A 144,179-nucleotide genomic window follows, 5' to 3' on the forward strand; every position below is an offset into this window, starting at 1 on the left:
ATAAGTATCAAGGAGGGTTTTTTTGTGTTGGGTAAGATGGGGTGGATGGGTGCTTGGGGTGGTGGAGGGATTGAAAGGGCAAGAGGTGGAGGAAGAGGGTTTGGTAGGTGGGGGAAGGTGGGGTGAGAGTGGATGTAGAGGCTCTTTAAAGTGGGGGTGCGTGAGAGATGAGGAAGAGCCTGGCTGGAGAGACGAGGGAAGTGGAGGAGAGAAAATAGAAGTGGAGAACGGTGAAAGAGGAAGGAGGACAGCGGAGAGAACGAAAAAGAGGTAGGGACGAAAGGGAAAAGAGGGAAGAAGAGGAAGGAGATATATTTTTTATTAACGTCATTAGATATATGGACACGTCTTACCCAGTAATTGAAAACTCACAGCAGGTACATATCTGGATACTGGAGTTTCTTACACGGGATTGAAGTGTTCTCTTACACAGGATTGAAGTGCTTTCTTACATAGGATTGAAGTGTTTTCTTACACAGGATTGAAGTGCTTTCTTACGCAAGACTGAAGTGTTTTCTTACACTGGGTATTATTTTCCAGTAAAACTGAAGGTCTAACGCAATTTTATTCTGGATGCGACCCAGAATAGCAGGTATAATGAGGACATAGGGAAACTTGCTCGTATGTTTCTCCAGTCCACGTATTGAACCTAGGACCTGGCGATTGTGAATTGAATGCACCCGTGGGCTACGCAGCACCCAAGGAAGAGGAAGAGGGAGGGCCAGTGGGGTGAAGGAAGGAATAAGGGAGGGAGAGCCAGCTGGGTGAAGGAGGGGAAGAAGTGGAGCCCAGCTGGGCACAATAGTAAACAAAGGAACCTCAGGTTTACAGCGTCAGGGCTACACTGTATTTTTCATATCATTAAGAGAAGCTTCACATAGTAAACAATAGAGGCTGGAAAGAGAGCTGAAAAGAGGGAGAGAAAGAGTTGTGTGGGGAGGGTAAGCGAGTGACAATGTAAGAGGACAATGTGTGTGTGTGTGTGTGTGTGTGTGAGAGAGAGAGAGAGAGAGAGGGGGGAGAGGCTGGGGAGGGAAGACACCCCTAATACAGGTAGGCTTACAATTCCGCCCTACCTACATGTCCCACTGTCAAAACATAACATCGACCAGCCAGTCTGTCTGACAACAACACATTCTCTCTCTCTCTCTCTCTCTCTCTCTCTCTCTCTCTCTCTCTCTCTCTCTCTCTCTCTCTCTCTCACTCTGACTTTTTGGGTTATCGTAGGTAATCTACACATGCTGCTATGTATGATAATTTATGTAACTGTATTTATGTGTACCAGTACCTGAATAAACTTACATGCTTTACACGTACCGTAATAATCCATGCATAATGCACTGTATGCTAACAACGTGAATGCTATTGTTTAACAGATTATAACAAGCCGGGGGTTGATATGAACCTGTCCCGCATGGGCCAGTAGGCCTGCTGCAGTGTTCCTTCTCTCTTATGTTCTCTTATGTTCTTAACCTCACCACTGCATCTCATTTGGCTTTCCAATGACTTTACCTAGATAATAAAGCAGCCAATAAAAGTACTCTTCGCATTCTTAAATATTAGTATAAATAAAGATTTATACTACTTTTACTGAGAGTAAAAGGTAGATGGGATACAAGGAGAATAGAAGCATCAGGGAAGAGAGAGGTGAAGGTTTATAAACTAAAAGAGGAGGCAGTTAGGGTAAGATATAAACAGCTATTGGAGGATAGATGGGCTAATGAGAGCATAGGCAATGGGGTCGAAGAGGTATGGGGTAGGTTTAAAAATGTAGTGTTAGAGTGTTCAGCAGAAGTTTGTGGTTACAGGAAAGTGGGTGCAGGAGGGAAGAGGAGCGATTGGTGGAATGATGATGTAAAGAGAGTAGTAAGGGAGAAAAAGTTAGCATATGAGAAGTTTTTACAAAGTAGAAGTGATGCAAGGAGGGAAGAGTATATGGAGAAAGAGAGGTTAAGAGAGTGGTGAAGCAATGTAAAAAGAGAGCAAATGAGAGAGTGGGTGAGATGTTATCAACAAATTTTGTTGAAAATAAGAAAAAGTTTTGGAGTGAGATTAACAAGTTAAGAAAGCCTAGAGAACAAATTGATTTATCAGTTAAAAATAGGAGAGGAGAGTTATTAAATGGAGAGTTAGAGGTATTGGGAAGATGGAAGGAATATTTTGAGGAATTGTTAAATGTTGATGAAGATAGGGAAGCTGTGATTTCGTGTATAGGGCAAGGAGGAATAACATCTTGTAGGAGTGAGGAAGAGCCAGTTGTGAGTGTGGGGGAAGTTCGTGAGGCAGTAGGTAAAATGAAAGGGGGTAAGGCAGCCGGGATTGATGGGATAAAGATAGAAATGTTAAAAGCAGGTGGGGTTATAGTTTTGGAGTGGTTGGTGCAATTATTTAATAAATGTATGGAAGAGGGTAAGGTACCTAGGGATTGGCAGAGAGCATGCATAGTTCCTTTGTATAAAGGCAAAGGGGATAAAAGAGAGTGCAAAAATTATAGGGGGATAAGTCTGTTGAGTGTACCTGGTAAAGTGTATGGTAGAGTTATAATTGAAAGAATTAAGAGTAAGACGGAGAATAGGATAGCAGATGAACAAGGAGGCTTTAGGAAAGGTAGGGGGTGTGTGGACCAGGTGTTTACAGTGAAACATATAAGTGAACAGTATTTAGATAAGGCTAAAGAGGTCTTTGTGGCATTTATGGATTTGGAAAAGGCGTATGACAGGGTGGATAGGGGGGCAATGTGGCAGATGTTGCAAGTGTATGGTGTAGGAGGTAGGTTACTGAAAGCAGTGAAGAGTTTTTACGAGGATAGTGAGGCTCAAGTTAGAGTATGTAGGAAAGAGGGAAATTTTTTCCCAGTAAAAGTAGGCCTTAGACAAGGATGTGTGATGTCACCGTGGTTGTTTAATATATTTATAGATGGGGTTGTAAGAGAAGTAAATGCGAGGGTCTTGGCAAGAGGCGTGGAGTTAAAAGATAAAGAATCACACACAAAGTGGGAGTTGTCACAGCTGCTCTTTGCTGATGACACTGTGCTCTTGGGAGATTCTGAAGAGAAGTTGCAGAGATTGGTGGATGAATTTGGTAGGGTGTGCAAAAGAAGAAAATTAAAGGTGAATACAGGAAAGAGTAAGGTTATGAGGATAACAAAAAGATTAGGTGATGAAAGATTGAATATCAGATTGGAGGGAGAGAGTATGGAGGAGGTGAACGTATTCAGATATTTGGGAGTGGACGTGTCAGCGGATGGGTCTATGAAAGATGAGGTGAATCATAGAATTGATGAGGGAAAAAGAGTGAGTGGTGCACTTAGGAGTCTGTGGAGACAAAGAACTTTGTCCTTGGAGGCAAAGAGGGGAATGTATGAGAGTATAGTTTTACCAACGCTCTTATATGGGTGTGAAGCGTGGGTGATGAAGGTTGCAGCGAGGAGAAGGCTGGAGGCAGTGGAGATGTCATGTCTGAGGGCAATGTGTGGTGTGAATATAATGCAGAGAATTCGTAGTTTGGAAGTTAGGAGGAGGTGCGGGATTACCAAAACTGTTGTCCAGAGGGCTGAGGAAGGGTTGTTGAGGTGGTTCGGACATGTAGAGAGAATGGAGCGAAACAGAATGACTTCAAGAGTGTATCAGTCTGTAGTGGAAGGAAGGCGGGGTAGGGGTCGGCCTAGGAAGGGTTGGAGGGAGGGGGTAAAGGAGGTTTTGTGTGCGAGGGGCTTGGACTTCCAGCAGGCATGCGTGAGCGTGTTTGATAGGAGTGAATGGAGACAAATGGTTTTTAATACTTGACGTGCTGTTGGAGTGTGAGCAAAGTAACATTTATGAAGGGATTCAGGGAAACCGGCAGGCCGGACTTGAGTCCTGGAGATGGGAAGTACAGTGCCTGCACTCTGAAGGAGGGGTGTTAATGTTGCAGTTTAAAAACTGTAGTGTAAAGCACCCTTCTGGCAAGACAGTGATGGAGTGAATGATGGTGAAAGTTTTTCTTTTTCGGGCCACCCTGCCTTGGTGGGAATCGGCCGGTGTGATAATAAAATATAAATAAATAAAATTATACTACTATATACATTTCTTTAAAAATATTCTTAGTAATATTTGATTTAATATTACTTAAAGAATTTATGAGGCAGCGGGAAGAGTTCTGTCAGAGGAACTCATCACTTGATGTAAAATGGTTCAATGATCAAGGGATCATTTACTATCAATACTGACACCTGTGTCTCCTGACACAGGTGTTGGTCAGTTGAGGACCCGTCACAGGTTCAGCATCCCCCGATTACCCCAGCTATGTATTACTCCCTCCCCTCCATGTATAAAAAAAAAAGGAGTGTCACTACATGGTAACGTGAAGATACCCTTACGGGTATCCAAAGGGTGATGAAGAAGATTATTCCCCCTTTCTCACCTCAAGTATTGACATGGTATCAGTAACCCAGTGACTAGTTTACCTCACATATGTCAATATATCAAGAACTCAGCGGTTAGTCCTCCCTTTCCCTACGTATGACAAGATGTCAACAGCTCAGCGGTTCCGGGTTGGATCCATGGGTAAATTGCGACGAATAAGCAGGTCTCCTTTACAGTTGTCTTCGTTCACCTCGCAGTAGACAGACATCGTTCACCTCGCAGTAGACAGACATCGTTCACCTCGCAGTAGACAGACATCGTTCACCTCGCAGTAGACAGACATCGTTCACCTAGCAGTAGACATACATCGTTCACCTAGCAGTAGACATACATCGTTCACCTAGCAGTAGACATACATCGTTCACCTAGCAGTAGACATACATCGTTCACCTAGCAGTAGACAGACATCGTTCACCTAGCAGTAGACAGACATCATTCACTTCGCAGTAGACAGACATCATTCACTTCGTAGTAGACAGACATCATTCACTTCGCAGTAGACAGACATCATTCACTTCGTAGTAGACAGACATCATTCACTTCGCAGTAGACAGACATCATTCACTTCGTAGTAGACAGACATCATTCACTTCGCAGTAGACAGACATCATTCACTTCGTAGTAGACAGACATCATTCACTTCGCAGTAGACAGACATCATTCACTTCGTAGTAGACAGACATCATTCACTTCGCAGTAGACAGACATCATTCACTTCGTAGTAGACAGACATCATTCACTTCGCAGTAGACAGACATCATTCACTTCGTAGTAGACAGACATTCACTTCGCAGTAGACGGACATCATTCACTTCGTAGTAGACAGACATCATTCACTTCGCAGTAGACAGACATCATTCACTTCGCAGTAGACAGACATCATTCACTTCGTAGTAGACAGACATCATTCACTTCGCAGTAGACAGACATCATTCACTTCGTAGTAGACAGACATCATTCACTTCGCAGTAGACAGACATTGTTCACTTCGCAGTAGACAGACATCATTCACTTCGTAGTAGACAGACATCATTCACTTCGCAGTAGACAGACATTGTTCACTTCGCAGTAGACAGACATCATTCACTTCGTAGTAGACAGACATCATTCACTTCGCAGTAGACAGACATTGTTCACTTCGCAGTAGACAGACATCATTCACTTCGCAGTAGACAGACATCATTCACTTCGCAGTAGACAGACATTGTTCACTTCGCAGTAGACAGACATCATTCACTTCGCAGTAGACAGACATTGTTCACTTCGCAGTAGACAGACATCATTCACTTCGCAGTAGACAGACATTGTTCACTTCGCAGTAGACAGACATCATTCACTTCGCAGTAGACAGACATTGTTCACTTCGCAGTAGACAGACATCGTTCACTTCGCAGTAGACAGACATCATTCACTTCGCAGTAGACAGACATTGTTCACTTCGCAGTAGACAGACATTGTTCACTTCGCAGTAGACAGACATCATTCACTTCGCAGTAGACAGACATTGTTCACTTCGCAGTAGACAGACATCATTCACTTCGCAGTAGACAGACATTGTTCACTTCGCAGTAGACAGACATCATTCACTTCGTAGTAGACAGACATCATTCACTTCGTAGTAGACAGACAGACATTCACTTCGCAGTAGACAGACATCATTCACTTCGTAGTAGACAGACATCATTCACTTCGCAGTAGACAGACATCATTCACTTCGTAGTAGACAGACATCATTCACTTCGCAGTAGACAGACATCATTCACTTCGTAGTAGACAGACATCATTCACTTCGCAGTAGACAGACATCATTCACTTCGTAGTAGACAGACATCATTCACTTCGCAGTAGACAGACATCATTCACTTCGCAGTAGACAGACATCATTCACTTCGCAGTAGACAGACATCATTCACTTCGCAGTAGACAGACATCATTCACTTCGTAGTAGACAGACATCATTCACTTCGCAGTAGACAGACATCATTCACTTCGTAGTAGACAGACATCATTCACTTCGCAGTAGACAGACATCATTCACTTCGCAGTAGACAGACATCATTCACTTCGCAGTAGACAGACAGACATTCACTTCGCAGTAGACAGACATCATTCACTTCGCAGTAGACAGACATCATTCACTTCGCAGTAGACAGACATCATTCACTTCGTAGTAGACAGACATCATTCACTTCGCAGTAGACAGACATCATTCACTTCGTAGTAGACAGACATCATTCACTTCGTAGTAGACAGACATCATTCACTTCGTAGTAGACAGACATCATTCACTTCGCAGTAGACAGACATCATTCACTTCGCAGTAGACGGATATCTTGGTGCTATTAGAGATAAACCCAAAAACTTCATACACTTGTTCACTTGTGTTTAATAGATTATTCTGTAATATTTTAAGAAATTTAATTTTTCCCACTAAAAAAAATATTTTAGGTAAAAAATATAGTATAAATTTAACGCTTAAATTTATAATGATAATATTTTTATTATTATTATTATTATTATTATTATTATTATTATTATTATTATAGATTTAAATTAAATTTTCAAATTTATTAAAAAAAAAAAGTCATCTATGATACAGTAAAACATAGCATTCATAACACTGAATTTTTATTGACATTTGTTAAAAAAAAGTTATATGTCGATTATCATTTTACTTTTAACAATTATAATAATTTCAGCTTGACTTTTTTGACACTGTCGCTTTTTATCTGTTTTCTGGTGTGCCGAATAACTTTTAAACTGGAAATTTCTATATACCTTGCACAACTTTTATTTTGAATAACAATGTATTTAAAATTCCGCAGCAGCGTAACTCGCCAACATGTCAGATAAATTGAGGTTAACGTTAATTGACACAATGCAGCTCCCACGTCTTTCGACCCACACAAGGATGGGGTCACCTTGTTTTACAGACCAGTGACCCAGATTTTGTCCTAAACGTTGCTTGAAGAGAAGGAAACTTAACTGCATTCACTCGGTATTGACCAGGATAGTGCTATCCACCCCTGTGTTGGCCAGGATAGTGCTATCCATCCCTGTGTTGACCAGGATAGTGCTATCCATCCCTGTGTTGACCAGGATAGTGCTATCCATCCCTGTGTTGACCAGGATAGTGCTGTCCATCCCTGTGTTGACCAGGATAGTGCTATCCATCCCTGTGTTGACAAGGATAGTGCTATCCATCCCTGTGTTGACCAGGATAGTGCTATCCATCCCTGTGTTGACCAGGATAGTGCTATCCATCCCTGTGTTGACCAGGCTAGTGCTATCCACCTCTGTATCGACCAGGCTAGTGCTATCCACCCCTGTGTTGACCAGGATAGTGCTATCCACCCCTGTGTTGACCAGGATAGTGCTATCCACCCCTGTGTTGACCAGGATAGTGCTATCCATCCCTGTGTTGACCAGGATAGTGCTATCCACCCTTGTGTTGACCAGGCTAGTGCTATCCATCCCTGTGTTGACAAGGATAGTGCTATCCATCCCTGTGTTGACAAGGATAGTGCTATCCATCCCTGTGTTGACCAGGCTAGTGCTATCCACCCCTGTGTTGACCAGAACAGTGTTATCCACCCCTGTGTTGACCAGGCTAGTGCTATCTGAAACGTTAAAGAATTCATTAGATATTAAACGCGCGTTATGTAGTAGGAGGGCCAAAGGCCATCCATCGCTGAAGAAAGTTCTTCCTTCAAGACGGGTTCCTTTATGCCAGTGAAGAGCTCTTGATCTATAGCGGTTGATTATTTACTGACAACCAGCACCGATAAGCCAGGAGTTGCTTAATCACTGACACCCTACAATGGTAAGCCAGCGGTTGCTTACTAGCTCAACGGGACATCTGACGAAGTCCTGAGCCAAGAGACGATTCCTTGATTCTTCTTAACACGGAAAACACTCCTTCCCCCTTTCCTATCCCTTGATCTCTGCCCTAGACAAGTCTAAGAATGGTAGAGAAATACTTGGCACGTATCGCCCTTCGCCAAGCTCCAAAAAATGCAGTCAATAATCGAGGTTTGCTCTGCCATCCTTCAGGAAGTAGGAATGTCAAGAGGAGGCTTAAGCACATGACCGGATCACTCTACTGCACTAGTCTGACCATCTTCTGGGAGTCACAACACTCATCAAGAACACACAAAACATTATCCAAAACAAAATTTTTATCTGACCCCCCCCCCCAAACAAAAAGAAAATATTGTCTTACATTCAAGTAACTCTAATATCTTGCCTGAAAACATACATTAAGTCCAATAAATAGTCTCATACTCTTCAGTAACTTCATTACTTACCTCTGACCCTAAAGTAATTTGGTTTCTTTATAAGCAGCTCCAGTGTTTTATTTTTAAGCATTTTTTCTTGCAAGTCTAATCAAATAACTTTACTCCCCAATTGACTTTAATTCACAATTCAATTACAATTTCTTGTCAACAAATGTTATAAGACAGTAACTGATAGCTTTCTGTAGAGATCAACATTGTGTGATCTCTCCCTCGAGTGACTGACCTTGTGTGACGTCTTGCTCGAAACTAACCTTGTGCGACCTGTCCTTCGAGTGACCCCGTGTATCCTCTCGCTCGAGGCTGATCTTGTCCGACTCTCCCGCAAGAAGCAGAGAGAACGTACGTGTACGTTACTCTAGTGTCAATTATTTAGGAGAGAGAGGGAGTGCATCACTTACTTTGTTGGTAGCTTCGAGGACCTGCCTGCTGGTGATGGGATAAAGGCGGCGGCCCCCAGTCATCCACTGCCTTCTGCCTTGCCCGGGCGTGGATGGCCCCTCTAGGAGGGATCCGTGGGGGCCCTCGGGGACCAGTGAGGGTTCTACATCACCTTCTGAGCCACCTGACCAGTGTTCCGGTGCCCAGCTCTCGCCACCTGAGAGGAGGGCAAGTGCAAGTTAAGAGACAGCGGTTAGAGATATAGCGCTGTATGACCCACGTGGGGTTAGCGATTAGTTTTGATTGTGATAATAATAATAATAATAATAATAATAATAATAATAATAATAATAATAACATTAATGGTTAGAGGTGATCACTGTTCAACGGGGTAAAGCTACTCGTAATTACCTATTTGTTGTTACAGGAGCACAGATATTGTTCTATGAAAACTTATACGACCAGCAAAGAGGCGGGGTCAGGAGCTATGAATCGACCCCTGCAACCACATATAGGCGAGTACACACACACAAGATGTTCCAGAGATGGGACACAGAAACAAGGGGTCACAACTGGAAGTTGAAGACTCAGATGAGTCAGATGTTAGGGAGTACTTCTTTAGTCAGAGTTGTCAGGAAGTGGAATAGTCTGGTAAGTGATGTAGTGGAGGCAGGAACCATACATAGCTTTAAGACGAGGTATGATAAAGCTCATGGAGCAGGGAGAGAGAGGACCTAATAGCGACCAGTGAAGTGGCGGAGCCAGGAGCTATGTCTCGACCCCTGCAACCACAAATAGGCGAGTATACAAACACACACACACACACACACACACACACACACACACACACACACACACACACACACACGGATGCTGCCACTCACCTTCACTCCTGATGGCGTTGACTTCGTGTGCGTGGTGTCTTCGGGAGTCGAGGAAGGCTCTGAGGGAGACTCTGCCTCTGCGGTCAGCACCCAGCTCCCGGGCTAGCGTCTCGCCCGACCCCTCCAGACCCAGCATCTCCAGCAGCCCGCACAGGTTGGCGCTCCACACAGGAAATAAAACCCATAAGGACATATTTCCACTCATAGGAGAAGCGCTAAATCCACAGGGAAATCATGCAGCAGCTAGGGAATGGAAGGCAATGAGATTCGATCCATGAAAGGAGAGGGCAGCTTTAATATATGGGATCAAGAGCCCTTCACTAGCATAAAAACATCAAGGTACACATATACGACCATAAATTATGTGAAGAGTGTTATGATGAGAATAACATTATGATACACTGTACCTTGTTTACTGCCACTGCTGATGATGATAATGATACCCCCTGGCACTCACCTGATGCTGATGATAATAATGATATACCTGCAGCTGCTGGTAATGATACATCTGCAGCTGCTGGTAGTGATAATGATACACCTGCAGCTGGTGGTAATGATACACCTGCAGCTAGTGGAATTAATGATAATGATACACCTGCAGCTGCTGGTAATGATACACCTGCAGCTAGTGGAAATAATGATAATGATACACCTGCAGCTGCTGGTAATGATGATACACCTGCAAGTGTTGTTGTTGCTACTACTGTTGTCGTTACCGGTGTTGCATATACAGGAGATACCGCTGTTACTTTGCTGCTGCTGTTGCTACTATTGTGCTACCGTTGCCTCTGCTATTATTGATATTGCTAAACACACACACACACACACACACACACACACACACACACACACACACACACACACACACACACACACACACACACACACACACACACACACAAATAGGTGAGTATACACACGTTCTCCATATGGTGTGTGACCCCGCCCCCTGACCCACCTCTTACACAGGTAATACAGGTACACACACACATGAACGTATACGTGTGTGTGTGTGTGTGTGTGTGTGTGTGTGTGTGTGTGTGTGTGTGTGTGTGTGTGTGTGTGTGTGTGTGTGTGTATGTGTGTGAAAATAGTCATGTGCCTAAGAATCGTTCATGGGTACATTACTTTAAGAAGGCAGTAAGGATTCTTATGTGGTAAGCACCTAAGTACTCGCTGAAATATATTCACGTAGGATTAAGTACTGAAGGCAAGGCATACTTTCTCCAGAGACATAAATCCTTAAGAGACGCGAAGCACAGGTGCCGGACCAGGTCGCGTTACCTCATGCATAAGTCACTCAACTCATCCTAAAGCAGCAGCAACAACAGCAGTAAAAGCAGCACGATCAACAACGAAAACAACAAAACCAGCAATATGAAATGACAAAAACTAAAGCAACAATAAAGACAAAAAAAAAGTATTCGGAAATATTATTTGAGGCCTAGTTTGGGACCGGGCCGAGGAAGCATTAACTTCAGGAAGCATCCTTCAGGTATCCTTTAGGTATCCTTCAGGTATCCTTCAGATATTCTCCAGGTATCCTTCAGATATCCTTCAGGTATCCTTAAGATATTCTTGATATCTTTCAGGTATCCTTCAGATATCCTTCAGGTATCTCGTTATTGTATTCCCCGCACAATGATTTAAATGCATCAACAGCTGCAGAGACAGTATATTTTGCCTTCGTCGTTTCATATATGCAGAATGCATGCACGTTAAGATGTTGGTGTTGTGTCGACTTGGAACATCAGGCAGAAACACTTTGAAAGAGCAGAGACGTTCACCTTAGGAGAGAGGAAAGCACCCTGCATATCTCCCCTCCGTAATTACCTTCGGCACCACCCTCTGAAAACGGAAAGCTATTGTGCCCACCCTCTCAGCTCTCGTTCTACTCTCTCAGTTCTTCCCCGCCCTCTCAGCTCCACCCCTTGCCTTTTCAACTCCAGCTTTACCTTCTCAGCTTCCGCCAAACACACTCAGTTCTCTCAGCCACTACCCGTTCAGCCCCTTCTTACTCCAGATCCTCTCAGCCCTCTCATCCCCCACCCTCTCGACCCCCCACTGTAATACTCTCACGTATTTCAGCTTCTTTCAGGTGCCTGAAGTGGAAAGGAGAGGAGGGAGAGAGGTCTTCATCCCTCCACCACACTCCTTTCATTATTATTCTCATTCTCACTTCTACTCTCGCACTCTCTCCCTCACTCTCACCCTGGCAGTCACTCTCCCTTTTGAGCCCTGTCTCACTCTTGCACTCTGACGGTATTTATAAAGACATACAAAATACCTCTAGCACGGGTGCTCGGTATTCTTTGGAGAAGCTTACATTCAGGTGAAATTCCAAAGGTCTTAAAAGTGCTAACATAGGCCGTCTTCACAAAGGAGGCAACAGAGCTATTAAAACAAAAAGTAAACAGCAGTAACACTAAAATTTCACATTATAAAAATTTACCGATTTAATGGAAAATGACCCCTCAAGGAAGGTTCCTTGATGTTGGTGAGGGGCTCTTGATTTAGGGAATTGGATCTGTGCTCCAGTTCCCCGAATTAAGCCTGAATGCCTTCCACATCCCCCCCCCCCCAGGCGCTGTATAATCTTCCGGGTTTAGCGCTTCCCCCTTGATTATAATAATAATAATAATAATGGAAAATGAGCTATTCAACCCAAGTCAACATGACTTTAGAGATCATACTTGTGACAACTGGTAAATCACTATGATAAAAATCACAGTGGCTTTGTAAGATAATCCAAATAGTGAAAGTATTTAGACGGAATTTTGTCAAGATAGTCGACAGATGTGATCATGTGGCGATACAGTCGACATGTGATCATGTGGTGATACGGTCGACAGATGTGATCATGTGGTGACACAGTCGACAGATGTGATCATGTGGTGATACAGTCGACAGATGTGATCATGTGGTGATACAGTCGACAGATGTGATCATGTGGTGATAAGACCATTAAGATGAGGCCAGTTGGTATAACAGGAACAATAGGAGAATGGGTATTCGAATTTCTGACAAAACATCACACACAGTGTGGAAGCAAGCAAAACAAAGCTCTGTCTCGTCAAAGTGCAACTTCAGTTCTACAAGGTACTGTCTTTGCATCTTCACTGTGGCATCCTTCGTTCACGATACTAAAGTATGAAAGTCTCCTTGACAGAAGACAGAAACATTCCATACGGATATTAGAAAAGTCTTCCGACGGACGAATTTTAATACCATAATGTCAGATGATCTAGTGTTTAAGTACAATAAAGAAACTGCAGCATAGGCCAGGAAAATGATGAAATGTAGTCTGAGGACTTTCAAAACAAGAGACAACGCCAGTGTTTTTTTTTTTTTTTTTTTTTTTAAACACCGAGATATATTCTCACACCTCGAACATCATCCTGTGCTCGCTGCGCCTTTCAAAACTAGATTGCTAACCGAGCTGGAAAATGTACAGAAGTTATTTACTGCCAGCACAGAATCTCTACCACACTTAAACTACTGGGAATGCCTCCAATTTACCGAAGGGAATGATATAAGAGTGTAGAATACACAAAGTGAAAGGCAGGGGCACCCTAGGCATGTCAGAAATATCGGAGCCATGGGAAAAATTGTCCAGAAGCTGGACCAAATCTTCGGCAAGTGCCTGATCAACAACAGCCTGATTGTCAAAGCGGTCAACAGGGTAGCCTGGCCTCAGGCAGGATTACGAGGGTAAAAGACCTAGAAACAACTCGATCTCACTCATTTTCACTGTCCCTTGCAATCATTCTCTTTCGCACTCATTTTTACACTCTTGTGCTCGCGTTCACTAACAAGATCGAAGGCAGTCCCCGTTAAAATCCCTCCTCCTGTCTTTAAACCTATATTGTAATAGACCATCCTGATAGATGGTAATTACCACGTAACAGTAACTCCAGTACTGCTGGAACCAATATTTGAAGCAGTCATTAATAGTGAACCCATAGTTGAGTGTTTGACGATCTTCTCATCGCCATACTGAAGACTCCCAGCTCAAGATGGGCGACTTAATGTATAAAACTCACCCTCAGTGATGGACTATGACAGGGAAACATAACTTGCTTATGTTTGCACCATGTAACCCCTCATGTATAATTGGATAGCCACACACTGCGGGTCTTCCTGCCATGTACCCCTCAAGTGAGGTTCCTTGAAGCTGGTAAGGGGCTCTTGATGTAGGGAATTGGATGTGCTGCAGTTCCCTGAATTATCCATGAATACCTTCCACATCTCCCCCCCCCCTACAGGGGCTGTATAATCCTACGGGTTTAGTACTCACCCTTGATTATAATAATAATTCCTGCCACGTAACTCTCATACAGAATAGAGTGGCAATACTGAGGGTGTTCCCACACTGTAACTCATATAAAGAATAGAGTAGCTGCACAATGCGTGTGTTCCTACACTGTAACTCTTATAAAAACGGTAGCCAAAAGCTACCGAATTTTTTATAAGCTAAAAGATTAAAATAAAACATTCGGGCTCCGGTGAACATAGTCCTGCATGATCCCGCCTCCGCCCGTATCAACGCTCATGGCCCGAGTGTTGATCTCTGTCTCGACTCAAGTCTTCGTGTTGAGAGAAGATATTACTACTTCAATATTCCTTTTGCCGGGATACCACTTTAAATGTCGCCGCGAGTGGCAATGCAGTGCCCCCTCTTCTCCCCTCGTCTTCCTCTTCCTCCTCTCTCTTCACCTTTCTCCTCATCTTTCTACACCTCTTTATTTTTTGTCTCTCCGCACACAGGTATGACAAAGACCAAAAAAACAATAATGAGACCAAGACAGTTCCTCATGTACGTCAACGGCTTGAAGACACGACACACACACTACACAACATGATTTTATTGCGACTGTAATTCGCTTTTAAGAGTTTTATCGAGTCATGACTTTATTCTTAATAGCTAATAAAACTCTAACAGAGGAGAAACGCTGTCCCAATAAAACCTTGTTCAGCAACGTGTCGTTTCGATAATATTGTTGGAAGTGCGTTATGTCAACGACTTGCAAGAGTAGATAAATCCTACTCTTTGCTATTAACAGATGATGTGAAATTAATAAGCAGAGTGAAAGAGAAAGCATACAAGAAGACTTGAACAAGCTACCTAACGGGTCAGAGAAAAAGCTACTAGAATGCTCAGCAAATGCAAAGTTATAAAAAAAAAAGCCATGAAAATCGGAGAAGAGAGAAACCCAGAGTTAGAGGGGGACATGGATTCTCTACACTTGAAACAAGGAGAAGGACCTAGGGGTAAGTAGAGAGCGTCAATGTAAGCTGTCCAAGAATCTTCAACCTTCTACCGGCAGATGTAAGAAACACTGTCAGTATTAAAGTGGAGTTCATCTACAGGAGGTACATGATGAGGCAGACTGTGACAGTTATGTGGACCCGAAGGTTACAGGGAGCAACGGCCTAACTAATTAGGAAAACCTTGCTATAGGCCAGGCAGCGGTACTAAAAAAAAATACTGGAACTGATCACAAGTATGTCTAAACCAGGAGTCCACATCAAATCAGGCATGTAAAGAAACCGAAGAAAATTCAGAAGTGTGCAGCGAAACTCGTCCCGAAGTTGAGAGGAATCTGAAGGGACACGATGACAGCTTATGAATTACTCCAAGATGATTTAATAAAACAGATATTGGAGAACTGCTGAATGGTGGCGATCGAAAATTATCGACACTTTTGAGAGAGCCCAGGATTTACTACAAGCGAAGTCCATGAATAAGGTGAGTGTGTCGAAGCCTTCATCAGCAGACTCTCATAGTGCAATCCATTGTTTCACCACTAGTAGCCTGATGATAATACTAATTTAAACGTTTCCTTGTTATGTATGCATATATGCGTATATATGTGGGCATATATGTATTTTTTGTAAGTATGCATGTGCAGATGCAAACTTATATAAATAATTGTGTGTGTGTGTGTGTGTGTGTGTGTGTGTGTGTGTGTAGCGGCCTTTTTTTTTAAATAGGTTAGGTTTGGTTACAAAAACAATCATTAAAAATAAAAATAGTATTTGTAAATTTACATAGATCTTTAAGAAACCGACTTTGGGCACTCTCTAAGGTAATCAACATAGTAAAATGAAGATAGTTTCTACAGTAACGATTAATGTGGAAAGAGATAGCTCATAGACCCAAATCCTCCTGAACCACCATACAGCAGTGGAAGCGCCCCCTTTTTTCCTCACGTTATCTTATATTTAATTCAGAAAGTCAGCGAGGCAAAAGCCTGTTGTCCAATACACTTCATACAACAGTTTTTAATTCCACATTTGTCAGTTCATTTACCTGGGATCCCAACATAACCAGACACATGAGCCAACTACTCCCGAATTTTCTGGATCGTAGGACGCACCATGGCGTACTGTGCCCGGGCCAGAAGCGCACTTTGGGAGAGTAAATAGGCGATATCCGTTGGTAAATTAGCTTATTTACCAAGGAGCACTGATCCCAGAGGCAGTGACAGGATGAACACACAATTCAGCGACGTCGCTCGCAATCCTTGTTCCACAAGCAGGCTAGTGGTCGAGACTGGAAGCCACTCGACTGGGAAAGTCAGCCTTAGCTACCTCGTGGACGACCTCCGCGAAGTGGTCATAAACCCCTATACGTCAACGAAATGTCCAATAGCACCTGCAATGTGTGCCTGGAGACATGGATCAAGATCTTTTTATGGTGACCGCACCGGGAGAAAAAAAAACAGAAATGTAACTATAGTATGAGACAAAAGAGAGGCTGAAAATAAGGCCAGCAAAACTGAAACAGCACCAAGGCGAGGCACAGAAAATTAGGGAATGTGAAGGGAAAGCTGCGGAACGAGGGGAAAAGGGTGGTAAGGTGCAGGACCAAACTGAGAGGCAGTGCTGGAGTCAGGGACATGACACAGGAGCGAGGAAAGGAGAAGCCAGCAAGACAAGACCTGATTTTTAAATTTGAGGCAGTTGATATGCGAGATAGAAAAAAAAAGTTTTCAGTGAAAGCGAGTAATCACGAAGACTTCTGCTTTGACTGCCTGGATATAAAATTTAATTTGATAGGTTTGGAAAATTTGCTTGAAGCTTACTTTTTTTTCTTTGTTGCAATGAACCTCAGCCTCTCAGTCTGCCATGCCCGTTTGTTTATCCCCGATTTCCATTGATACTGCTAAATATGTTGAGAATGGCTTTGTATTTACTCCATGATCACCTGTGCAATTTTGACATTTAAGAATTCTGTGTCTAGTCTCTTGTATAATGGTCTCGTGAACATTTGCTGTATTTTGTTATATTTGTGCCGATGTGAAAACATATCAAATATTTTACATTTGAGAGAGAGTGAGATTGGTGTATATGTTTCAACTCTGTACAGATCTTTAATACATAGAATATATGGGAGCATATCCATTAAAGTAATCCGATTCACACCTGAATTTTCTGCATGAATATCCCTTTGTATATGTTGTAATGCCTTTTGTAGCTCTGCTTTAACATCATTGTCGGTGAAGTCGTGAATAAGACTCATTATTCCATACATTGGTCTCAGTTGAAGTTCACTGTAACTTACTCTAAGTCCACGGATTTCTGTAATGTTAGCAAGAACTTTGCGATGCATCAACTTTCTTGCGGTCAATAGCAACCAGCACCCTGTGTGCGTTTGGTTTTGAAGATTGAAGATTGAGACACTTATGCAACATATGGGAATCTTTATTCAGGAAACGTTTCGCCACCGTGGCTTCATCAGTCCAATACAAAGTAGAAAGGCGTAATCTTCAACTTGTCGGTTTTTCAAACCATTCATCACGCGTTTGGTTTTATATCATGGACATTATTTCTAAACATCTTTGGAATATTAAGGTGCAAGGACGTTAGGCCTTATGGTTTTCTTGTCATCGTAAAGATATTTATTTCAGAATCCATTTGGAAGGCTTTCGTACAGTCGATGTTGCTGGCGAGTGAAGTGTTCTGAAAGGCCTCCGCATTTTTTTCTTTTTACAAAGGTGTGATTGTGTTGGATTGTGGAGGGATAGGATGTCATTTATTCCAGTGTTTATCAATTGGTCAACCAAAGCTCTAAATTATTGGTTTGTATATGGAAAAACCCCGCTTACAGCTCCGTATTCAAACCAACTTCGTAAACCTTCCATCAACAGTCTCAAATTCGACCTCCCGGTAGTATTTTAGCCATCAAGAAGTTCAGTTTCAATCAGAACAAAGTCTCGTGCACCAGTGTAGTGAAACTGACAGCCACAGGAGGAGTAGTCCAGACACCGAACTCTAGTCCAGTAGGGCACTGTAATTGACAGTCACGGCAGGAGTCCAGACACCGAACTCTGGTCCAGCAGGGCATTGTAATTGACAGTCACAGCAGGAGTTCAGATACCGCACTCTGGTCCAGTATGGCAGTGCAACTAATAGACACAGCAGGAGGAGTCCAGACAATTTTTATTTCACATGTTCCTCCGGAAGCAAACTTGAATGATAGGATAAAATTTCCCTCTATGTAGTCCTAAGGGAACAAATGCTCACCACTACGACCCTCGTGTTATGGCAAGATGATGATGATGATGAGAAGGCCAGAAGAAGGTAAGAGGACGAGATGGAGGAGGAGGATAAGGATAGAGATGATGAGAGGACAAGACGATTGTAAGAGGAAGAGAAGGAGGAGTCTTCCTAGCCCCAGGGTTTCTTGCTACCTTTTGTCTCGGCTATTGCCTTCCTCCTACTGTTCCCCCATTCTTCTGGCACTATCACCCTCCCTCCTTGCCCCCATTCTCTCTCTCTCTCTCTCTCTCTCTCTCTCTCTCTCTCTCTCTCTCTCTCTCTCTCTCTCTCTCTCTCTCTCTCTCTCTCTCTCTCTCTCCCTGATTCTTGTTCTGACGTTGACTCTTTAATATTAATGATCTTACTCATAATTTTCTCTCCTTCATTTTCTTCACTTTTCCTCGAATTTTCATCTCATTCTCCCACTGTTTACCCTAATTTTTTTTGAGCGCAAATTTCTCCTGTTTACCCTAATTTCCTCTTCATTCTAACACCATTTCCACTAATTCTTCCAATATTTCCCCCCCAAAATGTTTCCCCTATTTAGTCCTAGTCTTTCCATATTTCCCTTAATCTTTCCTAATTCCCTTCAGTCTTTCCATATTTCTCCCCGCCACATCTCAAGTCTACCCTAATTTTACTGAAAGTTTTTTTTCCCTATATTCCCTCTGTCATTCTTCCCTTTTTCACCTCAATGTTTCCCCATTTTCCCCCCTCAAACTTTCCCTATGTCTCATCAGTCATACCTGATTTTCCCTATTTTTTTCTCTTCCCCTCCCCCTTCACTGGGTCGTGTTCGTCCTGTCCTCCCGTGCTGGCCCTGGCCTCCCGTGCTGGCCCTGGCCTCCCGTGCTGGCCCTGGCCTCTCATCACAAGTGGAGGAGGCACATAATAGCCCCGCCAAAAGGAAAAGTTTGCAGCCTAAAAGGTGATTAGTGCTGGGGACACGTGGTGGAGAGGGAGAGAGGGAGGAGTGACAGAAGAGAAAAGAGGAAGAATGGTGGAGGGAAGGAGTGGAAAAATGATGGGGTGGAAGGGAGGGTCATTCAGCGTAGGATGACTAAATTAATACATAGCATCAGAAATCTTCCTTATGAAGAAAGATTGAAGACTCTTAAGTTACATTCACTTGTTAGACGAAGAATGAGGGGAGACCTGATCGAAGTGTATAAGTGGAAGATAGGTATTAATAAAGGGGATATTAATAAGGTCTTGAGGATGTCTCTCCAAGAGAGAACCCGCAGTAATGGATTTAAATTAGATAAGTTTAGATTTAGAAAGGACATAGGAAAGTATTGGTTTGGAAATAGGGTAGTTGATGAGTGGAACAGTCTACCTAGTTGGGTTATTGAGGATAGGACTTTGGGTAGTTTCAAATCTAGGTTGGATAAGTACATGAGTGGGAAGGGTTGGATTTGAGTGGGACTTTCACATCAGAGCTTATTTCTTGGGTAGCATTGAAAATTGGGTTGGGTAAATGTTTTGTTAGTGGGATGAATTGTAAAGGACCTGCCTAGTATGGGCCAGCAGGCCTCCTGCAGTGTTCCTCCTTTCTTATGTTCTTATGTTAAAAAAAAAAGTAGACACAAGGTAGACACATGCTTGGGTCTCACCTTGGCTCGTATAAAGACAATGTGGATAAAGACACACACACATGTACACTTCAAGAGTTACTTCTTCAGTACTAATCAGGACTGTAGAAGCCACTGGAGGCGAAACGTTTCCTCAATAAACGTTCTGAACTGTGGATACGTGGCTTTGCTTACCAAGTCTCGGTACCATCACACCTCTGCTCCAGACACATATACCAATAACAACAGTGAAGCAAACCTACTCTCAACTCCCGTAGTCTTTATTCAGTACCGTAGTCATGATTCTTGGTGAATCATAACTTCGCCACTGGTTGGCGAAACGTCTACAAAATATACCTACACATGTTACTAATTCTTCAACTATCTCATATACTACATCGTTTCTTATGAGTATTCCTGGGCCATAAAAAAATTCAACCTGTTGGCCATGGGCCTGAAGTAGGGCCATCCTTGTTTACAACAATGAACCGCTTTTAATTCCACATACTACTGTCGCTTTTGTTGTTATTATATTGTAATAAAGTTGGTAGAATTACCGACAATATGTAAAGTAAAAGGACACAAGTGCAACTAATGTGACATTTATTGTGGCAACGTTTCGCTGTCCAGGAGCTTTATCGAGCCTTGATAAAGCTCCTGGAGAGCGAAACGTTGCCACAATAAATGTCACATTAGTTGCACTTGTGTCCTTTTACTTTACATGTTATTATATTCATGGGTAAGCGCTAAGCCTGTTGGGCTAACACGGCGTCTGGGGAATGAGAGAGAATCTGGTTTGATCTGAGGAAGGGGAGGTAGCTACAATTTCGTATTTCGAACCCTCACTCTTGACGACGCTTCCGGTTGTAGTGAACCATTATCGAGTAGCGATTGAGGACAAACACTTTTACATTTTTTGCATACTCTTTCAAATTCCTCCTATCCCTCCTTACGTTCTTCTCCATTCCTTCATGTCGTTACCTTCTTATGTCTTCACATAATGCTTCAGTCTTTCCTCCAACACTAATATACACTTTTCTATATCCCTCCTTTTCTCCCTTCAACTGTCTCACTCACCCACCTATTGTTTTTCCTCCTTCCTTCCCTCATTTTCCTCCATCTTTCCCCCCTCACACCCTTCATCTCCCTTTAAGGCTGTGAGACCCCAAAAACAATGGTATTTTCATCCTCAACAGCTCCTCTCCTGTGATATTGATTATTGCTTTCCTCTTTGGATAGTCGGGATCTCGGTAGGGGGTCTTGGTAGAGGATCTTACTTGTGGGGTCTTGGCAGTAGATTTTAGTAGGGGTGCCTTGGTAGGGGATCTTGGGGATCTTGGTAAATAAATTTATTCCGGCACAGATACACATAAATAGTTACATAAATTATCATACATAGCATAATTATCATACAAACCTAGGATATACATAAATTATCATACATAGCATAATTATCATACAAACCTAGGATAACAGAAAAAAAAATTCAAAGTGACTTATTTCCACTGGAGTCCTGAAGGTCTTGGTGGGGTCAAGTTGATGCTTTTGGTTTCTGAGAAGCATTCAGTGCCTCTAGTCTGTCATACAGCCTTGGTCTGCGAATTATAAGGGCTCTAATATCTCTCGTTGTCCAGTGCATGTAGGAGTGGTGATGAACACAACTGATCACTGTTTAGTACCACCAGCTCTGGGGTAGATGCCTAATCCGCTGGTCGCTGGAGTTACGTGTGGCCTGGCTAGCAATGCGTACTTTGTCCTAAAGGTCGTAGGTTCGAGAATCCTTTGGTATGAGATAAATGTTTGTAAATATTTCGCTTGTTCTATAAATTATAAACATCTTCCCTCGTAAGCAGAGCCAAAGCACGCAGTACTATATTCAGCCAGACCCCATTTAAGTACAGGCGTCCAGTAAACACTACCTACAGAGAATTTCGGGGGTCAATACCTCCGCGGCCCGGTCCGAGACCAGGCCTCGTAGTGGATCAGGAGCTGATCAATCAGGCTGTTACTGCTGGCCGCACATAAACCGACGTACGAGCCACTGCCCGGCTTGTTAGGTACTGCTACTAGGCGTTCTTTGCCATACCCGAGAACCCCAAGCTTATATTCAATTGTTTCATCTCATCCTCCCGCACATACTGGCCCATGAGAGATTTTAGGATGCTTAACAGTACACGGAACGAGCCTAATAATAACTTATCACCAGCCTGGTGATGAAGGCCAAGTGTCTACTGAGAGAACATACTCATGTGGGGTCTAGCAGAGTTGATGTACCGTAGCAATGCATACTCTGATTCCCTGCTCATGAGGGAAATCAGAGATGCAGGTTCGTATCTTTCCCCGGTCTAAGATAAAATGTTTGTAAATAATTTCGTTCTTTTCGTTGTGAGATTTATGACTTATACTGAAAGAAATTTTATTTATTATTATTATTATTATTATTATTATTATTATTATTATTATAATTATTATTATATTTATGGGAAGCCTGTAAACCTGTAGCATGTAGGGGGCTCATACAAATAAAAATTATTATAAAATAGACTGTGATGCACGCAACTCCTCTGCCTCTCTAGTGGTTGCTGGTGTCCCTCATAAGGTGTGTATGTGTGTGTGTGTGTCCGTCCAGAGAAAAAACTAATACCGAAAAGAATACAACTATTTACCACTACCAGCAGGTATATATTGTAGCGTAGAAAATCTCAGCGTTGAGTATTTTTCTTAATAAAATTGGATACATCGCCAGTGTGCTGCTACCCTATTCCATATGATAATTCCATCACGCAGGACGGGGCTCATATATTATTATTATAATCAAAAAGAAGCGCAAAGCCACAAGGGCTATACAGCGCTGCTGCCAGGGGCTCATACAAGGTGTTGAAATCCGTCAGTCTGAGCTGAGAGACTTCAGTAGGGAAATGAGGATATCGTCAAATATTCCAGAAAGGGTTCAGTGGCTACGGGAGCTTCAAAGTTTTCCTTCCAGCAGAGCTGGAGTTACTATCACTTGGGAACCCGAGGACCTTAATATTAAAGAGGATCCAGTCATTTGTGAAGTGAGTTTCTACATACTGAGGTTTATTATTATTACTCATGGGGAAGAGCTATACTTGTAGTGGTCATACAGAGCCTGAAGAATGGAAGGTAACCAGGTTTCATCCAAGGACGAGGAGGGTACAACGGTGTTTAAATGCACTATAAAACTAAAGTACTATCAGGAGGTTACGCTCCACTACGGAGACTCACCTGGTTATGTAGCCGTCTCCGTCAGTGTCACAGGCGTTGAAGAGAGCCTTCATCTGTTCCATCTCCTCTGACCCGTCAGAGTCTGGGGAAGAGGTGGTCCCTTCCCTGCATGTCTGCTGTTGTTGCTGCTGTTTGTGATCCCAGTAACCTGAGGCGCAGCTCGTCGGCGACAGCGGTTGCTGCTCCCACCAGCACCTTTCTAATGGAGATGGGCACCCTGGATCCTCTGCTTGGGGCATCTTTACTCTCCGAGGGATGGCGGGCGGAATTTGGTTCTTCCGTTTCTCCGGCAGAGGCGGAGGCGGTGGGCTCTGCCAGCCACGCCTGGATACACCGCGAGTCTTGCTGGAGCGGGTGTTGAAAGCTGGCGACACACTCTCGCAGATGGGGTCAGAAGGCTGGAAGTCTGACGACGATGGGCAGCCTGAGGAGGTCTCCGCCCCGCGGAGCGAGGATACAGCAGAGAGCGATCTGTCGCCACAGTCATCATCGCAGGTACAAGCGCACGACCCCTGGCTCTCTCCACTGTCAGAGCCGGACATGATGCCCCTTTCATCTGTCCCACACTGCTGTTCTATGATCTCTACATCATACTGATAGTGAGTAGTAAGAGGTACAACGTTCGGATCACAATCTATGGAACCCAGGTTCTGTTCCTAAGTGGGGCGAGACGTGGAAAACATGTACCTGGATGTTGAGCCGCTGGCGTTGGTCGTACACTTAGGAAGAGGAACGAAGAACTCCGATAGAAATAAACGACACTGCTTGACTTTACTGGGTTATAACGGGTCAATAACCCTCCAAGGATGACAATCCAAAGACTGTTACTCTTCTCTAGCAGTGGTGGATTCGTCTTCTCAGCCCCTGGGAGTTCACACTCAGGTAGACTGCCTCGTTCTGAGGACAGACGCGGCTGATGATGCTTGTGTCAACACTGTTAGCTATAGTGAGACATGACACACACCCATCAGTGCCTCTCTAGCCTTCACTCACATCTACTACACTTACACCATCACCAATTTGATGTACGTGTCACTATTTTTATCTGACACGAGACTGCACAACCATCACATCACACGCACCTCCACTATTCACACCCATCAGCATTTCTGAAAAGAAGAAAAGTCAAAACTAAGTGCAACTATTCCAATTAAAGTTGCATAAATACAATGTTAACTATAAATACGATGGAAACTATAAATTCGATGGAAACTATAAATATGATGGAAAAAATCGTATGATGTATAATGTTTAAAACATACAACAGCTTAATGTATAACAGTGGTGCATCATGTAGATTTATTCTAGAGTGACTTAGTTGATGGAGAATCGATCCTCCAAATACTCTTTGAGCTGACTGACCCACGCGGATTTAGCGCTTCGTATAAATATAATAAATGATAAACATGCAAGTACACCAAATAATGAATGAATCAAAACCAAAACTACAAGCTTTCCACTTCAGGGCTCACAAGTTATTAAAGCTTATTTTTAGGGAGTTAGAGTAATTGAAGGTTCAAATAGGTTTTTTTAATTTAGTAAATTTGGATACATCAGCAGTGTGCTTCTACCCTATTCTATATGATAGTTACACAGTGGAAACAAAAGCTAACTATGTAGGGTAAAGAGAGAAGTAGGAGATTAAAAAAAAAAAAAAACTCACACACACACACAAGAGGGTAGGACGTCAACACAGAGCAGCAGCCCCATGTGTTGTCCTTGAGTACGAGAGCCATACCACAAGCTTGCCCCGGCACACAGGCCCCGGATGTGACGCTCTACACATCACCTCTCGCTCTCTCTAACTTCCTCCACAACAACATCTCTCTCTAACACCACCATACACTACACGCCACGACTTTTAACACTGTCCTACGCCACACCACACACACAAACTGTAGGAGCGTGGACAAAACGTGGGGATCCCACAGAGCGCACCGTATAATACTCAATAACATCAATGTTTCATTTCAGTGCTCTAGTCACATATCCGACTGTATAAGATGCAGTAATATGCTGACTTCGATTTTCAGGATGCAGCCAGAACAGCAGGAAAACCACCAACAGGAGCAACAACAGCAGCAAAAACATCAGCAGGAAATAGCAGCAGCAGCCATAACAGAATAAACACGAGTAGCAGCATTAGTTCCTTGGAACAGCAACACCAGCAGGGAAAGCAGCAGCAGCAAAACAAGTCCTACGAGCAGCAAAATTATATGCAGTAGACGTAATATCAGCTCTAAGGAGCAGCAACAGCAGCAGCAACAGCAGCAGCAGCAGCAGCAGCAGCACCACCACCACCACCACCACCACCACCACCACCACCACCACCACCACCACCACCACCACCACCACCACAAACAAAACCTGCAGCAGTAGTAACACCATTTCATTGAAGCAGTAGCACTAACAAGAGCAGTAATAGCACCGTCAGCAGTAGTAGCAGCAACACCAGCTCCTGAGCACAGCAGCAATACCAGCTCCTGGGAACAGCAGCAACACCAGCTCCTGGGAACAGCAGCAACACCAGCTCCTGGGAACAGCAGCAACACCAGCTCCTGGGAACAGCAGTAACACCAGCTCCTGGGAACAGCAGCAACACCAGCTCCTGGGAACAGCAGCAACACCAGCTCCTGGGAACAGCAGTAACACCAGCTCCTGGGAACAGCAGCAACACCAGCTCCTGGGAACAGCAGTAACACCAGCTCCTGGGAACAGCAGCAACACCAGCTCCTGGGAACAGCAGCAACACCAGCTCTTGGAAACGTCAGCAACACCAGCTCCTGGAAACGTCAGCAACACCAGCTCCTGGGAACAGCAGTAACACCAGCTCCTGGGAACAGCAGCAACACCAGCTCCTGGAAACGTCAGCAACACCAGCTCCTGGGAACAGCAGCAACACCAGCTCCTGGGAACAGCAGCAACACCAGCTCCTGGAAACGTCAGCAACACCAGTTCCTGGGAACAGCAGTAACACCAGCTCCTGGGAACAGCAGCAACACCAGCTCCTGGGAACAGCAGCAACACCAGCTCCTGGGACCAGCAGGAACACCAGCTCCTGGGAACAGCAGCAACACCAGCTCCTGGAAACGTCAGCAACACCAGCGCCTGGGAACAGCAGCAACACCAGCTCCTGGGAACAGCAGCAACACCAGCTCCTGGAAACGTCAGCAACACCAGCTCCTGGAAACGTCAGCAACGCCAGCTCCTGGGAACAGCAGCAACGCCAGCTCCTGGGAACAGCAGCAACGCCAGCTCCTGGGAACAGCAGCAACGCCAGCTCCTGGGAACAGCAGCAACCCCAGGTCCTGGGAACAGCAGCAACGCCAGCTCCTGGGAACAGCAGCAACGCCAGCTCCTGGGAACAGCAGCAACGCCAGCTCCTGGGAACAGCAGCAACGCCAGCTCCTGGGAACAGCAGCAACGCCAGCTCCTGGGAACAGCAGCAACGCCAGCTCCTGGGAACAGCAGAAACGCCAGCTCCTGGTAACGGCAGCAACGCCAGCTCCTGGTAACGGCAGCACCACCAGCTCCTGGTAACAGCAGCAACACCAGCTCCTGGGAACAGCAGCAACGCCAGCTCCTGGAAATAGCAGCAACGCCAACTCAGGGAGCGAGAACAGCAGCAGCAGGCTCCAGGAGGCAGTGTAGGGAGGAGGGCGGCAGAAAGTTCATTTCCCAGGGAGCGCGACAGGTAATCACAGGTAAACAACATTATCACGAGGATATTGGGCAGCTTCACCTCCGTGCCTCCCGGCTCCTATCCCCTCTACCCAACCTCCTTTACCTACCTCAGCCTCCTCATCCCCTCCTCTTCCTCCACGTGCTTCTCCTACTCTTACGCCTTTCTCTGTTAATTTTTGCTCTTTTTACTCTTCTAGCCTACGCGTAGCCAAATCCGTGGATCACTACCCCCGCGGCTCTGTCTGATCAATTAGGCTGTTAGTAACAGCAGCAAGCAAATCAATGCAGGAAGCAAAACCCTGCTGATCAGGAACTAACTTGAGGAACACTCCTTCTTGAAAATAACTCGGGATGGGGGACGCCCTGTTGGTACTTCCCCTTACATATATGAAGGGAAGCGTTGAAAAGTTTTGGCCCTTTTACGCTTACTAAGTTATCTCTTTGTGCTTGTTGCACCCCTGCTCTTTACTAAAGGACACATTGCGTCTGGCAAAGAGGCGGGTGAGGCAAAACAATCAATGTTGAATTCTGAACATGTATCCAACTTGAGTAGGCTGGAGAATGGGCTAGTTCCTGAGGACATTGTTCTGCCTTTTATTATTATCAAGTATTATGTATTATTATTAAATTATAATTATTATTTTAATAAATTCAAGGAAAAGCGCAAAACCCACAGGGGTCGCAGAGCACCATGGAATGGGCGGTAATCTTCATCCCAAGAAATGAAAAGACATCCAGTAATTCCTTAGATCAAAGATCCCCTCACCGGCATCACGGCACCGCCCTTGAAGGGTGCCAGACTCTTGCAAAACTCAACACTCAGCTGCCGAGGACCAGGATCCGGCAGCACTCCTCTCAATCCCGTATATACAGAGACTGCCTCTTGTGGGTGAGGTGACGATCGCGATGCCTAGATTAGGGAACATCCAAGTCATCGGTGTGATGAATGGTTTTGAAAACCGACAAGTTGAAGAACTGAGACACGCAACATATGGGAATTTTTATTGAAGAAACGTTTCGCCACACAGTGGCGTCATCAGTCTTATACAAAGCAGGAAGGTATAAGGAGAGGAGGAGTTTGAGGTATCAGTCCCTCAACCTGGAGTCGATGTGTTCAGTCCTTATACCTTCCTGCTTTGTATAAGACTGATGAAGTCACTGTGTGGCGAAACGTTTCTTCAATAAAGATTCACATATGTTGCATAAGTGTCTCAATTCTTCAAGTCATCGGTGGCCAAACTTGCTCTTTCTGTGTCGCATTGCAGGCGTTGCATCGTGCAATCGCCACAGTGTGTGAAGCTTTATAGTCAGGCTTTTTTCTCTGTGTGAAGCTTAATGAAGTTAGATTTCTCCACGTGGAGCTTTAGAGTCATTTCATTTTTGCGTGGAACTTTATAAAGTCATGTTTCTCTATGTGGGGCTTTATAAAATTATGTTTCAATAAAGGGTTTCAGAAAGTTTGTGGAACTAAATTTATATTGATTTCTCTATATGGAGCTTTACAAAGTAATGTTTCTCCCTGTAGGGAGCTTTATAGTCTTGTTTCTTTGTGGACCTTTATACAGTCATGATTTTCCTGTGTGGTGCCTTATCAAAGAATTGATGAGTTAGGAAGTATTTATACAGCCGTGGGGTGGTTAGGAAGTGGCATGACCTTAACGTAGTAGTAGTAATAGTAGTAGTAGTCGTAGTAGTAATAGTAGTAGTAGTAGTAATAGTAATAGAAAAGGCAGGATCCGTGCATTCTCTTTTAAGAATAGGTAAGAGGCAAGTTAGGAGGGAGTGGCCAGGAGCTGAGACTCAAGCCCTTCAGCTATAATTACGTGAGCACACACACAAACACACCTAGTAGCAACCAGCGAAGTGGGGCCAGGAGCTGTGAATCGACCCCTTCAACCAAATATAGGTAAGTACACACACACACACACACACACACACACACACACACACACACACACACACACACACACACACACACACACACACACACACACACACACACACACACACAATTGAAAAATACAGCTGCCATCAACATATATTCCAAAAGGCATCTCATTTTCCGCCATATTGAACTCAAAAGCCAAACTTAACGGGTTCTTCACAACTTAAATTTTGATCAATGGGAACTCGATTTCACAACCACACTGCATGATTTAAGTAAAAAAAATGCACATGAAAACAATGCTCGTTTTTGTCCTGGTAGAAAAAAAACGCAAGATATTATTATAATAATAATAATAATTATTATTATTATTTCAGCAACAGCCCTCATTTAGGATAGGAGTCTCATAACTTTTGGAAGTAATCACAGTTGTACAGGTAGCAGCAATATAGTAAGTTTAGTAGTGACAAGTAATAGTATAGATGTTGTAGTAGTTGAAGTAGTAGTAGTTGTAGTTGTAGTTGTACAAAATTCACCAATACCTCTCACTTCGTCAAGAAACCCAAATGCATAACTTTTTGGGGGGTCATCCTAGGTAATTTACACGTATGTTACTATGTATGATAACTGCAATCACCTACATCTGCTTGTATAACTACACTAATGTGTGCCTGTACCTAACATGGGTCAGTAGGCCTACTGCTGTGCTCCTCCTTCCTTATGTTCAGATAAACTTATTTGCAACGTTTCGGTCCGTCCTGGACCAGTCCAGACACTGATACACGACGGAGAGAAACGTGATTTGCTCCAGCTACTGTATTGCGACTTTTTTTTTTAATCGTTAGTAGTGCAGAAGATCAGACGAGCACTGCAGGAGACCTACTGGCCTACGATATGCAAGACTTCCACCACCCCCAACTGTCGCAGCTCCTCCTCACCTACCCAAGTTCCGCCCCACCAACCATAGCTCCTCCTCCCTTGCCTAGCCTAGCTCTACCCCACCAACCCTAGCTCCTCCTCATCTAGCCTAGTTCCACCCCACCAACCCTAGCTCCTCCTCACCTAGCCTAGTTCCACCCCACCAACTCTAGCTCCTCCCCACCTAGCCTAATTCTACCCCACCAACCCTAGCTCCTCCCCACCTAGCCTAGTTTCACCCCACCAACCCTAGCTCCTCCCCACCTAGCCTAGTTTCACCCCACCAACCCTAGCTCCTCCCCACCTAGCCGAGTTCAACCCCACCAACCCTAGCTCCTCCCCACCTAGCCTGGTTCCACCCCACCAACCCTAGCTCCTCCCCACCTAGCCTAGTTCCACCCCACCAACCCTAGCCCCTCCCCACCTAGCCTAGTTCCACCCCACCAACCCTAGCCCCTCCCCACCTAGCCTAGTTCTACCCCACCAGCCCTAGCTCCTCCCCACCTAGCCTAGCTCCACCCCACCAACCCTAGCTCCTCCCCACCTAGCCGAGTTCCACCCCACCAACCCTAGCCCCTCCCCACCTAGCCTAGTTCCACCCCACCAACCCTAGCTCCTCCCCACCTAGCCGAGTTCCAACCCACCAACCCTAGCCCCTCCCCACCTAGCCTAGTTCCACCCCACCAACCCTAGCTCCTCGCCACCTAGCCGAGTTCTAACCCACCAACCCTAGCCCCTCCCCACCTGGCCTAATTCCACCCCGCCAACCCTAGCTCCTCCCCACCTAGCCGAGTTCCAACCCACCAACCCTAGCCCCTCCCCACCTAGCCTAGTTCCACCCCACCAACCCTAGCTCCTCCCCACCTAGCCGAGCTCCACCCCACCAACCCTAGCTCCTCCCCACCAACCCTAGCTCCTTCCCACCTAGCCTAGTTCTACACCACCAACCCCACCTCCCCCCACCTAGCCTAGCTCCACCCCACCAACCCTAGTTCCTCCCCACCTAGCCTAGTTCCAACCCACCAACCCTAGCCCCTCCCCATCTAGCCTAGTTCCACCCCACCAACCCTAGCTCCTCCCCACCTAGCCGAGTTCTACCTCACCAACCCTAGCTCCTCCCCACCTAGCCTAGTTCCACCCCACCAACCCTAGCTCCTCCCCACCTAGCCGAGTTCCACCCCACCAACCCTAGCTCCTCCCCAACTAGCAGAGTTCCAACCCACCAACCCTAGCACCTCCCCATCTAGCCTAGTTCCACCCCACCAACCCTAGCTCCTCCCCACCTAGCCTAGTTCCACCCCACCAACCCTAGCTCCTCCCCACCTAGCCGAGTTCCACCCCACAAACCCTAGCTCCTCCCCACCTAGCCTAGTTCCACCCCACCAACCCTAGCTCCTCCCCACCTAGCCTAGTTCCACCCCACCAACCCTAGCTCCTCCCCACCTAGCCTAGTTCCACCCCATCAACCCTAGCTCCTCCCTACCCAGCCTAGTTCCACCCCACCAACCCTAGCTCCTCCCCACCTAGCCTAGTTCCACCCCACCAACCCTAGCTCCTCCCCACCTAGCCTAGTTCCACCCCAGCAACCCTAGCTCCTCCCCACCTAGCCTAGTTCCACCCCACCAACTCACGCTGTGCGATTCTGTTTTCATTTCGTAAATCCTTCTTTTCACCTGGGGATAACGAGCGATTTTTTCACCGCCCTGGTCGCAAAACTTACCAAATTTTTGCTCTCTGGCTTCTAACACTAGGATTGCACACAGCCGAGTGCTTTGTTGCATTCTTTGATTGCTTTTTATGCACTCCGATGATTATACACACAGAGAGGTGTGTGTGTTTCTCAGTGTATATACACCGAGATGTGTGTATCATTGTATTCATACGAAGAGGCTTGTATCTGTGTATATACTCGAAGAGGTTAGTCTCGGTGTAAGTACACAAAAGTGTGTATTTCTCACTGCATATTCACTGAAAGGCTTGTATCTCCCTGTGTATATACACGGAAAGACGTGTCTGTAAATATACATATAAGAAAAGAGCACCGCAATAGGCCTACTGACCCATGCTAGGCAGGTGTGTCTATGTATATATATAACGAATGTGGGGTTTCGTTTTTTTTTATTTTAAGTTTATTTACACCTAGGGGTATCTCGTCGTATATATACCGAGAGGTGTGAATCCCAGTGCATTTATACCGAGAGGTGTTTGTCTTTTTAGTGTATACACACTGCGAGGTGTTTCCCGGTGTATATATGAGGTGTTTCTCACTGTATATATACTTGAGAGGGTGTCTGTATATACAGATTGGTGTGTATATTTCTCAATATACTCCAAAAGGTGTATTTATATATACACTGAGGGGTGTCAGTGTATATAAACTGAGGGGTGTGTCTGTCGGTGTATATACACTAAGGGATGTGTCTGTCGGTGTATGTACGCTGAGGGGTGTATCGGTGTATATACACTGCGGGGTGTCTGTCGGTGTATATACACTAAGGGGTGTGTGTATATACAGAGGAGTGTCTGTCGGTGTAAATATACTAAGGGATGTGTTTGTTGGCGTATATACACTGAGGGGTGTATCTGTCGGTGTATATACACTAAGGGATGTGTCTGCCGGTGTGTATACACCTAGTTTGTATTTGTTTGACTATTCGGATTCTTAACCCGCAGAGTTAGCAACCCAGGAAAACCCAATAAAGTCACTACGTATTATATTTCATAAGAGTCCTTAGAATTAACTTTTTTTCCCCATTTTAAGGATAAAAAAAATCATGACTGGTGTACAGGAGACACGTGGTAGGGCCTTCTGCTCACATCTGAAGAACATGGGTTCAATCCCGGCACCAGCAGAAACTTTGGGCATGTTTCCTCACACCTGTTATCCCTATTTACTTCACAGTAAGTAGGTACCTGGGCGTTAGCCGACTGTTGTGGATCGCATCCTGGGGGAAGATGATCCAAGGATCCCAACGGAAATTAAACCAAACATGGTGACTTTACTGGGTTATCCTGGGTTACCAACCCGGAGGGTTAGTCGACAGGTTTGAAACTCGATAAACTAACCAGTATTGTGCAATTTTAGTCGCGGTGGTGCTGCGAGATACCCAGACTATGTAAAGTAACGCCGGTAACTATGTGAGGGAGGGATATACGAGAGGGAGAAAGTTGGTGGAGACACACACACACACTCTCCACCACACGTCCAACACAACTAACTGATGGTTAGAGTAGCCACTGCCAGGGTACTAACCAGAGATGACACAGACACACTCTCCACCACACTACCAACACCACTGACTGATGCTGCTGCTGCTGCCAGGGTAAACCAGACACGTTAGTCCGACCTCTTGCCTTCAGGTTGCCACGTGAGCTATTTTTTTTTTCCATCCCTCAGCATACCATCTGTGCCAAATTTAGCTGACATCACGGCCAAACCACTGCTTATAACGTGCCTGATTTCGTTATGACTCACCATTACACCTACTGGGTGAGCTATAACAAAATAATATTCTCAGGTTAGCCACAGCCAAGTATTAAGTGTATTAACAGGAGTGTTGCACGCTACAAGGAAAGCAAATATGCTTAAAATATATTGAAAATGCGGATAGTTTCTAAGCAGAGATATATTACTTGTAGTGAATAGTTAGTAGACCAAATTAGGAATGTGATTTGTTAAATAAATAAATAAATAAATAAATAAATAATGGTCCAGGGAGGACCGAAACGTCGTGACTTTTATCCTTCAAGGAACGTAAAACTCGCGTAACTGAATCAGCCTTTTATTAGACGAAGTTTCCCCCTATATAGCCCCTTACTATTATATCGAACAAAAACCCCCGTTTCATCGAAGCGTTTAATCAGTGGCTCGAAAAGGAAGTTATACTGGAAGGTTTTTACATTAATAAGAATTTAAGCTTATGGTTTTTTGTTATGTATCAGATGCAATCGGCAGAAACACGCCCATGGAAATGTTACTCTCTTTTGGGTTATCCTAGGTAATTTAACTATGTATGATTATTGTACTTATGTGTACCTGTACCTAAATAAACTTACTAACACGTGACACGGACGAGTTGCAAGGGGAAGCGCTAAATCCGTAGCGCTCATACAGCGTCCAAGGAATGGCAGGCAGGCAGATTTGATCCAATGAAGAGGTTGGGGGGAGGAGTTAAGTCTAATTCATGGCAACAAGAGCCCTTCGCCAGTATCAAGGCACCTTCCCTCTTACCTTGAAGGGTTTCAGAGGTGTGTGGCTGTGAGAGGGAGGGAACACTGCCTGTGTCAACAAACAATTGGTGGCTTCTTGAAGGACAAGCAGCTCACAGAACCATCAAGATATTTCCCCAGAGACACGCTCCATGAATCAGGAGAACTTCTATTCATGTTTGAGAGAGAGAGAGAGAGAGAGAGAGAGAGAGAGAGAGAGAGAGAGAGAGAGAGAGAGAGAGAGAGAGAGAGAGAGAATTATATATTAACATCTTCATTAAAGATTAAGACTATATTCGGATTATATATCCCGAAAGTCGGTAACCCATGATAACCCAATAAAGTTACTGTAATCAGTGTGGCTTATTTCCTTTATGGTCCTTAGTAGGTCCTCCCCCATCCCCGATGTAACTCATAACAGTCGACTAACTTCTGGGCATGCATTTACCTGCTGGGTAACAGGGACACAAGGTGTCAGAAGTCGTACATACAACACCCGCAACAGGATAAAACTGCCCATCCGGCCCGTCTTGTGTACCTGGAGAGTAATAGGGTTCAACCTCACAACTTGTCGGGAGTGAGCTGAGCGTGATAACCAATGCCCTATTTTGAAATATTAAGGTTCTGATTTGGTGCGAGGTGCTGGTAGTAAGAAGTCTTAGGTGTCCCGTAGCTCAACTGCTAACACATTCAGCTCACACATTGAGATCCGTGGTTCGATCCTCGGTACGGTTGTAAACTTTAGGACGTGTTTCTTTAATAATAATAATGATATCTTTATTTACTACAAGTACATGTACATGGTATACAGTCCTAGCTGACAACAATGACATACTACTATATAGAAAGCCCCTTGTTATGCTCCGCATGTCGGGCAAATTAGGTCAGTGTCCCAGGATGCGACCCACACCAGTCGACTAACACCCAGGTACCCATTTTTACTGACGGGGAACATAGACAACAGGTGGAAAGAAACACACTCAATGTTTCTACTCTGGCTGGGAATCGAACCCAGGCCCTCGCCGTGTGAAGTGAGAGCGTTAGCCACCAGGCCACCAGAGCCCCCAAGAAACTTGCTGTCCTTGTTCACCTAGCAGTAAAATAGGTACCTAGGTGTTAGCTGACTATTGTGGATCGCATCCTGAGTATAAAATTGACCTAATTTGCCCGAAATACTCTGCACAACAAGGGGCTTTATGTATAGCAGTATGTCACTGATGTCAACTAGGCCTGTATACCTTGTACATATACTTGTAGAAATATAGATTATTATTATTATTAGTTGCGGCAAGTGTGGACTCCTGTCTTGTTAGCCATGTGCATTTACACTTGTTATACTGTTACCTGGAGGTTATTCCGGGGATCAACGCCCCCGCGGCCCGGTCCATGACCAGGCCTCCCGATGGATCAGGGCCTGATCAACTAGGCTGTTATTGCTGGCCGCACGCAGTCCAACGTACGAGCCACAGCCCGGCTGATCCGGCACTGACTTTAGGTATCTGTCCAGCTCTCTCTTGAAGGCAGCCAGGGGTTTATTGGCAATTCCCCTAATGCTTGATGGGAGGCTGTTGAACAGTTTTGGGCCCCGGACACTTATGGTGTTTTCCCTTAGTGTACCAATGGCGCCCCTACTTTTTATTGGGGGCATTTTGCATCGCCTGCCCAGTCTTTTACTTTCGTAGGGAGTGATTTCTGTGTGCAGATTTGGGACCATTCCTTCCAAGATTTTCCAAGTGTAGATTATAATATATCTCTCCCTCCTGCGTTCCAACGAGTACAAGTCAAGTGCTTCCAAGCGTTCCCAGTAGTTAAGGTGCTTGACAGAACTTATACGTGCAGTAAAGGATCTCTGTACACTCTCTAGATCTGCGATTTCACCTGCTTTGAATGGAGATGTTAATGTACAGCAGTATTCTAGCCTAGAGAGAACAAGTGATTTGAAAAGGATCATCATGGGCTTGGCATCTCTCGTTTTGAAAGTTCTCATTATCCATCCTATCATTTTCTTTGCACGTGCGATCGTGGCACTGTTGTGATCCTTGAAAGTGAGATCCTCAGACATTACTACTCCCAGGTCCCTTACATTATTTTTCCGCTCTATTGTATGGCCGGAGTCAGTAGTATAATCTGTTCTAGTTATTATCTCCTCCAGTTTTCCATAACGGAGTAGTTGGAATTTGTCCTCATTGAACATCATATTGTTTACCGTTGCCCACTGGAAAACTGTTTATATCTTCTTGGAGGTTAACCGCGTCCTCAGCAGATGACAGCCTCATGCAGATCCTAGTATCATCCGCAAAGGATGATACGGTGCTGTGGTGTATATCTCTGTTTATGTCTGATATGAGGATAAGGAATAAGATGGGGGCGAGTACTGTGCCTTGTGGAACAGAGCTCTTCACTATGGCAGCCTCCGATTTAACTCTGTTGACCACTACTCTTTGTGTTCGATTTGTTAGGAAGTTGAAGATCCATCTCCCCACTTTCCCAGTTATTCCTTTAGCACGTATTTTATGGGCTATTACGCCATGATCGCATTTGTGTGTGTTAGCCCTGGGTATCAGCTGTATGCGTTCCCTAGAGTGTTTCTAGTTCCTGGGTCCCTCCTCCTTATCACCAACAGTTGTCTGGAGCGATGCTCAAGCGACCTCGACTCGAGAGTTTTGCTGCGCTATTTGCATTTGAGCCCTTGTATGGAGTCAGCATCCACTACTTCCTCGCGTAACGTCTACCACACTCGCCCTTCACTCCCTCCCAGTGAAGGTTGGTAGCAACTGCCATTATTTTTAATTTCGCGGTGGGATGCTCGTGGTTCGGTTGATAATGTACTTAGCTCACATACTGAGTGTCCGTGGTTCGATCCCCGGCACGGATGGAAACATTGAGGGATGTTACCTTACACCTGCTGGCCCTATTCACCTAGAAATAAGTAGGTACCTGGGTGTTAGTAGACTATTGTGGGTCGCACCCTGGGAAAATAAGGCAATTCTCGATGTCGCACTTACTAATTAGGTAATCCTGGGTGGCTAACCCTCCGGGCTAAAAATCCTAACAAATAATATCTATCACACTGAAGGTTGGTAGGAAATCTCTTTTGAGAGGTTTCCAACCACCATCCACATTGAAGCTTGGCATCACCCCCACACACTGAAGCTTGGCATCACCCCCCACACACTGAAGCTTGGCATCACCCCAACACACTGAAGCTTGGCATCACCCCAACACACTGAATCATGTCGGAGGATCTCACCTTCAAGGACCATAACATTGTGTCAATCGCATCTGCTAGAAAAATGACAGGATGGATAATGAGAACCTTCAAAACTAGGGAGGTCAAGCCCATGATGACACTCTTCAGGTCACTTGTTCTATCTAGGCTGGAATATTGCTGCACACTGACAGCACCTTTCAAGGCAGGTGAAATTGCCGACCTAGAAAATGTACAGAGAACTTTCACGGCGCGCATAACGGAGATAAAACACCTCAATTACTGGGAGCGCTTGAGGTTCCTAAACCTGTATTCCCTGGAACGCAGGAGGGAGAGATACACGAAAAATCATGGAAAATCCTAGAGGGACTAGTACCGAACTTGCACACGAAAATCACTCACTACGAAAGCAAAAGACTTGGCAGACGATGCACCATCCCCCCAATGAAAAGCAGGGGTGTCACTAGCACGTTAAGAGACCATACAGTAAGTGTCAGGGGCCCGAGACTGTTCAACTGCCTCCCAGCACACATAAGGGGGATTACCAACAGACCCCTGGCAGTCTTCAAGCTGGCACTGGACAAGCACCTAAAGTCAGTTCCTGATCAGCCGGGCTGTGGCTCGTACGTTGGTTTGCGTGCAGCCAGCAGCAACAGCCTGGTTGATCAGGCTCTGATCCACCAGGAGGCCTGGTCACAGACCGGGCCGCGGGGGCGTTGACCCCCGGAACTCTCTCCAGGTAAACTCCAGGTAATTAAAGACACAGCCTCATCAATACGGCCACTTGATACTGGAGTTCCGCAGGGAAGTGTCCTTGGACCCCTGCTCTTCCTCATTTACATCAATGATCTTCCAAACATATCCCAACACCTGAAACCCAATCTCTTTGCTGACGACACGACTTATGTCATCTCCCACCCTAATCTTGCCACCCTCAACACCATTGTTAACGAGGAGCTGTTCAAAATATCGACTTGGATGACAGCCAATAAACTTACACTTAACACTGGCAAAACCTACTATATTATGTTTGGTAGCAGAGCAGGTGTTGCGCAACTTAACATTAAGATCGACAACACTCTAATTGCCAGACATAATGAGGGCAAATTCCTTGGCCTATACCTCGACAACAACCTAAATTTTAGCACCCATATCCAACACATAAAAAAAGTATCCAAAACGGTGGGGATCCTCTCCAAGATACGATACTACGTGCCGCAAACTGCCCTTCTCATACTGTACCATTCACTTATATATCCATACCTCACCTATGCTATCTGTGCTTGGGGTTCAACTGCAGCAACACACCTAAAGCCAATAATAACCCAACAAAAAGCCGCAGTAAGAATAATCACTAAATCCCATCCCTGGCAACACACCCCCCACTCTTCATAGATCTAAACTTACTCCCTGTTCAGAACATCCACACTTACTACTGTGCAATCTATACAGGACCTTAAATTTCAATATTAACCTTGACCTAAAATGCTTTCTTGATAGTTGTGAAAGGATCCACAGGCATAACACCAGACAAACATCTCTATGACATTCCCCGTGTTCGACTAAACCTTTACAAAAATTCAATGTATTTCAAAGGACCTAAAATCTGGAACACCCTACCTGAAAACTCTAGAACTGCAGACACATTCATCACTTTCAAAACTACAGTTAGAAAACATCTTATCTCCCTGATACACCCCGACAACAAACTACATGATAACCGCCTGGTGGCTCACAATTACACTCACTCACCCACTGACTATAAACACAGAAATACTAATCTTAATCTTAAAATAATAAATCCTAACTAGTCATAAGTTTGCCTATGATACTCCAATATAGACACTTTGTATTGTGCCAAAACAAAAGCATTCACATTGCTAAACTCACAAATTATGATGTAGTCACTTAGCCTTAATACCATAATCTGTAAGGATTTAATGTTAAGAATTAATCTAAGTCTGCCTGAAATGCCTAGCCATGCTAGGTGTCCTAGTGGCCCCCTCTGTAATTAGTATTTTATAATATGTAAACCACACAATACCCAAAACCTGTAAACCCCACATTGTAAACCTTATAGAGAATAAACTTGAATACAGCATATGTGCGAGGAAGTGGCTTATATACTGTAGGTAGGAAAGGTGCAGAAGTCGTAGGTGGTGTCACATTTGACGAATGTGGAAGTAGGTCGTGCCCAAGGGTTAGGCTAGTGAAGAATTCCCTGTATTAAGATCCCAAGATGTTGCTGTGCCGGACAGGAATGTAGATGAATGGTTCAGAGAACCGACAAGTTAATAAATTACACACATGTGCAACATTTGGGTATCTTTAGTATATAAGCCACTTCGCACATGTGCTGTATTCTTTTCAAGATTGATGGACTGATCACATCGACTCCAGGCTGAGGTACTGATTACCTCAAACTCGCCCTGTTCTTCACCATTCTTATTTGTATGGACTGATGAAGCCACTGTGTGGCGAAACGTTTCCTCACTAAAGACACCCAAATGTTGCACATGTGTCTAATTTATCAACTTGTCGGTTCTCTGAACCATTCATCTACATAGAAAGAGTGTATTAAGGCTGTAAGCCTTCGTAGCCTTTAGACCCTCGAGTTTCTGGCCTGGTCTACGCCTTGCTAAAAAATTATGTAAAGATATATATGTTTATTTCGATAAAATGATGTTTGTTTTTGATTCGCCGGTACTCTCTCGGCCCGGGACTTTTCCAGATTGTGACCCGGCTTTGGCCTCCTCCCATGGCAGACATAGGTCTTGGGACCTATGTCTGCCATGGTAGGAGGTACAAGTACCTCCTCAGCTTCGGGACCAACTGTCCCCAGACCTAGCCACATTCCCCGCCCTCACGGGGCTCGTACAGAATCAGACACCAACTTTCCCCCTACCTCTATGGGTTCATGAAAGGTAAAAGTGTGCAGAACTGTATTTCCACCTTTCTCGCTGCACACACCTCTACTAGTTTTACCACTTTTCTTGATCTAAAATCTGCATTTGATATTGCGAACAGAACCGTTATACTACATGAACTAGCCAAAATGAATATTGGTGGTAGCTTACTCTGCTGGATAATAGGATACCTGTCAAATAGAGTATCCTCTGTCCTTTACCAAGGCTTCAGAAGTTATTCTAAAGAAATGTCTCTAAGTACACCGCAGGGAGGAGTTCTTAGTCCCATGCTATTTAATATTCTGATTAATGCTCTCCTAAATGCTCTACCTGCCTCACCTAAACATATAGCTATAAGCTATGCTGATGATATCATGATCCATACAACAGGGCATAAGAAGATGAATACCATTCTTAATGAAGTTCAAGCAATTTGTAATCGACTAGGCCTCATAATATCTTCCTCTAAAACAAAGATATTAACAAGCAAACGACATCCCCCACCCATCTATTCGCAGGGTGAAATCATTAGCTACGTTAAAACTTACAGATATCTTGGTGTAGATGTACCCTTCAACAAATCCACTATACCACAACTAAACAAGAAATGCAAAGCTAGGCTAAATGCTCTCAAAGCTGTTGCTGGCTACAACCCCAACTATGGTGCTAATGTGAGAATCGTGAGAATGATGTACATAGCCTATGTTAGGTCCTTAATTTATTATGCTGCTCCCATGTTGACATTAGCTAGAGAAAGCTCTCTCCGACCCTTGGAGTTAATGGAAAATGAAGCTCTCAGGATTATTCTTGGCTGTCCCAAATCTACAAAAGTTCTTAACATGAGGAAGGAGCTTGGTATTTCTAGTATCAGTGATAGGATTATTGAGATTAACACTGTACTCGGTATTAGAATGTTGAGAAACGAACCAGACACTGTCACAATGAATCTTACCAAGTGTCTAGAGGTAAATACACACAGATCTAAATGGATTGTGAAAACGTGCAATTACATCAAGTTTTATAACCTGCATGAACTGTATCACTGTAGGCAACAAGAGCATTTCACCCCTCCGTGGAAGATATGTTCATTTAATATCACATACCTGCAAGTCCCTCCCAAGAAGCTCATTGCTAGTAATCCCTTCCTTAAATCTCTTGTTAGAGCAACTGCTCAAGAAGAAATTTCTCACCTAGCCGGTAGTAATAAGTTATCACAAGTTATATACACTGATGGATCTAAACAGGAGTCTTCTGGCAGGGCTGCATCTGCTCTTGTTGCCACCTCCCTTGTTAAAAACGATAATAAATTTGTTGAGTTAGGCATAAGAATTAACAACTGGGCGTCTACACTGCAAACTGAATTGTTTGCAATCCTAATGGCGCTAAAGCTAACCTATGACACTGAGCTCGAGTCTATCATCATTACTGATTCTATGTCATCATTGAAGGCTCTTGACTCATATAATGACTCCAACAACATGCTCATTGGAGAAGCCAGGTATAGATACTCAAAAATTAGGGACAAAGGAATTAATGTACAATTGTTATGGATCCCATCACACATTGGATTACTCCTTCATGATAAAGTTGATATGTTAGCCAAGAAAAGTACCCAGAAGGAGAATGTAGAATATAACTTTGGTATAACTGTGTCTAGCATTAGGAATAATATTAGGAGAGAAGTAAATAATGAAAATGATTGTTATAGGAATGCAGTTAGAAGCCTGAGTAGATCTATAACCCACTATGATAACATGAACGTAGATAAGTACGTTTATGGAGCAACTTGCAATGTGAACACTGACTGATGTTGTAGTGGCCAGACTTAGGCTTGGTTACAAGTACTTCTGGCAGTTTGGGAGACACACAGATGATGATCAAACTAAATGTAAATTATGTGATGAGGCATATGGTCACTCTCTTGAGCACTATGTGCTTAATTGTCCACTTATTGAGGAATACAGAGGCAGACAGTATAGTAACCCATGTGACATGTCAGGATATCTTATTAATGAAAATAAGATACCAGATATACTAAGCAAATTTCCTAAATTTGCTTGTAACAGATAAGTGAACTATAGATATGTAGATATAAATCCATATGTATTCCTGTTAACCCTTTGGGGCCTAGTCCCTAGGCCTTTTGTGTATCCATATGCTCTCGCGCTACCGTCCACAGGATGGATATGGGGTGCACAATAAACTAGCCACTTCGGTGGCAAAGTCTAAAAAAAAAATCGTAGGGAGAAACTAGGCCTCTGGTCTGCCATCCGCCTTGCCCCAGGGGCACTCATGGGAGGGGCAGTCTTGTGAGCTGCAGGTGGTAGCAAGCTGTGGCTCTGGCTCTGGCACCATCCCCGCCCTAAGATGGCTCGTGGGATTTTCGATAAAATACATTGAGGTTACATTGAATGGTTTTACAATTTGGATGTTTACTGGTTGGTTACAATTATAGAAAAGAGTTTTATTACATACAGTAAAGCCCATTATTGTGCAAAACATTTAGCTTACTTAACTAATTATTTGCATAAATAATTAACTGTTTTACTTGGGGTATAGATTCTTCAGGTTATTATTATTATAATCAAGGGGGAAGGGCTAAACCCGGAGGATTATACAGCGCCTTGGGGGGGGGATGTGGAAGGCATTCAGGCTTAATTCGGGGAACTGGAGCACAGATCCAATTCCCTAAATCAAGAGCCCCTCACCAACATCAAGGAACCTTCCTTGAGGGGATAGATTCTTCAGGTGATCCAAAATAATTCATAAATAACACAAATATTTGACCCGGCGACTCACAAGAATACAAAATCGCCGAAATGAAACGATATCTCGCAATAAATAAATATAGTGAAACACCGAAAAAAGAACACTTCATTACAAATATTTTTAAGACTGAATTAAGATACAAGTGATAGTAATAATACAAGAAAAGAGGGATAATGATGGGGAGTACATGTGTGTGGTGGCGTCGGCTGCAGCAGTGTTGTACACAATGTTCTCACTCACACCCAGGACGTTCCTTGCCAGGTATATTATTTTCCACTTTAAGCTCTTATTGCACTCCTTGACTCGATCACCGTGTGTGTGTGAGGGCTGGGAGGACAGGTGTATTGTATGGTGGCTATAGGTGTTGATCATGAGACAGTTTGTCAAATATCTAACACAGGGGCCTCAGTAAGGAAGTTCACAGCTGACCTAGAGACTGTTGATTGGCCTACAGAATTCTCCAAGGCCAATGGTATTGATGACTGGACAGACATTTTTCTTAACAAATCACTTAGACTATACAACAAACATTGTCCTATAAAAACAAAACAGATCACAAACAAACGGCTTGGTTGCCCATGGCTAACCAGCACCATTCTGAAATCCATTGACAAGAAACACCAATATGAAAAGCAATATAGACAAGGCTTAATACACAAAGATATTCTTAAACACTATTCATCAGCTCTCACCAAAGTAATAAAGAAAGCCAAACAACTATACTACTCCAGTAGATTCACAGACACTAGAGGAGATATAAAAAAGACCTGGAAAACACACACTCAGATTCTAGGGACCCACAAACTGAGAAAAACCAAGAATATTGTCCTAACTAAACCTAATGAAACACCACTACATCCCACTGACACAGCTAACAAGATAAACGACTTCTTCTCAACCATAGGATCTAATCTCGCCAATAAAATCCCACATACCAGTGCCCATGCCGGGGACTACCTAGATGGGAATTTCCCAAATTCCTTCTATCTTGCACCAACTGAGCCCACGGAAGTCACCGAGATTATAAAGTCACTTAAAAATAACTCGGGGAATCTGTCTCATGTCCCACCATTACTGTACAAGTGAGCGGCCCATGTCCTTTCGCATGCTATTTCATTACTCTTTAACAAGTCACTAGAGACTAGCACCTTCCCGAAACTACTCAAGATGGCAAGGGTTACACCAATACATAAAGGTGGTGACCCTACAGACTTAAACAACTATAGGCCAATATCTAACTTACCATTGCTATCCAAAATCTTTGAGAAACTCGTGCACAGGAGACTGTATTCATTTATAATGGCTCAAAACATACTCAACCCCTGCCAATTCGGATTCAGGAAAAATAAAAGCACTAATGATGCAATCATAAAAATGCTAGATCTGCTTTACACAGCATTGGAAAATAAGGAATATCCACTAGGAATTTTTATTGACCTAAGAAAAGCTTTAGACACAGTAGACCACGACATCCTACTCCACAAACTTGATCATTACGGTATAAGAGGCCATGCGCTTGCTTATTTCAAATCTTACATTACTAATAGGTATCAGTATGTCACCATTAAAGACACAGCATCAGCAACACGGCCACTTGATACTGGAGTTCCGCAGGGAAGTGTCCTTGGTCCCCTGCTCTTCCTCATATACATCAATGACCTTCCAAACGTATCCCAACACCTGAAACCCATTCTCTTTGCTGACGACACGACTTACGTCATCTCTCACCCTAATCTTGCCACCCTCAACACCACTGTGAATGAGGAGCTGATCAAAATATCGACTTGGATGACAGCCAATAAACTTACGCTTAACACTGACAAAACCTACTATATTATGTTTGGTAGCAGAGCAGGAGATGCACAAATTAACATTAAGATTGACAACACTCTAATTACCAGAAATAATGGGGGCAAATTCCTAGGCTTATACCTTGACAACAACCTGAATTTCAGCACCCATATCCAGCATATAACCAAAAAAGTATCCAAAACGGTTGGGATCCTCTCCAAGATACGATACTACGTGCCGCAAAATGCCCTTCTCACACTATACCACTCACTTATTTATCCATACCTCACCTATGCTATTTGTGCTTGGGGATCAACTGCAGCAACACACCTAAAGCCAATAATAACCCAACAAAAAGCTGCAGTAAGAATAATCACTAAATCCCATCCCTGGCAACACACCCCCCCACTCTTCATAGACCTAAACTTACTCCCTGTTCAGTACATCCACACTTACTACTGTGCAATCTACATCTACAGGGCCTTAAACTCTAATATCAACCTTGACCTAAAACGCTTTCTTGATAGTTGTGACAGAACCCACAGGCATAACACCAGACACAAACATCTCTACGACATTCCCCGTGTCCGACTAAACCTTTACAAAAATTCAATGTATGTCAAAGGCCCTAAAATCTGGAATACCCTACCTGAGAACTCTAGAACTGCAGACACATTCATCACCTTCAAAACTACCATTAGAAAACATCTTATCTCCCTGATACACCCGTCAACTAACTACACGAATACCACCTGGTGGTTCACACTTACACTCACTGACTCATTTGACCATAAACAGAAATATTAATCTCAATCTTAAAATAATGAATCCTGTGATACTCCAATACTGAAACTATGTACTGTGCCAAAACAAAAGCATTTACATTGCTAAACTCACAAACTAGTATTTAGTCACTTAGCCATAATACCAACTTACCTCATAATTTGTAATATTTTACAATTAAGAATAAAACTAAGTCTGCCCGAAATGCCTAGCCATGCTAAGCGTTCTAGTGGTACACTCTGTAATCACTATTTTACTACATGTAAACCACACAATAACCAAATTTCTGTAAACTCAGCATTGTAATCCTTATAGAGAATAAACTTTGAATTTGAATTTGAATTTGAATATAGACCTACACGTAGGAGTGTGTTCAGGTGTAATTACAATTCTTTTTGTATGAGTTACAACTTTTTATTTGCATATGTGTGTAAATTACCTAAGGTAACCTCCCAAAAAAATCCAGTGATTTATTTCGACTGGGGAGAGAGAGAGCTAAATAGTACCGTAGTTCATCGTATAAATTTCGAGTTTATTTCAAATAAGAACATAAGAACGAAGGAACACTGCAGCAGGCCTACTGGCCCATTCGAGGCAGGTCCAAGTCTCCTACCGGCTTAAGCCAATGCACCCAACCTAGTCAGGTCAGGTCACATTGACTTAAGGGAGGAACACGGCAATCGTCCTGGTAGCACAAGCTAGTCAGGTCCAACTCACACCCACCCACACCCACACATGTATTTATCCAACCTATTTTTAAAGCTACACAACGTTCTGGCCTCTATAACTGTACTTGAGAGTTTGTTCCACTCATCCACAACTCTATTACCAAACCAGTACTTTCCTATATCCTTCCTGAATCTGAATTTTTCCAACTTAAAACCATTGCTGCAAGTCCTGTCTAGGCTAGATATTTTCAGCACACTATTTACATCCCCTTTATTTATTCCTGTCTTCCATTTATACACCTCAATCATATCCCCCTTAATTCTACGTCTTTCTAGAGAGTGAAGATTCAGGGCCCTTAGTCTATCCTCATAGGGAAGGTTTCCGATACATGGGATCAATTTTGTCATCCTCCTTTGTACATTTTCCAGAGCATTTATATCCATTCTGTAATACGGTGACCAAAACTGTGCAGCATAATCTAAATGAGGCCTAACCAAGGATGTATAGAGTTGAAGAACAACCTGAGGACTCCTATTATTTATGCTTCTTGATATGAAGCCAAGGATTCTATTAGCTTTATTGCAAACACTTATGCACTGTTGTCTTGGTTTCAGATTACTGCTAACCAGAACTCCTAAATCTTTTTTGCAATCTGTAATATTAAGATCTACATTATTTAGTTTATGTGTGGCATGGTTATTGTCCTGTCCAACATTTAGAACTTGGCATTTGTCTATATTAAACTGCATCTGCCACTTCTCCGACCACTGCATCAGTCTATTCAAATCTTCCTGCAAATGCGAAATATACACAAAAATATGCAATAGTCAGAAAGTACATATGATGCACAGCATTTGGGGTAAAACTTAAGACTAATAACCCGTATGGGTTTAGTGCTTAGTTGTGATTATAATAATGGGCAGGTGTCCAGTGGCTCAGTTGGTAGTGCACTTACCTGACATACTGTGTGTCAGTGGTTCGATTCCCAGGGACATTGGGCATGTTTGATCCCGGAAACTTTGGAAATGTTTCCATACACCTGCTGTCCCTGTTCACCTAGCATTTAGTAGGTACCTGGGTGTTAGTCGACTGGTGTGGGTTGCATCCTGGGAGGCAAAAAACCAGTGGAAATATGACAGTCCCCAATGACACGCAGACTTTATTGGGTTGTTATTGTGAGTGGCTAACCATCCATGTTAAAAATCCTTAATTCATAAAAAAAATGTGATTGTCCAGTTGTAAAAGGGTGAGTGGAACTAATTTATGCACTTGCAGTGTAATGCAATACATAAGTTATCAGAATTATTTCAGTAGACATGGATATAAGAAGTTAAGTACAATGATTATTTTATTTAAAATTCTCAGTACAACAGCTGTATCTGAATGAAAGAGGTTGAAACATGTTGCAATATATTGGAGTAGAAAAAATGCAAAGAAGTACAGGAGGATGAATAATACATGAAAACTGAATAAGCAGGTTTCAAGATGTGTTGAGAACATTAATATTGCTGTCATGAATCACATTAAGGTATACATGGAATGCAGGTACCTTAATGATGGTGAATGGCTCTTGATACAAAGAATTGGAGTCAACATCTTTCTTGGATCACATGCTCGGATTATTAATCATTTCTCAGGTGCTCCATGACTACTATGGCCTTAGCACTTCCCCTTGAATATAATTGCATATTAATACAGTGTTTTTAATAAACAAATGTATATATAACTGGTATACTGTATTCTAGTGGTGAAATATGCTAACTTAACCAAATGTAACCTAATAGAAATACATCACATTTGACTTTTTTTTTTTTTAGTTACCCAAGGTTAAATCTCCATAATTTGCTACCAGTATATACCTATAATAATTGTTTTTATTTATTGCAGCTCTTACATAGCTATATAATTGGTTTACCAGCCTGGACATTGTCAGATAACCCATTCCAGTTTTTTATAACAGTCCAGAAACGGTTATTTCATTTCTGGCCACCTGCTGCAGGTAATATAAAATTATGTACACTTTAACTTATTTCAATATTGATTTTGGTTCTTAACCTATACAAAATTTGTGGTAAAATATTCTGGACACTGGTTGTTAGGAATTTTGTAGACATGTTTTGGTTTGTGAGGTTGAGACTATTTGCCACTTTTAATACAGTGGACCCCCGGTTAACGATATTTTTTCACTCCAGAAGTATGTTCAGGTGCCAGTACTGACCGAATTTGTTCCCATAAGGAATATTGTGAAGTAGATTAGTCCATTTCAGACCCCCAAACATACACGTACAAACGCACTTACATAAATACACTTACATAATTGGTCGCATTCGGAGGTGATCGTTATGCGGGGGTCCACTGTATTTCCAATTTCTGTAGTTCATGCATACCCAGGATGAATTTTATTATCTCAGTTTTAAAATGCATATGTACTTCTAACAAGAATAAAGACAAAGACACATCTAGCAGAACAAGGATTTTATAAATTAATGTAAAAATCAGATTAATGTATTTTGCAGCATATAAGGCACACTTCCCCCCCCCCCAAAAAAAAAAAAAGCCTTGGAAAATCACCCTGTGCCTTATATGCTCAAGGTCAGGGTCAAGGGTAGGCTTTGGGTTACACTTTAGCAGTTGTTTACTAACATTACGTTACAACTGCTTGGAAACATTGTCTTATATGTCTTATATACTCGTGTGCCTTATATGCTGGAAAATATGGTAGTTTCTAGAATATTATTATTATAATCAAAAAGAAGCACTAAACCTACAAGGGAGGTAGTTTCTAGAAAAGTTGAAAATGCATAGTTTGATGGAAAAATGTACTGTAGCTATATCAGTAAGTGAAATGCACTACTGTATTATATTTTTTTTTGTTTTCAGGAGATGTGCAACTGTAATAGTGCGATTATGTTCAGGAGGAGAGGTGGGGCCTGGCAATTTTCCACCTATCACCAAAGTGTCCTTAAGCAAACCTGTCCAATGGCTTCCACCACCAGTGTATGCTACAGTATCAAGTACACCTTCCGAAACCAAGGTCACAACTCTAGAAAATGGCCTTCGTGTTGCTTCTGAACCAAAATTTGGGAATTTTTGCACTGTTGGAGGTGATGATGTATATTTTATTATTTTATTATCACACCGGCCGATTCCCACCAAGGCAGGGTGGCCCGAAAAAGAAAAACTTTCACCATCATTCACTCCATCACTGTCTTGCCAGAAGGGTGCTTTACACTACAGTTTCTAAACTGCAACATTAACACCCCTCCTTCAGAGTGCAGGCACTGTACTTCCCATCTCCAGGACTCAAGTCCGGCCTGCCGGTTTCCCTGAATCCCTTCATAAATGTTACTTTGCTCACACTCCAACAGCACGTCAAGTATTAAAAACCATTTGTCTCCATTCACTCCTATCAAACACGCTCACGCATGCCTGCTGGAAGTCCAAGCCCCTCGCACACAAAACCTCCTTTACCCCCTCCCTCCAACCCTTCCTAGGCCGACCCCTACCCCGCCTTCCTTCCACTACAGACTGATACACTCTTGAAGTCATTCTGTTTCGCTCCATTCTCTCTACATGTCCGAACCACCTCAACAACCCTTCCTCAGCCCTCTGGACAACAGTTTTGGTAATCCCGCACCTCCTCCTAACTTCCAAACTACGAATTCTCTGCATTATATTCACACCACACATTGCCCTCAGACATGACATCTCCACTGCCTCCAGCCTTCTCCTCGCTGCAACATTCATCACCCACGCTTCACACCCATATAAGAGCGTTGGTAAAACTATACTCTCATACATTCCCCTCTTTGCCTCCAAGGACAAAGTTCTTTGTCTCCACAGACTCCTAAGTGCACCACTCACTCTTTTTCCCTCATCAATTCTATGATTCACCTCATCTTTCATAGACCCATCCGCTGACACGTCCACTCCCAAATATCTGAATACGTTCACCTCCTCCATACTCTCTCCCTCCAATCTGATATTCAATCTTTCATCACCTAATCTTTTTGTTATCCTCATAACCTTACTCTTTCCTGTATTCACCTTTAATTTTCTTCTTTTGCACACCCTACCAAATTCATCCACCAATCTCTGCAACTTCTCTTCAGAATCTCCCAAGAGCACAGTGTCATCGGCAAAGAGCAGCTGTGACAACTCCCACTTTGTGTGTGATTCTTTATCTTTTAACTCCACGCCTCTTGCCAAGACCCTCGCATTTACTTCTCTTACAACCCCATCTATAAATATATTAAACAACCACGGTGACATCACACATCCTTGTCTAAGGCCTACTTTTACTGGGAAAAAATTTCCCTCTTTCCTACATACTCTAACTTGAGCCTCACTATCCTCGTAAAAACTCTTCACTGCTTTCAGTAACCTACCTCCTACACCATACACTTGCAACATCTGCCACATTGCCCCCCTATCCACCCTGTCATACGCCTTTTCCAAATCCATAAATGCCACAAAGACCTCTTTAGCCTTATCTAAATACTGTTCACTTATATGTTTCACTGTAAACACCTGGTCCACACACCCCCTACCTTTCCTAAAGCCTCCTTGTTCATCTGCTATCCTATTCTCCGTCTTACTCTTAATTCTTTCAATTATAACTCTACCATACACTTTACCAGGTACACTCAACAGACTTATCCCCCTATAATTTTTGCACTCTCTTTTATCCCCTTTGCCTTTATACAAAGGAACTATGCATGCTCTCTGCCAATCCCTAGGTACCTTACCCTCTTCCATACATTTATTAAATAATTGCACCAACCACTCCAAAACTATATCCCCACCTGCTTTTAACATTTCTATCTTTATCCCATCAATCCCGGCTGCCTTACCCCCTTTCATTTTACCTACTGCCTCACGAACTTCCCCCACACTCACAACTGGCTCTTCCTCACTCCTACAAGATGTTATTCCTCCTTGCCCTATACACGAAATCACAGCTTCCCTATCTTCATCAACATTTAACAATTCCTCAAAATATTCCTTCCATCTTCCCAATACCTCTACCTCTCCATTTAATAACTCTCCTCTCCTATTTTTAACTGACAAATCCATTTGTTCTCTAGGCTTTCTTAACTTGTTAATCTCACTCCAAAACTTTTTCTTATTTTCAACAAAATTTGTTGATAACATCTCACCCACTCTCTCATTTGCTCTCTTTTTACATTGCTTCACCACTCTCTTAACTTCTCTCTTTTTCTCCATATACTCTTCCCTCCTTGCATCACTTCTACTTTGTAAAAACTTCTCATATGCTAACTTTTTCTCCCTTACTACTCTCTTTACATCATCATTCCACCAATCGCTCCTCTTCCCTCCTGCACCCACTTTCCTGTAACCACAAACTTCTGCTGAACACTCTAACACTACATTTTTAAACCTACCCCATACCTCTTCGACCCCATTGCCTATGCTCTCATTAGCCCATCTATCCTCCAATAGCTGTTTATATCTTACCCTAACTGCCTCCTCTTTTAGTTTATAAACCTTCACCTCTCTCTTCCCTGATGCTTCTATTCTCCTTGTATCCCATCTACCTTTTACTCTCAGTGTAGCTACAACTAGAAAGTGATCTGATATATCTGTGGCCCCTCTATAAACATGTACATCCTGAAGTCTACTCAACAGTCTTTTATCTACCAATACATAATCCAACAAACTACTGTCATTTCGCCCTACATCATATCGTGTATACTTATTTATCCTCTTTTTCTTAAAATATGTATTACCTATAACTAAACCCCTTTCTATACAAAGTTCAATCAAAGGGCTCCCATTATCATTTACACCTGGCACCCCAAACTTACCTACCACACCCTCTCTAAAAGTTTCTCCTACTTTAGCATTCAAGTCCCCTACCACAATTACTCTCTCACTTGGTTCAAAGGCTCCTATACATTCACTTAACATCTCCCAAAATCTCTCTCTCTCCTCTGCATTCCTCTCTTCTCCAGGTGCATACACGCTTATTATGACCCACTTCTCGCATCCAACCTTTACTTTAATCCACATAATTCTTGAATTTACACATTCATATTCTCTTTTCTCCTTCCATAACTGATCATTTAACATTACTGCTACCCCTTCCTTTGCTCTAACTCTCTCAGATACTCCAGATTTAATCCCATTTATTTCCCCCCACTGAAACTCTCCTACCCCCTTCAGCTTTGTTTCGCTTAGGGCCAGGACATCCAACTTCTTTTCATTCATAACATCAGCAATCATCTGTTTCTTGTCATCCGCACTACATCCACGCACATTTAAGCAACCCAGTTTTATAAAGTTTTTCTTCTTCTCTTTTTTAGTAATTGTATACAGGAGAAGGGGTTACTAGCCCATTGCTCCCGGCATTTTAGTCGCCTCATACGACACGCATGGCTTACGGAGGAAAGATTCTTTTCCACTTCCCCATGGACAATAGAAGAAATAAAAAAGAACAAGAGCTATTTAGAAAAAGGAGAAAAACCTAGATGTATGTATATATATATATGCATGTGCGTGTCTGTGAAGTGTGACCAAAGTGTAAGTAGGAGTAGCAAGATATCCCTGTTATCTTAGCGTGTTTATGAGACAGAAAAAGAAACCAGCAATCCTACCATCATGCAAAACAGTTACAGGTTTTTGTTTCACAGTCATCTGGCAGGACGGTAGTACTTCCCTGGGTGGTTGCTGTCTACCAACCTATATATTCTTATATTATCCTATGATAGTGTTATGTTTGATGTTCTTTGTACATTACTGTACTTATTAATTTTGGCATTTCTTTTACATGTTATGTTACTGTATATTTTTATGACCTACTCTTTCATGCCTTTTACTTATCAATAAATATTTTACTCTTCATCCCAGCTCTGCTGCCAACATCAGCAGCATCTCTTCCAAACTTATCAATACCACTCCTGTATAATGTGGCTGCTTCCACTTTTGAATTCAGATGTGCTATATATATTAGAATCACATCTTTCAAACACTCAGGCTTTTACTTCTCTTCCATCCCCATCTGCAAGTACATTAAGCAACCATTGTGGCACTGTGTTGGTGGTGTCATTATCAGAAACTTTTCCTCTCATACACAGCTTGACCTGTGCCTTGTTACTTTCATAAGTCCCTTTTTACAGCCTTCAACTCTTGCTATTTATTGAGTATATACATTTGCAACACATCCTAAAATGCTCCCTGACTCACCCTGTCGTTTGCCCTTTTATTATCAAAGTGAGTATATATGGTATTGCTTTATTGTATATTTCAGTACAAACATTGGATCCATACCTTCCTTTGTATTTTACCAATCACTTTATCAGTCAGAATTGTCACTGTTATTTGCTGTTTTTTTTTTTTTTTTTCTTTTTTTTTTTTGCACACTTTTACCGTGCTTTTTAACATTAATTCTATTCCATGCAATCTGCCTTGTTTTATTTTTAAACTACAGAAAACTAAAGTATCTCCCCAAATTGTACAGGATTTCACCTGTACACATTATTGTTATAGAGATATTGATACTTCTAGAAAGTGCATTACATTCTGTGGTTATACGTTCCTATAGCTGTCATTTTGAATTTCTTTTATACTTTTATACTCTTTTTCTATGTTCACTTTCAACTTTCTACCTTTACACACACTCTCAAACTCATCCACTAACCTTGGCAATTTTTCTTTAGAATCTTCCATAAGCACAGTATCATCAGCAAAAAGCAACTGTCAATTCCCATTTTGTATTTGATTCCCCATAATTTAATCCCACCCCTCTATCGAACACCCTATCATTTACTTCTTTTACAACCCCATCTATAAATATATTAAACAACCATGGTGACATTACACATCCCTGTCTAAGACCTGCTTTTACCGGGAAGTAGTCTCCCTCTCTTCTACACACCCTAACCTGAGCCTCAGTATCCTAAAGAGTTTTTATGAGGATAGTGAGGCTCAGGTTAGGGTGTGTAGAAGAGAGGGAGACTACTTCCCGGTAAAAGTAGGTCTTAGACAGGGATGTGTAATGTCACCATGGTTGTTTAATATATTTATAGATGGGGTTGTAAAAGAAGTAAATGCTAGGGTGTTCGGGAGAGTGGTGGGATTAAATTATGGGGAATCAAATACAAAATGGGAATTGACACAGTTGCTTTTTGCTGATGATACTGTGCTTATGGGAGATTCTAAAGAAAAATTGCAAAGGTTAGTGGATGAATTTGGGAGTGTGTAAAGGTAGAAAGTTGAAAGTGAACATAGAAAAGAGTAAGGTGATGAGAGTATCAAATGATTTAGATAAAGAAAAATTGGATATCAAATTGGGGAGGAGGAGTATAGAAGAAGTGAATGTTTTCAGATACTTGGGAGTTGATGTGTCGGCGGATGGATTTATGAAGGATGAGGTTAATCATAGAATTGATGAAGGAAAAAAGGTGAGTGGTGCATTGAGGAATATGTGGAGACAAAAAACATTATCTGTGGAGGCAAAGAAGGGAATATATGAAAGTATAGTAGTACCAACACTCTTATATGGGTGTGAAGCTTGGGTTGTGAATGCAGCAGCGAGGAGGCGGTTGGAGGCAGTGGAGATGTCCTGTCTAAGGGCAATGTGTGGTGTAAATATTATGTAGAAAATTCGGAGTGTGGAAATTAGAAGGTGTGGAGTTAATAAAAGTATTAGTCAGAGGGCTGAAGAGGGGTTGTTAAGGTGGTTTGGTCATTTAGAGAGAATGGATCAAGGTAGAATGACATGGAGAGCATTTAAAACTGTAGGGGAAGGAAGGTGGGGTAGGGGTCGTCCTCGAAAAGGTTGGAAGGAAGGGGTAAGGGAGGTTTTGTGGGCGAGGGGCTTGGACTTCCAGCAGGCGTGTGTGAGCGTGTTTGATAGGAGTGAATGGAGACGAATGGTATTTGGGACCTGACGATCTGTTGGAGTGTGAACAGAGTAATATTTAGTGAAGGGATTCAGGGAAACCGGTTATTTTTATATAGTCGGACTTGAGTCCTGGAAATGGGAAGTACAATGCCTGCACTCTAAAAGAGGGGTTCGGGATATTGACGGTTTAAAGGGATATGTTTTGTATCTTTATACGTATATGCTTCTAAGCTGTTGTATTCTGAGCACTGCAAAAACAGCGATTATGTGTGAGTGAGGTGGAAGAGTTGAATGATGATGAAAGTATTTTCTTTTTGGGGATTTTCTTTCTTTTTGGGTCACCCTGCCTCGATGGGAGACGGCCGACTTGTTAAAAAAAAAAATTAAATATGGAACATCTGCATATAAAAAAAGGTGATGTAAAATACCTTTGTCTTTCTTTGCTCATTATTAAAACTTGGATGTTGGCTGATTTTTCCTGTTTTTTTTTTTTTTTTTGTTTTGTTTTATCTGTATTTACTTAACTAGCAGCCAACTTAACTTCTTTGGTGTGAATTATAAAATCTTTTTCTTTTAACGCACCAGCCGTATCCCACCGAGGCAGGGTGGCCCAAAAAGAAAAACAAAAGTTTCTTTTTAAATTTAGCAATTTATATAGGAGAAGAGGTTACTAGCCCCTTGCTCCCGGCATTTTAGTCGCCTCTTACAACACGCATGGCTTACGGAGGAAGAATTATGTTCCACTTCCCCATGGAGGAATTATAAAATTATAAAATATTTTTACTAAAAAAAATTCTTATTATGCTTTTCACTTTTTCAGTTATTGTTGACAGTGGCAGCAGGTATGAAGTTGCATATCCAAGTGGAATCTCGCATTTTTTAGAAAAATTGTCTTTTGGGGTAAGGATAAATAAGTTAAACTGGTAATCAAACACATTGGCCATATCCCATCAAGGTAGGGCGACCCAAAAGTGGGAACATTCTCCATCACCTATTCAGTAACTGTCTTGTCAGAAGCACATAGACAGCAATATTTAAAGCCCATGTCTCACCTATACAAAAAGAATTTGCACAGCAAACCCTCGATTTAGTGGACTAATACAGAGGAGCAGGTGAGCAGTAATGGCGATTATGGTTATAGTTTATAGTCAAAATTAATTCGTCTATCATAACAGTTTACCTGGAGTTTACCTGGAGAGAGTTCCGGGGGTCAACGCCCCCGCGGCCCGGTCTGTGACCAGGCCTCCTGGTGGATCAGCTCCTGATCAACCAGGCTGGTGCTGCTGGCTGCACGCAAACCAACGTACTAGCCACAGCCTGGCTGATCAGGAACTGACTTTAGGTGCTTGTCCAGTGCCAGCTTGAAGACTGCCAGGGGTCTGTTGGTAATCCCCCTTATGTGTGCTGGGAGGCAGTTGAACAGTCTCGGGCCCCTGACACTTATTGTATGGTCTCTTAACGTGCTAGTGACACCCCTGCTTTTCATTGGGGGGATGGTGCATCGTCTGCCAAGTCTTTTGCTTTCGTAGTGAGTGATTTTCGTGTGCAAGTTCGGTACTAGTCCCTCTAGGATTTTCCAGGTGTATATAATCATGTATCTCTCCCTCCTGTGTCCATAATTTCCAAATCAGTTGACCAAGCAGATTTTTCCCTGTATTTCCAAAGTCCATCAAATCAAGGTCCATTAAAATGAGGGTTTGCTGTAAAACTATACTCTGGTACATTACTCTCTCTTTTTGCCTCAATGTACTCCTACCTTTTTTTCTTAGTTCTCTTCTGTGGTTCACCTATTCTTTCATAGACCAGTATGTCGACACATTCTCTGCCAAATATTTAAATATGTTGTCTTTCTCCTTTCAACCAATATCCAATTTTTCATTGCCTAAACTTTTTGTTATTCTCATGCACTTTTCTGTGTTTGTTAAATATCTTTCCTTTACACATCTTCCCAAATTTGTTCACCAATCTTTAAAATCACCTAAAAGAACTGTACTATGAACAGAGAGCAACCGTAACAACTCCCATTTTGTATCATATTCTTATCTTTTAATTCCACACCTCTCCCCAACATCCTAGCATTTACTTATTTTATAACCTGTTTATAAATATTGTATACTAAACAATTATGGTGACATCACATACCCCTGTCTAATGCCTACTTTTATTGAAAAAGTCCCCTTCATTCCAACTTATCCTAACCTGAGCCTCACTCTCCTCCTAAGAACTCTACTGCTTTTAGTGATGTACAGTAGGGCCCCGCTTTACGGGATTTTGCCTTACGGCATTCTGCTCATAGGGCAATTTCAAATTATGACCAAAACTTGCTATACGGCTCCTGGTCTTTCTAATACAGCGTGCCCCACCCGGTTTGTTTACATTCTCTGTGAGCACATATCTTTATTAAGTCTGGAAACTTTACAAAATTTCAAGTGTTTTAAAGTTATTGCATATTTTATATGTACTCTGATAATTATACTTATGTGTCCTGTACCTAAATGTACTTACACACTGTGCTGGCGTGCAGGTACGCATTCAAATCGCTAAGATTCTCTACTCTTGACGCCACATTAATAATAATATGTACATGTAATCTCCTTGGCGCATTAAATGTCGTATATTACGTTAATGTAGACATTTCCTTTAATCCATCTATGATATTTTTTCGAAATATATAATAAACACATTACATAACATATAAACATGATAAATACACCCAGCAGTAGAATAAATTAACATAAATATGAGATGTGGTAGCCAGGTGACTTGTAGGACTTGTGGTAGCCAGGCAACTTGTAGTCCAACATCAGAGAAAATGTGTACACTATAATATTACTGGGGGTAACTAGAAAATTATTCCTTTCATATGCCTTCACTCAGTGTCATTTATTCTACTGTATCAATGTGGAGACAACTTGTACACAATGTAAAGTGTTTGTATTATGGTATAATACAAACGTGTATGAATGAAAACCAGACCCGTTCACCTGGTTTGTTTACGATACGTGTGGGTAGAGTGGGGCAGAGAGGGCTTCCCTGGCTGGCTACCATACTTCCTAAACCTGACTTCCTACAAATAAAACTCGCCTCTCACCCTACATTAAGACTAAAGATATTTTAAGGTAATTAATGAATGTACTGTATATACACAGTGGACCCCCGGTTATCGCCCATAATCCGTTCCTGAAGGTCGGCCAATAACCAAAATGGCCGATAACCGAATCAGTATTTCCCATAAGAATTAATGGAAATAAAATTAATTCGTTCCAAACAAAAATATTCACAAAAAACAAAAATAATTTTTTTTTACAATTATGTAAGTATTACATACCTTTATTGAAGGCTAATGCTGGCTTCTGGAAGATAGGGAGGAGTTAGTGCTTGGAAGGGGAATCCCCCTCCATGAAGACCTTAGGTAGCAATGCCTTCTCTGGGGTTACTTCCCTTCTCTCTTTTAATGCCACAAGGACCAGCTTGAGAGTCTCTGGACCCCTGTCTCACAAAATAACTGTCCAAAGTGCTCTGTTTCTGGCATCTCTAAGATTTCCCTGAAGTGGGACAGGGTTTTGTCACTAAGCGTGTTGTAGATATGGCTTGTTTTAGCTTTGTCAGGGTGGTGTTTCTCTACAAAAGCTTGCACCCTGGTCCACATTGCACACACCTCTTTAATCTCTGAAGAAGGCACCTCCTTCACTCCCTCTTCCTCCTCCTCTGAAGCAAGTTCCTCAGCTGCAGTCTGTTGCTGTTCAGATTGAAGCTCTTGCAGCTCTTCATTGGTAAGCTCTTCCCTGTGGTCCTCCACCAACTCTTCCACATCCTCACCACTCGCCTCCAACCCCAGGGACTTCCCCGAAGACACAATAGAGTCCACAGGGTCGGCAGGGTCAGGGTCACGGTGAGTCTCAAACCCTTCAAAATCCCTCTCTTGGACACAATCTGGCCGCAGTTTCCTCCAGAGTTAAAAGTCGTGGAAGTCACTCCCTCCCAAGCCTTACCTATAAGGCTTATGCAATGGAGGATAGTGAAGTGATTCCTCCAGAACTCTCTTAGGGTCAGCTGAGTGTCCGAGGTCACTTCAAAGCACTTTTGAAACATTGCTTTTGTGTAGAGTTTTTTGAAGTTAGAAATGACCTGCTGGTCCATGGGCTGGAGGAGAGGAGTGGTGTTAGGAGGCAAGAACTTCACTTTTATAAAACTAAAGTCCCTAAACACTTGGTCTTCCAAGCCTGGAGGATGTGCAGGAGCATTGTCCAGTAACAGGAGGCACTTGAGTGGCAGTTTCTTTTCCAAGAGGTATTTTTTCACACTTGGGCCAAACACATCATTAACTCACTCTTTGAAAATTTGCCTTGTGACCCATACCTTATGATTAGCTTTCCACATCACACACAGTTTATTCTTCATGACATTGTTTTTCTTAAACACGCTGGGATTTTCCGAGTGATACACAAGTAAAGGCTTCACTTTGAAATCCCCACTTGCATTACCACACAGCAAAAGAGTAAGCCTGTCTTTCATAGGCTTGTGTCCTGGCAGTGCCTTTTCCTCCTGGGTAATGTAGGTCCTGTTTGGCATTTTCTTCCAAAACAGGCCTGTTTTGTCACAATTGAAAACTTGTTGGGATTCGAATCCTTCAGCCTTTACATGGTCCTGGAATTCGCGAACATACTTTTCAGCCACACATTTGTCAGAACTTGCAGCCTCACCATGCCTTACAACACTGTGTATGCCACTACGCTTCTTAAATCTATCAAACCATCCTTTGCTGGCCGTAAATTCACAAACTGCAGCACTTGTTCCAGGCATTTTCTTTGCAAGATCCTCGTGCAACTGCTTTGCCTTCTCACAAATGATCGACCCCACTACATTGTTTCCCACTAATTCTTTTGCCTTAATACACAATAATAATAACTTTTCCATCTCTTCAATTATCGGTGTCCTTTGTTTAGTTAGAAAAGCTACTCCTTTTGCAACATTAGCATCTTTGATTTGTTCTTTCTTTGCCAGGATGGATGTAATTGTTGATTTATTCTTGCTGTACATCCTGGCAAGTTCCACCACCTTCATACCACTCTCAAACTTTTCTATCACTTCATGCTTAAATTCCATGGTGTTTCTCACTTTCTTTACCACAGGAACTTTACTAAGAACTTTCTTTGGAGCCATGGTTACTTATTTCACAGTTGCACTGCAAGAAAAACCACTAAAAACAATGGTAAACAAGCGAAATGTTTGGATGTATGAGCAGAAGCTTCCTCAGCCACCGAGAGACAAAGCCAAACTGAAGCGCAAGCTGCCCCAGCCGGCGGATGGTCGCATCCAAAACAGCCTATAACTGAGCGCTGAAAACTCCGCCGATAACCGAGTTGGCCAATAACCAAACCGGCCGATAACCGGGGGTCCACTGTATCTTATTGCTCTGGGGCCCTTGAATTAAATGTCATAGTATATTACGTGTGGGTGGGGTGAGGTGGGCTGGGCTGACCTGGCTGGCTACATACCTCGCAAACCTAACTTCCTACAAATCAAACTCATCTCTCACCTTACATTAAGACTACAGATACTTCAAGGTAAGTAATGGGTGTACTGTGTGTGTATTTTACTTTTAATGTTTTTAATGCCTAGTTCTATTGCTAACTTAATATATTAGTGTAAACTTGTTATCTGGCATTTATATGCATTTATAAGTGAAAAAAATGGCATTCTGCTTTCCAGCAGTAGCCTGGAACCTAACCTGCAGTATAAATGGGGCCCTACTGTATTGTCTTTCTCATACATTTGGAATTTCTGCCACATTGCTGCCCTATCCACCCTATCATATGCCTTTTTTTTAAATCAACAAATGCTGTAAACCATTATTGTTCACTGGCATGCTTTAGTGTAAATATTTGATCTACACATTCTGTACCCTTCATACATTCTCCTTGTTTCCTTGCAATCCAACTTTTTGTCTTACATCTTGATTCTTTCAATAATAATATGTTAATATAAAAAATATGGCTTGAAAATTTTAATTGCTCTAAGAATTAAGAAACAAAAATTTAAATACAGTCTCTCCTCACTTAACAACGGAGTTCCGTTCATAAGACCACTCCAGTAAATGAATTCGTCGCTAAGTGAGGAGCATACTATAATGGTAGTGAGTTTGTGTCAACCATCTTTGATATTGTTATAGTGTCACCTTTGCACCATTTATAACATTTCTGGTATATTTTTAAATGTTTATACACTAGTGTACTGTTTATTGAAATAAACAGAATAGAAGAAATCGGCTCTAATCTGCATTCTTTAGGTATGAATACTGGTCAGAGAGCCTGTCGTAAGTCCGAGGCATCGTCGCTAAGTGAGGAGAGGCTGTACAAGATATCAATTATGTAATGATCGTTCATTCGTAGTTTAATGCTATTCAGTAATCTTTTACGTATAGAGCACCTAGAGAAATAATGCAAAAAAAGGAATGTGCAAATCGAGACCATTAACAAATATGAAAATCTGGTGCAACCTCTCCCCTTATGGAGCCATATAAACAGTGAGCTACTGTGCTGACCTACCCTTCAAAGGTGCCTTGATGCTGGGAAAAGACTCTTGATCCAAAAAATTTGAATTAAGCTCATTTTCCTTGACTCAGATATAGTTGCCTTCCATTCCCCAAATGCTAAATTAAGCACTAGCCCCTGTACTTATTACTTCTCATTCCCCCAGTATTGTATAGCCTCTACTACAGATTTAGTACTTCCTCATGCATATAATAATAAGGATAATGTGTTCTGCTATGAATGCAAGAAACGTCAATAAAGTAGCAGATTTATACATTATAGTACACTGTTCATTTTGCAGAGTACCCGAAATATGAGCCGGGAGAAGATAATGGGAACGTTTGAAAAACTCGGAGGAATCTGTGACTGCCAGTCATCAAGGTAATTTCTTATTTCATATATGTATAATTTTAAGGTGCAAGCTAGAACTATATCACTTGTGTACTAAACTTCTATTTATTTTATTTTCATTATTTTGAGACTTTTCTCATTAAAGTAGGTCCCCCACTGTAGACTACCAAATATTTTAAATACACTGTTCCTTTGCACATACAAATATTAACCCTTAAACTGTCCAAACGTAGATCTACGTTTGTGCGCGTAGCGCTCCGGCCTTGATTTTCTCCATAAGAAAGCATGTAAAAAAAACGTAGGTCTGCGTTCGGAGCACTACGCGAGTGAACGTAGATGTACGTTTGGACAGTTTAAGTAAGGGTTAAACACAGTTTAATATATACCTAGTAATTAAGAAGAATAGAGTTGCAATATAGTATAGTGAAGATATGTAGGGCAGGCAGCTGGCCTGTCTTAGAAACAGGAGGAGGGGTGGAATAAGGGTAGCAAACTCCTGCTATCCTGCTCCTTCTTGCACTATGTCCAGTACATAGGTAGTAGGAAGTTGGTGTAAGCTGCCTAACACTGGTGTCAGTGACAACTATGCATCAGCAAGCATTTTTTTATACCCGTGTTTGTTTTCTATCTGGTTTTTCTTTTTTATGAATGTTGTTATAAACCAGCTTAAATTGGTAGTCAACCATAAAATTTTATTCAAAATATACTTGTTGGATTTTTCCCAAATGGTTTTGGGTGAATATTATGCAGAGAATTCTTAGTTTGGAGATTAGGAGGTGTGGGGTTACTAAAAGTATTATCCAGAGGGTTCAAGAGGGATTGTTAAGGTGATTTAGACATTTTGAGAGGATGGAACAAAGTTGGATGACTTGGAGGGCATATAAATCCATAGTGGAAGGAAGGCTGGGTATGGGTCGTCCTAGGAAAGATTGGAGGGACGGGGTAAAAGAGTTTTTTTATGCAAGGGGCTTAGATATCCAGCAAGCATGTGTGTGTGTTTTAGGAGTGAATAGACATAAGTGGTTTTACGACTTGATGTGCTGTTGGTGTGAGCAAGGTAACATTTGTGAAGGGAATGAGGGAAACCAGTTACCAGACTCAAATCCTGGAGGTGGAAAGTACAGTGCCTGCACTCTGAAGGATGGGTGGGGATATTTACAGTTTTGAACTGTAGTTTCAGCATGTCTGTGACAAGATAGTGATGGAGGGAACTATGGTGAAAGTGTTTCTTCTTTTTTCAGGTCACCTACCTTGGTGGGAGATGGTCTGCATTGAAAAAAAAAAAATAGGAAGACATTAAAAAAAAAAAGCAAATGTAAATACAGGAGGGCCTCATTTGTACAGCTAGGCATAAAAAAATAGATAATAAAATAAATACACAGTACATACAGTATACTTACCTTAAAATATGGTGCCTGACGCCAAGACAGCCAAGACAGGACTCGCAGCAATGGTTTCAAGTTGGAAAAATTCAGATTCAGGAAGGATATAGGAAAGCACTGGTTTGGTAATAGAGTTGTGGATGAGTGGAACAAACTCCCGGGTACAGTTATTCAGGCTAAAACGTGTAGTTTTAAAAATAGGTTAGATAAATACATGAGTGGGTGTGGGTGGTTGAGATGGACCTGACTAGCTTGTGCTGCTGGATCTGGTGCAGTGCTCCATCCTTGAGTGGAGGTGACCAGACTGGGTGGGTCATTGGTATAATCCGGGGGGGGGGGGTCATTGGTCTAATCCGGGGGGGACATGGACCTGCTCTGCATGGGTCAATAGGCCCGTTGCAGTGTTCCTTCTTTCTTATGTTATGCTTTTTACGCAACTGTTGTACGAAAATGATGGTAAAGTGACAAAAACAGCGAACATAATAAAAAGTGGCTCAATTGAAAGCTAACGAAAACATGGAACACCAAGAAGAGGGTGCTGTATATGCGGGTCCCTTCTGTATATACTCCCGGGTATCAAAAGAGCAAAAATATGTTTTGTAAGTCATTACAGCCTCTCCTCACTTAGTGATGTACTCGTTTACTGACGACTCCAACTTACAATGGGCTCTTTGACCAGTATGAAAACCTAAATAATGTGTATTAGAGCTGATTTCCTTTATTCTTTTTATTACAATATACAGTATAGTACTGTACAGATACAGTGGACCCTTGAGTTTCAGCAGCCCCGACTTTCGTGAAATTTGACCTTCGGCGAGTTTTTTTTGGCAAAATTTGGCCTCGAGTTTCGTGATTAGACTCGTGTTTCGGCGACTGTCCGGTACCTGTCCACTCGTCACCACGCACACCAAGCCAGTCTCCCACACCATTCACGCTCAGTGTGCCATTGTTTACCAACACATGACCATCACCCCGCGGGTTCATACAATACATTTCATAATAATCCATTGTTTTTTGTGCTTGCAACTGCTAAATAAGTCATCATGGACCCAAGGAAAGCTAGTGCAAGCCCTTTGGCAAATAAAGTGAGGAACACGATCCAGAGGGATTTTGAAGGGTTTGAGGCAGACCCTGTCCCTGCCGACCCTCTGCCTGTTGTGGAAGGTGTTGTGGCATTGGGCAAGTCCATGGGGTTGGAGGTGAGTGAAGGGGATGTGGAAGAGTTGGTGGAGGACCACAGGGAAGAGCTAACCACTGACGAACTGCAAGAGCTTCAACTGGAACAGCATCAGACCACAGCCGAGGAACTTGCTTCAGAGGAGGAGGAAGAGGGAGTGGATGAGGTGCCTTCTTCAAAGATTAAGGAGATTTGTGCCAAGTGGAATGAGTTTCAAAGTTTTGTTAAAAAGTATCACCCTGACCAAGCTGAAACAAGCCATATCTGCAACATGTACAATGACAGTGTTGTGTCCCACTTCAGGAAAATCTTAAAGAAACGCCAGAAAAAGACCTCTCTGGACAGATATTTTGTGGGACAGGGGTCCAGTGACTCTCAAGTTGTTCCCAGTGGCATTAAAAGAAGAAGGGAAGTAACCCTAGATAAGGACTTGCTACCTAAAGTCCTAATGGAAGGAGATTCTCCTTCCAAACAATAGTGTACACCTTCCTCCTATCCCCTCCTCCCGTCTTCCATCCACCCAGAAGTCTTCAGTAAAGGTAAGTGTAATGTTGTTATTATTTTTTATATGCATGTACTTGATTTCTCATTGATTTCAGTATATAAATCTTTATTTAATTTGAAAAAAAAAAAATTATTTTAATATTTTTGGGTGTCTGGAACGGATTAATTTCATTTCCATTATTTCTTATGGGGAAAATGGTTTCAAGTTTCTTGAATTTTGACTTTCGGCAGGCTCTCTGGATTGGATTAATCACGAAACTCGGGGGTCCACTGTATTTTAAAAATATACCAGAAATGTTATAAATGGTACAAGGTGACATTAAAACAATATCAGAGATGGTTGACACAAACCCACTACCATTATAGTATGCTCCTCACTTAGTGACAAATTTGTTTACCGATGTGGTCTTAGGAACAGAACTCCATCATTAAGTGGGGAGAGGTTAGGTTGTGTTTATTTGGAAAATGCCAGTACAGTGGACCCTTATTTTTTGTAAGCGTTGGAAGTTGTAATTTTTGCAAATCGTAAAGTTTTTCGTCAAAATACTGACTCGCGAATCTTTGTTTGACTCAAATAGTCATTCGTTCCAGATGCATACAAGTGGCCCCGAGCGGCCCCACACAGCATTCACAGTCAATGTGCCATTGTTTATCAGCGAGTGAGCATGATCCCACGCGTTCATACAATACATTTCATAATATTCCATTCGTTTTAGTGCTTGCAACTGCTAAATAAGCCACCATGGGCCCAAAGAAAGCTCTTAGTGGCAGCCCTTTGGGAAAGAAGGTGAGAAACATGATAGAATTCAAGAAACATCATTGAAAAATATGAAAGTGGAGCACGTGTGGCAGAACTTGCCAGGAAACCCCATACAGCCATTGCTTCCATAAAGGCCAAGAAAAAGGAAATCTAGGAAGCTGTTGTTGCAAAAGGGGTAAATATGCTTACAAAAATGAGATGCAAGTACTCGAAGATGTTGAGAAGTTATTGTTGGTGTGGATCAACGAGAAACATTTAGCAGGAGATAGTGTTATGCAGTCAATAATTTGTGAAGAGGCAAGGCAGTTGCATGCTGATCTCATAAATAAAATGCCTGCAACAAGTGCTGGTGTTAGTGAATTTAAGGCCAGCAAAGGCTGGTTTGAGAGATTTAAAAAGCATAGTGGCATACACAGTGTGGCAAGACATGGTGAGGCTGCCAGTTTTGACAAATATGCGGCTGAAAAATACGTGCATGAATTCAAGGGGTACATAGAGGCTGAAGAATTCAAACCCCAACAAGTGTTCACTTGTGACGAAACGGGCCTCTTTTGGAAAAAAATGCCAAAGAGGACCTACATCATGCAGGAGGAAAAGGCACAGCCAAGACACAAGCCTATAAAAGTATGAAAGACAGGCTTACTCTTTGGCTCTGTAGTAATGCTAGTGGGGATTTCAAAGTGAAGCCTTTACTGGTGTAACACTGAAAATCCCAGTGTTCCAGAAAAACAGTGTTGCCAAGACTAATTTGTGTGTGATGTGGAAAGCAAACAGTAAGGCATGGGTCACAAGGGAAATTTTCCTTGATTGGTTCAATGAAGTGTTTGGCCTGAAAATACCTCCTGGAAAATAAATTAGAACCCAAGTGCCTCCTGGTAATGGACAATGCACCTGCTCATCCTCCAGACTTTGATGACCAAATGGTAGAGGAGTTTTGTTTCATCACAGTGAAGTTCTTGCCCTCTAATACCACTCCTCTTATCCAGCCTGTGGGCCAGTAGATCATTTCAAACTTCAAAAAACTACACCAAAGCAATGTTTCAAAGGTGTTTTGATGTGACATGAGACACTCAATTGATCCTAAGAGAGTTTTGGAAAGATCACTTCAGTATCCTACATTGCATAAGGGAGGGAGTGACTTCCAGGACTTAGAACTCTGCTTGGAGAAAATTGTGGCCAGATTGTGTCCAAGAGAGGGATTTTGAAGGGTTTGAGGCTGACCCTGAGGACCCTATGCCAGTTGTGGAATCTATTGTGGCATTGGGGAATTCCATGAGGCTGGATGTGAGTTGCAAGGATGTGGAAGAGTTGGTGGAGGACCACAATGAAGAGCTGCAAGAGCTTCAACTGGAAGAGCAACAGACCACAGCACAGGAAATTGCTGCAGAGGAGGAGGAGGGAGAGAGATGGAATAAGGTGTCTTCTTCAGAGATTATGAGATTTGTGCAGTGTGGAGTAGGATGGAAAGATTTGTGGAGGAACATCACCCTGACAAAGCTCTTGCAAGCCGTGTCGGTAACATGTATAATGACAATGTCCTGTCCCATTTTAGGGAAATTTTAAAGAGATGCCAGAAACAGAGCTCTCTGGACAGATATGTGGTGCCACAGATGTGCAGTGACTCTCAAGCTGGTCCTAGTGGCATTAAAAACAAAGAAGGGAAGTAACCCCGGAAAAGCACTTGGTACCTGAAGTCTTTATGGAAGGGGATTCCCCTTCTGAACAGTAATTTCCACATCCTCTCCCCTCCCCCTGTCTTCCATACACTAAGAAGAATCTTCAGCAACAGTAAGTGTCATGTTATTTTATTATTCATGTCTCATTGTTTTCTGTGTATGTACATCTATATTTCATGTATTATTATTATTATAATCAAAAAGAAGCGCTAAGCCACAAGGGCTATACAGCGCTGCTATATTTCATGTAAAAAAAAAATGGTTTTATTTTAATACTTTTGGGTGTCTGGAATGGATTAATTAGATTTACATTATTTCTTATTGGGAAAATGGTTTCGCAGATCATCAGTTTCGCAATTAGTAGTCACACTCTCTGGAACGGATTACTGTACTGTACTTATGAGAAACGAGGGTCCACTGTATTGTAAAACCAGAACATTAAAAGTCAGGAACCTACTGTATCATTGACTGAATAGCAAAAGGCTTTGACCCTGGGGTCTTTGTTATCTGTCTTCCCTCTTCTATAATTCATCAGTCTGGATGACCCATTAGGTTTAAGTGCTTGTTTTTTAATATAATATAGCTGATCAGTAGATTACTATTCAACAGAGTAGGTAAAAATGTCTCATGATCTTTGTGTCTAAGTCATTTGACAGGGTTTGGCTGCATTCATTCTTAGAATTAGTTTGGATGTACCTCAAGGATTTGTATTTTCTTTTTCACATTTTCTTTTACATTTGATTGCTCTTTCAACCATGCACAATTCTTTCGATATTAAGTTTATAAATACTACACTTCAGTTAATGAAAACTGAATCATCCTATTACAGCTGTATTTTGTTTGATCAAGTTAAAGTAGCAGTTTTGGAATCTGATGATAATTACAATACATACCTCTTATTTCCCAGGTGCTGTATGAGCCCTCATGAGTATAATAATAATACAGTAATAAATAAATATCCAAGTACAGTATATTAATGCTCACATTTCTTTCAGAGATACCTTCATATATGCAGCATCAGTAGAGTCAAAAGGCATGTCAGATGCAGTTGAAGTCTTATCTGAGGTTGTCCTGAGACCTCAGTTGCTTCCAGAAGAGGTAGGAGATGCTGTATGATTGAAAATTCTCAAGATTTTAACCCTTAAACTGTCCAAACGTAGATCTACGTTTGCACGTGTAGTGCTCCGAATGCAGATTTACGTTTTTTTTTTTTTTACATAAGATTATTATTATAATCAAGGGGAAGCGCTAAACCCGGAGGATTATACAGCGCCTGGGGGGGGATGTGGAAGGCATTCAGGCTTAATTCGGGGAACTGGAGCACAGATCCAATTCCCTAAATCAAGAGCCCCTCGCCAACATCAAGGAACCTTCCTTGAGGGGTTTACATAAGAAACAACGTAAAATCAAACGTAGATCTACGTTTGGACAGTTTAAGGGTTAACCTTTGTACTGTAATTAGTTAAAACATTTATAAATGATTTTTGGCCAAAAAACATTTTTGCAACTTGAAATTTCTTCAGTTTGCTTTTTTCATTTTTATGACAAAGCGACAGACAACTCTGAACATATGTCTGCCCTACATCCGCCCAGATTTTTACGAGATGACTAGTTATTGGCTAACCAGTGTTCTGGAGAGAACTTTAGTCAGTGTTTCAGTCTTGTACTGTGTAGATGTTAGAGCAAATTGTGCTAGCATATCTAATCAGCTTGTTACTCTTTGTTAGTATTTCTCATGTAAAATAAAAAGTATTCACTGGTTTCGGGACATCTTTGTTTCCCAAAGATATGTCACTCTACTATGATGGGTGGGATTAATCAACATGTACTTGAGAAGGTCTTCCTGAGCACATACTGTACCAAACTAAGAGCCCAGCCTCTTGAGGCTGAAATGACAAGGACATTGCCTCACTTCAAAATTCAGACTTTTTTTTTTTTTTTTTTTTTTTTTTGTCATTGCATTGGGGAGATTGTTTGTGAAATCTGCATTCTTTCTCCTATATTTCCCGGGAACTTTGCCTAACTTGTTTTTTGATCATGACTTTTTCTTCTTGAAAGGAGGGGAGGGGTTGATGCCAGTAAAGGAATCTTGATCCAGAGAATTGTAATAAAGTTGGTAGAATTACCGACAATATGTAAAGTAAAAGGACACAAGTGCAACTAATGTGACATATATTGTGGCAACGTTTCGCTCTCCAGGAGCTTTATCAAGCCATTACAAACAATACATGGACACAGAGGGTATATAAAGGCTCAGAGTGAGGTGCAGTACTAGTGAGGTACCATTTAGATGTTCACTAGTGGTAGTAGTAGTAGAAGTAGTAGTGACAAAAGTAGTAGTAGTAATACAATATGGTAGAGCAACTAATTCGTACATGAGTAAAAGGATATACAGTGGACCCCCGCATAACGATTACCTCCGAATGCGACTAATTATGTAAGTGTATTTATGTAAGTGCGTTTGTACGTGTATGTTTGGGGGTCTGAAATGGACTAATCTACTTCACAATATTCCTTATGGGAACAAATTTGGTCAGTACTGGCACCTGAACATACTTCTGGAGTGAAAAAATATCGTTAACCGGGGGTCCACTGTAAAAGCTATTAGCTTTTATATCCTTTTTAAGGATATAAAAGCTAATATTTTTTATATCCTTTTACTTTTTTTTTTTTTTTTTTTTTTTTTTCTCTCTCAACAAGTCGGTCGTCTCCCACCGAGGCAGGGTGACCCAAAAAAGAAAGAAAATACTTTCATCATCATTCAACACTTTCACCACACTCACACATTATCACTGCTTTTGCAGAGGTGCCCAGAATACAACAGTTTAGAAGCATATACGTATAAAGATACACAACATATCCCTCCAAACTGCCAATATCCCAAACCACTCCTTTAAAGTGCAGGCATTGTACTTCCCATTTCCAGGACTCAAGTCCGACTATATGAAAATAACCGGTTTCCCTGAATCCCTTCACTAAATATTACCCTGCTCACACTCCAACAGATCGTCAGGTCCCAAGTATCATTCGTCTCCATTCACTCCTATCTAACACGCTCATGCACGCTTGCTGGAAGTCCAAGCCCCTCGCCCACAAAACCTCCTTTACCCCCTCTTTCCAACCCTTTCGAGGACGACCCCTACCCCTCTTTCCTTCCCCTATAGATTTATATGCTTTCCATGTCATTCTACTTTGATCCATTCTCTCTAAATTACCAAACCACCTCAACAACCCCTCTTCTGCCCTCTGACTAATGCTTTTATTAACTCCACACCTTCTCCTAATTTCCACACTCCGAATTTTCTGCATAATATTTACACCACACATTGCCCTTAGACAGGACATCTCTACTGCCTCCAACCGTCTCCTCGCTGCTGCATTTACCACCCAAGCTTCACATCCATATAAGAGTGTTGGTACTACTATACTTTCATACATTCCCTTCTTTGCCTCCATAGATAACGTTTTTTGACTCCACATATACCTCAACGCACCACTCACCTTTTTTCCCTCATCAATTCTATGATTAACCTCATCCTTCATAAATCCATCCGCCGACACGTCAACTCCCAAGTATCTGAAAACATTCACTTCTTCCATACTCCTCCTCCCCAATTTGATATCCAATTTTTCTTTATCTAAATCATTTGATACCCTCATCACCTTACTCTTTTCTATGTTCACTTTCCTTTTACTCATGTACGAATTAATTGCTCTACCATATTGTATTACTACTACTACTTTTGTCACTACTACTTCTACTACCACTAGTGAACATCTAAATGGTACCTCACTAGTACTGCACCTCACTCTGAGCCTTTATATACCCTCTGTGTCCATGTATTGTTTGTAATGGTTTGATAAAGCTCCTGGAGAGCGAAACGTTGCCACAATAAATGTCACATTAGTTGCACTTGTGTCCTTTTATTTTACATCCAGAGAATTGGAGATACCCTTCTTTTCCATGGATTGAATCTTATTGTCTCCCATTCCTCATGTGCCATATGACCCCTGTGGGTTTAGTGATTTTCCGTGAAAGTAATAAAGATTGTTTCTCGTGGAGTGATTTTACTTCTGTTGTTAACCTTCCATGATGTTACATTATTTTCTTTATTTGAACATTATTAATTTTTTTGCTTCCATTTTCTTTTTCTCATGTTTGTGTGCTATAGTAAACCATATTTTTGTTCTCAGTGTGCTATTATCCCTCAGTACATACAAGGAGTTACACTACATTTGTTGTCAGTTTGTACATAGCTCTACGATATAAATATGATTATTATAATCCATTAGTTGTCATCCATTTGATGAGGCTTCTTAATGTAAATAAAACCCTCATATAGGGTAGAGAGACTAATTTACAGACACCATAGTGAAATGTTATCTGTAAATTTTATTTTCTGTTTTATGAAGTAGTTGCTTGCTTGTTTGTACCTAGTGCTACTGAACAGTAATTCTTAGTAATCTTGAGAAAGCTAGACATGAATGATAAAGAATAAGTGTTAATTAAATATTCATCCTTTGTTCTTTTATTTGTGCATAGAGTTGTGTAATGTCGTAAATTTCATTTTTGTTTTCATTCTCACTAGATTACGGATGCTCAAATGGCCGTGTCATTTGACCTTGAGGATTTGCAGCTGCGTCCTGAGAAAGACACTTTGCTCATGGAGATGATACATGCAGTAAGTTTCTTAGCTGACCCCAAGGGAATTTTTTTTCTTGTATGTTTTATATATACAGTTGAACCTCCATTAACGAGTTTAATCCGTTCCATGACCTTGCTCGCATCTGGATTTGCTCATTTGCAGAGTCAGTTTTCCTCATTTAAATTAACTGTAATGGAATTAATTCATTCCAGTGGAATTCCAGGCACCATAAAATACTTCAATAATTTCCCTAATATCAACTCTATGGCTTATTTATCTATCAAAATTAATTTAATATGACATAATAAACATTATAAATAACATAGAAACCTGATATATACTCTAGAATGAATAAAATTTGTCACTATATGTGGCAGCGTCAGCGGCCGACGAGAGTATCTGGAGAAAGGACAAAATACTCCTTGAATATTTCGCTACATCAACTCTACGTCTTACTTATCTATTACACTTCATCTAATATGACATAATAAACAATATAAATAAAATAGAAACCTGATATATACTCTAGAATGAATAAAATATGTCATAATGTGACAAGTGAAGGTGGCCATAATCACTCCAGCTTTGTTGTGGTAAACACTGCCATCTAGTGACAGCCTTTGAAGCCATCTATTATTATAATTATTATTATACATATTATTCTTCTGCTACTAGTACTAGTACTATTACTAGTACTAGTACTATTACTACTACTAGTACTACTACTAGTACTACTAGTACTATTACTACTACTAGTACTACTACTAGTACTACTACTAGTACTACTACTAGTACTGTTACTAGTACTACTACTAGTACTGTTACTAGTGCTACTACTAGTACTAGTACTACTACTGCTACTAGTGCTGCTGCTGCCACCAATATAAATAATTTGGAATTTTTATTCACACAAAAAATAGAAGATTAACGGTTATGTAGACTACTGCATTATTGTAATAATTGTATAAATAATGTCAACCCATTCATGACTGCACATTGGAATGGAGGTGACGTCATTTGTTTACTCTTGAACATCGGCAAAAATAGAACATTTTTGCTACTTTGAGCTCATTTCCAATTATTATTATTATAATCAAGGGGGAAGCGCTAAACCCGGAGGATTATACAGCGCCTGGGGGGGGGGATGTGGAAGGCATTCAGGCTTAATTCGGGGAACTGGAGCACAGATCCAATTCCCTAAATCAAGAGCCCCTCACCAACATCAAGGAACCTTCCTTGAGGGGAGCTCATTTCCAAGGTACTTCTCATCATGAAACCAATCAAAATCGCATCTATTTCTGTAATATATCTTCCATTCTATCAAAGAGACCACAAAAGCCAGAATGCAACCATAAAAACCATACAAAAATACCGCTAAGGGGCGGCTAATTGCTGAGAAGTGAACTCCATTGTTTATGGTCTTATTTCTTTCATTTTTGGTGTACATTAAGAAGCATCTTTCCATCATACATTGCCCAAGTTTCAATAAGATAGTCCAACAAACAAATGAGATACAATTCCCTAGATCAAGAGCAAGAGCCCCTCATCAGCTTCAAGGAACCTCCTTTGAGGCCCGCTCGCTTATGGAAATTTCGCTCGCGTATGGAAGCAAAACATCAACCGATCAACTGCTAGCCAGCCTCCGCGGTAACATCCAAGCATACACTCGGAATATTTCGTATTATTACAGTGTTTTCGGTGCTGTTTCTGGAAAATAAGTGACTATGGGCCCCAAGAAAGCTTCTAGTGCCAACCCTGTGGTAAAAAGGGTGAGAATTAGTATGGAAATTAAGAAAGATTTTGAAGGGTTTGGGGCTAACCCTGAGAAGCCTATGCCAGTTGTGGAATCCATTGTGCCTACTTCAAAGATTAAGGAAATGTGTGCACAGTGGGTTGAACTGCAAACCTTTATAGATGAAAATCACCCTGACACAGCTGTTGCAAGCCATGCTGGTGACTATTTCAATGACAATGTTGTGGCCCATTTTAGACAAATCGTAAAGGAACGGGAGGTACAGAGCTCTATGGACAGATTTGTTGTGCGACAGAGGTCCAGTGACTCTCAAGCTGGTCCTAGTGGCATTAAAAGAAGAAGGGAAGTAACCCCGGAAAAGGACTTGCTACCTCAAGTCGTAATGGAAGGGGATTCCCCTTCTAAACAGTAAGAAGATAATGCTCTCCCCTCCTCCCATCCCATCAATCATCACCAGATCTTCAATAAAAGTAAGTGTCATGTAATTGTGCATGCCTTTTTCAGTTTGTGTGTATTAAAATTAACATTTCATGTGGTAAAAAAAAATTTTTTTCATACTTTTGGGCGTCTTGCACGGATTAATTTTATTTCCATTATTTCTTATGGGGAAAATTCATTCGCATAACGATTATTTCGCATAACAATTATCCCTCTTGCACGGATTAAAATCGTTAACCGGGGGTCCACTGTATTTGGAAAAACTCGCAAATAATGCGCTCGCAAGTAGAGGTTCCACTGTAAATTGTTCTATCTTTCCTGCAGATTCACTTCAGAGTTTTCAGATACTGATTCAATTTTCTTCCGAGATGTTCAGTATTTGTATGTGTAATATTATCTTGAGCATATTCTTAATTGTCATTTTATTAGGCATCCTACAGGGACAACACCTTGGGTCTACCTAAGATCTGTCCACCAGAAAATGTTATGAGGATTGACCAATCAACTCTATTTACTTACCTGAAGCACCACCACACACCTTCACGAATGGTTTTAGCCGGTGTGGGTGTCGATCATGATGCTTTTGTGGAAAGTGCTCAGAAGTACGTAAAATATTTTTCTTTAATTTTTTGGGGGTACTGGGTAATGATGCTATTTCTCATCCATCACACTCCATCTAGACTTCGACATTCTTACTTTGCCCACGTTTATTGCAAAATCTCTGATTTCTTAACTGACACCAATTTGCTATATCATCTGTAACCCTTGTACTACTTTCAGCAGGTCAGTCATCCAAGAAAGTAAAAAGTTGTTCCTAGAAATGCAGACACACCCATATCTACTCATTAATGCTGATGTCTGCTACCCAACTAGCCATCATTTCAGATCTCCATAGATGATAAATGGGGACAAGATCTAGGTTTCGCCTTATGTTTTACCACTTCGAGTTAATTTTTTTCTTTTTTTTTTTAAACAGCAGTTTGGTCACTTAGTGACTTCTGCTACTAAATATTGTATCATCAAGTGGAATAGAAAAAGTTGGTAGGGCATTGGACAGCTATTTACACCAGTACTAGTAACACCAAAGAACCTAACAGAATGATATACCATTGAACATAGAAAAAGAACCATTTTAGTTGGACACTGAATTGAGACCATATTACTGTACACTAAGGCTAGGGCAATTCTGGCACTTTCTTCAGTCCTTAATTTGAACATTGTCTTGGCATTTTTCAAAATCCTCCTCTCATCCTCTTGATCACTGCTATTGTTAGTTCAGTTTTTCTTGGCAAATAATTTAGATATACAGTAGATTTTGAGACTTCATAGCCACCTTTTCCCTGTACATGTTTCCTGTGCATTTTGCTGATTTGTTGAGTGGGAATTGCCTATTGAGATATCCAGTTTCTATCAGGCATGTATGTGCAGTGTACATTCATTGTATGCAATAGGTGCTCTTTGCAAAATGTACTGAATTTTATTATTGCAAGGAAATGTGCTAAATAAGTATTGATGGCCTGATTGAACTTAATATAGCTGCCATGGGATTGTAATATATCTGCTCCATATTATTATTATTATAATCAAGGGGAAGCGCTAAACCCGTAGGATTATACAGCCATCTGCTCCATAAAACAAAGGATGCTTGCCTTGTACTTTCATATCATTCTACAAAATAGGTTTATCTAGTAAATTTTGCTTCATATTGATTCCAGCCAGTTGAGTTATCTTTTTCTTTTAACTACCATTCTGTATAATCCTATGGGTTTAGCACTTCCCCTTTGATTATTATAATAATAATTTTAACTACCATATTAATGGAAAAAAAAACTGAGCTTGCTTGCTTGTAGATATAAAAAGTGCTTAAAATAATTTTTTAGGATTTATAAAATACAGTATTTAATGTCATTACAAGTCGGGGTACATGGAGTGTGAATACTGTCCAGATTAGCATGAGCAACCCCACACATAGTTATCCTGAGTAACTTGACACTTATTTAGTTTGTATTTGAGTCATACCTTAGCATCATGCAGAATAGGAACACTAAAAATCCTCATGCAAGAGTTTTTTTTTTTTTTTTTTTTTTTTTTTTTTTTTTTTTTTTTTTTTTTTTTTTTTTTTTTTTCCAACAAACTAGCCGTATCCCACCAAGGCAAGGTGGCCCAAAAAGAAAAATGCAAGTTTTTCTTTTTAAATTCAGTAATTTGTACAGGAGAAGGGGTTACTAGCCCCTTGCTCCTGGCATTTTAGTCGCCTCTTACAACACGCATGGTTTACGGAGGAAGAATTCTGTTCCGCTTCCCTATGGAGATAAGAGGAAATGAACAAGAACTAGAAAGAAAATAGAAGAAAACCCAGAGGGGTGTGTATATATATGCTTGTACAAGTATGTGTAGTGTGACCTAAGTGTAAGAAGTAGCAAGACGTACCTGAAATCTTGCATGTTTATGAGACTGAAAAAAGACACCAGCAATCCTACCATCATGTAAAACAAATACAGGCTTTCGTTTTACACTTGCTTGGCAGAACAGTAGTACCTCCCTGGGTGGTTGCTGTCTACCAACCTACTATCTAGTTGCAAGAGTTTTATATACTGTAAACCTTTATTTGCATGCCCAAATAACAAACAAGTAATCCACATATGTAGTGTAAGACCTGTTTATTCAGGGATTTGTAAGAGAATTTAGTTCATTTTGTCCTCACAAAAAATTCTCATTTGTTTTGAGAGATTGTGCAATATTAGTACTATTTATATTCCTCATTTTTTAGGTTCTTTGTGGAACGACCAGCTATATGGGAAGAAGATCCTAGCTTGTTTAACAGTCGCACTATTGCTGTTGACCATTCTGTATCACAATACACAGGAGGACTCATAAAGGTAATTTTTAATTTATTTAACTTGTCTGTCATTTCTGAGCATGGCAAGGTATCTCCAAGAAAACATTAAACACCACTTAATTGTCTGCTGACAAATTCACGTAAAAGTATCTAAATGCATTCATTTCCTCCATGCAAATTATTGACTACCTCAAGGACAGAGATTATTATTATTATAATCAAGGGGGAGTGCTAACCCCATAGGATTATACAGTGCCTGTGGGGGGGAGGGATGGAAAGTATTCAGGCTTAGTTCAGGGAACTGGAGCACATACAATTCCCTAGATCAAGAACCCCTCACCAACCTCAAAGAACCTCCCTTGAGGGGTGTTCCAATAAAATCTTTGCATACTGTGTCTTCATACCTATTGTTAATCATTTGTTTCAAGTGTCATCAAATTTCTATATTAGTGTTATTATTATTTATTTTTATTAACACATTGGCCATCTCCCAGCAAGGCAGGGTGGCCTGAAAAAGAAAAACTTTCACTATCATTCCCTCCATCACTGTCTTGCCAGAGGCACGCTTACACTACATTTATAAAACTGCAACATTAACACGCCTCCTTCGGAGTGCAGGCACTGTACTTCCCATCTCCAGGACTCAACTCCTGCATGCCGGTTTCCCTGAATCCATTCATAAATGTTACCTTGCTTACACTCCAGCTGCACGTCAAGTCCTAAAAACCATTTCCCTCTATTCACTCCTAACACGCTCACACATGCTTGCTGGAAGTCCAAGCCCCTCTCACACATGTCTGAACCACCTATTATTATAATCAGAACTAAGTGCTAAACCCACAAGGGTCATACAGCACTGTCTAATTTCTACATTCATGATATTAAGCATGTTGCTGCATTTTAATAGTTTCTCAAACCTTTGTAGTGTCAAAAGTCATATTACTTTTTTTTCATCAGATGGTTGTATCCCACCGAGGCAGGGTGACCTAAAAAGAAAAAACAAAAGTTTCTTTTTAATTATTATAAAAAAAGAAACGCTAAACCTACAAAGGTCATACAGCACAGCAGGGCAGGGGTATTGGGTCATGCAGTGCAGAGTTTTTTAAATTTAATAATATTTTGGGTTATAAAGTGCAATATTCTCTGTACTCTCCACACAATGTTACTCATAATTTCTATAATTCTCATTTACTTTTAAATACTCAGTATATGCAGGTTTTATTTTCACATAGAGTATCAATTTAATATTTTAATGCCATTGTTTTATTCTTTTTTAAGGAAGAAGCAGATCTTTCAGATGTATCATTAGGCCCCAACCCTCTGCCAGAGTTAGCACACTTGGTGATAGGCATAGAGTCTGTGAGCCACCAGCACGATGACTTTGTCACATCTTGTGTGCTCAACATGATGATGGGAGGTGGTGGCAGCTTCAGTGCAGGTGGCCCAGGCAAGGGCATGTATACCCGCTTGTACACCAATGTCCTTAACAGGTAAAGGAACTTTAAATGTGTATAATGTTTATTATTTGGAAAATTTTGTAAGATATATTTAGGCAGGCATTTGTGTATAAGCATGCCTCTGGCAAGGCAGTGAATGATGAAAATTTTTCTTTTTCAGGCCACCCTGCCTTGGTGGGGAAACGGCTGACGTGTTAATAAAAAAAAAATATTAGATAGTGAATGGAGATAAATAGTTTTTTGGGACTGACGAGCAGGGTAATTATTTGTGAAGGGGATTCAGGGAAACCGGTTAGCTGAACTAGAGTCCTGGAGGTGGGAATTACAGTAGTCCCACCCCTCTCCCCCCTGTAATCATGGGTATACACTCCAAGACCTACCATGGATACCTGAAACTGTGGATAGTAGCAAACTATGTATGTCATTTTTAGTTTACATACATACCTATGATAAAGCTTAATCAATAATTTATTTTGCATAAGTCAAGAATTAGCACTTTTTTTTACTGATGGGAAGCATTTCATAATTTCACGACTTCTTTTAGGCTTTGAAGAACTGCCAGCATCACTATTTAGTGCTTTGGGGCCATTATTAAGCAGAATTAAGGGTTATTTTTGAGTCACAGTAAACCATGGGTAACTGAAACCCCTGATAACAAATCCATGGATACGGGTTCCACTGTACATTGCCTTCACTTTAAAGGAGAGGTTTGGGATAACGGCTGTTTGGGGCGAGATCTAAACTGTTGTATCTGCGCGCCTCTGTAAAGACAGTGATCATGTGTGAATGATGGTGAAAGTTTTTATTTTTTGGGTCGCCCTGCCTCGGTGGAATTTTACATGCTTTGAGATTCTTCAAGTCTTGTTATCATTTCCTCCTCAATTTATTAACACTGCTGAAAAATGCCTAGGAAGGGATATGAAAAGATGATCTATATTATTTCTTTTATAGATTAGGTGTATTGTTAATTTTCTTTTTCAGATATCATTGGATGCACAATGCTACTGCTTATAATCATGCATATAGTGACAGTGGTGTGTTTTGCATTCATGCCTCTGCTCACCCCTCACACCTTGGAGAACTCACACAAGTTCTTACTAGAGAGTTTGCTGCTATGGCTGGGTATACAAGTAAGGAAGAACTCGAGGTCAGTATGTAGCATGGTTTTTTTTGTCAAATCTGTAACTGTATATTCCATTTATGTTCATGGACGCAAATTGTGCCGAGTTCCACAAAATTTCATTCTTGAATATTTTCAGACGTCATTTTTTCATGTGGCTATCTCCAAATTCCCAGCTAAATGGCATTTAGCTTTGAATCTGGCATGTCCATGTTATTACCAACAGTTTAATTATTAGTCTAATTGAAAAATGGCTCAGATTGGTAGTCATTCAAAATTTTGAACCTTGTAGAAGTTCTTTATAATTTCTTAGTGCGTTGAGGTATATGTGGAGTCAAAAAACGTTATCTATGGAGGCAAAGAAGGGAATGTATGAAAGTATAGTAGTACCAACACTCTTATATGGGTGTGAAGCTTGGGTGGTAAATGCAGCAGCGAGGAGACGGTTGGAGGCAGCGGAGATGTCCTGTTTAAGGGCAATGTGTGGTGTAAATATTATGCAGAAAATTCGGAGTGTGGAAATTAGGAGAAGGTGTGGAGTTAATAAAAGTATTAGTCAGAGGGCAGAAGAGGGGTTGTTGAGGTGGTTTGGTCATTTAGAGAGAATGGATCACAGTAGAATGACATGGAAAGCATATAAATCTATAGGGGAAGGAAGGCGGGGTAGGGGTCGTCCTCGAAAGGGTTGGAGAGAGGGGGTAAAGGAGGTTTTGTGGGTAAGGGGCTTGGACTTCCAGCAAGCGTGCGTGAGCGTGTTAGATAGGAGTGAATGGAGACGAATGGTACTTGGGACCTGACGATCTGTTGGAGTGTGAGCAGGGTAATATTTAGTGAAGGGATTCAGGGAAACCGGTTATTTTCATATAGTCGGACTTGAGTCCTGGAAATGGGAAGTACAATGCCTGCACTTTAAAGGAGGGGTTTGGGATATTGGCAGTTTGGAGGGATATGTTGTGTATCTTTATATGTTTATGCTTCTAGACTGTTGTATTCTGAGCACCTCTGCAAAAACAGTGATAATGTGCGAGTGTGGTGAAAGTGTTGAATGATGATGAAAGTATTTTCTTTTTGGGGATTTTCTTTCTTTTTTGGGTCACCCTGCCTCGGTGGGAGACGGCCGACTTGTTGAAAAAAAAAAAAAAAAAATCTCATTTCTGATCTTTTCATGTCAGCCAGTCTGTTTGTTTATCCTGAGTGTTTTAGATGTGACCATATCTAACCTGACCCTTTGCTTCTCAGTGGTGCAATATGAGGTATATTGGGCATTCTTTATAGCTTGTGTCCTTCAGTTCCAAAACCAGTTTGGTTGCAAACCTTAATCTTTTCTAGTGATCACATTAAAAACTTATTTCTTGCAGAGGGGTGAAATGCCAAGGGCAATTTTAATAAGGCAGTTCAAAATTCACAAAAATTGTTTAAATATTTAAGAATTGTCAGGTTTCGAGCACAGAGCTGGCTATTAGCTAGCATGTTGTAAAGGTTTTTCTGCATATCCAACCTGGGTCTTTAGTATGGGAAAGATTATGTAATACTGTATATTTAATAGATGCTTATATGCTTATAAAAATTGAAACTTCATTTATGAAACTTAGACATGTTTTATCCTCAGAGGGCGAAAGTACAACTTCAGTCAATGTTACTAATGAATCTAGAGAGCCGACCTGTAGTATTTGAAGACATTGGGCGACAGGTACTAGCTACAGGAAAAAGACTTCAGCCTCAACATTTTATGCATCTTATTAGTAAGTTTCTGTAAAGTTGAAAATAGTGTAGCCTGAGTGCTAGTAGTAGTTTGGTACAAAGATAGAAGGAATGGTTTAAGTAGCTGTGTTTTGGTATATATTAAGAAGGAATTTAGGAATGTGAGAATTGAAATCTAATTTTTTTTTTTAAAGTCTTTGATTAGTTTTGTGGAGGGGATGGTCAGACCTGGCATAATTTAATTTATCAAGTAGTAAAAAGATTTGATAGCTTTGATGTACCCCTTTAATGAGAGAAGCAATTTTATCCAGTGACTATATTATTATTATTATTATAATCAAAAAGAAGCGCTAAGCCACAAGGACTATACAGCTCCAGTGACTATAAATCTTCCTTTCCAGATAAGGTGAATACAGATGACATCATGCGAGTAGCAGGACAAATGCTGCGCAGTAAACCTGCAGTAGCAGCCCTGGGAACCCTTAGCCGTCTACCAAACTTAACAGATATCGAAGGCGCCCTATTACATCGCAATGGACAGTTGCCATCAAAAAGAAAATTTACTCTGTTCCGATAATTTAGTAAAATTAAATAATTCGAATTCCTTTTGTACTTATTTTCCAGTACATTTTTAATTTTGATGTACAGAATTCTAAGCTTACTTAGGGTACAACTACATCAGGCTTTGTAGTTAATCTATATTCACATTAATTGTATGCAATTTGTTATTATAGTGATTTCAAATAAAACAATCCCACTTGGGTAGTAGTGGGCATAATTTCAATGTTTATTTGTAATATGTTCATTTGAATAAACAATCTACCAAAATTACAGCTAACCCTTAAGTTGAGAGGCAGTTTTGGAGAATTCTATGGCATTAAGAACAAAATATAATTAAGAGAAAGCCAAATACACCGAAGTTTTACCTCTTCCATTAGTCAAGATTACCTAGACTTCAGCTGTATAGCCCTTGTGGCTTAGCGCTTCTTTTTTGATTATAATAATAATAATACCTAGACTTCTGGTTGTCCTTGCATCATAGTTGACTGGAGGAGTCTAATCTCTCAAGACTACACAAAGATCACATTAGATTTGCCCAGACATAGTGGAATGGCATTCTTCTCTAAAGAGGACCATTCAGTCATTTTATTGAGTATTACAGTCTGAAATAGAAGGAACACATTTTCAATCTCAACACCCTGCATGACCCTTTTTGGTTTAGCACTTCAACTGATTATAACAACACCCTGCAAGGTTTACTGGATCCACCTTTATTTCTGAAAATATCTTTTCAGTTGCTTTTTATAGCTATTCATGGTTGAGTAAACATACTACCACTTTTTTTTTGGCCTTAAGGAGGGTGCTGTGGATTATTATTATTATAATCAAGGGGGAAGCACTAAACCCGGAGGATTATACAGCGCCTGGGGGGGGGATGTGGAAGGCATTCAGGCTTAATTCGGGGAACTGGAACACAGATCCAATTCCCTAAATCAAGAGCCCCTCACCAACATCAAGGAACCTTCCTTGAGGGGAGGGTGCTGTGGAAATCTGCCATTGTTCTCCCTTTCCGCAAACCGGGTACTACAGGACATGATGCCTCCCACTATCGCCCCATCGCTCTTACTAGTGCAGTTTGCAAAGTGATGAAACGTCTCGTAAATCGACGTTTAATGTGGTATTTAGAGACACACAACAGTCTCTCCGCTAGTCAATATGGCTTTCGTAAGGGTCGTTCTACCATAGACCCCTTACTACTCTTGGATACATATGTTCGTAATGCCTTTGCGAATAATCACTCAGTTATTGCAATATTTTTTGACCTTGAGAAGGCATATGACAACTTGGAGGTATAATATTTTGGCCCAGGCCCATTCCTTAGGCCTCCGAGGCAATCTACCATCCTTCCTTAAGAACTTTTTAACTGACAGACATTTCCGTGTTCGAGTCAATAATGTTCTTTCCCCGGACTTTGTCCAAGCTGAAGGTGTCCCTCAGGGATGTGTTCTAAGCACTACACTTTTTCTCCTTGCTATAAATGATTTGGCCTCTGTTCTTCCACCCAATATTTGGTCATCACTCTATGTTGATGACTTCGCTATTGCTTGTGCAGGCGCTGACTGTCATCTTATTGCAGTTTCTCTCCAGCATGCAGTCGACCGTGTTTCCACTTGGGCCACCACGCATGGGTTTAAATTTTCAAGTACCAAAACTCACCAAATTACTTTCACTAGACGCTCTGTTATCTCTGATCATCCTTTGTATCTCTATGGCTCCCGTATCCCCGAACGTGATACAGTCAGGTTTCTAGGCCTTCTCTTTGACCGTCGGTTATCCTGGAAACCTCACATAACCTCTCTGAAGGCAACTTGTCACAGCCGGCTAAACCTTCTTAAAACCCTTGCTCATCTTTCCTGGGGAGCTGATCGTCGAACTCTGCTTCGCCTACATTCAGCCCTTGTTTTATCGAAACTCGATTATGGTGACCAGATTTATTCCGCGGCCTCTCCTGCTACTCTCTCTAGCCTTAACTCTATCCATCACCAAGGATTACGTTTGTGCCTTGGTGCTTTTCGCTCTTCCCCTGTTGAGAGCCTCTATACAGAAGCGAATGTTCCATCCTTGTCTGATCGCCGTGATGCCCATTGCCTTCGCTACTATGTACGCTCTCACGATCTACACAATCCTTCCATTTATAGAATGGTCACCGATATTAGTAGACATTCTTTATTCGTTCGCCGCCCCTGTTTGCTCCATCCCTTTTCTCTTCGCCTACATTCACTCTTGTCTTCCCTTCAGTTACCACCTTTATATGTTCATGTAGCATCTCACTTTTCCCTACCCCCCTGGGAAGTTCCAGCTGTTCGGGTCTGTTCTTTCTCACTCCCTTGCTCAAAAGCTCAACTGCCTACGGTGGCTTCCCGCTCTCTTTTTCTTGATCACTTCCACTCCCATTCTCATGCCACCGTTGTGTACACAGATGGCTCTAAGTCTTCAGACGGCGTCGGATTCGCAGCAGTGTTTCCGGACAGCGTCGTGCGGGGACATTTACTATCTTCAGCTAGCATTTTTACTGCTGAACTGTATGCCATTCTTGCAGCACTTACTCGTATCGCATCTATGCCTGTGTCATCATTTGTAGTAGTCTCAGACTCCCTTAGTGCTCTACAGGCTATACGAAAATTTGATACATCTCATCCCCTAGTTCTCCCTATCCAACTTTGGCTATGCCGTATCTCTACCAAACAAAGATATTGTTTTTTGTTGGGTCCCTGGTCATGTCGACGTACAGGGCAATGAACAGGCAGACACTGCTCCTCGGTCAGCAGTACATGACCTACCAATTTCCTATCGAGGTGTTCCATTTCTGGACTATTTTGCTGCAATAGCTACCCACCTTCGCACCCATTGGCAACAACGTTGGTCAACTCTGCTCGGTAACAAACTTCATTCTATTAAACCGAGCATAGGTTACTGGCCGTCTTCTTGTCATCAGTGCCGAGGTTGGGAGACCACTCTCTCCCGCCTTCGCATTGGTCACACTCGTCTTACTCATGGGTATCTCATGGAGAGGCACCCTGTTCCTCTCTGTGAGCAGTGTCAAGTTCCAGTATCGATTAGCCACATTCTGTTAGACTGCCCTCTCTATCAACGAGCACGCAGAATTTACCTCCAACGTCGTCTTCGTTCTAGTACTCTCTCTTTACCTTCCCTTCTTGCTGATGGACCCTCCTTTAATCCTGACTCTCTCATTGACTTCTTGACAACGACTGATTTACTCCACAAACTCTGATGATACTTTTCGCACTCCCCTCAGCCCTTTCTAGTTCAGTCTCTTGCTGCCCTTTACCCTTTCACCATCCACTGCCCCACTGTTATCTGTAACCTATTACTCATCCATCTCCCTTTTGCCACCTGATGCCCTCGCTTCCTTCCTGCCCTGCAGCACTGTATAGTCCTTGTGGCTTATCGCTTCTTTTTGATTATAATAATAATTAAGGAGGGTGTTGATGTCAGTGAAGGACCCTTCATCCAAGGAACTGGAGCTGCCCTTCCTTTTCCCTTATCAAACCCAATTCTGTTCTATTCCCCAGGCACTGTGCAATCCCCTATAAGTCTAGCACTTCAATATTATAATACTTCCTTTCTTACCTTTTTTGAATTATGTATTTATTTTTCTTAAGCTACTTTGTTTTTTTTTTCCCTGATCTACCATGAAGTAAAGTAAAACCTTGATTTAACAGACCTCAATTTAATGTACTTCAAAAACACCTGACAAAATCTGCTGGGTTGGAAACAAGTTGCTCTAGAATTGGTCATCGTTACAATCATGGCAAGAAAATCTCATCTCTATCCACCACGGTTGTTACTGGCCACCTGCTCTCTCTTAGTCCATTAAATCAAGGTTTCACTGTACTGACTAACCCTTGTGGGTTTAATACTTTACATAAATATTTGACTAGAACTGGAACAGAAATGAATAATTTTATCATAGACAATAGTCCTCCTTTGTGCAGCTTTCACCTGTTTGTATACTTTTGCCGATTTGAAATTTTTAATTATGGTAATATTTGTTTATAATTAACCTAAGTTACAAGGAGAGGGTGGGGGGGAAGATTCTCATCTCTAACAAAAAAAAAAAAATTGTATTTTGATGTAAATATGTAATATATCTTTTAATAAAATGTTTTGTTGAGTAAGAATACAATTAAATTTATCCTTTTCTTAAACGGCAATTAAAGAATCATGCGAGGATTTTTTTTCACCTCGACAGCTGTCCTCTGCCAAATGCAGTGAGACCGATAACAGAAAATACTTTCCTCATTAACCATTCAATCTGTTTTGACAAGTGTTCTGACAACACAATTCAGAGTATTCTCTGAATTCAACATCCCTACCCATCTTTAAGAGTGCAGACACTCGAATTCAACTGGTTTCCCTGAATCCCTTCATAAAAGTTATCTTAATTTCACTCCAACAGCTCATCTATCAGAAATCACTTTTCATTCATGCCTATACAATGCACTTTTAAGCCTGCTGGGTGCTCAAATGTGTCTATAATTCTAAGCCACTTTTACTCTTCCCTCCCTCCCTCCAACCATTCCTGGGATGAAACCCCTTCCCTTCCAAACTTCCACCCTAGACTTAAATACCTTTATCCCTCTCTACAGGTCAGTAGTTTATCTTTCTTAAAAGTGCATCTGATCTTTCTTTACACTTATACTCCAGTCTGTCTCTTGAAGTGCTAAATGACACTCACTATTTTTTTTTTAAATACCTCCATGGTAGTATCCAGCCATGGCAGGGTGAGACCCAAAGCAACATATTCACCATCATTCATTCAAATACTGTTTTGCCAGAAGTGTGTTAACATTACAGTCCAGTTACCCTGTAACTACAACATCCTGACCCTTCTATTAGAGTGAAGGCACTGTCCTTTCCACCTCCAGGACTAAAGTTCATGTAACCAGGTTCCCTGAATCCCTTCATTAATGTTATGTTACTTACACAGTACATCCATTTAAAAACAGTCTTCATTCAAGCCGATCACAAGCCTGTTGGATGTTCAAAACCTTAAAACTCAAAGCCTCCTTTAACCCTTCTCTCCAGGCTTTTTTTGGACAACCAGTCTTTTTAACCTTCCACCCCAGATTTAAAAACACTTTTTTTTGTAATGCTAACCCATTCCATCCCAGCTACATGACCACCCAGCACAACCCATCCCCCTTCTCATCCCTCTGAATTATACCATCTTGGTGACCCCACATTGCATTTTAATTTCTAGGCTCCAAAGTCTGCATGATATTTGCCTTTAAGCATTGTTCTCAAACATGACATGATATCCTCTAGCCTTCTTGCACCTGCACATGCTAACTGTTCCATTCACCAATGTTGAAATTTTGAAGCAGATTGTATGAAGCTTTCTAGACTTGTGAACAAAATAAAAAAAAGTTGTAAGAAAAAAAAAATCAGCCATTTTTAAGTTTCTTCTTTGTGGATACCTAATAATATCTACCTGTATTTCATTTGCTGCATTATCTGAGAAAGGTATCCCCATATTGCATAACCCCAGTCCCCAGTACCTCAATGCACATGAAAGGCATAAGCAGAGTGGCATGAGTTTAAATACAATGTCAATGTCATTAAATATTTTAAGTGAAAAGGAAGAGGCATTCACAAATTATCAATAGAAACTAATATCCCAATTTCTTTAATAAAAACTAACATATAAAGAAAGAGACATTCCAACACAAATTCAAACTTTAACAAGACCAGATTCATAAGTTTAAAGCCAAACTGAAGAGGCATTCTTTACTTATTTCCCCCTCAATGAAGGTTCTTTGATGCTGGTGAGAGGCTCTTGATCTAGGGAATTGGATCTGTGCTCCAGTTACCCGAATTGAGTCGGAATACCTTCCATCTCCCCTCCCTACATGCACTGTGTAATCCTATTATAATAATTTAGTTACCTCACAGATCAATATGCTATCACTATTCAAAGACACCCAGAAGTTGCATTTATCAAGTTACTGGGTTGAAGGATTGAAGCCAATCTGATGACCTCTCATAATATCTTATCAGTACCAGTATTTAAAATTTCTTCAATAAAAATGATAACCTGGGACCTACACAGGGTAAAATCAGTCCAAACTTTTCTCAAAGCAAGAAGTGACCAGTAATTAAGGCTTGGGATACATTAACATACAAGGGGCAGCTAATACAAGGAGACGTACCAATAGTTTTGGGTTAGCACTAGAATCAAACCTAGGTTGTTTCGGTTAAGTTTAACATACAAACCATGCTCCCCTTAATGGAGGTGCTCTATAGCTGATGTGGAACTCTCACTCCAAGAAATTAGACTAGTCCTCCTTTTCATTGGATCCAACTTAATTACCTCTCATTTACCCTGGCACTGAATGACTATGGGTTTAGTGTTCATCACATGCACAATAATACTATCAAGCAACGAGGTTAGGTTAGGTAAGATTTGTCAGGAAACAGGACAAATGTTTCACGATGTGGGACTGGTCATCTGACTAAGGTCTTCCGCTGGCTTACTGGTCCACCACTTTAAAAATTACATTTATACTCTTCCCAAGCAACAGGCCACTCTCACCTTGTATATCTGCAGGGGTCACACCTAGCTTCCTACCAATCAGCTCATCCTTCAGAATCCTCGCATCGTATAACTCAGAGGTGTGTGCACCCCTTGGGAGTGAGCCTTAGCAGGGGGTGCAGGAACGCTACCTAGGATACAATAAGATACAATAAGAATAAAGTGTCACAATACCGTGGCTGGAACAATACAAATAACAGTTGCTTAAACGCAGGTTATTTATGTATGATGCAATACCATTTTATACTATTCTTGGGTAAGCAAATATTATGAATGAAAATCTTGCTGAACTGTTTCGATTTTGCTAAGTAATTCACATGTTTTGTTACCGTTAGTCAAATAGAAAATTAATTTTTGTCCACTTTTGATATACATTGTTATTACTAAACTACTCTGGCTCTACATATCTACAATAAAATGTGAATTCAATACCTGGAGTTTACCTGGAGAGAGTTTCGGGGGTCAACGCCCCCGCGGCCCGGTCTGTGACCAGGCCTCCTGGTGGATCAGCGCCTGATCAACCAGGCTGTTGCTGCTGGCTGCACGCAAACCAACGTACGAGCCACAGCCCGGCTGATCAGGAACTGACTTTAGGTGCTTGTCCAGTGCCAGCTTGAAGACTGCCAGGGGTCTGTTGGTAATCCCCCTTATGTGTGCTGGGAGGCAGTTGAACAGTCTTGGGCCCCTGACACTTATTGTATGGTCTCTTAACGTGCTAGTGACACCCCTGCTTTTCATTGGGGGGATGGTGCATCGTCTGCCAAGTCTTTTGCTTTCGTAGTGAGTGATTTTCGTGTGCAAGTTCGGTACTAGTCCCTCTAGGATTTTCCAGGTGTATATAATCATGTATCTCTCCCTCCTGCGTTCCAGGGAATACAGGTTTAGAAACCTCAAGCGCTCCCAGTAATTGAGGTGTTTTATCTCCGTTATGCGCGCCGTGAAAGTTCTCTGTACATTTTCTAGGTCGGCAATTTCACCTGCCTTGAAAGGTGCTGTTAGAGTGCAGCAATATTCCAGCCTAGATAGAACAAGTGACCTGAAGAGTGTCATCATGGGCTTGGCCTCCCTAGTTTTGAAGGTTCTCATTATCCATCCTGTCATTTTTCTAGCAGATGCGATTGATACAATGTTATGGTCCTTGAAGGTGAGATCCTCCGACATAATCACTCCCAAGTCTTTGACGTTGGTGTTTCGCTCTATTTCGTGGCCAGAATTTGTTTTGTACTCTGATGAAGATTTAATTTCCTCATGTTTACCATGTCTGAGTAATTGAAATTTCTCATCGTTGAACTTCATATTGTTTTCTGCAGCCCACTGAAAGATTTGGTTGATGTCCGCCTGGAGCCTTGCAGTGTCTGCAATGGAAGACACTGTCATGCAGATTCGGGTGTCATCTGCAAAGGAAGACACGGTGCTGTGGCTGACATCCTTGTCTATGTCAGATATGAGGATGAGGAACAAGATGGGAGCTAGTACTGTGCCTTGTGGAACAGAGCTTTTCACCGTAGCTGCCTCGGACTTTACTCTGTTGACGACTACTCTCTGTGTTCTGTTAGTGAGGAAATTATAGATCCATCGACCGACTTTTCCTGTTATTCCTTTAGTGCGCATTTTGTGCGCTATTACGCCATGGTCACACTTGTCGAAGGCTTTTGCAAAGTCTGTATATATTACATCTGCATTCTTTTTGTCTTCTAGTGCATTTAGGACCTTGTCGTAGTGATCCAGTAGCTGAGACAGACAGGAGCGACCTGTTCTAAACCCATGTTGCCCTGGGTTGTGTAACTGATGGGTTTCTAGATGGGTGGTGATCTTGCTTCTTAGGACCCTTTCAAAGATTTTTATGATATGGGATGTTAGTGCTATTGGTCTGTAGTTCTTTGCTGTTGCTTTACTGCCCCCTTTGTGGAGTGGGGCTATGTCTGTTGTTTTTAGTAACTGAGGGACGACCCCCGTGTCCATGCTCCCTCTCCATAGGATGGAAAAGGCTCGTGATAGGGGCTTCTTGCAGTTCTTGATGAACACAGAGTTCCATGAGTCTGGCCCTGGGGCAGAGTGCATGGGCATGTCATTTATCGCCTGTTCGAAGTCATTTGGCGTCAGGATAACATCGGATAGGCTTGTGTTAATCAAATTTTGTGGCTCTCTCATAAAAAATTCATTTTGATCTTCGACTCTCAGTCTGGTTAGCGGCTTGCTAAAAACTGAGTCATATTGGGACTTGAGTAGCTCACTCATTTCCTTGCTGTCATCTGTGTAGGACCCATCTTGTTTAAGTAGGGGCCCAATACTGGGCGTTGTTCTCGATTTTGATTTGGCATAGGAGAAGAAATACTTTGGGTTTCTTTCGATTTCATTTATAGCTTTTAGTTCTTCCCGCGATTCCTGACTCCTAAAGGATTCTTTTAACTTAAGTTCGATGCTTGCTATTTCTCTGACCAGTGTCTCCCTGCGCATTTCAGATATATTGACCTCTTTTAGCCGCTCTGTTATTCTTTTCCGTCGCCTGTAAAGGGAGCGCCTGTCTCTTTCTATTTTACATCTACTCCTCCTTTTTCTTAGAGGAATAAGCCTTGTGCATACATCGAGTGCCACCGAGTTAATCTGTTCTAGGCATAAGTTTGGGTCTGTGTTGCTTAGTATATCTTCCCAGCTTATATCGGTTAGGACTTGGTTTACTTGGTCCCACTTTATGTTTTTGTTATTGAAGTTGAATTTGGTGAATGCTCCCTCGTGACTAGTCTCATTTTGTCGGTCTGGGGCTCCTCGCATACATGTCTGAACCTCAATTATGTTGTGATCTGAGTACAGTGGACCCCCGCATAACGATCACCTCCGAATGCGACCAATTATGTAAGCGTATTTATGTAAGTGCGTTTGTAAGTGTATGTTTGGGGATCTGAAATGGACTAATCTATTTCACAATATTCCTTATGGGAACAAATTCGGTCAGTACTGGCACCTGAACATACTTCTGGAGTGAAAAAATATCGTTAACCGGGGGTCCACTGTATATTGTTTTTGATATGGTGACATTTCTTATCAGATCATCATTGTTAGTGAATATGAGGTCTAGTGTATTCTCCAGTCTAGTAGGCTCTATTATTTGCTGGTTTAAATTGAATTTTGTGCAGAGATTTAAAAGCTCGTGCGAGTGTGAGTTTTCATCAGAGCTGCCTCCTGGTGTTATTACTGCAACAATATTATTTGCTATATTCCTCCATTTTAGGTGCCTTAAGTTGAAATCCCCCAGGAGCAAGATGTTGGGTGCAGGAGCTGGAAGATTTTCCAGACAGTGGTCAATTTTTAACAGCTGTTCCTGGAATTGCTGGGATGTTGCATCCGGAGGCATGTAGACTACCACAATGACTAGGTTTTGGTTCTCGACCTTTACTGCTAAAACTTCCACTACGTCATTTGAGGCATTAAGCAGTTCTGTGCAAACAAGTGACTCTGCAATGTACAGGCCAACCCCCCCCTTTTGCCTGTTCACTCTGTCACATCTGTATAGGTTGTAACCTGGGATCCATATTTCATTGTCCAAGTGATCCTTTATGTGGGTCTCAGTGAAAGCCGCGAACATTGCCTTTGCCTCTGCAAGCAGTCCACGGATGAAAGGTATTTTGTTGTTTGTTGCTGGCTTTAGACCCTGTATTTTTGCAAAGAAGAATGTTATCGGACTGGTGGTATTGTTGGTACTGGGGGGGGATTTTTTTTCCGGCATTAGTATCTGTATCTGTTGGTTTGGAGTGGAGGCCATCGACTGTGGTTCCACTCCAGGAATGACTGGATTTGGTGTACGATTTCTGCCATTTCCTGCCAGTTTTTTTTCCTTCCTGGCACTAAAAAACCTCTCCCTCTTGAGTGGCTGTGGCTACCCAGGTTTTCCCATGGCCTGGATGTTTTGTATCTTTTTGTCCCCTTTAGATGGTATGCCTGGCAATTTAAGTTATAGCACAGTCTTTCCTGTACTGAAGAGGTACACATTTCAGGGTGAAAAAGCTTACAGGAAGGGAGTTTGCATTTTCCTGTTGTCATATGGGCATGGCATTTTCTAGGGTGGTCATAGTTGCACGTCCCATCTGTTTTTCCAGATTTCCCATGCCAGCAGATACCAAGTGCATAGTATGTGCAGAGGCTTGGTTTCCGCTTGCCTTGGGTTTCTGTGACTGTATTCCCTGTTGGTGCATGTTTCCCTGTCTTACTTCTATCCTCCCTAGCACCAACAATGGAGCTCCCACCAGTTGTTTTTGGTAATTTATCCTCACTATTGCTATTGGAGTCCTCTTGTTTGCTATTTCCTGCGGTATTTCTAGTTTGCAATATTGGTTTTATCTTATCTTTGACTACACTTGTTTCCCTACTATGGCTCCTATCCCCTATGTGGTCATTTATATGTATTCCTTCCTGCGTATAATTCCCGACTACCTGGACAAAATCTCCAGCTTCATCATTACTGTCTCCCAGGACAGTATCTCCAGCTTCACCATTTCTGTCTCCCAGGACAGCACCTCCAGCTTCACCATTACTGTCTCCCAGGACAGCACCTCCAGCTTCACCATTACTGTCTCCCAGGACAGCACCTCCAGCTTTACTATTACTGTCTCCCAGGACATCACCTCCAGCCTTACAGTTTGTGACTACATGGCCAGTATCAAGGGCAGTACCATTCAGCCCAGACTTTTTATGTTCCTATCTGTTGTAGAAAGCTTCCAGGTTTTCTATGAAAGCAGCTTTGATGTTGTCCTCTTTTAATACCCTTGTGATTTTAGTCCACAGATTTTCCTCATTTGGGCATACCCAGAAACACTTCTCTGTTTTAATACTGCTTGTACATTAAATAATTTTTTTGCTATGAAATTTTTTGAAATGGGGGTGCGTGGGTTGGGAAATATTTGGTTTGGGGTGCAGGAGCTAAGGCAAGACAACCCTGGTATACCTGACGAATTACCCAACACAATAGAGGGGATACTTAACCTAAATACTTCATAGTTCACAGGGCACCTTCCTAGCGAGTCGCAGCTATTTGATTAATCTGGGAGATCATGTCTGATAAGATTATGATTTTACAAACAGCGGTATAAGCGTCAACAATGAATGAAGCCTCAGTAACGTGGCTGGAGAAATTAAATAACCCATTCTTAAGAGAAGAAAATTTTGAGCTAGTTGCTTCGACCCGTCCTAGACTTATCAAGATGTGAATTTAAAATAGTCTTGGGCGGACCGAAACGTATTCTAAAGTTTCCTCTCCCACGATGGATATAAGCACATCAGTGCTAGACAGTGGTGATAACTCAGGAATTATTATAATTATGGGGGAGCGCTAAACCCGTAGGATTATACAGTGCATGCGGGGGGGGGGATGGAAGGTATTCAGGTTCAATTCAGGCTCAATTCAGGGAAGTGGAGCACAGATCCAATTCCCTAGATCAAGAGCCCCTCACCAGCGTCAAGGAACCTCCCTCGAGGGGAAATCATGAACTAACCTACGAGAATCAAGTGAAAATTAATTTCTATTAGGTAACTTATACCTCAGTATTAGAACGTTAAAGTCACAATAAACTACATACTACCCAGGTTCATTTCTGGGCGGCGAAATAAAGAAGGAAACAAGTCTACCACCACCTGCCCCTTTCATCTAGCAGTATATAGCTAGAAACTTGTCGACTGCTGTAGATGCATACTAGGAAAGGACATGAGAACCCCAATGGAAATAAGCCATACATTATTTTTTTTTCCAAAGTGTTTTTGCAACATTTGTAAATATATAATAAACAGTAAAACTATATACAATAATGCAAAATATATAGCTGAAAATATAGGTTAACCGTTATTTCTGTAGGCTATACAACAGATTTTGTTCGGTTAAGACGGAGGATTAGTAATCCAGGATAACCCAAGAAAGCTACTAGTTATATTTATATTGGGGTCCTTTGATTATCTTTCCCAGGATGCGACCCACAACAGTCGGCCAATACAGGAAAGCACATCAGGACAGCTCAATAAAGACGTGGTAAAGAGGAAATTCTTACTGTAGATGATTTGTCCCTCCGGGTAGAGATATCTCATGTTTACCAGAACTTTTCTACAGTGCACACCGACAGGGCCTGTCACCTTACACCAGATGGATTATAATCATAACCATGCGCTACACCCGTATGGGTTATACAGCACTGCTACACCAGGTGGAGACTCCAGTTTCTATACGGGGGGGGGGGGCTTAGGGGTTACTATCTGGTTAGATGTGGCAGGGGGAGGGTTTCTATGAGACTTGTTTTGAAGCAGCGTTATCATCAATTTTTATTTGGGAGTTTTAGATTTTTTTCAAAAAAGTGGGGTAGGGGGTGAAGCATTTCCCTAGGAGCCACCACTGCCCAACACGTCGACAGTACCTGTCACCCTGCACGTCGTGGATGACTGATATAGTGTTCACTTGTGATTCGTCACGTCCACACCTGATCAGCTACTATTTTTACTAACTCCTCCAGAGAGGTGTCTTGACTCTTGATGCCTCCTGTAACCTAGCCATCGCCTGCCGCCGCCCCCCCCCCTCTCTCTCTCTCTCTCTCTCTCTCTCCCTCCCTCCCTCCCTCTGCTTTCACAGGGGTTTGACAAGGTTAGGTTAAGGATCCCTAGCTTTATTGACAAGCTATTTACAAGTTAAGGATTCCTAACTTTGACAAGCTAAGAGCTGTTACCTACATCAGTTCATTTGAAAGCATTTTTATTGTTATGAAACATACAAGCAGGGAACAGGATGAAGTTGGAGCCATCTGTGGGCCAGTACCAACAATACCACCAGTCCGATGACATTCTTTGCAAATATACAGGGTCTAAAGCCAGCAACAAACAACAAAATACCTTTCATCTGTGGACTGCTTGCAGAGGCAAAGGCAATGTTCGCGGCTTTCACTGAGACCCACATAAAGGATCACTTGGACAACGAAATATGGATCCCAAGTTACAACCTATACAGATGTGACAGAGTGAACAGGCAAAAGGGAGGGGGGGGGGGGGTTGGCCTGTACATTGCAGAGTCACTTGTTTGCACAGAACTTCTAAATGCCTCAAATGATGTTTACCTGGAGTTTACCTGGAGAGAGTTTCGGGGGTCAACGCCCCCGCGGCCCGGTCTGTGACCAGGCCTCCTGGTGGATCAGCCCCTGATCAACCAGGCTGTTGCTGCTGGCTGCACGCAAACCAACGTACGAGCCACAGCCCGGCTGATCAGGAACCGACTTTAGGTGCTTGTCCAGTGCCAGCTTGAAGACTGCCAGGGGTCTGTTGGTAATCCCCCTTATGTGTGCTGGGAGGCAGTTGAACAGTCTCGGGCCCCTAACACTTATTGTATGGTCTCTTAACGTGCTAGTGACACCCCTGCTTTTCATTGGAAAGTGGAAGTGGAAGTTTTAGCAGTAAAGGTCGAGAACCAAAACCTAGTCATTGTGGTAGTCTACAAGCCTCCGGATGCAACATCCCAGCAATTCCAGGAACAGCTGTTAAAAATTGACCACTGTCTGGAAAATCTTCCAGCTCCTGCACCCAACATCTTGCTCCTGGGGGATTTCAACTTAAGGCACCTAAAATGGAGGAATATAGCAAATAATATTGTTGCAGTAATAACACCAGGAGGCAGCTCTGATGAAAACTCACACTCACACGAGCTTTTAAATCTCTGCACAAAATTCAATTTAAACCAGCAAATAATAGAGCCTACTAGACTGGAGAATACACTAGACCTCATCTTCACTAACAATGATGATCTGATAAGAAATGTCACCATATCAAAAACAATATACTCAGATCACAACATAATTGAGGTTCAGACATGTATGCGTGGAGCCCCAGACAGACATAATGAAACTAGTCACGAGGGAGCATTCACCAAATTCAACTTCAATAACAAAAACATAAAGTGGGACCAAGTAAACCAAGTCCTAACCGATATAAGCTGGGAAGATATACTAAACAACACAGACCCCAACGTATGCCTAGAACAGATTAACTTGGTGGTACTCGATGTATGCACAAGGCTTATTCCTCTAAGAAAAAGGAGGAGTAGATGTAAAATAGAAAGAGACAGGCGCTCCCTTTACAGGCGATGGAAAAGAATAACAGAGCGGCTAAAAGAGGTCAATATTTCTGAAATGCGTAGGGAGACACTGGTCAGAGAAATAGCAAGCATTGAACTCAAGCTAAAGGAATCTTATAGGAGTCAGGAATCGCGGGAAGAACTAAAAGCCATAAATGAAATCGAAAGAAACCCAAAAGTATTTCTTCTCCTATGCCAAATCAAAGTCGAGAACAACATCCAGTATTGGGCCCCTACTTAAACAAGATGGGTCCTACACAGATGACAGCAAGGAAATGAGTGAGTTACTCAAGTCCCAATATGACTCAGTTTTTAGCAAGCCGCTAACCAGACTGAGAGTCGAAGATCAAAATGAATTTTTTATGAGAGAGCCACAAAATTTGGTTAACACAAGCCTATCCGATGTTATCCTGACGCCAAATGACTTCGAACAGGCGATAAATGACATGCCCATGCACTCTGCCCCAGGGCCAGACTCATGGAACTCCGTGTTCATCAAGAACTGCAAAAGCCCCTATCACGAGCCTTCTCCATCCTATGGAGAGGGAGCATGGACACGGGGGTCGTCCCACAGTTACTAAAAACAACAGACATAGCCCCACTCCACAAAGGGGGCAGTAAAGCAACAGCAAAGAACTACAGACCGATAGCACTAACATCCCATATCATAAAAATCTTTGAAAGGGTCCTAAGAAGCAAGATCACCACCCATCTAGAAACCCATCAGTTACACAACCCAGGGCAACATGGGTTTAGAACAGGTCGCTCCTGTCTGTCTCAACTATTGGATCACTACGACAAGGTCCTAAATGCACTAGAAGATAAAAAGAATGCTGATGTAATATATACAGACTTTGCAAAAGTCTTCGACAAGTGTGACCATGGCGTAATAGCGCACAAAATGCGTGCTAAAGGAATAACAGGAAAAGTCGGTCGATGGATCTATAATTTCCTAACAGAACACAGAGAGTAGTCGTCAACAGAGTAAAGTCCGAGGCAGCTACGGTGAAAAGCTCTGTTCCACAAGGCACAGTACTCGCTCCCATCTTGTTCCTCATCCTCATATCCGACATAGACAAGGATGTCAGCCACAGCACCGTGTCTTCCTTTGCAGATGACACCCGAATCTGCATGACAGTGTCTTCCATTGCAGACACTGCAAGGCTCCAGGCGGACATCAACCGAATCTTTCAGTGGGCTGCAGAAAACAATATGAAGTTCAACGATGAGAAATTTCAATTACTCAGATATGGTAAACACGAGGAAATTAAATCTTCATCAGAGTACAAAACAAATTCTGGCCACAAAATAGAGCGAAACACCAACGTCAAAGACCTGGGAGTGATCATGTCGGAGGATCTCACCTTCAAGGACCATAACATTGTATCAATCGCATCTGCTAGAAAAATGACAGGATGGATAATGAGAACCTTCAAAACTAGGGAGGCCAAGCCCATGATGACACTCTTCAGGTCACTTGTTCTATCTAGGCTGGAATATTGCTGCACACTAACAGCACCTTTCAAGGCAGGTGAAATTGCTGACCTAGAAAATGTACAGAGAACCTTCATGGCGCGCATAACGGAGATAAAACACCTCAATTACTGGGAGCACTTGAGGTTCCTGAACCTGTATTCCCTGGAACGCAGGCGGGAGAGATACATGATTATATACACATGGAAAATCCTAGAGGGAATAGTACCGAACTTGCACACGAAAATCACTCACTACGAAAGCAAAAGACTTGGCAGACTATGCAACATCCCCCCAATGAAAAGCAGGGGTGTCACTAGCACGTTAAGAGACCATACAATAAGTGTCAGGGGCCCGAGACTGTTCAACTGCCTCCCAGCATACATAAGGGGGATTACCAACAGACCCCTGGCAGTCTTCAAGCTGGCACTGGACAAGCACCTAAAGTCGGTTCCTGACCAGCCGGGCTGTGGCTCTTACGTTGGTTTGTGTGCAGCCAGCAGCAACAGCCTGGTTGATCAGGCTCTGATCCATCAGGAGGCCTGGTCACAGACCGGGCCGCGGGGGCGTTTACCCCCGGAACTCTCCAGGTAAACTCCAGGTAATTTGACCAACTGACTTTCTCGTTGACATCATAATGCTGTCCGAATGTGTTCCAGACTCGAGTCATCCTGTGGATAAATGATCTCACATGAAGTGGTGTTCTGGGGACGGGTACAGCCAGAGTGAAGTTGCTGCTTTCTTCCCGTCTTGTCGTATAGCTTACTTCTCGCTGTCCTCGAAATGGAGCCAAGTGTGGTACTTTGACAATGTTGGCCTTGTGGATAACAGTAAAGCTACCCACAGCCCTCCTGTGTCGAAGGCTCTGCTGAAATGACAATCTATCCAGGATGGGTCCAGGCGAGAGATGAGACTTCTTGCTATGTTCTTTACTCTGTTAAGCAGTCGCAGATGAGAGAGAGAGAGGAGAGAGAGAGAGAGAGGGGGGGGGCAAACCCAGGAAGTGGAGCATACTTAAGGTGTGAGCGTACTTGTGCCTCATACAGAATCTTGCAACCCCTACTATCAAGCAGATGAGAGATACGTCGAAATGCTCTAAGCTTCCTGGCTGCCTTTTTTGCAAGATTTACAACGTGGTTCTTCATGGTCAGTTTGGAGTCGAATTTCACCTCAAGGATATCAACTTCTTCCCCAGGTACCAACACACTCCCATTCATACTTACTACTGCTCTGGTATTACCATCATGGTGCCTAGAGACCATCATCTGTTTTCTCAGGTGCAAATGTTACCTGCCATCGGTTTCCATAGGCTATAGCTCTTAGCTGGTGATTGATGTAGCTTAGAGCAGCTGGCATTTCTTCTCTTGGATAAGTAAAAATCAGAGTACAGTCGTCTGCATATGCATGGGATTCTGGGATGAGATGAAGGAGGTCATTGAAGTAGACGTATGATAACAATGGTCCCAGCACACTTCTTGTGGAACACGTGCCCCAGTAGGATGTCTTGCTGATTCTGTTCCATTGAGAACTACCCTCAGAGATCTACTATGAAGGTAATCACTGAGGAGACGTAGCGTAGAGCCTTCAATTCCCAGTGTTTGCAGTTTTGCCAAGAGGCCCAGGTGCCACACTTGGTCGAAAGCGCCAGCAATGTCTAATGCTACCACACAGCTGACTTTGGATTCATCCAGTGACTGGTGCCATTTAGTGGAGAGGTTTAACAACAGATCAGCAGCAGAGTAACTTTTCCTGACGCCATACTGACGGTCACATAGCAGCGAGTGGTAGTCAAACAACTCTGTCATTTGTCTTGAGATTACTGTCTCAAGGATCTTGCTAGTGATTGACAAGAGTGACACTGTTCTGTAGTTGATGATTTCTGCTCTGCTCTTCTTTTTGTGAACAGGGACTACATTTGCCTCTTTCCACAGAGAAGGCCATTTACACTGTACTAGGCAGTGCTGAAAGATGCAATCTTGGGCTCAACTTGTCTGGGCTCAGCCTTTTCTTGGTCAAGCGATTTAAGAAGGAAATGCACCTCCTCCTGCCTTAGTCACCACTGACAGTTTTGACAGCTCTTGCAGCTAGCCAAGGAGGGTCCCTTGCTGGATCAGGAACTTGCATTTTGGTAGCAAAGTGTATGGCCAAGAGGTCCGCTTTTTCTTGACTACTAGTACAGGTGGTCCCATCCTGGAATTAGTTCATCAGGCAGATAACCTCGTCTCTCCTTGACCAGGGACCACCAGGTTTTGGAGCCTACTCTACCTGATGCTGGCTTTCTTTTTGTGTCCCCCTCCCACTTAGTGATGGCCCACTTTTTACCTTCACCCATATGCCTACAGGCTTGACTGTGCAAGTTCCTCTTATAGGTGGTAGAATGTCTCTTATACCTTCGCCATTCTTTGTACTTAGCAGTAGCAGCCTCTCTACAACGAAAGCCAAGCCAAGGCTGATCAGTAGGCTTCGTCACATACTGCCGGTGAGGGATGTGTTCTTGTTGTAGATTAAGGATGTGTCCAGTGAAGGCTTTCACTTGGTTGTCAACAATCCTTTGGAGAAGAGTATACCAATCGGTGGTGGCGAGCTCAGAGCAAAGGGCTGGCCAATTACCTCTCCCATAGCCAGGTTGTGCATGTGAACTCCTCACCTCGTTCTCTTGGGATCTTAAGTGTTGTAAAAAGAGCCTTGTGGTCAGACGATCCAACATAGCTGAGGGGTTGCCAGATCACTCACTATTGGGTCAAGGGAAGAGCCAGAGATGTGAGTAGGAATGACTCACGAAATCGTAATGACACGATTGCAAACCATACCACGGGCGGGGATAGAACCCGTGATCAGAGTCTCTCAAAACTCCAGACCGTCGCGTTAGCCACTGGGCCTAGCTGGATGAATCTTATTGTGGCTAGCTGGCCCAGTGGCTAACGCGACGGTCTGGAGTTTTGAGACTCTGATCGCGGGTTCCATTCCTGCCCGTGGTATGGTTTATGCAAGTAGGAAAATCAACAAAGTTTCTCGTGTCAAACACTGCAAGAGGGTAATCAAAGTCCCTCTGTATAAGATGTTGGCTGAGGTCACTAACAATGATATGTTGACAGTTGTGTTGGAGCAGGAGTCCACATTTTCCATTAGAAAGTTGATGGGTTCTGCGTGCTGCCACTGAGGTCTGTACATTGCTCATACTAGTACAAAGGTACTAGTGTTTATGCATAGCTTGAAGAACATTTTAAGATGAGTAGGGATGGCAACAATGTGCTGGGCATGTACACTTTTAGAGAAGCACACAGCAACACATCCTCCTTGCCCTTGCCTGTCTCTTCTCATCCACGAGGTGTAGCTAGCAATTCTTGCAAAATTTTCTGGAGTTCTTTCGTCCAAAAATGTTTCGGGACGTCAAGTGTTCACAAAACTGTATGTGAGCTCTCCAACAATGGTAATGAAACCTCTAATGTTGGCCGACAGGATGCTGATAGATTGGCTCATGTGTTCAGCTTGAGGTGGTGGGTATGTAAGGCGTGTAAGGTGCCTGCCCTTGAGAGAGGTAGGGCACCGAGGCAGGTGCTGAGATGTAGGTCTGTGGTCTTGTATACGGCACAATACCACCTGGTGGGCTGAGATAGGAATAGCTGAGTGGGTGACGTGCGAGTGTGCTCACCAATTCGGAGATCCTGGTTTGTTTCAAGAACAGGTCTCGAAACAAGTGGTCCTGTCTGCCAAGTTCCTTTTTCTTCCGGTACTGGTCCTCCTGATGTCCTTTCTTGTGGCAGTAATTGCACCTGGTATCTCGCAGGCAGTTGTTAGTGGGGGTGCCCCCTCCTGTGACAGTGAGAGCACTGCCTAGGTGCCTGGGATTATTATTATAATCAAGGGGGAAGCGCTAAACCCGGAGGATTATACAGCGCCAGGGGGGGGATGTGGAAGGCATTTAGGCTTAATTCGGGGAACTGGAGCACAGATCCAATTCCCTAAATCAAGAGCCCCTCACCAACATCAAGGAACCTTCCTTGAGGGGTAGGTGCCTGGGAGGGTGGACTCACTCTCACTCTTTCTCCCCTTATTTCATATGTGCCAGGAGGTAGATATAACTTATGAGGGAAGTAGCACGTCACAAGTTGCCTAGCAACTTCAAATTCATTACAATAAAATTGTAATAAGGTATAATTTTCGTTAGAACATACGCTAAACCTTTACAAGTCAGAGACAACGTAAAATTTTCTTATGGCTAAGAATTAATGCAATTTTTAGATATGCAACAGATAATTCCTTCCTTAATAACTGGTCTCGCATATTTTATCATTGGTAGCCCTAACTAAAGTTCCTTAATAGCATCATTAATTAGATCACTATAACATTTATCAGCACACTAGTACTATACAGTAATATAGCCTAGCAAAACACCTCATAGGACCCAGTGAAGGCACAACACCTTAAGCAGGTACTGTATGACACTAAAAATAATAAGGAACATGAGGAGTTAACTGGATATGCGAGACCCTGTTATGGTGAAGTAGAATCAAAGTACAGTAGAACAAATAATCCAGTGTACGATACACCACTAGCAACCTCCAGTCTTATGAATAAAAGGATTGTTTAACAGCTTTGGGTGTCAAGTTTCTTATTAAGTGTGTAGGTAAAAATCTCACGACCTTCTTTCATGACCTTCAGTGACCTAATAAGAATTCTATATGTCAGGATGCACGAGGAGATAGCCGTGTTGGGAAGATAAGTAGCAAAAACGTCTGAATTTAGTGAAAATGAATTTATATCTCACCTTGGTCTGTGACTGTTAGCCTCCCTCCACACGACTGCTCCGTCGATGGGCTTCAGAATAAAAAACATCTAAGACACTTCCACGATGACTTAAGACCATCAACACTGAAGGACAAGGACGTCAAGGAAACAGGACCCATTAGGACTTCTACCAAAGACATCAGGACTTGAGAAACGCCCCCAGGAAACACAAAGACGCAGGAACGGTGGGCGGGACAGGGAATGCAAGAACACACACATACCAGCAGCAAGAAAGAGAATGGCGAGACAGCCTCGACACACCAACACTGAAACCACCCAAACGATCACAAGTAGTAGTTTAAGCAATGCACCTTGAACCCTACCGCCATACATGTCCAAGTTACAAATTAATGAGAGACATTAATATATACATGCATACAGACATTATTATTATTATAGTCAAGGGGAAGCGCTAAACCTGTAGGATTATACAGCGCCTTTGGGGGATAAAATGTAATAAAATATTGAGTTCTCTTAGTTTCGTATGCTATAAACGTTAACACAATTACTTATGTTAAATTTAATATTAGCTAAACGATTACACATTTCAAATGATAAATTTGTTTTTAAGATTCATCACACCAGGTATGGGCTCTTGATCCAAGGAATTGCCACCCACCTTCCCTTACTTAGATCAAACCTATTTTCTTCAAATTTCCCAAGCATTATATAACCCCTACAGGTTTAGCCTTAGCCATTATATAGCAACAACAATGATAACAAGTCATAATAATAATAAACTTCGTATATATACTAAGATATTCAGTATATCTTTCGGTGTATATACAGTATAACTCGGTGTATATACAGTATAACTCGGTGTATATACAGTATAATTCGGTGTATATGCAGTACATCGAGTTTATTTAAACGCTGTTTTTCAGGGACTGAAGCATTCTTGACTGCTAGTATACAAGTGATATGTAGCCAAGCTTATTGACCCTCGTGTATTCAACCGGGCTTGACATAATTTTGTACCAAAAGACCCTTAGAAAACTTACCTAACCATATTATAACAAGCGCAATTTAATTTAGCCTAATCCAACTAAATATATTTTAGATAAGTTTACAATAATTTAATAATAAACATAATGAAATATATATTTTTGTTAACCTCAGAATGATTTTTGCGAAATTATTGCATAAACAAATTTTCGCTTGCCTTATTGGACAAGAGCGTTGCTATTTAAGCCAAAATCGAAAGTTTTACCTATTCGATACAACACACACACACACACACATACACACGTGTATGTATATATATATATATATATATATATATATATATATATATATATATATATATATATATATATATATATATATATAAATATAGATATATATATATATATATATATATATATATATATATATATATATATATATATATATATATATATATATATATATATATATATAGGTTGGTAGACAGCAACCGCCCAGGGAGGTACTACCGTCCTGCCAAGTGAGTGTAAAACGAAAGCCTGTAATTGTTTTACATGATGGTAGGGTTGCTGGTGTCCTTTTTTCTGTCTTATGAACATGCAAGATTTCAGGTACGTCTTGCTACTTCTACTTACACTTAGGTCACACTACACATACATGTACAAGCGTATATATACATACCCCTCTGGGTTTTCTTCTATTTTCATTCTAGTTCTTGTTTATTTCATCTTATCTCCTGGAGTTTACCTGGAGAGAGTTCCGGGGTTCAACGCCCCCGCGGCCCGGTCTGTGACCAGGCCTCTTGGTGGATCAGAGCCTGATCAACCAGGCTGTTGCTGCTGGCTGCACGCATACCAACGTACGAGCCACAGCCCGGCTGGTCAGGAACCGACTTTAGGTGCTTGTCCAGTGCCAGCTTGAAGACTGCCAGGGGTCTGTTGGTAATCCCCCTTATGTATGCTGGGAGGCAGCTGAACAGTCTCGGGCCCCTGACACTTATTGTATGGTCTCTTAACGTGCTAGTGACACCCCTGCTTTTCATTGGGGGGATGGTGCATCGTCTGCCAAGTCTTTTGCTTTCGTAGTGAGTGATTTTCGTGTGCAAGTTCGGTACTAGTCCCTCTAGGATTTTCCAGGTGTATATAATCATGTATCTCTCCCTCCTGCGTTCCAGGGAATACAGGTTTAGGAACCTCAAGCGCTCCCAGTAATTGAGGTGTTTTATCTCCGTTATGCGCGCCGTGAAGGTTCTCTGTACATTTTCTAGGTCAGCAATTTCACCTGCCTTGAAAGGTGCTGTTAGTGTGCAGCAATATTCCAGCCTAGATAGAACAAGTGACCTGAAGAGTGTCATCATGGGCTTGGCCTCCCTAGTTTTGAAGGTTCTCATTATCCATCCTGTCATTTTTCTAGCAGATGCGATTGATACAATGTTATGGTCCTTGAAGGTGAGATCCTCCGACATGATCACTCCCAGGTCTTTGACGTTGGTGTTTCGCTCTATTTTGTGGCCAGAATTTGTTTTGTACTCTGAAGATTTAATTTCCTCGTGTTTACCATATCTGAGTAATTGAAATTTCTCATCGTTGAACTTCATATTGTTTTCTGCAGCCCACTGAAAGATTTGATTGATGTCCGCCTGGAGCCTTGCAGTGTCTGCAATGGAAGACACTGTCATGCAGATTCGGGTGTCATCTGCAAAGGAAGACACGGTGCTGTGGCTGACATCCTTGTCTATGTCGGATATGAGGATGAGGAACAAGATGGGAGCAAGTATTGTGCCTTGTGGAACAGAGCTTTTCACCGTAGCTGCCTCGGACTTTACTCTGTTGACGACTACTCTCTGTGTTCTGTTAGTGAGGAAATTATAGATCCATCGACCGACTTTTCCTGTTATTCCTTTAGCACGCATTTTGTGCGCTATTACGCCATGGTCACACTTGTCGAAGGCTTTTGCAAAGTCTGTATATATTACATCTGCATTCTTTTTGTCTTCTAGTGCATTTAGGACCTTGTCGTAGTGATCCAATAGTTGAGACAGACAGGAGAGACCTGTTCTAAACCCATGTTGCCCTGGGTTGTGTAACTGATGGGTTTCTAGATGGGTGGTGATCTTTCTTCTTAGGATCCTTTCAAAGATTTTTATGATATGGGATGTTAGTGCTATCGGTCTGTAGTTCTTTGCTGTTGCTTTACTGCCCCCTTTGTGGAGTGGGGCTATGTCTGTTGTTTTTAGTAACTGTGGGACGATCCCCGTATCCATGCTCCCTCTCCATAGGATGGAAAAGGCTCGTGATAGGGGCTTCTTGCAGTTCTTGATGAACACGGAGTTCCATGAGTCTGGCCCTGGGGCAGAGTGCATGGGCATGTCATTTATCGCCTGTTCGAAGTCGTTTGGCGTCAGGATAACATCGGATAAGCTTGTGTTAATCAAATTTTGTGGCTCTCTCATAAAAAATTCATTTTGATCTTCGACTCTCAGTCTGGTTAGCGGCTTGCTAAAAATTGAGTCATATTGGGACTTGAGTAGCTCACTCATTTCCTTGCTGTCATCTGTGTAGGACCCATCTTGTTTAAGTAGGGGCCCAATACTGGACGTGGTTCTCGACTTTGATTTGGCATAGGAGAAGAAATACTTTGGGTTTCTTTCGATTTCATTTATGGCTTTTAGTTCTTCCCGCGATTCCTGACTCCTAAAGGATTCCTTTAGCTTAAGTTCGATGCTTGCTATTTCTCTGACCAGTGTCTCCCTACGCATTTCAGATATATTGACCTCTTTTAGCCGCTCTGTTATTCTTTTCCGTCGCCTGTAAAGGGAGCGCCTGTCTCTTTCTATTTTACATCTACTCCTCCTTTTTCTTAGAGGAATAAGCCTTGTGCATACATCGAGTGCCACCAAGTTAATCTGTTCTAGGCATAAGTTGGGGTCTGTGTTGCTTAGTATATCTTCCCAGCTTATATCGGTTAGGACTTGGTTTACTTGGTCCCACTTTATGTTTTTGTTATTGAAGTTGAATTTGGTGAATGCTCCCTCGTAACTAGTCTCATTATGTCGGTCTGGGGCTCCACGCATACATGTCTGAACCTCAATTATGTTGTGATCTGAGTATATTGTTTTTGATATGGTGACATTTCTTATCAGATCATCATTGTTAGTGAAGATGAGGTCTAGTGTATTCTCCAGTCTAATACCTGGAGGTTACCTGGAGGTTATTCCGGGGATCAACGCCCCCGCGGCCCGGTCCATGACCAGGCCTCCCGATGGATCAGGGCCTGATCAACTAGGCTGTTACTGCTGGCCGCACGCAGTCCGACGTACGAGCCACAGCCCGGCTGATCCGGCACCGACTTTAGGTATCTGTCCAGCTCTCTCTTGAAGGCAGCCAGGGGTTTATTGGCAATTCCCCTAATGCTTGATGGGAGGCTGTTGAACAGTTTTGGGCCCCGGACACTTATGGTGTTTTCTCTTAGTGTACCAATGGCGCCCCTACTTTTTATTGGCGGCATTTTGCATCGCCTGCCCAGTCTTTTACTTTCGTAGGGAGTGATTTCTGTGTGCAGATTTGGGACCATTCCTTCCAAGATTTTCCAAGTGTAGATTATGATATATCTCTCCCTCCTGCGTTCCAACGAGTACAAGTCAAGTGCTTCCAAGCGTTCCCAGTAGTTAAGGTGCTTGACAGAACTTATACGTGCAGTAAAGGATCTCTGTACACTCTCTAGATCTGCGATTTCACCTGCTTTGTATGGAGATGTTAATGTACAGCAGTATTCCAGCCTAGAGAGAACAAATGATTTGAAAAGGATCATCATGGGCTTGGCATCTCTCGTTTTGAAAGTTCTCATTATCCATCCTATCATTTTCTTTGCACGTGCGATCGTGGCACTGTTGTGATCCTTGAAAGTGAGATCCTCAGACATTACTACTCCCAGGTCCCTTACATTATTTTTCCGCTCTATTGTATGGCCGGAGTCAGTAGTATACTCTGTTCTAGTTATTATCTCCTCCAGTTTTCCATAACGGAGTAGTTGGAATTTGTCCTCATTGAACATCATATTGTTTACCGTTGCCCACTGGAAAACTTTGTTTATATCTTCTTGGAGGTTAACCGCGTCCTCAGCAGATGACAGCCTCATGCAGATCCTAGTATCATCCGCAAAGGATGATACGGTGCTGTGGTGTATATCTCTGTTTATGTCTGATATGAGGATAAGGAATAAGATGGGGGCGAGTACTGTGCCTTGTGGAACAGAGCTCTTCACTATGGCAGCCTCCGATTTAACTCTGTTGACCACTACTCTTTGTGTTCGATTTGTTAGGAAGTTGAAGATCCATCTCCCCACTTTCCCAGTTATTCCTTTAGCACGTATTTTATGGGCTATTACGCCATGATCGCATTTGTCAAATGCTTTTGCAAAGTCTGTGTATATTACATCTGCATTCTGATTTTCTTCCAGTGCATCCAAGGCCATGTCATAGTGATCCAGTAGTTGTGAGAGGCAGGAGCGACCTGCCCTGAACCCATGTTGCCCTGGATTGTGCAGATTTTGGGAATCCAGGTGATTTGCAATCCTGCTTCTTAGCACTCTTTCAAAGATTTTTATGATGTGGGATGTCAGAGCTATTGGTCTATAGTTCTTAGCTAATGCTTTGCTGCCACCTTTATGGAGTGGGGCTATATCCGTTGTTTTAAGTGACTGTGGAATTTCACCCATGTCCAAGCTCCTCCTCCATAGTGTACTTAGGGCATACGAGAGGGGTTTCTTGCAGTTCTTAATGAAAACAGAGTTCCACGAGTCTGGGCCCGGGGCTGAGTGCATAGGCATGTTGTCAATGGCTTTTTCGAAATCTATCGGAGTTAGGGTAATGTCGGAAATCTGGCATACATTTATGGAGTTTTGAGGCTCATTCATGAAGAAATCATTTGGGTCGTCGATCCTCAGACCGATTAGTGGTTCACTAAACACAGAGTCGTACTGGGATTTCAATATTTCACTCATTTCCTTGTTGTCGTCTGTGTAAGTCCCATCCTGTCTGAGTAAGGGCCCGATACTAGATGTGGTATTTGCCTTGTTTTTGGCATATGAAAAGAAATATTTTGAATTTCTTTCAATTTCACTAATAGCTTTAAGCTCCTCCTGCCTCTCCTGGTTCCTGTAAGAGTCATTTAGCTTAAGTTCGATAGTTTCCACTTCCCTGGTCAGCGCCTCCCTTCGTGTATCAGATATTCTAGCACTCCTGAGGAGCTCAGTGACTCTTCGTCGTCTTCTGTAGAGGGAGCGTCTTTTTCTCTCCAGTTTACTCCTGCTCTTCTTCTTTCTTAGGGGAATATGCCTAGAACATGCTTCGGCTACCAGGAAGTTGATCCTTTCAAGGCACTGGTTTGGGTCCATGTCATTTAAGACATCTTCCCAACATGTTTCGTTTAGGACATGGTTTACCTGGTCCCAGTTGATGTTCTTGTTGTTGAAATTGTATTTTGTGAAGACACCTTCACAGGTACATGCATTCTGTTGTTCAGGACCCCTATGCATGTATGTCTGGACTTCGATTAGGTTGTGATCGGAATTAGTTGTTTTTGATATTCTTATGTCTCTTATCAGGTCCTCATTATTTGTGAAGATAAGGTCAAGTGTGTTTTCTAGTCTTGTTGGCTCCACTATCTGCTGGCTTAAGGTGTGTTTTTCGCAGAGACTTAGTAGCTCATGTGTGTGTGACCTTTCATCTGCGCTACCTCCGGGGATTGTTTCAGCTATAACATTATTTGCTACATTCTTCCATTTTGTATGCCTTAGGTTGAAATCACCAAGCAGTAAGATGTTTGGGGATGGAGCTGGAAGGTTTTCCAAACAGTAATCGATTTTCAGTAGCTGTTCCTTGAACTGTTGGGAGGTTGCATCTGGTGGCTTGTATACAACCACAATGACTAGGTTTTGGTTCTCGATCTTTATTGATAGAACTTCAACTACCTCATTTGTGGTGTTCAGCAACTCCGTGCAGATAAGGGACTCTTTGACATACAGGCCAACCCCCCCTTGTTGCCTGTTTTTTCTGTCGCATCTAAAAAGGTTGTAACCACTTATCCATATTTCACTGTCAAAGTGATCTTTTGTGTGAGTCTCTGTGAAGGCTGCAAACATTGCATTAGACTCCACTAGAAGTCCACTGATAAAAGGTATTTTGTTGTTGGTGGATGGCTTAAGGCCCTGTATATTAGCAAATATGTACGAGGTTGTATTCTGTGTTTGTTGGGGGGATTTTGTTATTGGCATCAGTAGTTGTAATAATTCTGGAGGGCCATGGGTGGCCACTGGCTGCGCCTCCAGTCCAACAAGGCTCCAAGGTGGTGGACTATTTTTGTTATTTCCTTCCATTTTCTTTTTTCGTTTCCTGCCACTAAAAAATCACCTGGAGTTGGGTTGTCGTAGCTACTATTGTTTGTCTTGTGGGGTCTGTGCCTCCTGGTCCCTTTTAGATGGTATGCAGGGCATTCGATGTTGTAACACTGCTTCTGGAGGACCGAGGAGTGGCACATTTTTGGGTGAAAGAAAGTACAGGAAGAAGAACGACACACTCCTTTAGACAGGAGGTCGCTACATTTTTTGGGATGGTCAAAGTTGCATGTCCCATTTTTTTCCCCTGTTATTCCATGCTTACAGATGCCCCAAACATAATATTTGCACAAATTCACCTTTGGTTGAGAATTGTTGGGAGGTGTGTTGTCAATTTCTGCAGGTTCTGGGACTGCACTATAATCCTCAGTATCCAAGCCAGGGCCACCCCGTCCTGGATTCCATCTACTTTCCCCAGTAGAGGAAGGAGGAGACTCCTCTCCAACATCTGTACTGTGGGCCACGGTCTTGTGCAATGATGGTTGTATATTTACTGTTTTTGTGGTGGTTTGGGTAGTGTCCCTAGGAGAGTCTGGGCTGGCAGTAAGGCTGGGGGCTGGGTCTGGGTCAGCACTGGGGCTGGGGGGTGGGGCTGGGTCTGGGCCAGCACCAGCACTGAGGGTATTGGTGCTATGCCTGGGGGAGCCTGGGCCAGCACCAGCACTGTGGGTATTAGTGCTATGACTGGGGGATGGGTCTGGCTTAGCACCATGTGGGTGACTAGGTAGTTTCGAGTCATCTGTTGTGGTATGGACATTCTGCATTTTTTGATACACTATCTCTTTCTCCCATGTTTTATATATTTTTGGTAGACTATCCAAGAGGTCATCCTTGTTTTCTTGATTATTTTTATCATTTATTACTCTCCTTAGTACCTTTCTGATACCTGCCCAAAGTTCTACATCTTTATTGCACAACCAGAAGCACCTTGCTAGTTCGAGGTCATTTTTTGAGGCTGTATTTAGTCTAGTACAAGAGATATGGTGTTTGGAAGAGCATAGGTTGCATGTGATTCTGGATTTCCTTCCAAGGATTTTTTTACATGTCCCACAGATATGCTGTGCTGACATCCTGTCTGTATCCTACTACACTGTATGCCACGGAAGAAAACTGATTTCCACTTTACCTTTCTCTTGCTGGTGCCAGTAATATGCAAGATGTATTTATACGAACCAAGTTTGCAGTATGTGGGTGGTGGTGTAGGGTGGGTGTAGGGTGGGGGGTGGTGCAGGTTGGGTGGTGGGGTGCAGGGTGGGTGGTGGTGTAGGGTGGGTGGTGGTGTAGGGTGGGTGGTGGGTGCAGGGTGGGTGGTGGTGGGTGCAGGGTGGGTGTGAGCCAGACTTGCCCACACTCCACACTTCACTTAGGCCTACGCTAACTTCCCCCTACACTTCTAAGGAAAAGATTATTCCCTGTTTAGTAGAGGTAACGGTCGTATGCTCAATTTATGTATGCTGTGATTCCCTGCACCTCAATGCTACCATCACTCGTTTCATATCTTATGACTATAGTAGTTACTTATCCGTTATTAACACTTCACTGGACCTCTGGCAATAGTTCGCTAGTGCCAGTCGCTTGTAAGATATTCCCCTTTCTACACTGTATATTGTAGAGGTAACGGTTGTATGCTCAATTTATGTATGCTGTGATTCCCTGCACCTCAATTCTACCATCACTCGTTTCATATCTTATGACTATAGTAGTTACTTATCCGTTATTAACACTTCACTGGACCTCTGGCAATAGTTCGCTAGTGCCAGTCGCTTGTAAGATATTCCCCTTTCTACACTATATATTGTACGCTATACTTGGGGATAATTTAGATTACTCTTATCTACAATTTAGTTCACTATGCCACTGCACATATATATCCTTGTCACTCACTATATTACTTATAGATAGATAGATAGATCGATATTCGTTTATTTCCACTTGTGTCGACACCCGGCAATAATTCACTAGTGCTGGTCAGGTCTATTTCCCACGGTAACCGTTTCTCCACCGGCACTCTCTATGTGACACTATAATCCATATTTTCCTATTTAGCGTTCACTGATATTCCTTTTTTGTTTGTTCAAAGGAGTATATGCACTTTATGGTTGCACACGCTTATTTTCCGCATTCTGTTCCCTCCACTGCCATCAAGACACGCAGTTTTTTGACGGAGCACAAACGCGCGCGACTGTCCCCTTCACTCTATTATTTGCTGGTTTAAATTGAATTTTGTGCAGAGATTTAAAAGCTCGTGGGGAATTGGAACAGAATTCTTCCTCCGTACGCCATGCGTGTTGTAAGAGGCAACTAAAATGCCGGGAGCAAGGGGGCTAGTAACCCCTTCTCCTGTATATATTACTAAATGTAAAAGGAGAAACTTTCGTTTTTCCTTTTGGGCCACCCTGCCTTGGTGGGATACGGCCGATGTGTTGAAATATATATATATATGTGTATATATATATATACACACATATATATATATGTGTATATATATATATGTGTGTATATATATATATATATATATATATATATATATATATATGCGAACAATCACAGACAGGCGATCTTAATGCAAGACAAGCCACGAGGGAAGGGGAATCTTCAGCTCAAGTACTCTCAAACTTCTCAGTGCGTCATCAGGAGCTATGCAATGTTGCGATGTGTTCAGCAGCTGAAAGAGTGAGAGGAAGTTTTCTCAGAGATGTGCAGTGCGGGTCTGTCACCTGCCGCAGTCTCTCTCGGGCTATGGCAGGTGATAATCAGTTGCTGCATTGCAACACTGCATAGCTCCTGATGACGCACTGAGAAGTGCGAAAGTACTTGAGCTAAAGATTCCCTCCCCCCCGTGGCTTGACTTGCATAGTTAAGATTGGTTAGAAACCAGAACTTGAAACTTTTCGAAATTCACCATCTTGAAAAATCAAGTCATCCGATGAATTAACCGGGGATTAACTACGAATTCAAAGAATCTGGTGAACACGCATGCCACATTTTTTTTTTCAAAATAATTTACTGTGATTTAGTGGCATTCAAACCCATGGTATTGTGTGCTTATCCTCCGCTCTATTAGACCTTGAGGGATTATAAGGCTGGCAATCCTATCCTAGGTAATGTGTACAGGCGCCCTAGCTGTTGTGTCAACTAAGTCTCTTATTTCAAAGCCAGTTTCTCACTAACAACATTCTGTGTTGAGATATAGCTCATGTCTTTCTATGTCAATTCTTAAAAAATCGTAATAGACTGACTTTTTTATTTCAAATTATGAGCAAGATTCGAACTTCAAGCTCCAAGGAAAAAAATTACCTTCGACAGACCAACTAACCCCATTTCTGTAATGGAAGAATATGACATTCTTTTCACTCCATGTACGTAAGTATACTGTACTATTCTTTTCGATCCATGTAAGCATACAGTACTATTCGGTATAGCCCATTCCAGGGTAATTAATTCCTTAATAACGGTGAAGGGTTCTTGATTCAAGGAATTGGAGCTACCCCTATTTTTTCCCCTTGTGTCGAACTTCAATATCTCCCATTTCCCAGACGCTACAACACCCCTACGGAGTTTAGTACTTCCCCATAATAAAAAAAAAAATATGGTCAGATTAGCAGGTAAATTATGGTTTACACAAGTCTTAAAAAAGCCGTACTTTTATTGTGTTCAGCAACTACAAAGTGCATTGTACAGATGTTCAAAATCTACTCTATGACAGTGAGATTCTCTTGTCTTTGGGAGCTGCATTTTGCCTGCTTACGAAACATGAATTCACCTCGTGTTCCAATTTTGGAGGAGCACTTTGCCAAAGTATTGATTCACCTTTTATTCTAACCTTCGCTGTTCTTATGAGAGCTAATGGAACACCAAAGTTAAAGGAATTTTTAGACCTCTGGTATTTATTCTTCATTAAAGCTCAGCAAACGAGGAAAAAATTGAGCATTTCTATATAAGCACGTAAATACATGCAATAACTGTACATCATATTCCCTTAACTTTTGATCTCCACTTTATAATTTAATGTTCCATTGTGCATTAGTGGAACATCCACCACAAAAAAAGTTATGTTAAAGGCCATTCTTGTAGGTTAGTGATAAGTGTGTCATGACGGTGAAAGATCAAGGGGCCACAGAGAAGCTACAAACAATTTCAGTTCTCTACTACAGTCTGTTACTACACCAAAAGCTATACATCCATTACACTTTGCTACTTTTTTTTTTATATTTTTGCTACAGTGTGATGTTACAGCAGCTGGCAAACAGGCTATAAGAGGACAAATATACATACTCCCACGCTTACCTCACATCTATTAACGGTTTAATATGATATAAATCCCTTTTTATCACATTACTGTGTGTTTATGCTTCTCACAAGACTAACAAAAGTAGTGGTTTCCAGCTTTGAAGATTACGTAGCTCACTGATGGCTAATTACCTTCCCAATAAGTCAAAGTCAGGCAAGACGCGCTCCTTAATACTATTATTGGCAGTATAAAGCATCGTCAGTGATGGTACATAAATTGAGGCCAAAAAATAAATGCATATTAATCAAATTCAAATAAATAATTTACAATGATAATTTGCAGTATATCTCCTTCAATAGGCTCTACCAATACATGTAAAAGTTTCCTTGTTCTTTATCTTTCTTATATAGTACTCATCTGTTTTCTTTCATATACACATGCAGTATATATAAAAATTGTCACATTAAAAATTAAATAAACATAATTAAGACATGTAACATGAAATATACAAAACAATATTACAATTATATTCACATATTGGGAGTAACTTTTATAATCTTCCCTCACAGTACAATATAACTATGCAGTTGCATGTAGTGCCTTGCCACCACTTGTAGTACTCTTTGTACACTGGTAAATACGCAGAATTATTGTACATGTAACAACTACAGTGTTTCAATGCTACATCCTGATGCCACTAGCCTTCACCTGTAGTAGTTTTGATTTTAAATATAAAAATAAAGTATTAATATCCTCTTCTTTCAATCCTAGAGCACATTACGTATCATGATCCTATTGAATCAATAAATTTTGGCTCTGTCCTATACGGGTTTGGCTCATAATCGCCAATATAATAATAGTATATAAATAAATTTCTATAATACTTCTTACTGGCCATTCTTTTGATAACTGGTAATTTCAGTACGTCTTGTATTCTTCTCACAGAATGAGTAGGGCGAAGATACATTACATTATGTAACTACTGAAAAAAGTATCTTACATTTTCTTCAAAATCTGAGCTAATGGTCTCACAGAAAATTGAAGATTTTGTGCAAGATAAGCACATATGATGGCTTAGGTATGGGGCACATGGTGTTTTCATAACAGCCATGCGCAGGGGGTAATCTTTCAGCAGCAATACTACAAGGCCCTACGTATAGCAGGAGTAACGCTCTGACATAGTCACAAGGGTAAGTGCAAACAAGATTAAGTTTGATGAAGTTCAGAAGAAAAGTCAATCTGCTCGTAGGTCCTCTTCATATGTGAGTAAAAATCGTACTGTTTGGTTCACTGCTGTCCAGTGTCACTCGGCACGACGACAGACATCAATAATTATCCCTGGCTCTGGGCAAGTTGGAATTCATTTCTTGATGTATGATCTTCGACGGTCAGGCTGTGGGTGACGAAAAGTGATGTCAGGTAAAAAATATACCTCATATACGGTGGGTAATATATATACCTCTTTTGGTATAATATAATCATTCATTCAGGTTGATAACGAGCATATTTTATAACGAACAGTACTTACTGGGAGAATGTTGAACCAGCAGGTGAGGTCTTCACTGACTCCCATTACTGCTCCAGCGTTGTCAAACTCTCCACAGTAGTTAGCTGCACTGAAAAGTGTCACCAGCGATCGCTTTTGGAAAAATTGGTAGCCATCTTCCACAACCTGCAAGAGTAGCAAGAGAGTATAGTTAAAAATAAATATATATACGGAAATCTATTAAAAAAAGCATTTATTTGATTATAGTAAACTTCACATGACCCCCCAAAGTCGCCTTCGTTAATAATTTATATTATTTCTTACATGTATGTTACCTCTGGTGTTTCCTGCTTCTCACTTACTATATATACGCCTATATAAAATCTTGAGACAACACTCAGCCTTTCTAAGCATTTTATCGAATTATTCAAGACTAGATACCATTTGAAGCAGATAAGTGGACCTGCTCTCGTCAGAGCGGCCGATGGTTCAATCCTCGGCCGTAATGAGTGTACTAGATAACGGGAAATATTTTCCTACCTGATGAGCCCGAACAATGAGGCTAAGATCATGGTGCTCTAGGAAAGCCTTCAACACATCGCCTCCGAAAGTCCAGGAGACACCACGGTCATTGGGGGACCAACCACGGCCTTCCTGCGGAAAGAAAAAAAAAACATTTTAGAATACCTGTCGTGTTACGATAGCTGTTTCGTATTCACACTAGCAGTGTCCTGTTGACAATGAGAGTGCTGTGTTCACAATGAGAGTGCTGTGTTCACAATGAGAGTGCTGTGTTCACAATGAGAGTGCTGTGTTCACAATGAGAGTGCTGTGTTCACAATGACAGTGCTGTGTTCACAATGACAGTGCTGTGTTCACAATGACAGTGCTGTGTTCACAATGACAGTGCTGTGTTCACAATGACATTGGTGTTCACAATGACAGTGCTGTGTTCACAATGACAGTGCTGTGTTCACAATGACAGTGCTGTGTTCACAATGACAGTGCTGTGTTCACAATGACAGTGCTGTGTTCACAATGACAGTGCTGTGTTCACAATGACAGTGATGTGTTCACAATGACAGTGCTGTGTTCACAATGACAGTGCTGTGTTCACAATGACAGTGCTGTGTTCACAATGACAGTGCTGTGTTCACAATGACAGTGCTGTGTTCACAATGACAGTGCTGTGTTCACAATGTGTATGCATATGCCGTACCTATATAAACTGTTGTTCCAAACAACATTAACGGCATGTAGACTACAAACAATAAGCAACATTTCTCTACTGTAACAAAAACTAACGAGAAAATATAAATCGTCCTTGTTTGTGTTTCAAACTTAATCATGTACTTAACGTCACATTTACTCCCCCCCCCAAAAAAAAAAAAACTTAGAATATAAAATGCACCAATGCATTTATAATTCAGGAAATTCTACAGTAAATTGGACTTTCAAGAAAATCTTAGGTAATCTAAACTGCTGAAATATCCTTCAGATTCATTGAAATTTAGTGAAACATATGCATTAATGCACAATTAACTCACACTAAAGAGGAAGTTTTAAAGGATATTTCGGTCTATGATGCACCATTATCAAGACACGATGATCTGTCTATGACTTTACTGGAGTGTACCTCAGTAATGTAGGTTGACTGTAAATTATTCCTGTACTGATATTATTATTTAATTTTTTAGGAAATAATATGAATTCTGACACTTTTTAGCATCAGCTTACCTCGTCAGGATCAGCCCAGAGGATGTCACAGGTCAAGCCTGAGTCAGGGACGTTCAGTGGACGCTCTATTGCCCGTAACTGTTGAAGAAAATTTATGTTACACGAGGATCATAAAAGTCACTTCATTCACACTCACTTCCGGCTCTTCATCCATTAACTGATCTCATCTGACTCACTGGTCAAAATATTAAATACATCTCTTAACTGATCATCTGCTCAACATCCCATTTATTTATTCCTCTCTATCCTTACCCAGCTATAACTACAGTCACAAGGTAATAGGTAATGACGTACCTGCTCAAGATTTTGTAGGTCTGGTGAGAGTCCTCCATGCATGCACAAGATGGTGCCTTCGATAAGGGCAGCTAAGGAAGGAAAAAAAAAGACAAGAAATAAATTTTTGCAACCAGTTCCTTGGGTTTTAAATAACCCTGAATGACTCAATACGTTTTATCACTTTCTACAAGTTTAAACAATACTCAAATTTTAAAGTATTAATATATATATATATATATATATATATATATATATATATATATATATATATATATATATATATATATATATATATATATATATATATATATATATATATATATATATATATATATATATATATATATATATTTTGAACTCACCAAGTGGAAGACAGTTGAAAAGATCAGTGAAGGTTTTCCATAACTTTACGTTGTATCTTCTTTTGCACTCGTCATAAAACCCATATATTCTGGAGAAATAAAATTTAAATTATACAAACGCAATTAACATCCTATTTAGATTAGTCAAAAAAGAAATGGCGTGGGATACGTCTATAATGAGTTTTTAATACTAGATAAACATGAATCAGTATAAAGATTTCTAGAAAATAAAAATCTATACGTTACTGTAGTACTAATTTTATATGAAAAAAAAAATAAATACTCAAGGAAATCAAAGTTATAATTTTTACCAAGACATTTAAATTGTTTAAGAAACGTAGTGTACTGTGTTTATTATTTTTCTCAGTATAACACAGTAGTGACAAAGTAAGTATATAAATACCTGTTTATAGACGCACACTCATGGTTTCCTCGTAAGATGAAAAAATTGTTGGGATATTTCACTTTGTAGGCTAGTACTAAACATATAGTCTCTAGCGACTGCTTCCCTCTGCCAAACAAAGTAAAAAAATAAGATTAATCAAGTGTTATCATTTGTATTATTTATTCTGAATTAATCACATGGTTCTTTCGTTTAAATGAAGTTATTTTGAAATTTAAAGCGCAGGCGAATACGTTCTTGCGAATATTTAAGTGCATTAGAATTACGTCTTTTTTAAGCAGCATCGTTATTTCGATAATTTTATATTGAAATGTTACTCATTTTTCCAGGTATGAATGTTGACTCGAAACTACATTGTTTCTTATCATTGTTCATGGTTGTCAGTGTACTCTTTCTCACTATAAATTTATTCCAGTGTTGCACAAGGTTTTCAAGGAAGCCATTTTATGAGGCATTTGGTTGCAGAAAACAGGGATGGGACTAAGATGTTATTCTTGTTACGTATTGAGTGAGTTAATGTACAGAATGAATTTTGTCAGATAGTACAAGAGGTGAATAACTTTTATCTTAGTAGAATTGCAAGGCTAGTGAAAAGGGTAAATCAGAAATCAAGGGTAAAAAAAAAAAACCCAACAAGGACGCTAATTTACTAGAAGCTTGACTTTCATTAAGGAGAGATGGTTGGTCAGTTGCGTGTTGAGCTCTGGCAACCTGATGCGTGCAGCTTAATAAATGCGTGCAGCTTAATGTCACTATCAGTTAATCAACTTTATGTGTTAAAATGCAGGTCCATGTATACGAGTTTTCGATCTGACCTGGAATTCATATATTACATTCTCCAAAATGCAGTGATATTTTTCCTTTGTGGGCGTATAACTCAAAGCCAAAATAATTTGACTAAACAATGAAACGTCTTAAGTAATATTACTGAAGTGGTAGGAATAGTCATTTACATATCTTGTAAAATAAATATATTACGACCGATATATTTTGTTATGCGATTTACTGTTATTAAAATGAGCACTTAACGGCATATTTTATTTTGAAAACTCATGTAAAAATGAAAGTATGTGTACCTTTTAGAATACTGATTACAGTCATAAGAATTTTAATTTTGTGGACAAAGACAAGGTTCCGGAAAAAAAGTATTTGAACAATGTTTCGCTCAAGGAAGAGCTTGTTAAAACTCTGCATTCTTGTGTCTGTTCACATATCTGTGTTCCGCACTCTCAAAACACTACCAAGTTTTGACCCTTGAAGAGGGATTCCGTATTTTTAAATGAATTATTATTTATTAGCATATAAGAAAAGTTCCTGGGGTACGCCCTCGAACCAACGTGAATCTTGACTGACCTGTCGACGTAGTCTCCAAGGAAGAGGTAGTTCTGGTGTGGAGGGTAACCCAGTTTGTCGAAGTGTCGTAGCAGATCATTGAACTGGCCGTGGATATCTCCGACGATGTTGACCGGAGCTTCGAGCTCCACCAGCGTCGGCTGTTCCAGGAGCACCTGGCGGGCCGCCGACACCAGCGCCCGGATCTTACCCTCATCCATGCGGATCTGGAAGAAGGAAGATGCACTGTTGTAATTCACGGGGTTTGGTTAATCGAGTTTGAAACCTGTCGACTACATGATGGTCATTATCGCTGTGTGTCACCCTTATACCACAAGTAAAGACACTTTACATTCTAATGGAGAGATTAAGGTAAACTCTCCACAATTATACACACCTTTTGGTATACATCCACTAATTCGCAGGGCAATAAAATAATATGGATGATACTATACGGTGTCTCGATTACTTTTTTTTTATTATACTGTTAACATCTTTTTCAGTAACTGCATAACTCCAAAATGTTCCTAAGAATATTTAACTAATGCTAGGCATGATACCCAGTCCTGAAAAAAAATGTTCCGGCCACAACGCCATACATAAATAGTGAACAATATTTCCACCGATTTAAAACCATTATCAGGGTTGGATGCACTCTCTCCAACATCATGGGGATTTCATCGACTCACTGAGGCAGCCCTAGTACATTATGTAATAACCGAGACAATGGCCCTGATGTACCAAATGATAGTGTGTTAAACCAGTTAAAAATTCTGTCTATTCGCTAGTGTTGGCCGACACAGTAATGAACTCAACATCTAGCCAAACAGAGGATCGAATCCTGGCAAGGTCAATTTTGGACGTGACTTGAGAGACAGACCCTCGTCTCAATCTGGCCTATTTAATTGATATAGCTATTTCATATTAAAGGTTTTAACAAGATCCACAAAAAGAATATATTAACCACCTACTGAACTGGCTTCTTATATCAAGATTTGATAAAAAATGAATGCACAATAAAGAATAGACTTCATTGCCGTGACCACCAATGCTGAGAATCTGAGAATGAGATGACGGGTCTGGGTGAGGCTAATGAGGAAAGATAAAGGGGGGAACCTAACTGTAAGAAGGGTGGTTACGGTAAATGTCGACCATGCCAAGGTGAGTGACGCAGGCACTAGTTAGCCCTCACGGCCCTTGCATGACCTAACTATGCTGTGACACCAACATGCTACCTGTAGACACAATTAACTATTTCTTTTTTTTTTTTTTAATGGAAGAGACCCGGGCCGGGATTACCGGCGAATCAAATAGAATATTTCTTTTATATGTTAGCCTATTTGTACACACACACACGCAGTATTATTTAATATTTCCTCTTACTCTATATTCTAATTCTGCTTTTCAACTTGGGTTTAACGCATTTCTGAAATTATTACTATTGTTCTTGGGTTTGACCATTAAGTACACACAAACACACACACACATAATAATTAAATAATTAAATAAATAAATAAATTATATATATATATATATATATATATATATATATATATATATATATATATATATATATATATATATATATATATATATATATATATATATATATATGCAATAATATCACAGTAAACAGGTGATTTCAGAATATGCAAAAAACCACTCTGAAAGAATAGATAAATTACAACCGCTTTCGTGACTACTCACATTATCAAGGAACTATGATAGTTCCTTGATAATGTGAGTAGTCACGAAAGCGCTTTGAATTTCTCTATTCTTTTAGAGTGGTTGTTTTGCATATATATATATATATATATATATATATATATATATATATATATATATATATATATATATATATATATATATATAATATATATATATATATATATATATATATATATATATATATATATATATATATATATATATATATATATATATATATATATATATATATATATATATATATATATATGCTTATTTGGCCACAGAGTTCTTCTTACACACAGTGATCAGCCTTTTAATATACATTTATACGAAGTATATACTTTGTGCTATTATTTGTATCTAATCTTGTACTGTTCACGGTGCTAGTGGTGGTGTGTATCATCACTACAGTGGAAGGTAAGGTGTGGCCTGGCTTGCGTGTACCCGCATCGCCTGTTAATGTATTGTGTGGCTGCAGGCAGGGGTGGTCCACCCCATGCTCAGTTTCACGTTTATCACCGCAGCTATGGGGGGTGGGGGGCTCCTCCACGCTGGTTAGGAGTGCCTGATCCATAGGACCTGGAGCCTAGGATCAAATCTGATTTCCTAGGATCAAATCTGATTTCCGTTCATTCCCCCAGACGCTATGTGACCCCCTACGGATCAATAGCTTCCCATAATAATAATAATCCACTACCTTACCTATCCTAACCTTCAATAAATTTGTCTCTCGTTTTGGACAGACGTTAAAGAATAAATTCTATGCTACTTCCTAGATGTTGGTATTAAATGAAGACAGAATGAAACATTATACTTTGTAATGTTTTCTTATCCAGCAGCTATTTTAGGCGTGCTTAAGTACACGAGTCATTTTGTCATTAGTTCTTTACTTATTCAGCATATAGTCTTTTGTGTGTGTATCGATATGAGAGGTTGCATATGTGTGTGTGTGTGTGTGTGTGTGTGTGTGTGTGTGTGTGTGTAAGAGGCTGCACGAGTATTAATGCTTGATCACACACACTAATAAACTATGCAGTACACACACTGCACTTTAGATGAGGTCTCGTGATCACCAATCCAACTTGCCAAATATTTCTTCTATATTTACACCAGCTGAGTCATTTATCATCAACCTATCTTGCAAAAAGAGCACAGTATTGTGTTTCCTCTAAGACAGTCAGCAGAAACTTAGATTTCACTACTCTTTAGCTTTTGTCTCCACACATATTTGGGAGGTCCCAGCACCTGTTGGTGTGGATGTAAACACTTAAACTTGCCATTAGAATTAATCACACACCTTGCATCGTTACGTGCTTGAATGTTTATTAATACAGGGGTTTGGGCACAATTTCTTCACTGTTATCACTACGGCGGTCTGGGTGATGTGTGAATACCTGGCTAGCCAGATTAAGCGCTGTTGCGCCTGGTTAAAACTTCGAAAGGTGGCTGCGTGTATAGTTTTGCCCTTGTGTAGCACCCTGATTAGATTGGCTCTTCCTGTCTCCCACAGTGTACTCTAGGTACCCAAGTGCTCGAGAGGTGTCGATGTACTTCATCCACAACAAAGTATTACCTTAAAACATTAGCCACATATCTCAGCTTTGGATATTTGAACCAGTTCATTACAAATGTAAACTGCTTAGATAAACGTTGGGGTTCAGTCCCCTGACCTGTGCGCCTCAGCATTCTTTTCACTGTGGCTTACAAGGTGGCTTTGAGGTGTGTAATAAATGCATCATATTTAAACAAGTTCACGGAAGCTTTAATTTTTAGATACTGTAGCTAAATAATTTATGAATGTGGAGTTACCGTAACCACAAGAAGATTGAGAGTTCCAAGGTGAAGGATCATGTGGGAAGACCTGGGATATTAGATGAAAACGGGCATGACCCGAACGTAGAGTTAAAGTAAACTGAAGAAATTTCATCTTTTAAATACTTAAGTGTTTATTTTAATTCATATTTCAGGCATTAACGTATTCTTGAAGTTAGGGTACAAGTGAGATGGGTCCGTATTTACTCGCGTGCTGTAGGTCTTAATTAAACCTAAGTAGACAAACCAGTATTAATTTTTTTAAATAATTTGTGGTAGCACAGTGTTGGTTCTTTCGAGGAGGGAAATACAGTGGCCATACAGCCATAGGTGTCCATTTGGGGGTCCATGGATTACTGTTATATTCATGGGGAAGTGTTTTAGTGCGTAGGGAATGGGAAATGAACAGGATTGATCCAAGGAAGTGTAATGTGGCCCACATTCTTTGATCAGGGAAGGAGGGGCGCTGAGGGCAGATTACAGAGGCTGTCTTATGCAAGGGCTGAACAAGGCGGGGAGTCGGGGAGTCACATGAACCTCCTGGAATCCCGCAGCTTACTATTCCCGCCGCCGCTCTCCTTTGGCTCTCCTCCAAGAGATGGCGGTAAGCGCCACTATTTAACTTGTATGGAGTCGGGGCTTCTCTGGAGGGGGAGGGGAAGGCTATTTAATCTTTGGGTGGTCTTTTACGGTCTTGTACTGACCTTTAAGTCTGTACTTCTCTGGGACGAGATGTCCTGTGATCTTGTATTTCATCATTACGTTTTATCAAGAAAAGTGTAGAAAAGCGATTTTCGAGTCGCTTAAATGGATGTAATGAATACATTATTATAATAAGCTTAACTAAGCGCTAAATCTAAATGAATAATACAAGATATTTTTTTTTTGTCAGTGACCTGTCAAAGACCTGGGAGTGATCATGTCGGAGGATCTCACCTTCAAGGACCATAACATTGTATCGATCGCATCTGCTAGAAAAATGACAGGATGGATAATGAGAACCTTCAAAACGAGGGATGCCAAGCCCATGATGACACTCTTCAGGTCACTTGTTCTATCTAGGCTGGAATATTGCTGCACACTAACAGCACCTTTCAAGGCAGGTGAAATTGCTGACCTAGAAAATGTACAGAGAACCTTCGCGGCGCGCATAACGGAGATAAAACACCTCAATTACTGGGAGCGCTTGAAGTTCCTGAACCTGTACTCCCTGGAACGCAGGCGGGAGAGATACATGATTATATACACATGGAAAATCCTAGAGGGACTAGTACCGAACTTGCACACGAAAATCACTCACTACGAAAGCAAAAGACTTGGCAGACGATGCAACATCCCCCCAATGAAAAGCAGGGGTGTCACTAGCACGTTAAGAGACCATACAATAAGTGTCAGGGGCCCGAGACTGTTCAACTGCCTCCCAGCATACATAAGGGGGATTACCAACAGATCCCTGGCAGTCTTCAAGCTGGCACTGGACAAGCACCTAAAGTCGGTTCCTGACCAGCCGGGCTGTGGCTCGTACGTTGGTTTGCGTGCAGCCAGCAGTAACAGCCTGTTTGATCATGCTCTGATCCACCAGGAGGCCTGGTCACAGACCGGGCCGCGGGGGCGTTGACCTTCGGAACTCTCTCCAGGTAAACTCCAGGTCTGTTTACAATTTTTTTTAAGGATCACACTTTTGCACCGTCAGTTTTTATTCACGTGAATGTTCCGATTATCTTTGACACTGTCATTTACTGTGATGTGATTTAGACTTGATAAACCTTTAGCAGTGAAATATACCAAACAAAAGTAACTGATGACAGGGTCGAATAGTTACATCTAAGGGAGGTACATATCAGCAGGCAGCAGCCCAGTTCATGCGCCCAGCCATTATCAATACCACCACTTTATGCCATTAATACTCCCGTTAGAATCATTCCCCCGGACGCCAGTTCTCGACGAAGAATATACATACTGCTCATGACTGATACTAGAGATGATGGAGTGCCGGTCAGCAGTGCACAGTGGCCGGCAACACACCACGGGCTTTCCCCTGCGCTAGTGATCACGTCAGCCGTACAGCCTCTCATTCACACACTGCTCACAGCCACACCCTGGGATACGAAGTAGTAGCATGTATAATGTATCCTCTTGTTTACTTCTCTGTCTGTGATCGTCATTCCAGATGGGAAGTCAAATCTTGTAAGATTTAATAATTAACAAAAGATTGCCCAATTTCTGAACAAAGGAATGTTAGCAATTGAACACACGAGTGCTCAGCCTCAAATTTCTTAGCATATACATTCCATTTACAACAATAAGTCAAATTTAAAACTAAATTAGTCTAAATCACATCACAATAAATGACTGTCAAAGATAATAGGAACATTCACGTGAATAAAAAATGACGGTGCAAAAGTGTGATCCTTAAAAAAAAAAAATGTAAACAGACCACTGACAAGAAAAAAGAAATCTGGAGTGGTAATAAAATAAATTTTGAGTCATGTTACCGCCCACCAACTCCTTCATTACTGAGACATCCACGTGCCTGCTGATGTCTTGAGGTGTCTGAGGGAGACATCGTCCTTCCTACTCAAGGCTGCGTGTGGACACACTCAGCTTATGCCACCTTAAAGATGACTTAACGAGATTGCTAAATTTAAAGCTTATCGGCTGCACGGAAGTTATAAAGACTGAGATTAATCTGTACACTAAGAATACTTCAATTTAAGTTAAGGGAAATGGAGTAAATTCTTAGTGTATTATATTCTGTGATGGAATTAAAGTAAATTCTTAAGTGTATATTCTATGATGGATATAACTCCCGGGGAATGCTCTGGGTCCGTGCCAGAGGAGGATGTGCTATGGAATATTAATCCAGCCACCCTCCTCTCTCTCTACATAGCCCAAATACCAATATTACATATATATATATATATATATATATATATATATATATATATATATATATATATATATATATATATATATATATATATATATATATATATATATACATTACATTAAGAATAAAAAAAATTACATTAAGAATATACATTAAAGCGCGTGGCTTTAATATACTTATGGCATATTATTAGGGAAGGTGAAACATCTATGCTGACCTTCAGATATGTCGACTTTTATAGCTAAAATGTATTTGGAGCATTAACGGGTGCAGGGGGGGGGAGGGAGGTTACTATATAATTGTTGAAGAGCTCTTGAGCCAAGGAAGTAGAATTGCTTGTCTTTGCCTTACCTAGTATCAACTCTGAATACTCTCAGATTTTTTTTTAATCTTCACGAATTTTCCACGGATTATAAATTGTGGACTCTGAATAATACGCCTAAATAATGACATTTAAATTCTGAACAGTGCATTCCCCACCCTTTCTCTCTCTCCTCCAAATCCAGTCACTGTTGTTTCCTCAGAAGTGTTCTCTCAGCAAGTGTGTGCTTCAGGACCTGACTGTCATCTTTAATAAGAGTTGAGACGGTCAATGGCCTACCCACCTCCTCACGACTTAATATTTAATGGTCTTTTATTGAAATGGGATTCATATTTTGTTTAAATCTCCAAGCGTAGTGTGAGGCTCGGGAAATTTATATAAATTTGCACTAGGAATTGTCCATAATGGCACAGGAGATTAATTCTGATATACAGACGAGGTTTGAATAGATATTAGTAGATTTATATTTATTTGTGAACGAGATTGATAAATATTTGTATTTATTTTTTTTCAGTGCCTTATTGATGCTTAAGACAGATATTTTTTGGGGAGGAATGGTGGAGGTGTTAGGTGGGGCCGGGTGTTAAGTGGGTGGGATTAGTGGGACGTGGTTCGTGTGGGGTAATTTGGGGGATGGGAAAAGAACGACAGTAGTGGAATGGATGGTTGTGGTTCTGTTGGGGAGGGGGTGTTGCGGGAGGGGGTGTTGGGGGAGGGGGTGTTGGGGTGAAGGGTGGTGATGCGAAGGGGATGGGGTGAAGGAGTGGAGAAATGGTGAAGGCGTGGGAAGGGGTGTAGGGAGTGTGATGGAGGGAGGGTTATGGGAGGGTTGTTAGGAAGGCTATGATAGGGGGCGTAGGGAGGGTAAGATGAAGGATGATGGAAGGGGTGGACGATGCAGTTACCATCTAGGAGGGTAATGGGAGGGATGATGGGTGGGATGTAGAGAGGCTAATGATAGGGGTGGAAGGAGGGTGATGGAAGGGGTGGAGCCTGCAGTTACCACCTAGGCTTCATTGATCTGTTGCGGCTGCTGGTGGACCCATCCCCGCCCTCATGTCCCTCCACTACCCTCTCCCCAGAGTTCCTCCCCACCCCCTCCCTCATGTTCCTTTTACCCACTCGCCTCCCTCAAGTTCCTCCCCCTCATGCTAATGCTCACCCATTCTGCTTTCATCCTTCCTCTCCTGTCTATATCCTCTTCCCCTTCTACCCATTTCATCTAATCCCTCATTTCTCATTACCCCTCTCTTCCTTCCCTCCACTGTAGCCACTAGTGAGAACATTCAGCTCCCAATCTGAAGGTTCTGGGTTCGAGAACCCCTAGTTATAGGGGGTCATGCAGCACCTTGTGGTTCCGAATGGGAGGCATTCAGGTTCAATCCAAGGGAAGGACAGGTCTAATTCCTTGGATGGAAAACTTCTCAGCATCAAGGAGCCTCCCTTGATGCTGGTAACTCCCGTGATGCTGGTAACTCCCTTGATGCTGGTAAACCATCTGGGCACGTTCCCCTAAACCCCTGCCCTCCTAGCAGTGATAATAGGTGCCTAGTACCTACTGTTGCAAGTTGCCTTCTGGAGAAAAACGTTTCTTAGGAAACTCCTAGTCCTACTGGAAAGCAATATACTGTGTAAGACAATACTCCAGTCCCGTGAGTAAGAAAACCCATAGTAGTGCTGGATTAATGACATTAATAAAACAAAAAAGCACGTTATGCCCATTCTTTGCCCCCCAAAAAAGTTAACGTGTAAACACTGACACACACACACACATATATATATATATATATATATATATATATATATATATATATATATATATATATATATATATATATATATATATATATATATATATATATCACAATTCTGGGAGTGCCGAAACGACTTCTGGATACACAGTTAATGGAATACCAGGAAGCAGCAGCCTCCAGCCTCCAGCCTCTCTCTTTCAGCACCAATCCAGGAATTTCGCTTCCCTGGAAACAGTAAATGTTTCCCGCATTTTGGGGAAATACTAATACAGCGACACTGTGGCTACGGGGGTCGACTACTACCACAAATAATATTAATACTAATATTATAATTATTGTCAGGGAGGGTCTTCGTCAGCCTCTCAATAGCCTCTGGTTGCTGGTCTGTTGTGGAGACTTAAAAGAAAGAGAAAGAGATAAAAGAGGAGAAAGAGGGAAAAAAGAACAGGAAAGCTGGCGAAATTACAGGGCAAAAGGCGTGTGTCTGTGAATGTTGTCAGAAATTGTTGAAAAAGATACAGGTTTTGCAGGCACGCACACGCACGCACACACAGGACATAAACATGCCACATACACACATACTCAGTTTCAAGACAGTTTCAGACCAACAACACGGCAGTTTCTCCGTAATAAAGCTGTTAAATGAGCTATGACAGTCATCTCACACACATCGTGTATTGGTTGTGATCACCCAGATGGCATTATAAAATATTAAATAGTATTTGTTTAAAAGAAGGCTTCAGCTTTCACCAGATTTTAATAAGCCTTACAACTTTATTATTATTAATAATTCGTTTGAATATTATAACTGAAAGTAATCAGGTTTGATCCGAGGAAAAGGAGTTTGATTCCAGTTCCTTGTATCAAGAGTGCTTGGCCAGCATCAAGACACCTATCTATCCCCCCCCCCTCATCCTACCCTTGAAAGGAAGGCTTGCGCCAGATTGGCTAAATCAAGTGTAGCCAATTGGCGGACGATGCAGTCAATTATCCCCAGATATTGTTCGCCAATTGGCCATGTTTAACGAGCGTGCATTATTGCATCCTCCGCCACCAGCTGTTAAAAAGGTCGAAAAGGTCAGTGCAATAGCAGGTGGAGGATGTAAGAGACGGTGGTAGAAGTGGTCTGCTCGTCAGGGACAACAGCCTCCTGACACGAGACTTACTTGGAGGATGACTCGTTCAATGGTTAGGCATCCACTGGCCAACACCTGATCGACGTTCACTACACCTTACTCAGTGAAAACAATGGGGGTCAATACATAGCGATGGAGGCTAAGATGGTCATAACCTGATAGAGCTTCATGAAGTGGGGCGAAAAGTTACTGTTATAAAAGGCCTACGTATACATATGTGTGTGTATATCAACTTCCAGGATACCAGAGTGTGTATCGCCGACAGTATTGCAGTAAAGAGATTAGGGCAAAACAGGCTTGTACTGAGACAACGCTCTGTATGGAGCATTGTCAAGTTATCGACTCGACAAAGCTCTGCCCAGAACGTCATCACAACAGTTTTACATCCGTGGACAAAGCTTTGCAAATAACGTTGTTACAGTACGTACACCCATGGACAAAGCTCTACAAAGAACGTCACATTAAACCCCTTCTCTACATCTGTACTTTTCCTTTAATTCCAAACAGGTGACCGGCATTGCGACAGCGCAAACACAATTGATTTCTTGCCTTCCCGGCACCAAGGGAAGGCGGGAAGCATGATCATAGCTAATTCACAGTAGAAACCATGGCAATGGAATATATGCCCTTTAACTTCCTAATGTGAAACATATTTTGATATGACATCTTTTAACTTCTGGTTGGATTAATGTGACTTACTACAGATTTTGTAGTAATTGGACAGGAATAAATGAGAAACCACTGCATTTCTAAACCTATGTGTACTATACATGCACTACCTAATACGTAAACAATAAGGCAAATAGAAGAGTTGGGTTTATGTTAAACACAGACTTTACAGGGATTATTAACCCCGGCGGGTTAGTAATCTAGGATAACCAAAGGAAGCATAGCTAGTACCTTATTTTCAGAACGATCGTTGGTTCTCTTTCCCAGGATGTGACCCTGGACAGTCAGCTAACACCCAGGTGCCTACTTACTGCTAGGTTAAAAAGCGGGCACGGGATTGGAGTTGTCCCACATGTTTCGCCCAGACCAAGACTGAACCGAATACTTCGGTTATCCCTAGCTGCGAGGTGAATGTGGTGAGCCAATAAGCGAATGGAAAAGACAAATCAGCACAGGTCTTTATTGTAACAGCGTTTCGCTTAAGTGGCATCTTGACAAAGCAATGACAGTATTTAATAAAGCTTCCCTGGAGAGCGAAACGTTGTTAGAATGAAGGCTTAGGCTTTCTTTTTTTTAAATGGGTTAGGTTAAGAGATGAAGGAGACCAGGTAACAGTACTCACGTTCTTTCCAGGGTACTTTTTGAGAATGAGAAGGTTGTTGATGAAGGCGTCAACATCGAAGGGATCCTCGTATCTCATCTTGTCCTTAGACACTACCATTCACCTGCTCTCTCACTGAGCTCAAGGTTGCTCCTCCGGCGCCTGCTGCTGGCCGCCGCGCGCGCACTAGCGCACACTCTCCTGAGTGATGCTGCCTCCCACCTCGAACGAGTCACCTGAGGAACTCACTTCTCGTGTTGCGATTTTTCTCACGATTACGCAAATATTGCTCCCTCCACAGATTACCAGCTGCCTTACTTAAAAAAAAAAAATGCCCACGTTTAATCCGTGTCACACTGTTGTATATGTTACTCTTGTTAATGAACGATGCTCTGTCTTGTACTTCTGGGATTCTAACTAGCTGCTGCAAGACCCATAAATTATGGTCCTAACAATCAGCTGCAGCCTGGGAAGCTGCCCAGAGCAAAGTCTGCACAGCTCCTTCCATCGCGACCTTATATATCCACCTCTCTGCTCTACAGTTGCCAGCTGCTGCTTGAGTATTTATTGCCCAAAAGATGATTAATGTCTATTACGCTTTTGATCTACATTTAAATGTGAAATATGAGTAATATTTTAATAGCAGGGTGTTACTATCAAATGACACAAACAGAATGCGAAGTGGGAAGTTAAGAAAAAGCTAGAATTTTCCATTTTTTTAATCTGTCCTGGAAACATGCTGACTCTCACTACACAATATAAACAAATTATGATTCGTATTCAATGTTTATTTTTAAGAGCACTGTGGTAGTCATGCAGGGCCGCAGACAAGCAGGTAGACAGGCAGGCAAGCAGGCAGGCAGGTAAACCAGGCAGTTAAGAAGGCAGGTACGTACGACAGGCAGGCAACAAGTCGGGCTGACAGGCAGATAAGCAAGCAGACAGGGCTGGCAAGCAGGCAGGGCTGGCAGGCAGGCAGACAAGCATGCAGGCAGGCTGACTGGGTGTCATACAGGGAAAGGCAGAGTGGAAATGGTTGAGGAGAACCTCTCTCGACACAGTAAACTGAGTTTCTTTACTGCCTCAACATTTTTAATGACCATACTTATACGAGACTGCTCAGAAAATGTTGATATATTTTTTACACAGATGAATTTACGGGCTAATAAGAGCTGATGTTGTACCTCAGCTCATTTCAAAGGCCAGTCTTATCTAAGGTATGCTACCATCCCCCAGGATGCGACCCATGACAGTCAGTTAACAATAAGGTACCTACAACACTTGCTGCTAGGTGAAAAGGAGCAACGAGTGCAAGATGCCTAACGTTTCTATCCGCACCGGGGATCGAACCACGAACGCTCAGCATGCGAGCTGAGGGCGAAACTAAGAGAAATACATCACGGCATAAGAAGTAGAACCTAAAATTAGCTATGTACTCCTATCAGTAGACTATTTCGGAGCCTCGTCATTCTTCCGTCCATGGAAACCAAACACCGCCCATCCACCATCTGACCTGCTTCTGTCCCCCTATGATGAAGGAACAAGGAACTACTGATTTACCTCGCTAATAGTTTATCTCAGGTGGATAGTCTGGAGCAACATCACATGGGGGAAAAGACAGCGAGATAAATGAAAATAAAGAAAAAGAAGGAATAAAATGCAGGAAGAGGTGCAGGTAATTAAGGGAATAAGGGAAATACAAAGAGCGTATGGGAGGCAAGAAAGAGAGAGAGAGAGAGAGAGAGAGAGAGAGAGACAGAGAGAGAGAGAGAGAGAGAGAGAGAGAGAGATGAAAAAGAATGGAAGGAGAGGGAAGGAGAAAATGAAGAGCCAGGATTGGGGTGGACAAGATGATTGAGATAAATGAGAAATATTATTGGGAAGGAGGAAGAGGAAAGAGGAAGGCAGAGAGAGGAAGGAAAGAAAGGAGGGAGGAAGGGAGAGGAGAGTAGCACTAGGTGGTGGGTTACTGTCTTATTATCTTAAATGAGTTTTGAAGCAACATTAGCTGAGGTAACATCACTCCATTAACTCCTTCCTCCAACACTTCCTCATCTTCTCCCTCCAACACTCTCACATCTTCCAATTCTCACATCTTCCAACGCTCACACACCAGACTTTCTCACCTACTGCATGTCTTAGCTTCGCATGCCTTAGTTTCACATGTCTCAGCTTCCTATATCTCAGTTTTTCATGCATGGCTACTGGCTTCTTAACTCGATAACAAAAACAGCTGCCATTGCTTCATCAGAACGAAACACTCAGACTCGAGATGTATTTAGCTTTGCCCAGCATCTAGAACTTCCGATGTTGTGGTCGTCCAGGGGTCATCATGGCCCCCGCAGCTCGCTCTCAGACCAGTTCTCATAAACTGAAAATGAAACTACTGGAATAAGAACTACAGAAAACCTAGTCTCGCTTCACCTTGATATTCGCGCAAATTTGAAAGTTTCCAGGTTGCTCTCCGTCACCTCGTTGACAGACGTATCGCGGCTGCTTTTATTAGTTTGCACTTTGGTGGTTAAGTTTGCTTTTTTATAAGTTTATGTCATCTTATGTTATAATCTATCCCGATAAATTGACGATGTGACCCTCGTAGGTAAATCAACGTATTAAAATGAGATGAAGCTGAAGTGTGTGAAGTACTAGACTGCTCGGCGTCAAGGACCTTCATAGTCAATCATAAACATAAGCGAGTATGCTGGCACTTGGAAGGATGCCAGATTGACTGGGCATCAGAGGACTCTTCATTAACATCAAACTCTCTTGTTGATGGGCGTCACCTGCCTCTTCTCTTGTCGGGAATATTGTCTCTGCTAGTTGAAAGGTTTATTAGGAGTGATTCTCTACCTATGTTAGTGCGAGGGCACCTTTTTTTTTTGACCTTAAAAGTTATCGAAGACCTTCACATGCTAGATGATATAATCTTAGGTTCTGTTGATTGGAAAAATTAAGCTTTGGGTGGAGGAGCAATACTTGCTGTGAAACATAGCGGATCCTTTGGAATGACTCAACGTCCATCTAGGGGTCCGAGGCCCATGCGTTGAGAACCACTGGTCGAAAGAAATCACTGTTCTATAAGTGACATCTACCAGAAAAAAATCCAGTTTACATCTGACATCTTTATTCCTAATATATTAAGACGGTCAAATATCGCCTTGAGAATGGGAGAGGAGGGGGTTTTGTAAGTTTGGTTCGAGGAACGAGAGAGTAGCTCCAGTTTTATTTTTCCATCATTGAGCCCGTCACCAGCTTCAGTCCACTTGAAGAAGCAGTTTCTACAGCATATGTTTCACCTGTATGAATTGACGGTCATACATCACGAGGGTCAGTAAGGATGCATGTAGACTGTTTACTAGTCATGAATGGTATAAACCTTGGCAATAAATACCGACAAGTTGGTTTAGAAAGACACGTAAGCAAACACTATGACATATTTATTAGAAAACGTTTCGGTCCTGGGACTTTGATCACTTCTAACATACACAGGTAGAAAGACATTTTATATAGGCGGAGAGTGAGGTGTGAGTGACGCACGGTGACCTGAAGAATGTCATGTTGGGATGAAGACGGGTAGATGATGAAATCATGTGACTCCTGTGTTGTTGTGTTGGTGGTGCTTAAGTATCATGTATGCCAATGTTTTTGAAATTTTGTAGTTTCCAGTGTTACGTTCTATAGTGTCGGTGACGGCGATTAGTGAGGCTTCTAGGCACCGTCGGCGTCTGAGGTCTGGTTCGGTGAGAACGAGGTGTGCCTCATTCCAGTTCATCAAATGCCCCGTGGAGTCTCTGTGGAGGACACAGGCGTACCTTACATCGTCTCTGTTAGAGGCATTTCGATGCTCATTCAGACGGACTGCAAGATCTCTGCCTGTCTCGCCTACATATTTCTTGGGACAGAATCCACAGGGGATAGTGTAGACGCCTGCTGTAGAAGTTAGAGGTGTGTGGCTGCGTTTCGTAGTGAGGTCTTTGATAGATGATGTGTTTATGGTGGAAACGTTGATGTTACTCATAGCAAGTGCCCGGCGAGTATTCGTGGCAACATCACCACATGGGAGTACTATGAACTGCTTAGGGGGCTGTTCCATAGGCGGGTTGTTTAGGATAGCTTGTGCCTTGAGCCTGCAATCTCGGATGAAGAAAGATGGGAACTGAAGACGTGTAAAGGCTTGTGTTATGTAAGTACATTCTTCTTCATGAAAACAAGGGCTGAAGATGAGAAGCGCTCTCAAGAAGAAGCCAATGAGGACTCCTCTTTTAGTGCGGGTGTCTTGGTGTGAATAAAAGTGTATAAGATCGTCCTTGTTGGTAGGTTTTCTATACACTTTGAAGAGAAGTTTGTCACTGTCGGGAGATCTGCACAGGAGAACGTCGAGGAAATATGTCACAGTGTTTGCTTACGTGTCTTTCTAAACCAACTAGTCATGAATACTTCAATCAAGAAAGCTGAAACTCTCAATGTGCGTGTGTGCCGCTCACTAAGAGATTAACAACTCTGTGTATATAGTATCCTGTGCTCAAAGTGTTGGGTTGGTTGGTTGGTAAATGTGGTTTAAAGTATATTAACCAAATTAGGGTCATTAAGGCTGCAAGGTAACCTGTTCACCACCAGACAAGAATTCTTTAATCCCTAAAATAGGGATAATAGTAAACCCTCAGCATACATATACTGAGAGAAATAACTCCTCAGAGTATATATCCAGTGCCAAAGTGTCAGGTTAGGTTATTCAAGATTTGTCAAGAAAGAGGACAAATGTTTCCTGACGCGGGTCTTATTGACGACCAGCCATTTGAGCTTTTGGTCATCTGACCGAGGCCTTCCGCTGGCTTACCGGTCCACCCCTTTAAAAATTAAGGTTATAATTATATTCACAGAACAGATAACTATAGCGTTGCATCCTGCGAGCACCTTTTAACACAATACTGACTATATCCAGTTATTGCTACTGGCAGTAGGCTAATTCATTTAGCATGCTAGGCATCATTTTGAACTTCAGAGGTGGTGTTTACTACCACTGCCGCACTTGGCAGGCAACCCTCTCGCCTCACACAGAGTGTCCGTGGTTCGATCCCCGGCAAGGGTTTAAATAGTTACCTGGGTGTTAGTCGACTGGTGTGGGTCGCATCCTGGGGGACAAAATTGATGACCTCCCAATGAAATAAAGACATAGACCCTCGATGACGCACTGCCCTTTTTGGGTTATCCTGGGTAGCTAAGCCTCCGGGGTTAAAATTCCGAACAAAATTTTGTCTTATCTTACACACACACACACACACACACACACAATACACCAATACACCAATACACCCAATACACCTACCAGACCACAATCTTAGAAAAGAAGTTGAAGGTGTGGTATACAAATGCAGATGGAATAACAAATAAGTATGAGGAGTGGCACGAAAGAATCAAGGAGACATCCCCAGACATAATAGCACTCACAGAAACAAAACTCACCAGAATAATAACAGATTCAATCTTTCCATCCGGATATCAAATCCTCAGGAAAGACAGAGGGAGGAGAGGGGGAGGAGGAGTTGCACTACTCATTAAAAACCAGTGGGGGTTTGAGAAAATGGAAGGAATGGGTGGCACGGGCGAAAGGGACTACTTAGTAGGAACAATCCAGTCTGAGGGACGTAAGGTGATAATTGCAGTAATGTACAACCCACCACAGAACTGCAGGAGGCCAAGAGAAGAATACGATGAGAGCAACAGAGCAATGGTCGACACACTAACCGAGGTGGCCAGGAGAGCACACATGTGGGGAGCAAAGTTACTAGTTATGGGTGATTTCAATCACAAGGAGATTGACTGGGAAAACCTGGAGCCCCATGGGGGTCCCGAAACACGGAGAGCCAAGATGATGGATGTGGTACTGGAAAACCTCATGCATCAACATGTTAGAGACACTACCAGAGAAAGAGGAAAGGATGAACCAGCAAGACTGGACCTTGTATTCACCTTGAGTAGTTCTGACATCGAGGATATCTTGTATGAAAGACCCCTGGGAGCTAGTGATCATGTGGTTCTGTGCTTCGACTACATAGTTGAGCTCCAAGTGGAGAGAGCAGCAGGAATAGGGTGGGAAAAACCAAACTACAAAAGGGGGAACTACTCAGGCTTGAGGAACTTCTTTCAAGACATTCAGTGGGAGAGGGAACTGACAGGAAAACCAGTACAAGAAATGATGGACTATGTGGCAACAAAATGCAAGGAGGCAGAGGAGAGGTTTGTTCCCAAGGGAAACAGAAATAATGGGAAGAACAGAACGTGTCCTTGGTTCACCCAAAGGTGTAGGGAGGCAAAAACTAGGTGTACTAGAGAATGGAAAAGGTACAGAAGACAGAGAACTCAGGAAAATAAAGAGATTAGCCGAAGAGCCAGAAACGAATATACACAGATAAGAAGGGAGGCTCAGCGGCAATACGAAAATGACATAGCATCGAAAGTCAAGACTGACCCGAAGCTGTTGTACAGCCACATCAGAAGGAAAACAACAGTCAAGGACCAGGTAATCAGACTGAGGAAGGGTGATGGGGAATTCACAAGAAACGACCGGAAGGTATGTCAGGAGCTCAACACGAGATTTAAAGAAGTATTTACAGTGGAAACCAGTAGGACTCCAGGAAATCAGAGCAGGGAGGTGCACCAGCAAGTGCTGGATGAGGTACATATAACCAAGGAGGAGGTGAAGAAGCTGCTATGCGAACTTGACACCTCAAAGGCGGTGGGACCAGACAACATCTCTCCGTGGGTCCTTAAAGAGGGAGCAGAGATATTGTGTGTACCGTTAACAAAGATCTTCAACACATCATTTGAAACTGGGCAACTCCCCGAGGTATGGAAGATGGCAAATGTAGTTCCAATTTTTAAAAAGGGAGACAGACATGAAGCACTAAACTACAGACCTGTATCACTAACGTGTATAGTATGCAAGGTCATGGAGAAGATCATCAGGAGGAGAGTGGTGGAGCATCTGGAAAGAAACAAGTGTATAATTGACAACCGGCATGGTTTCAGGGAGGGTAAATCCTGTGTCACAAACCTACTAGAGTTTTATGACAAGGTGACAGAAGTAAGACAAGAGAGAGAGGGGTGGATCGACTGCATTTTTTTGGACTGCAAGAAGGCCTTCGACACAGTTCCTCACAAGAGGTTACTGCAAAAGCTAGAGGATCAAGCACACATAACAGGAAAGGCACTGCAATGGATCAGAGAATACCTGACAGGGAGGCAACAACGAGTCATGGTACGTGACGAGGTGTCAGAGTGGGCGCCTGTGACAAGCGGGGTTCCACAGGGGTCAGTCCTAGGACCTGTGCTGTTCTTGGTATATGTGAATGACATAACGGAAGGGATAGACTCAGAAGTGTCCTTGTTTGCGGACGATGTGAAGTTAATGAGAAGAATCAACTGCTGCAGCATACGGGCACCTGGCAAACCTACGGATAGCGTTCCGATACCTTAGTAAGGATTCGTTCAAGACTCTGTATACCATTTACGTCAGGCCCATACTGGAGTATGCAGCACCAGTTTGGAATCCACACCTAGTCAAGCACGTCAAGAAATTAGAGAAAGTGCAAAGGTTTGCAACAAGACTAGTCCCAGAGCTACGGGGATTGTCCTACGAAGAAAGGTTGAGGGAAATCTGCCTGACGACACTGGAGGCCAGGAGGGTCAGGGGAGACATGATAACGACATATAAAATACTGCGCGGAATAGACGAGGTGGACAAAGACGGGATGTTCCAGAGAAGGGACACAGACACAAGAGGTCACAATTGGAAGTTGAAGACTCGGATGAATCAAAGGGATGTTAGGAAGTATTTCTTCAGTCATAGAGTAGTCAAGCCGTGGAATAGTCTAGAAAGTGAAGTAGTGGAGGCGGGAACCATACATAGTTTTAAGGCGAGGTATGATAAAGCTCATGGAGCAGGGAGAGAGAGGACCTAGTAGCAATCAGTGAAGAGGCGGGAACCATACATAGTTTTAAGGCGAGGTATGATAAAGCTCATGGAGCAGGGAGAGAGAGGACCTAGTAGCAATCAGTGAAGAGGCGGGGCCAGGAGCTATGAATCGACCCCTGCAACCACAAATAGGTGAGTACAAATAGGTGAGTACACACACACACATACAAAAGCAACTCACCATACTGATGGACCAGGGATGGGCCTCCGCCACTTTTCTAATGAACAAGTTGATTTTGAAGCTTAAATAGAACGATCCATTTAAATGCGTTGAACGTACAATCCAGAATGCTTTATTTGGTTTAAATCCAGTCGATTACATGAGGATTATTAAGGCTACTTGTCACCTTAACACCACCAGTCATTGATTCTTTGATTCCAAGTACGGTGGGTTTGTGGGGATTAACATGAACTGTAAGTATATATATATATATATATATATATATATATATATATATATATATATATATATATATATATATATATATATATATATATATATATATATATATATATATGAAGTAAAGGGTGTGATAAAAGAGAAAAAGGTAGCTTATGAGAGGTTTTTACAAAGCAGAAGTGTAGAAGTGTTATAAGAAGAGTAGAGTATATGGAGAGTAAAAGAAAGGTGAAGAGAGTGGTGAGAGAGTGCAAAAGGAGAGCAGATGATAGAGTGGGAGAGGCACTGTCAAGAAATTTTACTGAAAATAAGAAAAAAATTTGGAGTGAGTTAAACAAGTTAAGAAATCCTAGAGAACAAATGGATTTGTCAGTTAAAAACAGAGTAGGGGAGTTAGTAGATGGGGAGATGGAGGTTATGGGTAGATGGCGAGAATACTTTGAGGAACTTTTAAACGTCGATGAAGGAAAGCGGTAATTTCATGCACTGGACAGGGAGGTATACCATCCTTTAGGAGTGAAGAAGAACAGGATGTGAGTGTGGGGGAGGTGCTTGAGGCATTACGTAGAATGAAAGGGGGTAAAGCAGCTGGAACTGACGGGATCATGACAGAAATGCTAAAAGCAGGGGGGGGGACATAGTGTTGGAGTGGTTGGTATTTTTGTTTAATAAATGTAAGGAAGAGGGGAAGGTGCCTAGGGATTGGCGGAGAGCGTGTATAGTCTCTTTATATAAAGGGAAGGGGAACAAAAGAGACTGTAAAAATTATAGAGGAATAAGTTTACTGATACCAAGAAAAGTGTACGGTAGGGTTATTATTGAAAGAATTAGAGGTAAGACAGAATGTACTATTGCGGATGAGCAAGGAGGTTTTAGAGTGGGTAGGGGATGTGTAGATCAAGTGTTTACATTGAAGCATATATATATGTGAACAGTATTTAGATAAAGGTAGGGAAGTTTTTATTGCATTTATGGATTTAGAAAAAGCATATAATAGAGTGGATAGGAGAGCAATGTGGCAGATGTTGCAAGTATATGGAATAGGTGGTAAGTTACTAAATGCTGTAAAGAGTTTTTATGTGGATAGTGAGGCTCAGGTTAGGGTGTGTAGAAGAGAGGGAGAATACTTCCCGGTAAAAGTAGGTCTTAGACAGGGATGTGTAATGTCACCATGGTTGTTTAATATATTTATAGATGGGGTTGTAAAAGAAGTAAATGCTAGGGTTTTCGGGAGAGGGGTGGGATTAAATTATGGGGAATTAAATACAAAATGGGAAGTGACACAGTTACTTTTTGCTGATGATACTGTACTTATGGGAGATTCTAAAGAAAAATTGCAAAGGTTAGTGGACGAATTTGGGAGTGTGTGTAAAGGTAGAAAGTTGAAAGTGAACATAGAAAAGAGTAAGGTGATGAGGGTATCAAATGATTTAGATAAAGAAAAACTGGATATCAAATTGGGGAGGAGGAGTATGGAAGAAGTGAATGTTTTCAGATATTTGGGAGTTGACGTGTCAGCGGATGGATTTATGAAGGATGAGGCTAATCATAGAATTGATGAAGGAAAAAAAGGTGAGTGGTGCGTTGAGGTATATGTGGAGGCAAAAAAATGTTATCTATGAAGGCAAAGAGGGGAATGTATGAGAGTATAGTAGTACCAACACTCTTATATGGGTGTGAAGCTTGGGTGGTAAATGCTGCAGCGAGGAGGCGGTTGGAGGCTGTGGAGATGTCCTGTCTAAGGGCAATGTGTGGTGTAAATATTATGTAGAAAATTCGTAGTGTGGAAATTATGAGAAGGTGTGAAGTTAATAAAAGTATTAGTCAGAGGGCAGAAGAGGGTTAGTTGAGGTGGTTTGGTCATTTAGAGAGAAGGGATCAAAGTAGAACGACATGGAGAGCGTATAAATCTGTAGGGAAAGGAAGGCAGGGTAGGGGTCGTCTTCGAAAAGGTTGGAGGGAGGGGGTAAAGGAGGTGTTGTGGGCGAGGGGTTTGGACTTCCAGCAAGCGTGCGTGAGCGTGTTGGATAGGAGTGAATGGAGACGAATGGTATTTGGTACCTGACGAGCTGTTGGAGTGTGAGCAGGGTAATATTTAGTGAGGGGATTCAGGGAAACCGGTTATTTTATATAACCGGACTTGAGTCCTGGAAATGGGAAGTACAATGCCTGCACTCTAAAGGAGGGGTTTGGGATATTGGCAGCTTGGAGGGATATATTGTGTATTTTTATAGGTATATACTTCTAAACTTTTGTATTCTGGGCATCTCTGCAAAAACAGTGATTATGTGTAAGTGAGGTTAAAGTGTTGAATGATGATGAACGTATTTTCTTTTGGGGGATTTTCTTTCTTTTTGGGTCACCTTGCCTCGGTGGGAGACGTATATATATATATATATATATATATATATATATATATATATATATATATATATATATATATATATATATATATATATATATATATATATATATATATATATATATATATATATATATGCATATATATAAATATGCATATATACTAAGACATGCACACTTGAGTGTAGATGCTGGTATTCTCAGTGCAGGCACATCAGGAGAGATACACCTTACTATTTATAGATGAGTAGGTTTAATAATAGAACACTTCCACACTTATATATGTATCATTAACAAGCCACTGTCTCACTCTCGTAATGATGTTGGATTAAACGCAGTGAGTCGAGAAGCTGCGATGTAGTTGACAGAAAAACAATAATAGAACCAAGTAAATGCATCAAGACTTTGTTACATTACAAAGCTGGAGTCCCCAGTGGATGTTACAGTTACAGTTACAGAAGTGTTCACACTTCACACTTTCAAGAACAGTCAAATCAGGCAGAGCACTCCATATGATTTACCTTAAAGAAGTAAGTTAATGACACCTTTCTCTTTTCTAGATGATGGACTCATCAGACAAGATGTTCTGCATTGAACGCTTCGCCGGTAATCATCCTACAGAGACCACTCAGTTCATGTATTCACCGACCATAATATGGAAACAAAGAAAGGCGTGTTATTCGGGGTTTTCCCTCAGGCACTCAGAATCTGCAGTGACGAATTCCTGCAGGAATTCGAATTGAGGTAGTGTGGTTGAGGTGGGCTTGAAAGGAGCAGAGAGAGAGAGAGAGAGAGATAGATAGATAGATAGAGAGAGAGAGAGAGAGAGAGAGAGAGAGAGAGAGAGAGAGAGAGAGAGAGAGAGAGAGAGAGAGAGAGAGAGAGAGAGACAGACAGACAGACAGACAGACAGACAGACAGACAGACAGAGAAAGGGAGAGGAAGAACCCAATCTACATCCTACTTACGCTCCTTTAAGAACCTTTCCAGCTATTGTTCGTATTAACTGACAGTATTTGGTCGTGCGAGGGGTGACTGTGGTGTTAGCAACCGGTGCCAATATTACACTTTTTTGAGAGGATGATTATATAAAACTCAATTATTGAACTTGATGATCCTCTCCGTTAATATATTAAAACATAGCCGAGCTCTCAAACCTATATATGAACTATCTCTATCTCCTGTGTTCCACTCTGCTGGGTTCACAACACTGTGTTGTGAACCCAAAGAAGACTGTATAGAATTCCGTGTTTTCTACATAATACTACATGGTGTCATTGCACGAATGGGACCCCCATACAAAAAGACGCCCCCTCCCCCCTTTCACAAAATTAAGTTATTATTATTTTTATCATGGGGAAGCGCTACACCCATTAGGATCATATTGGGCTTGAGGAATGGCAGGCAGTCAGTTTCGATTCAAGGCAAAGGAATATAAGCCTAGTTTCTAGAAGCAAAAGTCCCTCTCACCAGCTTCGAGGCACCTCCCTAGGGAGGATAGTTAGTATACTAATGAGGACGTGTTAAACCCTTTGGGGTCATACAGGGCCTGGGGGAATGGAAGGCAATCAAGTTAGAACCAGGCTTGTATGAGAGGCTGAAACTAATTTTTAACACCACCTTAAAATTAAATGTAAATAACGCCATCAGCACATTAGGGGCGTGCATTCACTGATGGAATTTTAATGGTTCGCCACTAGCAGCTCGTAGCAAGAACACACCAGCAGGTGCATACCTCTCAATTTAAATGTGCTGAGAGTTTACTCTAATCCCTATTTTAATTAGTAAATTCTCGGCTGCTGGTGAACAGGTGACTTGCTGCCTTAGGATCCCTGTGAGCAGACGACAGGGTTCAAGCCCAGTTAACCAGCCAACCAGCTTGTGGCAGAGAGAAGCTCCTGCTACGTATGCGAACTACTGCTCCAGAAACCAACCAGCTGCAGATACACAGATTAGTTACTTGCTGCTCACTGCTGCATGTCTGTTAGGAGTGTCGGACAATTGTGGAAGTTTGAAGTATTGTTGGGGTTGTTAGATGAGTGTGGGACTGGTGTTCGTATTATAGCAAATCAGTTTAAACGACGTAAAGACCTTTATCAGTTGTTTTAATCCGAGGACTTGATGACCCTTGAGTCACGTGATATATTCAATACACTGATGTCTATCTCTCAATACATAGTCACTGATATGTGCATCTCTGCAGTATATATATACTGAGGCGTTATTTCCCACTGTACATAAACTGGTGCATATCTCAGTATACATAAACTTACAGCGTTCCTGCGTGTTGTGCGCGCTTATAACAGTAGTCCCTCTGGAACTTACTAGATGAAGTTTTGAAAAACATTTGGTTACAAGTGTTGTACGAGGCTGTGTACTGACAGAGGCCTCTTGGCCAATATGCATTTTAAAGAGTATTAATACTACTTCAGCTTTTGTTTTCATAACGCCTCTGTCTGCAATGCTGTTGGTTTTCTGTTGTCTGGTTCTGTCAGACTCACCTGCACGCCGCCAGCTGTTAACAAGCTCTTCATATCTCGTTATGTCTAGTCGTCGGGCAGAGCC

General features: G+C 41.8%; 3 protein-coding genes and 1 long non-coding RNA gene across 7 annotated transcripts in view; 1 reads left to right on the plus strand and 3 right to left on the minus strand.

Annotated features, from left to right (window-relative positions):
* Positions 1 to 33,140, minus strand: part of LOC128687923 (colorectal mutant cancer protein) — a 141,908-nt gene extending 108,768 nt beyond the window's left edge. The window contains exons 1-4 of one of the 2 annotated variants that reach the window (XM_053775539.2): positions 33,065 to 33,140; positions 23,325 to 24,433; positions 9,964 to 10,124; positions 9,100 to 9,296 (exon numbers count right to left, since the gene is read on the minus strand). In XM_053775539.2, coding sequence (XP_053631514.1) covers positions 9,100 to 9,296; positions 9,964 to 10,124; positions 23,325 to 23,866 — 900 coding nt within the window. In that variant the 5' untranslated portion in view covers positions 23,867 to 24,433; positions 33,065 to 33,140. Of the gene's footprint in view, positions 1 to 9,099; positions 9,297 to 9,963; positions 10,125 to 23,324; positions 24,542 to 33,064 lie in introns of those variants that run through there. The other variant, XM_053775538.2, reaches the window with a different exon arrangement.
* A 9,802-nt stretch (positions 33,141 to 42,942) lies between these two features.
* Positions 42,943 to 81,953, plus strand: LOC128687924 (mitochondrial-processing peptidase subunit alpha). 2 transcript variants are annotated; one of them, XM_070083598.1, is made up of 12 exons: positions 42,943 to 43,164; positions 49,027 to 49,180; positions 55,833 to 55,912; positions 61,847 to 61,926; positions 68,391 to 68,493; positions 71,985 to 72,077; positions 74,662 to 74,834; positions 77,003 to 77,111; positions 78,350 to 78,561; positions 79,510 to 79,675; positions 81,258 to 81,390; positions 81,751 to 81,953. In XM_070083598.1, the coding sequence occupies exons 2-12, from the start codon at positions 49,030 to 49,032 to the stop codon at positions 81,924 to 81,926; spliced, it is 1,476 nt and encodes a 491-aa protein (XP_069939699.1). In that variant the 5' UTR covers positions 42,943 to 43,164; positions 49,027 to 49,029; the 3' UTR covers positions 81,927 to 81,953. The 2 variants fall into 2 exon arrangements, with proteins under 2 accessions (XP_069939699.1, XP_069939698.1); XM_070083597.1 differs by having other exon boundaries at positions 42,945 to 43,164; positions 49,027 to 49,250.
* Positions 77,123 to 103,029, minus strand: LOC138852496 (uncharacterized). The gene is made up of 3 exons (XR_011391808.1): positions 102,800 to 103,029; positions 88,467 to 88,597; positions 77,123 to 78,057 (listed from the first exon to the last, which is right to left on the minus strand). It is a non-coding gene; the product is annotated as an uncharacterized lncRNA (long non-coding RNA).
* Positions 103,030 to 113,785: 10,756 nt separating this feature from the next.
* On the minus strand, positions 113,786 to 131,365 carry LOC128687926 (uncharacterized). Of its 2 annotated transcripts, none has more exons than XM_053775543.2 (9): positions 130,900 to 131,365; positions 120,006 to 120,211; positions 118,653 to 118,760; positions 118,250 to 118,338; positions 117,906 to 117,976; positions 117,612 to 117,689; positions 116,415 to 116,528; positions 115,917 to 116,060; positions 113,786 to 115,781 (listed from the first exon to the last, which is right to left on the minus strand). In XM_053775543.2, exons 1-9 carry the CDS (start codon positions 130,996 to 130,998, stop codon positions 115,749 to 115,751), a joined length of 942 nt encoding a protein of 313 aa, XP_053631518.1. In that variant the 5' UTR covers positions 130,999 to 131,365; the 3' UTR covers positions 113,786 to 115,748. The 2 variants fall into 2 exon arrangements, with proteins under 2 accessions (XP_053631518.1, XP_053631519.1); XM_053775544.2 differs by lacking the exon at positions 130,900 to 131,365 and adding an exon at positions 125,467 to 125,596.
* Between the last annotated feature and the right edge of the window lie 12,814 nt (positions 131,366 to 144,179).

The sequence above is a fragment of the Cherax quadricarinatus genome, chromosome 10, assembly GCF_038502225.1.
Source record: "Cherax quadricarinatus isolate ZL_2023a chromosome 10, ASM3850222v1, whole genome shotgun sequence".
Classification (NCBI taxonomy): domain Eukaryota; kingdom Metazoa; phylum Arthropoda; class Malacostraca; order Decapoda; family Parastacidae; genus Cherax; species Cherax quadricarinatus.

Coding starts and splice junctions, on each gene's coding strand:
- LOC128687924 (XM_070083597.1), top strand. CDS start 43,091: ATGTGTGTGGTGGCGTCGGCTGCAGCAGTGTTGTACACAATGTTCTCA. Junction 43,165..49,026: donor CCCAGGACGTTCCTTGCCAG/GTATATTATTTT, acceptor TTTTGTTTTCAG/GAGATGTGCAACTGTAATAG. Junction 74,835..77,002: donor TTTGTGGAAAGTGCTCAGAA/GTACGTAAAATA, acceptor CTCATTTTTTAG/GTTCTTTGTGGAACGACCAG.
- LOC128687926 (XM_053775543.2), bottom strand. CDS start 130,998: ATGGTAGTGTCTAAGGACAAGATGAGATACGAGGATCCCTTCGATGTT. Junction 120,212..130,899: donor AAAAGTACCCTGGAAAGAAC/GTGAGTACTGTT, acceptor TCCTTCTTCCAG/ATCCGCATGGATGAGGGTAA. Junction 115,782..115,916: donor GCTGGTTCAACATTCTCCCA/GTAAGTACTGTT, acceptor CGTCACCCACAG/CCTGACCGTCGAAGATCATA.